The 121,896-nt window shown below is 37.5% G+C and overlaps 4 protein-coding genes, 1 long non-coding RNA gene and 1 other non-coding gene across 12 annotated transcripts; 3 read left to right on the top strand and 3 right to left on the bottom strand.

Annotated features, from left to right (window-relative positions):
- Window positions 1-936: 936 nt before the first annotated feature.
- Window positions 937-1,609, top strand: LOC132131912 (uncharacterized). Its single transcript, XR_009428970.1, has 3 exons — window positions 937-973; window positions 1,128-1,196; window positions 1,529-1,609. It is a non-coding gene; the product is annotated as an uncharacterized LOC132131912 (long non-coding RNA).
- Window positions 1,610-2,672: 1,063 nt separating this feature from the next.
- Window positions 2,673-34,733, top strand: LOC132131409 (transducin-like enhancer protein 4). Of its 3 annotated transcripts, none has more exons than XM_059543423.1 (20): window positions 2,673-3,271; window positions 9,615-9,712; window positions 10,824-10,887; window positions 17,985-18,029; window positions 23,110-23,172; window positions 25,264-25,338; window positions 25,671-25,848; window positions 26,833-26,849; window positions 28,204-28,338; window positions 29,575-29,628; window positions 30,890-31,048; window positions 31,486-31,618; window positions 31,700-31,869; window positions 31,950-32,026; window positions 32,603-32,852; window positions 32,943-33,190; window positions 33,272-33,419; window positions 33,680-33,830; window positions 33,950-34,026; window positions 34,302-34,733. In XM_059543423.1, the coding sequence occupies exons 1-20, from the start codon at window positions 3,248-3,250 to the stop codon at window positions 34,407-34,409; spliced, it is 2,274 nt and encodes a 757-aa protein (XP_059399406.1). In that variant the 5' UTR covers window positions 2,673-3,247; the 3' UTR covers window positions 34,410-34,733. The 3 variants fall into 3 exon arrangements, with proteins under 3 accessions (XP_059399406.1, XP_059399407.1, XP_059399408.1); XM_059543424.1 differs by having other exon boundaries at window positions 25,674-25,848; window positions 34,302-34,732; XM_059543425.1 differs by lacking the exon at window positions 26,833-26,849 and having other exon boundaries at window positions 25,671-25,864; window positions 28,206-28,338.
- Window positions 34,734-37,164: 2,431 nt separating this feature from the next.
- Window positions 37,165-67,980, bottom strand: LOC132131873 (transducin-like enhancer protein 1). 4 transcript variants are annotated; one of them, XM_059544002.1, is made up of 20 exons: window positions 67,323-67,980; window positions 61,527-61,687; window positions 52,353-52,416; window positions 51,132-51,176; window positions 46,412-46,474; window positions 45,800-45,874; window positions 43,937-44,149; window positions 42,589-42,651; window positions 42,240-42,335; window positions 42,069-42,113; window positions 41,825-41,986; window positions 41,418-41,544; window positions 40,226-40,419; window positions 40,064-40,143; window positions 39,700-39,949; window positions 39,366-39,613; window positions 39,137-39,284; window positions 38,648-38,798; window positions 38,446-38,522; window positions 37,165-37,956 (listed from the first exon to the last, which is right to left on the bottom strand). In XM_059544002.1, the coding sequence occupies exons 1-20, from the start codon at window positions 67,344-67,346 to the stop codon at window positions 37,849-37,851; spliced, it is 2,394 nt and encodes a 797-aa protein (XP_059399985.1). In that variant the 5' UTR covers window positions 67,347-67,980; the 3' UTR covers window positions 37,165-37,848. The 4 variants fall into 4 exon arrangements, with proteins under 4 accessions (XP_059399985.1, XP_059399986.1, XP_059399984.1 ...); XM_059544003.1 differs by having other exon boundaries at window positions 42,589-42,605; window positions 43,936-44,149; window positions 45,770-45,874; window positions 67,323-67,979; XM_059544001.1 differs by having other exon boundaries at window positions 45,770-45,874; window positions 67,323-67,979.
- A 4,925-nt stretch (window positions 67,981-72,905) lies between these two features.
- trnaq-uug (transfer RNA glutamine (anticodon UUG)) lies at window positions 72,906-72,977 on the top strand. Its single transcript has one exon. It is a non-coding gene; the product is annotated as a tRNA-Gln (tRNA).
- A 4,272-nt stretch (window positions 72,978-77,249) lies between these two features.
- LOC132131178 (phospholipid phosphatase 2-like) lies at window positions 77,250-92,857 on the bottom strand. Its single transcript, XM_059543170.1, has 7 exons — window positions 92,501-92,857; window positions 92,339-92,420; window positions 79,508-79,659; window positions 78,993-79,255; window positions 78,862-78,919; window positions 77,694-77,870; window positions 77,250-77,573 (listed from the first exon to the last, which is right to left on the bottom strand). The coding sequence occupies exons 2-7, from the start codon at window positions 92,397-92,399 to the stop codon at window positions 77,427-77,429; spliced, it is 858 nt and encodes a 285-aa protein (XP_059399153.1). The 5' UTR covers window positions 92,400-92,420; window positions 92,501-92,857; the 3' UTR covers window positions 77,250-77,426.
- Window positions 92,858-98,635: 5,778 nt separating this feature from the next.
- On the bottom strand, window positions 98,636-112,096 carry LOC132131607 (mesoderm induction early response protein 2-like). Of its 2 annotated transcripts, none has more exons than XM_059543668.1 (13): window positions 111,994-112,096; window positions 110,461-110,633; window positions 110,233-110,358; window positions 109,152-109,272; window positions 108,785-108,864; window positions 107,813-107,882; window positions 107,538-107,689; window positions 101,450-101,531; window positions 101,211-101,305; window positions 100,942-101,072; window positions 100,303-100,427; window positions 99,924-100,044; window positions 98,636-98,858 (listed from the first exon to the last, which is right to left on the bottom strand). In XM_059543668.1, exons 2-12 carry the CDS (start codon window positions 110,623-110,625, stop codon window positions 99,965-99,967), a joined length of 1,227 nt encoding a protein of 408 aa, XP_059399651.1. In that variant the 5' UTR covers window positions 110,626-110,633; window positions 111,994-112,096; the 3' UTR covers window positions 98,636-98,858; window positions 99,924-99,964. The 2 variants fall into 2 exon arrangements, with proteins under 2 accessions (XP_059399651.1, XP_059399652.1); XM_059543669.1 differs by having other exon boundaries at window positions 101,211-101,302.
- Between the last annotated feature and the right edge of the window lie 9,800 nt (window positions 112,097-121,896).

Genomic DNA, 121,896 nt, shown 5'->3' with positions numbered 1-121,896 from the left:
TTTCATCTTAAAATTGTAGCAGATGTATCTATGTGGCTAATTCATGCGAATTCAGATGACCTCACTCATAAGATTTGTCTAGACCCCAGTGACGGGGTCATTAATTAGAGATCTGTACCTGTATGAGCTGTGTGTGTGTGTATATGTATATGTGTGTATATGTGTATATATGTATATGTGTATATGTGTATATATGTATATGTGTATATATGTATATGTGTATATGTATATGTGTATATATATATGTGTGTATATATATATGTGTGTATATATATATGTGTGTATATATATATGTGTGTATATATATATGTGTGTGTATATATATATATATATATATATATATATATATATATATATGAATGTCATTTGACAATAGATAGCCAAACGATATAGCCGAAAGAAAAGAAAAAAGTCCTGAGGTACCATATTAAAGATAAGATGGTAGTAACTCCCTTTGTTTTCCACAGAAGGAAAAAGTCAAACAGCTTTGTAACAGTATGACAGAGCCATGACAGAATTTTCATCTATTTAATAAGCAAGCCGCTCATTAATTTACAAGGTTATCAAAGAGCCACTATGACTCACCAAATAAAGAGAGGGTTTATTTGTTATTTCGCTTAATTGTTCAAGGCAGTCAACACTAGGTGCTACACGTTGCTCATTTGTCATAAGCAGTCATAGGCGAGCATTTATTCGGCGTGATTGGCAGCTGAAGGCGCGAGCGGCGGGAGGGTGGAATAATTGGAACTTCAATACCCACATTCCCTGTGGACTGTACACCGCCCTCCTCAGCGGCTGCAGCCAATCATCGGCATCGAATGCTGCGATTGGGCGGTTGCAGCCTCTGATGTCAAGAGCCAACGTGGGTCACTGCCAGTTTGATTGGCTAAAACAAATAAGACGCTATAGCCAATCGGAGAAGCACTGGAGAGTGTCCCGACAGCCGCGAAGTTTTAAGGTGGTCTGGGACAAGGTAAGGGGTCTGATTTACCTCGAGTTATTTGCTCTTTTGATATTTAAATAACGTATTTTATAGCTAAAACACATATAAATCAGTAGAATAAATTAAATTCAACGACTCTTTATATCTCTGTCCGTATTTGTGTTGTTTTCCCGCTTATGTTTAGGTTAACCACAGAATTTTGTTAAGAAAAGCTGTCAGGACATTCGCCAAACTTTGCCTTGAGATGTTTCTAGTAAAACTATTTATAAATGACTTCTTGTGTACAATATATAATTGTTTCTATTAGGAGTTGATGACATACAAGGAACTTTTATCACATTATTTGGAAACTTTTGGAGTCTCCATTGGTGCTGATTCAGATCAAATGTGAATCGGATGCTCAACTTGATTAATTGTTGTAAATGGTGTTTGTATTATGAATGACATAAATATATGTCTATTGATAGATGAATAATATGTCAAAATGTTAGAATAACTGTAAATAAAGTCAAGTGTAAATGCAGCTGTTGTGATACATGATCATACAGTTCGTCTTCCCCAGATTTTCCTGTTATCTTATTTCAGATTTTATGCCAAACTTGTTGACCCTTTCCTGGACACCATTATGCTGAAGCCCAACCAGTTCTGGGTAGATTAATGTCTCGTCTGTCATTTCCATGAAGTCTGTTTGTACTCAGCCAGATTCATTACGTACAAGTAAGAGTTGAAGGCAGAGAGATTTATGTGAATAAATACTTCTTCTCTAATCCGTGCAATGAGATACCAGCGATTAGGGCAATCCCTGACTGGAGAGGTGTCGCAGACAGAGGGATGACTAACAAGGGACGCGCGTCTGAGAGCAAGAGAATGATGAAGAGATGAGGATGATACTGATAGGGATGACTGGGTTATTAAAATGACTGAAATTAGCTGATGTGTATCTTCAGGCGCAAACAAGCGACGTGAACGTGCTCTGGATAAATTAAGGTCGTAAGTGTTGCAATTACCACTAATTTTGGCAGTTTATTTCTCAAAGGGCAGATAAATGCTTGTCTGTCAGAGGCAAATATGAGGTTGGAAACACGTGGTGCTTTCATGGAAATGCTGGCAAATTTAATAATTTCCTCATCTCTCTCGTTCTCTCTCTTTTTTCCACAGCCCCTGTTTTCTGATTTGTTTCTCCCTGAGGTTGCTCTTTCAAAGCTCAGGAGACTTAATTTAATCTCAGTTATGCTTCATTGAAGAATGAATTTAGGTAGCTAATCTCAGATAATTTGATCTTTGAAGAATCGGATGAGAGAGTTGATTGTTTCTGATGAGAAAAGAGTGCATATTGAAATCTTTGACATTTGATCCGCAGACATTTGTTGAGATCTGATCTAGAAGAGAGAGACACATGAGCTATTAATGGGGTAAGTGGGTCTTTTTATGTCAGTCAGAAAACATAAGCAGGCTATGAATCAAATCTCTTAGTTTGCCCTCTAAGAAAAACAGCTGGGAACATCGAATTCATGTTTTTTTTTGTATATGTGGTGATATGAAACTATCTGCCATTCAATGCAATGACATCAAGAAATCATGTATCATTGTTTGTATGCATGTATAGGTGTCTATTTCTGTCTCTATCTCTCTGTCTATCTATCCTCTATCTATCTCACCCGGTCCACCTTAAGTGCAGCTTGAGCAGGCTGTCATGTTTGTGTTGAAGCCAACAGGCACAATATATTACAGTCTAGGGCTTGCTGCTGAAAAGCCTGCTGGATCTTCCAGTGACCTGCCGTTCTTTCCTGCTTTCCTGTGTGTTTTTTTTCCCCCTTCTAGATTTAGATTAAAAACAAAGCCTGTTCCTCCTCCTCCTTGCCTTTTTAGACCTCAGCAAAGAAGCCCTGCAGTTTTGAGGTACTGTTACAAGGTTGTTACAAGACTCGAATGGAGGTACGTGTTTGTTTTTGTAGCTTGTTGGGGACATTTGCAGAAGGACAAGACTGGGGACAGCTGGACGTGATTCGTTGGAATTCCCTGCTCCTCCCGGTCTCCTGACCTGTCGGACTGAGAGCCGGACAGTAACAGAGTGGCACATCAGGGAATTCTGGAGGGAAATCCAGTCCCAAGTGTGAGTAAAGGGACCTGTTTTTAGAAGACCCCCTGGTCGGATACACTGACAGCCTTCTGCGGCTCGGAAAGAACAGAGCCGGGTTCCCAAACTCGATTTGGGGCTCTGTCCCCTGGTGGAGGGGGGACACGGGAGTACGGAGAGTCAGCGCATTGGTCATCAAACCCATAGCCGGCATCCCTCCGTTGATCATGTACCCGCAGGGTAGACACCCGGTAAGTGCTGCGCTCTCTTATTCTCCCACATCCTCGACAAATGGGACAGATGAAGCGATTGGGTGTAAGAGAGACGTCTCTTCAGACTTTCAGTTGCATGTATGCATATTCATCTTCACCCAGGTGTCTTCAAGAGCCAGTTGATAGAAAGTTGTGTGGGAGGAATCAAACACAATGTGTGTCTGTATTAGTTTGTGTAATAAACCTTTCTCAATGCCCCCTCTAATAGATGCCATAGTGCATTTGGTAAATCTAGAGGGGTTTAGATGTTATATATGTGTGTGTGTGTGTGTGTGTAGGTGGGGTTGGATAAGGCTAACTGAAATATTTGTTTATTTGTTAACTGTGGCCCGTCTTTAGTTTATTGATGTTTCTAGAATACAAAGAATCTACCGTGTATTGCAGCCTGTTTTAAATGTGGTTCAGCATGCAAGCCTAAACTTGTACTGTATGACAGCACAAGGCATCAGATGTGTTCATGAATGAATGAAATGTCCCTTGAGACTGATTTAGTGTGCATGTCCTATACTTGCCTCTTAGACTTCCAATGTAAGGGTGAGTTAAAAAATGTTAAAAGATTTAAAAAGTCAATTTAACCTTCTCCCTCACCTTTTTAGACTTCAGCGAAGAGGCCATTGGATGACATTATTAAGGAATAAATATAATAATATTATTAAAACGATTATACAATCATGTTCGAAGGTTCCCAGCCAGAGTGATTGAATGATATTATAATGATATGGTAAACAAACTCCAAAGGACTAGTGAAATCTGCAGCATGGTTTTATTTTTACCCTCATGGCCTGTGAAACATGACTCACACCTCTTCTTCTTCTGTAAATTATCAAGAAATCTCCATGTTCGTGAGAATTTCTGGTAAGGACAGTTTTTTTTTTAGCGGATCTAGTTCAGCTAAGCATCACTGTTACATTTGCTATCTGCATCTGTCGTTCCACGAAGAACCTTTAACATTCATAGAGCCTTTCTGTTGCATGAAAGTTTATTTTTAGTTGAAAAATGTTCTTTAGATTATTAAAATATTCTTCAAACTAAGAAATAAGGCTTTTTAAAGAACTGCTCACTGAAAAGTTCTTAAGGGGACCAAAAATGGTTATATTATAGTGTTCCTGTGGCTCAGTAGTAGAGCATTGCGTTAGCAGCGCAAAAGGTTGTGGGTTCGATTCCCTGGGAAAACATGTTAGGTAAAAATGTTAGCCTGAACTGTAAGTTGCTTTGGATAAAAGTGTCTGCTAAATGTATAAATTGAATATACAAAACTAGCTTTGCATTTTTTTCAAGCAATGTAAATGTCTCCGCATGATTCCGTTAATGTTTTACTAATCACATTGGTCCATCAGTAGTTTAGTTTGACAATTCATGCAGTACAAATCAGAGGAAGCCTGTCGGTGTGAAATGAGTGTGTCAGTCTGCAGTATCTGCCTGTTGAAAGGGTTAAGGCCTGATTTGCTAAGCAAACTGCATTGGGAGGACTGGTAATTGGTTCCACTGGATTTTTGTGGTTAGCGTTATCCTAAGCAGAGGGATTGGAAGGTGGAATGAGAGAAGCGTCAAAGTGCTCCATGCTTCTGAGCCAAAAACAATCACAATAAAAAAAGCCGGTCAGGGAAAGCTCATAATCCGCTGCAACCACACCTTCGGTTTCCGACTGTTATAGAACACAAACATCCAAGGTTGATCAAATGCACTTAACACATTGTTTTTAATCCTGAAGATGGAGAGTCTAGATGGTAGAACTGTCATTCAGTTAACGTTTAAGGGTGAGAAGTCCATAGATGTCATGTGTGAGGTGTGAGAAACGTGAACTCTTTACCGCAGGAGGTCTGTGGATATGTTGGACATGATGAGGAGTTTGAGAACCTGATACAAATGAGAGGCTGTAGTATGAGTCCATTAGCACTCGTAGCTCATGAGGCATCGGTTTGTTTGCACTATCACTAATAGTACCTGTGTTTGCACTGTGTGGATTTATGGGTGTTTTTATATGGATCCTGATGTCATGGTGAAGATGGAATATAGAGAAACCCCTGTTCAATACAGCTGTATTTAGCAGTATATATTACAATATGTCACCTTGCAAAAGATTTTTGCTTTTGGTGTGGACAGGCAAGTAACTTGAATGCTTGAAATTTGTGTTAAATGTAGTTTAAGGATTTTTCATTAATGTCTATTGTTTAGATAGGGACAGTAATTGTGAGGGATGTTTTATAAATCCTTATAACTACTGTGTACCTTTTCTTTTAGCATTACTTTTGAGGAAAACATATTTAGAGGAAAGATTGCATTTACTGCCCTCAGGAGTTTTCAGAATATAACAGAATATAATAACTCAGACATATATTCCAATTTATGTTTATTGAATTCTTTCAAAAATTTATTTATCTTGACCTTTAATGACTTTTTACAACTTGACATGACATGAAAAAGTAACAGTCCTTGGTTCATTTTGTTTCGATGTGATGAAAGCGCTTCAGTAAGAATAAGTAACCGCCAATTCATAAGTGTTTATAAAAAACAACTGACTCAGAAGAGCCTCTCATTTGGGAATCAGACTGCACTTATCATACTATGTTTCTGATTTACTGAAAATAACCACTGCATAAGATTCATTGTTTAGGAATCAGAATAGTTTTTTAGAATTTAGAATTTAGTTTCACAAAAAATAACTGTTAACACTTGTTTGGGAATCAGATTACTACGGTGACCAGGAGGTGACATGTTCAGTTCACTTAGTTTTGTCGTGGCCATGACATAATAACTCGTTGGAACATGATATGTTGTGGCCATAAGATATTAATTTATGGGAATGACATATTTACTCATGAGAATGTGTAGTGGCCAACAAGCTAACAACATATTTTTCTCATGGCCACAAGTTTAATGTGTAAACAAACCTGCATGACCATAGCTACCCGGGATTATCAAAAATGCATAAAACATTTTTATTAACATTAAACATTTAATTTAATATTTGTATATTTTATTATTATTATTATTATTATTACTTTAACTTATTAAGGCTATATTTATATATTTATGGTTGTATATGCTTATTTGGGGAAGTCGTGGCCTAGTGGTTAGAGAGTTTGACTCCTATCCTAGGGTTGTGGGTTCGAATCTCGGGCCGACAATACCACGACTGAGGTGCCCTTGAGCAAGGCACCGAACCCTGAACTGCTCCCCGGGCGCCGCAGCATAAATGGCTGCCAACTGCTCCGGTTGTGTGTGTGTGTGTGTGTGTGTGTGTGTTCAATCAGACTACATGGGTCAGACATTTTTTATTATAACTCCCGACTCGTGATATTCATTGTTTGAGAATTTAACTATACTAGTCACAGTGTGTTTGATTTACTTAAAAATGCATTTATTGAAAAAAACTAAAAGTAAAGAAAATCATTCAGTTTTGCTACCTAAAATGGCACTTAAAAACTGATGTGGTGGCCAAGCAGAAATTATAGCCTAATTTCTGGCCCAAAAAATGGTCCAACTTTCACATATGCTCTCTCAATGAGCTGGTGTGCTCTCCTTTGCTCATTTTTACTCACAGCCGTATTGTTTTAATAAATCTTTTTATTCTTGACACATTTGGATGTTAAACTTGGTTGCAGGTTTTCTTATATTCATACCTGTTTTATTATCAATATTAAGTGCTGGTCGGAAACACATATGAGGACCTTCTTTCTTTATCTATCATTTTCTTTCTTTCTTTAGTCTCAAACCATTGCTGATTTACTCTTTGAAGTATAAAAGCTGTTTTCTTTGACTGCCAATCCACGGATCCTAATCCAGTATTGGACAGCGATGGCTTTGCTCTGCCTCATAAAGCGAGCCATTCCAGATCTGCATTGTCTGTAAGTCGCAAGATAGTCCGAGTAGCCACATGACGTCCTGGCATTCATTGAGGTTTAAGATTGGGTAAAAGCCACAGAAATGATTGGAAATAGTGGAAGGACTTTCTTTCAGATTGTTTAATGAGGGTGTGACACCTAGTTCAAAGTGTTCCTGCTAAACCGAAGCACCTCAAAATGATTGTGTCTTGGGAATTTGAGGAGTTTGTGGATACACGGCATGACTTGGCAGGAAGGAAAGCTGTGTTTTTAGAGAGCGAGATCATACAGACTCACACATTCGCCCAGATCCCCCCAAGATCACACTGACACTTCTCGTCCTCCCTCTCTCTGGTGATCCTCATCAATTTGTGAGTCTTTGGGCACTAAATATTTCACCAGCAGATGATTATTTCATGGATGTCTCTATCCCCGTCTGTCTGCGAGGATGCGAGCGGAAAACAGCTCCGTAGACATCTCCATAGCTGTCGGCGCTCCTCTTTCAATGTCTTTCTCTTCTCCTTCAAGCAGATTTAAGTCACTGGGGTTTCCCCCTTGTTTATTTGCATAAACGTGAATGTGAAAGTGTGAATGTTTTTCCAAAATGTTCTGTCTCTTTGCAACCCAAAAATCAATGCAATGGTAACCAATTAGAACATTATATCCATGGCAACATCCTAGCAATGGTATAGCAACACCCTGGTAACCATCCACAACCCATGCTTCATGGTAGCAGGATTTGCACTGAAAACTGCACATTTCCTTCAAAAAATGTAAAAATCTAATGTTATTCATGGAATTCTTCTGTGTCTACATTATACTTTTATAAGATGTTTCCTGATTATATATTGTGGTGTTGTGAGAACCTACTATGGTCCTGTGAGTTCTTGCCCTGTGTGGTTGGTATTGCTTTCAGGACAGTTACTGTACACACACATACACACACACACACACACACACACGTTTGAATGAATGATGGTCAGAAGGGACATGACAACTGCCCCCTCTATCCACACACAAACACAGTGGTGTGTGTACTGAACTCATCCATTCAGCTGTGTATCTGCAGCTTAATTACTTGAAAGCTCACAGAGTGTCTGACCTCCACCAGTAGCCTAATTGAAATTTAATTGAATTTCGTTTGTCTAGACTAATTAAGCTCCTGAAAAGCGCCAGTCTTTAGCCACTCGCCGGTCACCGAGCTTCAGAGAGAAAACTGGAAGCCCGGAGAAGCATGGGACAATGGCGGCCATTTCAGGAAGCAGCAGACAGAATGGGATATGTGTTTAAAAATAGCAAAGGAAAGGACTCGGGTCTTAATGAGGAGAAGAGGTAGATAAAAATACAGTGGGATCAGATTAGAGCACACAGGTCTTGCTATTAGATGGGGCCCACGTGAAATTTGCATGTTTTCAGATGTGGATCGGGGGAAGTATGTGGATATGGTAAACATGGTAAAAATGCATAAATAGAATTGAGCCACGCTCTTATTTCAGTAATCTATGTGATTGATTCATTAGTCTTTTTGATTAACAAAAAAAAAAGAATCATTCAGAATCATTCATTCAGGAATCAACCTAAACTCTTTAGCTGTTTCCGAAATTGTATATTAAGTAGGTACTACTACTGCATAAAAACTAACTTTGTGACTTTAATAGTTTAATTGCTAAAAATAGTTAAATAAAACTATGCTCTGTATTGTATGAATGTGTGTACTTTGTCAAATTTGATGTGCTACATCTGTTATGTTGTCATAAGCTAGGATTCCATCCAAATGTAAAGCGAATCTTTTCAAAGCTCAAAGCTTTTTTTTTTTTATTAGGTGCGATTCCATCAAGTGACGGATGATGGTGGTAGTGGTAAGAAACCATCGCCGGAAAAAGTCAATTAGTCACGTGGGTTTAATGTTCGCTACATCAGAATTTATACAGTAAATGCTTTTCCATCTCCCATTATTCATATAAAAAAAAAATTCCCACAAGTCAAAAACCATTACAGGCTAGTGTAAAAACTTTTTTCTTTTCGAAATTAGGCGTTTCCTTCACTCGTTTCTGATGCGATACTTCAAAAAGCTCTTAAAAACAAAGTGATTGAAACAACCGCTACTGTGATTCTTAGCCATTTGCAGCTCCTCTCCTATGGCCTCATGGGATAGAAGTTTTGTAAAGCAAACATTTCATTTTGCTTTAATGATTCATTCTTGAGATTGGGAAGTGCAATCTATCTAGAGTTTGGGTTAAATCTTGTGAAAGCATTTTGCAGAATGAGGGTTACTATGAAACTGTAGAAGTGCTGTTGTTATATTTTTGTCCTCCCTCAACAAAAATGCATGTAGCGTTTGTAGTGAGGCCAAGATCAAAGGTAATGCCGTGGGAGCACTTTTTCAATTTTGTTTCAATGAGTCACTTTTGGTACATTAATTTAACCAGTCCAATCTTCCAGCACAGATGTATGGCGGTTTACTGATTAATAAGCCATCTCTTTCTCTCTCTTCTCAGGTACCTCTGCAGCCTGGACAGTCATTCAAGTTCACGGTGCTGGAGACTCTGGACCGCATTAAAGAGGAGTTCCAGTTCCTTCAGGCTCAGTACCACAGGTCAGATCATATGAGCTGATTAACTCCCTGTATCTGAAACACTTTTGATTATTTATGAATCTCTTCCTACAGGCTAATAACTGGCTGGATGTGTATTATACAGCATATTATACAGCAGTGTGACATCAACATTTTCATTTTATCCACTGAAATCTGTGTTGGGAATGACTAGAATTAGTGAGAACTGACTAAAACTGGTGATGCTGCTAATTTAACCACAGTTTCAAGTTAATTAGCAAACTATACGATAATCAAATAAGCTCTGCTGAACTGTCCTGTAATGCTGTAAATAGCATTCGAGAAGTTTGATTCATTTGAATGATTTGGTTTGTTGATTCTTTTAATTGAATCAGTTTGTGTTATTTCCACAGAGTGAATCAGTTTGTTCCTGTTTTTTTCTGATTTAAGTGAAATAATTCTTTCTTGTTCATTTAAGTGAGTTGGTTTGTTCTGATTCCTTGTGATTAAGTGGATTGAATCAGATTCAAGTCAGATTCAAGTCAATCAATTTGGTTTGATTTCTGCAAGTCAATTGTTTCTTCTGATTCATTTAAGTGGATTGATTCATTCTTATCATTTCAATGAATTGGTTTGCTTAGATTGTTGAATTTTTCTGATTACTTAAAGTGAGTTAGGTCATTCTGATTCATTCAAGTGAATCAGTATCCTTTAATTCATTTAATTTAATTGATTTAATCTTATTCATTAAAGTGTATTGGTTTCTTCTGATTCATTTAAGTAAACTGGTTTATTCTGATTATTTTATGTGTGTGTTAGCTCATTCTGATTCTTTTAAGGTAATTAGTTTATTTGATTCCTCTACGTGAGTTTAATCATTCTGATTCATTTTAGTGAATCAGATTGTCTTGAGTTTGTTATAATCATCAATCATCAAACGGTTTTGATTCTTGTAAGTACATTGGTTTGTCCTGTTTCAATTAATTTAACTGATTCGTTCTTATTCATCTATGTGATTCAGAAGTGTCAGACTTGGTTTCTGATACGTTGACAAGTGGTTAGCATCAAATTACCATCAATATTTGATTAACACATACAATGAATAAATTTCTACCATGTTTGTCATTCATATTTTTCTGCTGTGTTTTCACAGTCTCAAACTAGACTGTGAGAAGTTGGCCAGCGAGAAGACGGAGATGCAGCGCCACTATATCATGGTGAGCTTGTTCAACCCTAATATCGTCAGATCTGCAGTACGCTCCAGTAAATACAGCATCAAAGCCCATCTGTGTTTAAAAAGAGAGATTGTGTTTGATTTCATGTTACAGGGTGTTTGGTTAACCTGAGGACTCAGCAGGATTATGATAGGGGTTGGGGGAGATGAAAAAGTGAGGGAGAAGGAAGGGTGATATGCAAGAGAGACAAGAGATAGAAAAGAGAGAAACAAAGATCACAAGCATAGACTTGTAAATAATGAGAGGGAACAAGGATTCAGTGCTTGCAGAAAGCAGATAACCCAGAAGAGTATATTTAGCCTGCTAGACCTGCCATGTACACTAAGACTAGTTTCATCAGCCTTCCCCTTTGTTTTCATGCATTTATAGTTTACCACATTTTTCTATCTGCGTTCTTTGATAACTAGACCGGACTGCATGTTCTTCTCACCGCTCTTTAGTGAATGATTTATTTGTTGATGGGCATGAAATAGTTTTCAGAGCTCATTTGCGATGGTGCGTTAGTCTCCTGCCTAACAAAAACAAGAGAGCCAGTGAATTGGATGATATTCAAGTGTTAAAAGCTTTGTTCAGTGCCGTATCTCAGTGGTTGGCACACACACTCCTGATATTTTGAGCAATGCTGAAGGTCTTGTTATCTCTATCTCCACTATCTATCCAATAAAGCGAAACGCCCCCAGAGTTATTTTAAAAAACAAGTCGAGGTTGTGGCCTTTGTATTAATATGCTGAGCCATGATGCAGATTCAGAAGAAGTAGATTCAAATCTTTCTGGTATCTATTCAATAAAACAAAAGCGTATGATTACATAAAAAAAAAAAAAAACATTGTAGTGTAGTGTCCCTATGGAAGATTCAGGTTTGAATCTGGCTTGCGACAACCTGATCTCATTTCCTTAAAAATTATCAGTCCAATAAAGCAAAAATACATTGATTTGTTTGTATATGTTTTATATATTCATTTTAATTAATACTAATATTTTTCAATAATATAAATATATATTAAATAATAATATAAATAATAGAATCAACAAGACTGTGGCTAAAAAATTATTTCCAGCCAACGCCCAATAAAGCAATAATTAAATAAATGCATTTATTTTTTTGTTTTTATTTAATTATTTAGAACTATTTGTAATTATATTTAATTAATATTTATGTAAAGTCAATTTTAATAAATAAATAATAATTATATTTATTAATAATATAATGATCAATTAATGATAATAATATAAACAATAAAGCTAAGGCTCAAATAAATAAATAAATCATTTTGCATCTTGTTCAGTTTGGTGCCTTGGTTCTGATTAAACATGTAGCTCATAAATCTAAATCTGGCCTCATGGTTTAGTATATTTGTTGTAACATCCTAAATTATTATGCTCATTTGGAAGAAAGAGGTTTAAATCCGCTTCAGTAAATCATTGTCATTAACTATTAAATTCTAAATCCAGATTGTGGGTTGCCATATTTGTGTGTGTGTGTGTGTGTGTGTGTGTGTGTCCTGATGTGCCATCATGATCTAAACTTTAATGAGCGCCCATCTACATGATCACTCTGTGACCGTAGTGTGTAATCCAGACCCTGGGGCAGCAGAGGATGCAAAGGCTAATGCGCAGCTTTTGCAGTAACACCCCCGGCCCCAACTCAACCGTCTGATGCTCACTGCTCTGCTCCGAACATTACAGTCACAGATTGCCCTCGCTCCAGAGAGAGAGAACATAAGGAGAGATCAGCAGCAAAGACGAACGAGGAGAGTAAAAGAGTGAGTGAGTGAGTTAAAGAGAGAGAGAGTGGTGATTGAAACGCAGCAGTAAAAAAGAAGAAAGAGGAGGGGAAGATAAAGGCTGATAGAGTAGATGAAGAGGAGAAGAACTGACAGAGTGAGAGAGACGGTGTAAAGACGCAGCGGGAGACAGTAAGACGACGAAAAGATGAGGACAGAGAGAGAAAAACACAAGAAGGAGACAAAGAGGAGAAGGGGGAACCAGGAAGGCAGAAAGGATAAGACACATTTGAAAACTATTACTCCTTAGTAAGCTAAACGTTTGAGTGCTGCTATGTGTGTGAGGAAAAAGACCGAGTGCAGAGAATTTTAATTAAAAAAAAAGAAAGCACTAATGGATTGCTCCTGTTTTAAGAGAAACTTGTTGCTGCCCTGTGATGGAAAACCACCTTTATACTTCCAAACCAAACAAATCAAATTATAAAGCAAGCAGTAGTGCAGCAATACATTCATTTACTTTCACGTTTAACTCGCATTTAAAGCTACGGTACACAATTTCTGCTCCACTGGAGGCAGCAAAGCTAATTGGCAGTTTGCTTAAAGTCATTCTCTGATGCAAAAAAGAAAAGAAAAAAAGTTGGCACACCATGGCTTCAAAAACAATTTTCAAATGTGAAATATCTTTCAGCATTACATTTACTTTAGCAATTTCTGCTACTTTAGCATCACCAAAGCTAATTGCAAATAAATAAATAACATTTCTCAAAAGTTTTTAAAATTCAAGTTTAATTTACTTTCTGTTGAACTTTTAACTCTCATTTAAAGCCTCTGTACACAATTTCTGCTACATTAACAGCACCAAAGCAAATTGCAAAATATATATATATATAAAGTAAAGGTCCAAAACATTCTTGAACGAAATATCTACACAAGCTTGATTTCAAAGACGTGAGGTTCTGTTTACCTTCACCTAATTTATCCATCATGATAGGTTGGTCAAAACAACTCGGAGGAACATTTTATTGCTCAGAGTTGCTCTTTCATAGCTCACGAAACCTTTGCCGTTCTCATTTTTTGTACTCCATCTGCTCACATGTTTCTTGTAACTCTTTGTGAGACAATTGTTGACATGCTGTGAGAGTATAGAGCTATAAATTGAAGGTGCAGTATGTAGATTAGATCATTGTTATGAGAAATGTTTGAGGTTATATTGACATCTTGGAATTTTTGGGATGCCTCATGACTAATCTGACAAATCTGATCACAATTTTAAGACACTCAGATCATTGGTTTCACAATATACTTATTGATGATAACCATGATATGTAAAAAATGTAAATATCATTATCTTGTTGACACTGCATTTAAGATTAACATTGTAAATAATCCATAACATTGTAAACTATCTGGTCGACACAGTAGGTGGCGCTATTTCATTTTTACATTCCACTGCACAGCTTTTTGATTGTTTTTCTATGCAAACATGCTAGATCGAAATAAAAAGCAAGCCCCTCAAGGTAAAATAAGTAAAAAAAGAAAAATGTGAAACCTGTTTATTTTTTTCTATTCCACTGTCATAAGTTTCACATTTTTAAATGCAAAAATACATTCTGAGAGCTAGCTGTTGCCACCCATTATAAAATGGAAAAAAAAATTACTTTGGCCAAAGTAATTGTGTAGTGAAAATCTAGTATTTTGGCACTGCTAGTTGAGTTTATTTTTTATCTTTTCAATACTCTTTGAGAATACCATGTTTTTTTTTTTTTTTTTTGGTCATGAAAAAAATCTGAGAAGCAGGCGAAAGTCTCCATTTAATCTGATTGCATTCTAAGAGAAAGAATTGGACAGATATGAGAGCAAATGGGAGATATTATTAGTGTTGTTGTACACATTAATATTTGTTTGCATTAGTTTCAATAGTGTTTCCTAACAGAAAATTTCCATACTCCTTATACTTATTAACTAATTATTCAAGGTTTTATTCAGTTTGAAATTCAATTTGATAAAATGGCATTCTACTCTTTGCTTCATCTATAATTACGGTGATATGAATATGAATCACGGCTCTGGTTTTGTGTGGCTAATAACACACTCACAATTTTCTCCCGTCTGTCAGGAAACTTGCCAGGTAACTCGTAATTCAGTCTCTGATTCAAGAACAGCCGCCAACAGCACTGTCACTAACGACGCTCATGGCTTTCGTATTATATCTCTTTATTGTCTGTGGAAAAAAAGGAAGTATAATGAAATCCTTTATGATATGGTTCTTCGGTTTGAAATGATGAAGACTATAAATGTCTTAAAGCACACCTTCTCATGATTCTGTTATCATTTACTCATCCTCATGTCGTTCCAAACCTATATGACTGACTTTTAAATAGTGGTTGCGTGTCTTTCGTTTGTTGTCATATTATTCTTCAATTAAGACATTAAAAATGGTGAACTGTAGGAATTATTAAACAGAAATAAATGCTTAACTTCATTTTACTATTTAAGATTTCTGGAGTGTTATCTACGGGTACAAGTTTATATCAGAATCTCCTAATTATGAAACTTCCAACATCTATAAAAATCTAACTCACAGCTGTGATGTTAATATCTGCATACTGAAATTTGATTGTCTTGCATGCTGAAAGCCTAAAATCCTTTTTACCTTGACAAACTCTGGTATTTCTTACTGAAAATACAAATCTATTTAGTATTTCCTCTTGTGGAGCTCTTTTGGCAGTACAGAGGATGGCTATTTTTATATCGGTCGATTCAAATTGGGCTGTTTGGTGTAAAATGGGTTGCGGCAGATGTGATGAGCCTGAGAGACAAGCCCAATGGAAATTATATCTCATCAGTGTTGCCTGTCTGGTAATACTAGATCAGGATGAGCCAATCAATGTGTCTGAACTTAGAAGATGCATCCAGTACAGTGGAATGGACACACACACACACACACATACACACCTACAGAGATTTCGGCCAGATTCGAGTGACCAGCGAAAAAGCAGGATATGAGTACAAGCGACGGATGGCAAACAGCTGCCGGGTTGAACCAGGGGACACCCAGTACATATAGCCCTCGTTAGACCGCTGAGGACTAATACACACACACACACCGCGGCTGAGGCAGGAGGAGAGGCTCTGTTGAACCTCAGCCGCATTGAGCCCTGCTACATCCGCCACATGTCGCGCACAATCTGCTCTAGACAACACACACATACACTGACACACTCAAGGGATCACACACACACTCGCGCTGTAGAATGAGAATGCACATAACATTCGAGAGCTTATAGGCCTATAACAACGAGCCGCAGGAACAGGGAACAGAAAATTAAGCCATCACAAGCCGAAAGCGTGTTACTATCCGACCGCTATCCAGAATAACAACACACTCACACAAAAACAACACGCCACAGTGAAAAAGATATGAGCTTTAAATAGCCTACACAAGCATGCTATGCAAAGTGAGACACGTTTTTAAATCAATATTATTTTAAATTATTGAAATTAAATTGGTTATAATTTTATTTAATAACTTTTTTCTGTGAAATGTTTTTTTTATAAAAAAAAATGAAATTAAAAAGCTAATTACATTTGCTCCTGACACATAAATAAAATCATGTTTATAAATTCAGCCATAATTTCATACAGTTCAGCTATTTTTTTTTATCATATTCAAACCATGTCCTGTTTTCAGTTTTTTATGTCATACTAAATCTTCCAGTTTTTATGCACTCTGTCATTCAACAGTTTCTTTAGGGAGAGACTGTAGACACGACATGCTGACTGCTTAAACTATTTCAGCTTAATTTAACATCTTATTTACAGGACTGTGTGTAGGTTGAAGTAATAGACCTCTTGTCAGTTAAACTGATGAAATTCTCCTGCTGCCACGTTAAGTAGCCTACAGCTCAATTTGAGTCATGTTTGTCTGTTCTTTGATTCTCCTTGATTCTAGAGTGTTCTGGGCGGTTGCCAGGGTGTTGCTATATGATTTCTAGGGTGACTACCAAATATCTAGGACACTGTTTCCCCAAACCAGTGTAGTTTCATTTTCGTGTTAAGGCTGGCTAATGGAAGCATTTCCATTCAGTTGGTACCAATATGTCGGCCAGGTCGATTTATTGGCTGATATATGACCTATTTTTAAGGTTTTCTCCCTTGATTGATTCTACATAAAAGCATGCTGAGAACTAATGTTGGTCTGAAATGATGCAGAGACCTTTTTTGGCTGTAAGTGAGGTAATATGACCGATGCTGAATAGTCTTCTGGGCCGCCGCAGAGCTTTTTAAAACGGAACCGCTTCCAGCGGCACTGCTGCACTATCAGCATTCAGAACCAGCGAACGTGATTTATATTTGTGTGTGTGTGTGTGCCAGCAGAGCAGATAGATGGGGAAATAGTTTGGCTGTTATGTCACGCTTTATCTAAAATTCATCACCGACCAGAGCGATCAATACTGGAAATGCAATAAATTTGAATACAGCGCAACACATGTCTAAAATGCTTCATTTTATAGACTTGCATTTAAACTGCCAGTCAAAAGTTTGGATACGCTTGACTGGATTTATAGTTCTCATGATCTTAAAGTCTTGAGGTGGCTTGAAATGAGTTTTGGAGACAAGTTGTGCCTATGCATTAATGCCTTAACAAAACAAAAATCTTTACCTTATTGATATTTTATATCAGTTTTTTATAGCATAGGCCTACATGCAGAGCCGGCACCAGGGCACCTACATCGGGCATTCATATTTTTAGGTGGGGGGATGGGGGCTTTCGGATGAGAAGTGTGCAGAATGCAGAATATTTCACCACTCATTAACCTCATATCGACACTTTTGGGTTTCCAGTCACTGTCATTAGAAATGATGAGACTTTAATCCTGAGATTAAACCGCAGAGAAGGTTTGATAGAAGAGAGGAGGTCAGGCACACATCACGGATGGGAAATGGAGTTTACGGAATAATAGAAGAGAAGGGCAGGGGAGAGGAGGATTAAAGAGAAGGTCGGTAATGAGGGAGCTGACTGTAAAGACAGAGATAAAGGGAGAGAAGAGGAAAAATAATTTTAGAAAATCGAGCTACACACAGAGCAGTTACCGAGTGTGTAAGTGAGACAGACAGCCTGAGAAAGACACAGAATAAGTGAGCAGTTGTGTCAGGTTTCATCTTCATCTTTGGCAGTGTTGCTCATCTGCCTGCTGAAGCAGACGAGGACGCGTTCAAACTCTCCGTCTTCCTGTAGTTCAAGCAAGTCGTTAGTGTGTCAGGCCGCTGAGGTTTTAATTTGATTGATGGTGATTCACTGCTGTTTAATTCATCACAGTGCTGATTGATACTCTCACATTTGTGTTCCTACAGTACTACGAGATGTCCTATGGGCTCAACATTGAGATGCACAAACAGGTAAGACAAACCTGTTAGTTGAATTCACTAAACAGTTTTGCTCTTGGTGTTTTAGCACTCCAAAACGGCATCTTATTTTCCTGTTCGCATTGCACACAAATCAGATTATCAGAACTATCAGTTATGAACGATATTGTGCATGTGGTCTGACTGTTCACACCTGTAACATTTTTGGATGTGGTTTGGGGCCAGTTTTTAAAAGTCTAATTTGATGTGATCTGACAGACATGGATGTGGTTTGGATTTGGTTTGTACACATCTGATTTCATATAACCTGACCGTTCACACATGTAAGACATATGATGCATTTTGGATCTGGTTTACAATTTAAATGCGTATGGATGTTGGTTGGATCTGTTTTATAAACACTACTGTCCCAGTTCATGTAAAGCAATAGATTAAGACAAGATATGAGGGGTGGGAAGACAGAGATCTAGATGAGTCGGTGTGTGTATGTGTTTGTGTGTTAGCTCTGAATTCTATGCTGTGTGAAATTGCCACATGATTTTCAGCAATGCTCTGATGATGTTTGCACATGATTGGCATCTCAATCACAGTTCACTAAATCATTGTCATATTAATTATATTGTGATAACATATTTTTTTTTTTTATTTCTATCTATCTGTCTGTCTGTGTCTACATGCATGTATCTGTGTGTGTGTGTGTGTGTGTGTGTATGTGTGTGTGTGTGTGTGTGTGCATGGCTGTGGTTTTCAGCAATACAGTGAAACAGCCCCTCTAATGGCTCTGGCATTATGATTACAGCCAATGCAGTGAGGTGTGTGTGAGAGAGAAAGGTGGGATAGTGCACAAAAAAAAAGACCATAAAATATGAAGCCACACACATACGCACACACACATGCACTTTAAAGTGATGCCCCCGGATGCAGGTCTGGTCTTATCATTCTGCCCTCTTTATGTCTAATGGAGCCTCTTTCTCTCTCTCTCTCTCTCTGTCTCTTTCTTACTCTCTCTCTCTTCAGACATTTAAAGGCAAATATTAAGCAATGACGTTCTAATCACTGATTGTGGTCACAGGCGAAGAGGTATTCAATAAAGGCCTCATTTTCTCTTCTGCTCATCTGTCACACTGCTCTCTCTCTCTCTCAGTCACTGTCTCTTTCATCCCTTGTCTCTCTCTATCTGTGCTTGTTCTCTCTCTTGAATTCCCTCCTTCTCTCGTTTGGGCTCGCTCTAGTGATGCTCACTCTCTCTTTTTCTCTCTTTTTTTCTGGGCAGTGTGCCAGCCTCTCTTCCCTTGGCGCTCCGCCAATATCCCCCTCTCCTCCCCTCGCTCTCCCTCTCTTTCTATCTGATTGATGGCCCTTCCATTCGGAAAAGGGAAAAAAAGAAACCGTAAAAGAAAAAAGAGCAGTAAAGCAGTGAAAATCAGACACGCTCACAAAGGAGGACACGAGCATACATATATACACAAAACCCTACACACATGCAAAGGCTCATGGGTAATTAAATGTGCGGAGGGGGAGAGCACTTACAGAGGGGGGATGTGGGCACATTCCTGCACATGTGTGCACAAACAAATATGAATACAAACTAAATACAAACTCATCCAAACAAGAGCAGTTCATGGGGTATCTGACAACATCATGTACCCAAAAACTTTTTAATATAATTAATTTAATATATATAATTTTAATATATTTTTATTTTATCTATTAATATAAATTGGCTTTCAAATAATTTCATATAAATAGTCATAATTATAATTAATTTTTTATGTAGATATAGACATTCTTTATTGTACTTTTTATAATATTATTATTTTTATAGTGTGTTTGTGTGTGTGTGTGTGTGTGTGTGTATATAATGTTTTTTAAATTATTAAATTCTATATAGTCATTTTTTTTATTTAATATTTTTATCTCATTTCATATTAATTTAGATGGATTCTTTTTTTTTATATATTTTATTGCTATTACTATTTTTATTGTTATTTATGTTAGTTTTTTTTTATTTCAATTTTAATATTTCAATTTTTTTATATGCAAATTTCAACATTAGTCCAGTTTATTTATGAGCAAATATTATACTCGCCCATTTAATTAGCGCAGACGACCCAGAACTATGATTGTTGCTGCCTTTCTGACATACAAACAGGTCATGAAGTCATGTAGATGTAGTAAAAATATGATTCATTCCATTTGGATAGTAGAATGTTAAACTGCTCAACACACACACAGCAAGTTTATGCAAATGTGGAGACATGTTCAAACACTTACATGAATTCTAGATAAATATATGTGCACACACAAGCAGCGGGGCATCTGCACCTACTCAGGTCCTTTTGATCGCGTGACAAAGCTATTATGCTAAAAGGTTGGCACCCTGGGACTTCCTCGCAAACATGCAAACACCTCTTGTTTTCCTCCTCTGTTTCTTCATTTCCCTCCTGTGCTCTCTTTCTCTTTTTCCTCAAACACACTCTGTTTCATTCCAAGCCAGTTACATCACTCGCTCCCTCAGCCTCATTATACACAAATGAGCTCTGTATCACTCACGCGCACAATCTGCAGATGTTCAGCATCACTGCTACACTGTGTCCCAGCAAAAATGCAAACAACCAAACATGCTTCCGTTCACTCATCTGCAGTCTCATTGGCAGGAGTAACAAGTATTCTGCCAGGTAATAATAATATTTCCAGGTAAGATAGATAGATAGATAGATAGATAGATAGATAGATAGATAGATAGATAGATAGATAGATAGATAGATAGATAGATAGGTAGGTAGGTAGGTAGGTAGGTAGGTAGGTAGGTAGGTAGGTAGATAGATAGATTTGCATCAATTAGTAAATATATAAAACATAAAGTCAACTATGCTCTTTTTTTTTTTTTACATCATTATGAATTTAGTTTAATATATTGTGTGGTGGTGTGCAGTTTAAAGTAGCTCCGCTACAAACACAGAGCTCTAAAATACAGGTTTGCTTTGCTCCTCTTGTAGGTATTAGAGTGCACTTAGAGGTCTGCTGTGTTTCTATCACCGCAAATACTCCTCCATTAGAGAGTGTGTGTGTGTGTGTGTGTGTGTGTGTTAGAGAGAATCACAGAGCCTTACCACAGGAAGAAAAGAATGAAAAAACAGTAAAAGAGAATAATGGCTGGAGTATGAATGTGGATGGTGACTGGGCACCGTGAGGAATGCTTTGAAAAGAACGTGTGTGTGTGTGTGTGTGAATGCAAGTGAAAGTAATTAACTGTTCATGTGTTGCAGTGTGTGTGAAACACTTGTCTGCCTGTCTGTTGTTTTTCTTAGTTAGACTATAATTAAACGTGTGTGTGTTTGTATGCTCTGTTGCAAGGAGATTGAGACTATTCAAGCTATTCAGCCCTGAAGAGCTCTCTCTCTCCCACACACACCGAGAGCCCAGGAAAATGGCTGAATGAATCAAACTCAACACACACACACACAGAGAAACTAAACATATATTTTTTGAAAAACTTGCCCATGTAAAACTCACTGCTTCAAGTCTATGTGGTTGCTGTGTGTCGCTAAAGTGTTGGTTACCAGAAGGTCATGAGATGCTGTAAGTGCATTGCTAGGGTATTATGTATGGTTGTTAAAGAGATAGTTCACTCAAAAATGAAAATTTGATGTTTATCTGCTTACCCCCAGGACATCCAAGATGTAGGTGACTTTGTTTCTACAGTAGAACACAAACTGAGATTTTAGCTCAAACCCTTTGCAGTCTTATAATGTAAGTGGATGGGAATCACGGCTAAAACATACAATAAAACAAAAAAAAAACTTGTGACGATACATTGTTGTGTAAAGACACAAAACGGTCAATCTGTGCAAGAAACTGAACAGTATTTTATATAGTTGTTTTTACCTCTGATGCACTGCAGTGCCTGAACTGTACTGAACGTGTCCTCAAACCCTGTCTGCAGTGAGGCGTCTTCTTCTTGCTTTACGTGGATCACAGACTTATAAGTTCATTACCGCCACCTATCTCTCAAATAGACCATGACACTCTCTCAATCTACAATCTCAATTGGGAGTGCCAATGGTCCATTTGAGAGATAGGTGGCGGTAATGCACTTATAAGTCTGTGATCCACGTAAAGCAAGAAGACGACGCCTCCAGATTCCAATTCAAATCCATTATAAGACTGAAAGACTGCAACGCTTTGAGTTAAAAATCTCAGTTTGTGTTCTACTGAAGAAACAAAGTCACCTACATCTTGGATGCCCTGTGGGTAAGCAGATAAACATCAAATTTTCATTTTTAGGTGAACTATCCCTTTAGTCAAAGTCATAAGGTATCAACCTCCTTACTTGTATTTTTTTTGTATTTTTATTCCTTATTGTGTTTTTTGTTCTGTCGCTGTTATGTTGCACTGCGGAGCTCTGTCACGAAAACAAATTCCTCGTATGTGTGAACATACCTGGCAATAAAGCTCATTCTGATTCTGATTCTTATTAGACTGCTGTTTTCCTGCAGGGATGGGCAGTATTTCAAATGCACGTATTTGAAATACTATTTTGTATTTAAATACCTTTGGAAAAAGTCTAATGTATTTTGTATTTAAATACATTTAATCTTAGTAATTTTTAGTTTTTAGTATTTTTGTATACTTGTTGATAAAGTGGTTGATACTTTATGTATTTTGAAAACTCTAAAATACTCAGATTAAATGTTTAGTTTTAAATGTGAAGTATTTTGTATTTCAAATACATTTATTTCAAATACTGCCAATACCTGCTATGTTTTTTTTTTTTTTTTTTTTTACTATTTCTATGGTGTTCTGGGTGGTTACTAGTGTGAGGTATAAGTGTTTATTTTTTATATTTTTTTGTGTCATTCGGGTTCTCAAAATTACAATTAACCTTAAAACTTCCATCTCAGCTGTGCTAAATGGCCCTCATTTCATTATAATCTGTCATTCACTTTCTCTGTTTTATGTATCTATTGTTGCTTATCATTGACTTGAATATAATCTAAGCTGAAGCCATTTGTGTGCTTGGGAATTGAGAGCCCAGTGCAGTTGTACAGGTTTATCACTGTAACTGTTTTCTCTTCTAATCGAGCTTGTGTACGTGTGTGTTCTCTTGCAGGCGGAGATCGTGAAGCGACTCAGTGCTATCTGTGCTCAAATCATCCCTTTCCTCTCTCAGGAGGTATGCTGACAGTGATTGACAGCTCATCAGGGTTCTGGGGTCTTCTCCCACAGGCGTACCCACACACACACACACACACACACACACACATTCTCTTCCCCCTCCCCGTCAAACTGATTCACCCTCAGTATTGCAGACAGCTTCTAGATTTTAACAACCCCATCTCAAATCTCTGACTAAACAAGGATTGCTGATATCCTGCATTTTTTAACGAAGATGCAAACTCCTGCCGCGTTCAGTTACCAAAAGTTGCCTACGATGACTTGATGAGCTCAGGTTTCATATTCAGCTTGAGTCTAGCATCACCGTTTGCTTTATTAGCAGTTCTGCTACTAGCATTACAAGCAGGCTCCAAAGTAAAACCATTGGTTGAATCAGAAGTACAACAATGACTCGCCTTTCAAATGAGTCAGAACATCCAATTCTAGTCATTTACATATAAATTGAGGAGTTCTTGCTGAAAATAAACAAATTAAAGGGACAGTTCACCCCCCCCCCCCCCCTAAAAAAAGTTGTCTTCATTTATGCATTCTCCACTTGTTCCAAACCTGAGTTTTGTTCTTCTGTTGATTACAAAAGATGAAATTTTGAAAAATGCTGTTATCCAAACAGTTGGAAGTAAAAAAAAAAAAACTTGTCAGTTGGTTATAGACATTCTTCTTTTGTGTTCAACAGAAGAAAGAAACTCAAACAAGTGTAGGATGCATAAATTGACAGAATTTTCATTTTTGGTTGAACTATCCTTCTAAACCTCCTGTAGCTCAAGTGGTAGAGCATTGCGTTATCAAGCGTTGGGGGTTCGATTCCCCGGGAACACATGATAGGTAAAAATTGATAGCGTGAATGCACTGTAAGTCACTTTGGATAAAAGTGTCTGCTAAATGCATAAATTTAATTTTTAATTACATTTTTTATTTAAAGCTCTCGTTTTCTACATGTTGCTAGTTTCTATAAATTTGCATGAAGGGTATAAGGAGAGCTTCATTAGAAACTCTTGAGATTCGGCCATTGTCTTTCTAGTTTGTTGTTGTTGTTTTTGTTGTTGCGTTAGTATGGATGGTTGAGACTGGAATGGTTTGTTTTGTGTCCCAGCACATTCAAAGCTCCAGTTCCCTTGTCGAGGAAACATAGATCCATTGCTATCTTCAAAGCTTTGGAGCTGCAGTCCTCTGGAGCCTACAGTGGGCTGCATGAATACACACTATGAGTTAATACAACTCACCTTTAGAGTTCAAAACGAAAGGGAAAATGAGAAAGGATTAACATAATTTCTCCCCAAAATAAAGATGTATTGTATTGTGTATATATATTGTGTATATATATATATATATATATAATTTTATTTTTCAATTTATATTGCTATACGTTTATATGATGTGTTATTTTATTATATAATATTAAAGTATATTATATGTTAATTTATAATTAATTAAACTTGTGCATGAAGCTATAATCATCTGGTTAAATATTGTTCATTTAAATTTTAATTATTTAATCAAAAAATATAATCTTTATTTTCGACTGTAATTTGTCAATTTTTCTTCTTGAGATTCACCCTCTAATCAGCCACAGTTCTGTTATTCTGACTAAATAAAACTACAACCTTTATTGTAGTTTATGTAACACTTTTGTAAATAACATCTGTTTACCATTTATTATTTTCATGCAGGCTGATTGTAAATATAACCTTTTATATAATGTATACTGATAGAGCTCCCTTTCATTTGAAGATAGCTGTGGTATAATAAAACGTCTGGAATGGATCCTCATTTTAAATGAGGAGGATTTATTTGGGCAAATGAGCAATAAAAGATCAGGCGGAACTGTATTGATTAGGAGGTCACCTTTAGCATTAGCTTGAGTTAGTGTCTGCTGACGGGGAAGGACAGAGTGATATCTATGTCAATACTGACTCTGTGTGTGTGTGTGTGTTTGATGGACAGGGATTCAGCCAGAGAGTGTGAGAGAGATGGAGGATAAATACGAGACATTTTTTACTTTAATTCACATTTTATTTGAGTGTGCTTGGGTTTTTGTCTACAAGTGTGTATACTGCATCTCTATCTCACCATGTATGTTTGTGTGTATCAGCACCAACAGCAGGTTGTTCAGGCGGTGGAGCGTGCCAAACAGGTCACCATGGCAGAGCTCAACGCCATCATAGGGGTGAGTGACCTCTGACCTCTCATACTGATAGATATTTCGGACAGATAAATAGATGGCTAGATAGATTAAAAGTTTGATGGAGGTTAAGAGAGAGAGAGGCTGAGGCTGACTGGAGTACTTATGGACTGCTGTGTTTCTATGAAGTTACATTTCTTAGTTACTTAGCTACTTTCTATATAGTTAAATTCTATATTTATAGATCTGAAATATTCTCATAATCCTATCAAAACAGGAAACTGGGTTTCCGTACATCCATCTCCGTGTGTTTCTGTGCATGTCTCCCTGGCTGTTGTCTTTATCTCTATGTCTTCGTCTGTCTGTCTGTTTCTCAGCAGCAGCAGCTTCAGCACCTGTCTCATCACACTCCAGGTATTCCTCTTACTCCTCACCCTTCAGGTCTGTCTCTGGGTGGCACATCAGGGCTGCTGGCCCTCACCGGGGCTTTGGGAGTCTCTGCCCACCTGGCCAACAAGGACGAACGCAACCACCTAGACCCCGAGCAGCTGCGAGGTGAGTGTCTTACTCTGTGTACAGTTTTAATATCACAGATGCATGGTATAATTAAATAATTGAATTGGATAATTAAATAATAATAACAATAATAATGAATTAAATATATATTTCCTCTTTAAAGGAATAGGTCACCCAAAAAAGACAATTTGCTGATAATTTACTCAGGCAATGCAAGATCTAGGTTTATTTCTTCATTAGATTTGAAGAAATTTAGCATCACATCACTCCCTCACCAATGGATGCTCTGCAGTGAATGGGTGCCGTCAGAATGAGAGTCCAAACAGCTTATAAAAACATCACAATAATCCACCCTGAATTTGTTTCTTACAAACATGCTGCTTTTCACTTCGCACGTGAATCGATGAACTGGAGTGGTGTGGATTACTTGTGGATTATTGTGATGTTTTTATCAGCTGTTTGGACTCTCATTCTGACGGCACCCATTCACTGCAGAGGATCCATTGGTGAGCAAGTGATGTGATGCTGAATTTCTCTAATTCTGACGAAGAAACAAACTCATCTACATCTCGAAATGGCCTGAGTTGGGGTAAATTGTAAATGTTCATTTTTGAGTGAACAATTCCTTTAATAAAGACTTCAGCAAGGCACAAAATGCATGCAACTGGTAAAGTTTGTTAAGAAAGTTTATTGTGCCTTGACAAGCATTAAAGAGAGCATGATAAGAGAGCGATGGTGCAAAAGTTGGCCTAAAAACACAAAGTGAAACACAGAGAAAACGAGGGTGTGTTGAGTTGGTCCGATAGATTGCATAGACTTCTGAGAAGCCTTGAAACACTATAGACTGAAGGCCAGAGGGGCGATTTACTCTGGGAGCTCAATACAATGGATGTATTTTTATTGTACCCTGACTGAAATTTTCAGCATGACCTTGGCTCGCTATGGAATTGTTGTTATTATTATCTAGACTGACGTCAATCCCCAACTCCTCCTTCTCTTTTTCTCTCTCTCCTTGGCTCCCAGAGGGTGCACCCAGCAGGGTGAGTATCAAACTTGTGTGTTTGTATGTGTATATGTGTGAATTCTCTGTCATTTGGCTGCATCATAGTCTTAAAGGAGCAGTTCACACGAAAATTAATCTAGCTAGCTTGTTACCATCATGTCGTTCAAAATGTTGACTTAAATCAGCTGCGAAAGGTCACATATTCAGAAAATAATGATTTAAACGCTATAATATGTTTTCAGGAGATATAGTGAAAATCCTTTGTTTCATGGACAAAATTAAGCAATTGAATATTGGGTGTACTGTGTTTAAAAGTTTTGACGTTCATTTAAACTGATATTTATGAAAGTTCTGTACATTTACTCATCCTTATGTCATCCAAACCCTGTATAACTTGTATAAACTGAATAATCAGTAACTTTAAGTCTGGCAGTCCTAAAAAAATCTATCATATACCTTCAGAGCCAACCAAAGAAAAAAATATTAAAGTTTTTTTTATCAATTTTTGATAAAAAAAAAAAAAAAAAGCATTTTTTTTTCTGTAATTCTGTGAAATACAAATTCAGAATTGCGAGATATAAACTTTGAATTGTTTTTTTATTGTAATTCTGATTTAAAAAAGACAGTAAAGATTCGCATTTTTAAACGTGTAAACGTGCTTCCATAGGACTTGGCTTGCATAGGAATGACTCATAACAGCCAAGTTCTTTGAGATGATTTCTTATTGCTTACTTTAGAGGAAGTAAATGAAGGGGTGAGGGGGATTGAAAAGAGAGAGAGATTTTGGAGAAAACAGGTTTGTTTGAGAGAACTGGGCTTCTTTGTGCACTTTTTTCTCATCTCAGTCCAATGCACGTCCTGTTGGCTCATAAACCTGCACCGTTGGAGAAAACGAAGTGTTTGAAGTCACTGATTTGAGACTGGTTTCGCTGTACTCCTCATAATGATGAAAGTTTAAAAATGGATGGTTGACACTGGATGGTAACCAAATGTTTAAGGTCGATTCGGTAATTCAGTATGTTTTATGTTTTTTAAATTGCAAAACAGTGCAGGATTCTGCTTTAAAGGAATAATTCACACAAAAACATTTACTCACTCCTATATAGCTTTACCATACAGTGACCTTTTTTTAGTGACCAAATGTCATAATTTACCTTTAAAATCCCTTCAGCACAATTCAAATATGGTGCAGGGTTGACATCATGACGTTTGGTTAAGAGACACTCGAGAAACAATGACATTTGATGTTATTGACTTCTAACACAAAGCCATCATACAGCCTCAGAACAATGAACTATTCAGTGAACTTTGCACAACCTTAGCTTTTTGATGGAAATGAGACTGTGTGTGTGTGTGTGTGTGTGTTTATGCTGTGTTTTCTGTCTGTATAGAGTAAATCAGTGTCGTCTACTGACAGTCAGGCAGCGGAGGATCGTCAGGGTCCATCAGGGGTGTATCCCTCACAGGCCAGCAGCGATGCCAAACGGAGACGGTGTGATGAAAAAGACGTCCTCCCGTCTCACTACGTAGGTTTTGTCACATGATGATGACATCATACTTGTCTCAGTCCCCCAGTTAACTGTGTATTAAATTGGCACCCGATGTTATTTTTTTATTTTATCCCAGTGAAATCTTATTTGATTTTATTTACATTTTATTTGATTGATTTTTCTGTTGTTAAATATATATATATATTTTTGTTTTGTTGTTGTCTCAGTCCCCATGCACCTTATGAGACATCTGATTAAAATGATCGCAACATTTGCATTGATGTCAAAATGCTAGTTTAGAACGTGATTTGCATTTTGCACATTTATTCCTTATATATTTTATGTCTGTTTAATACATTTTATTTTACTGCAGCTTTTTTTGTTTTGATTGGAAGTAATTTTATTATTATATTATGTTAGTAATAAGTAATTATATTATGACACTTAGCTATGTTCTGAGTTCAATAGAGTCTTAATAATATGGTATATTTCCACATTTGTACAAAATTGTAATTAAGATAACTGTATATAAATGTATAATTATATAATTAATCATAAATAAATCTAATTTTAAAATAATTAATAATTAATTAAAAAATATTAATGTGTGTAATTATAATTAAAAAATCAAAAAGAAAATTTTATTTTAATAGTAAAATGTTTAATAAGAAATACATTAATATTATATAATTCTTGTAACACTAATAAATAACACTTATATATACTTTATATTTTATTATATTATTATTACTTTTATATAAATATATATTAATAAAGATTTATGCCTAATGTATAGGTATAATCTCTTTTTTTATAGTATCATTGTTTATCATAATTCATAAAGCTCAACAACCCATCAGGTGTAGCATTTATCAGACACGCATGTAGGGAAGAGCTGGATGTGACCATCCGGGCGGGTATAATTAGGGCGATGATGTCACTATAGGGCGATGGCAATAGGAACATCAGGACATGATCACATCAAAGCCCTGTTGCCATGGCAACTAAGTGCGTCGTCACCCCCTGATTCCTAGAGATGGGTGAAAGAGGACAGTGAGATGAACATGAGCTGTGTGAGAGCGATGGACAAGGTAGTGTTGGTGTGATTGGTGAAATTGGACACAAAGGGAGAGGGACGGGGGACATGGGAGCAGTAAAAGGACACTGCAATATTGGACATGTATGTAGCTGATAAATATCCTATATGGGTATATGTTATTGTGCGTGTGTGTGTCATCTAACACGGTTTTTCTCCTGCTTGTTGTCGTTTAGGACAGTGACGGAGACAAGAGCGAGGACAATCTTGTAGTAGATGTCTCGAATGAGGTCTGTTCACATGCACTGTTAAATTAACATTGGTGAAAGTCTGTACTTACAGTAGTGCTGTCAATCATCATCAACTGAAAACTGTAAATAATTGGATAATTCTATTAATTGCATGATATGCTGATTAAGTAATACAATTATCTGCATATTTCAATAATCGCTGAGAAAAGCCCCCAAATACATATAAAGACATTACTGTGGTAAACAAGAATGACTAGATTTGACAAAAAGTGGGGTTAGTTGATAGACTGCATTGTTTATTGCTATTGTTCAGATGGTAGGAAAATACAGAATTATGGAATTTAGATATGGACCAGATCGTGCACAGGCTAAAAAGATTGTGTTAAACGAACTGCCCATTTTGTGTCACAGCATAATTTTATTTTTGTTTTAAATGTACATTTTATTTAATTTCTTATTATTGATTTCTTGTTAATGTTTAGCTTTGCCTTGCTTTGCTTCTCTTTGCTTTGTAGTCTTACACATCAAAAAAATGAACTGATTCTTATTGTACACAAATCATTAGTTCATTCAGCATATTGATGCAAAAATAAATTGTTTTCATAAACATTAATAAAAGTGCAACTTTCTTTGCTGGTGAATATTAACCCAATCCATAGCTGGAGACCAGAATATATGAAAGACTTAAGGCTGGACCACAGCAAACACCGAAAACACTGTAGCATCGCGGTGGCAAGTCTTATACCGACTTTAATCTTCATGACAAATTTGTATTTGATTGTAGAACAACACCAACAAATGCATTTCATCCTGCAAAAAAATCCTATTCATTATTATTATAATTTCTGTGTAATTATCATCCATTTCAAGGTGAAACATTACAGTTCTGTTTCTCAATTACTGGACAAATATTGAACATCCCTCATATTTATTAAACTGCATTCATTCAGTAATTGCTGATAATATCACAGGCGACTCAGGATTGTTTTCTGTTGCCGAGCATCTGGAGTCAGCGAGGCCTGCACTATGCTTTTATTATCATTAAGTGACCCCCGCTGCATAATTAACACATTTAAAAACATACAAATGATCTGAATTCGTGCAATATCCCACATCTAGGATTAAACGGATCAGACCTTGTTCTGTTGAAAGTTAACAAAAATAACTGTTATTTCGAACAAACCCTATTAACTCATACCACACCATCTAAAATGTAAAAAGAAAAGCTCATATATCCGAATGAAATCAAAGTGCGCTCATGTTCTTGATTCTCTTTAACTCTTTGACTCTGTGTTTTCAGGAGCCATCCTCTCCTGTAGGCAGTGCCCCTCTGTCTCCACATGGGAATGGTTTGGATCGAGCCCCGACCCTGAGGAAAGAGCTCCCAGGATCCCCCAGTCCCCCTCCGTCCTCCCCACCGCACAGTCCGCCCCCCGGCAAAAACAAGGACACGGCACAAGTACCTTTCTCAGACACCTAATAGTTATCGTGGTTGGTGTGAATGGGCCTTAAATATAGCTTAATTTTGACTGTCTCTATCAGACGGTCATACTAAATATTATATTAACTGGTTTACTTTCTGCTTATTTTAAATAAGCAGAGTTTCACAGTTGTTTTGTAATGGTGTTACTAAAATTATTTTGATTTGTGTGTTTTGTTATTTTATAAATATCAAAATTAAACCTGATAAACTGATAAACTTTTAATAATACATATTTTTAATATAATACATTGAATATCGATTAAACAAATAATCAAAGAGCAAAATCTTTTTTTTTTTTTTCTTTTTCTTTTTTTGGACACTGCACAGATTTGCTTGGGATGCATATTAGTGTTGCTATATATCATTCAACATTATAACAAATAATAGCATCTGTCTCTTGGTTCTGCTGGCAGACAGAAAAATCTCAGTCGCCCTCCTCTAAATCAGGCAGTTCTTCTCCCTCTCACCATGACACTCTCCCACCTGGGCCCAGCACTTCCTGTTTACGCCTGGTCAACAAACCTGCCTCCTCGGCAGACCCTCTGGGTAAAATGTTGTCTGTTTGTGTTTACAGTAAACACATGCTACAATTCAATGAAAATAATTGTTTAATTTTGACTCCTGTAGCTCTGCGGAGTCCCTTGACCATGATGCCCGGTTCTTACCCGGCTCACTTCGGGGTGGTGTCCCACGCTGGTCTAAATGGAGAGCTGGCCAGCCCGGGTGGGTTCGGAGGCTCACTCACCCTCTCGCCCCAAATCAGTGCTGCAGCCAGTGCCTACACACGCAGCCCTATGGTAACTGTATTTCTCAATCTCTTACAATTAACAGAAGTGTACACAAAAACATTCTGATGCTTGAATACTCTCCTCCACAGGTAGCGTACGAATCTCGTTCACATCTTAGGCCATCGGGGCTGTCCTCCTCTCTGCCTGGCTCCACTGGTGGCAAACCGTGAGTTTCTGCTTGGTTTTTGGATGGATCTGTACAGCGATGGCCAGCGTATAGACTGTTGGTCCAAATTAGTGCTTTTGTTTGCCGTACTTGTAATACAATTCCCTCTCAAGTCCCCCTCTGACAGCTATGGCGAGAAAACCACTTGAATTCAGGCAAACAGCATTAAGATGGCAAATTATTGGTGCAACCACTGCATTCACAAAAAAAGCAAACTTTTCATAATTATGTTGTCAAACTGCTTGAGGTTTGAATCAGCTCCTATTCTTATTTTAAACAAGTCTTTTTACCGTTTAACTTTTGTCCCTCTTAAGTCCACTTATAATCTTAGTCATGGTTTATTGCACCAAAATCAGTCGTGATTTAGTTTTTCATGACCATTTTCCGCCCTCTATCTGACCCTTAGATTTAAACACTAAAAAGGTTTGTCGATACGATAAAAGTCAGTGGGGTCCGTTTACTTTCATTGTTCTGACAAAATAATCTTCAAACTGTCTTTTGTGTTCAGCAGAACAAAGACAGTCAAGCTTTCAGTTTTTGAATTCACTTTAACGTCCACTTTATTCCCGCCCCCAGTGCTTACTCGTTCCACGTGAGCGCAGATGGTCAAATGCAGCCGGTGCCCTTCCCTCCTGATGCCCTCCTCGGCCCTGGCATCCCTCGTCACGCCCGTCAGATCCACACCCTCAGTCATGGAGAGGTGGTGTGCGCGGTCACCATCAGCACCTCCACGCGTCACGTCTACACTGGCGGGAAAGGCTGCGTCAAAGTGTGGGACATCAGCCAACCGGGCAGCAAGAGCCCGATGGCCCAACTGGACTGTTTGGTGAGATCTGGGTCATGTTAAACTCTACTTATAGTTGGTACTCTCCATCCTGGTAGGACTAAATCAATGTCTACCCTTTTATTCAATCAGAATCGAGACAACTACATTCGTTCATGTAAGATTCTCCCAGATGGACGGACTTTGATAGTTGGGGGCGAGGCCAGCACGCTGTCCATCTGGGATTTGGCCACGCCTACTCCTCGAATCAAGGCCGAATTGACGTCCTCGGCTCCGGCCTGCTATGCTCTGGCCATCAGTCCGGACAACAAGGTTTGCTTCTCCTGCTGCAGTGACGGAAACATCGTGGTCTGGGACCTGCACAACCAGACGCTCGTCAGGTATCTACAGACCCCTTCTGGTGAGATTTACCACGTTCTTCATCCTGAAGTCATGTGATGTCATTGTGTCGCCCTCTATAGGCAGTTCCAAGGTCACACAGATGGAGCCAGCTGTATCGATATTTCCAATGACGGGACCAAACTGTGGACTGGGGGTCTGGATAATACAGTGCGCTGCTGGGACCTGAGAGAGGGCCGACAGCTGCAGCAACATGACTTCACCTCACAGGTACACTGGAAATGTACTTGAATATTTCAGAAGGAACATAGGATATATATATTGAAAAAAATTTTTTTAATCAAAACATTCTGGTAATGCACGGTGGAGTCATCCATAATAAAATGGAAACACTTATTGGCAGCGTAAATTCAGTCGTGCCTTTATATTCAGCTTTTATGGACTAAAGGTATTTTGCATCAATTTTTTCTGTCTACAGGCATATTTTTATGTGTTGGACCTTTTATAGCACTGTTTTTATGTGGTTGCAGATCTTTTCTCTGGGTTATTGTCCTACGGGCGAGTGGCTTGCAGTGGGGATGGAGAGCAGTAATGTGGAAGTGCTGCACGTCTCCAAACCAGACAAATACCAGCTGCACCTTCACGAAAGCTGCGTTCTCTCGCTCAAGTTCGCCTACTGTGGTACGAGTCAAACTGCCTCTGCTGCCCTTGTATTCCTATGGCCATTCATTATTTATGAATATTTAAAATAGATGCTATTAGATAGCACAAGATGTGATTTAAATATCTTTTTATTTCAGGGAAGTGGTTTGTAAGCACGGGAAAGGACAATCTGCTCAATGCATGGAGGACGCCGTATGGAGCAAGTATTTTCCAGGTTTGTTCAAAACCCATGTGACTTTCTTTCTTCCTTAGAGAGGTCTTTAGATATCCTAAACCTTTAAATGCTGCTACACTATTAACATACCAGAATAATAGAGCAGCTGTGCTCAGACAGGAAATAGCGATGGAGAAAGAACAAAGCTTGTTTCGAAAACGAGACTGTTGTTGTTTCAGAATCTAAAATCATTGCACGACTCTCTTGTGACAGTGAGATTTAGCTGGATCTTATAATTTGCAAATATGTCTCATTTTGTCTCTCACTCTCTCCAGTCAAAAGAGTCCTCGTCTGTCCTGAGCTGTGATGTGTCCCCAGATGACAAGTATATTGTAACTGGCTCTGGGGATAAGAAAGCCACGGTGTATGAGGTGGTGTACTGAACACAAAGATGGACGGATGGATGAACAAACAATCATGGATGGCATGGCGGGCAACTATAGCTCTTCTGTTTGTGGTCCTTATCTAGTCACAACCATTTGAGAGATAGACGAGGAGGCTTTGTTCAGAATGGAATACTACCATACTATTCATAATTTTATGCAGAATGTATTCTGAGCACAGTATGAAAATTTTCTTTATACATAAAATACCTAGTTGACGTACTAACAGTGCTGGGTATTAACTGATTACATGTAATCTGCATTACGTAATCAGATTCCAAAAAGTAAGTACTCATAATTAGATTATAATGCATTTTAAAATGCTCGTAATCAGATTACAGTTACTTTTTTAAGGATTACATGATTACATAATAAACAGAAGTCAGAATACATTAGTAAAATAAGTAACCTAGATTGTAACTAACTACAATTTTCATTGTAATCTGTAATCGGTAATGAACAACAATTTGCACTGCATTTGCACTTACAACCCAGCACTAAAAAAGTTTGCCAAAATGTTATGTATAAAAGACTATGTGGCATACGTTGTTGCTACATCTGTAAGAATTATTAGCAACATATTTTACTGGACAACGACATTTGGACTAAAATTGTAAATTAACAATCACTAAATTAAATGTGCAACAATGTAGCATATATTACTATACAGCTTAAAATTCTTTTGTTCTTATTTTACATACTTTTAGATATTTTTAAAATAGTATGCAGTACACAGTATATAAAGAGAAATATGCAGTGTGCTGGTATTCCATTATGAACATAGCGAGTAAGTGGGGAGGAGATCATTAGAACAGTCTAAGTGCTAAAAAAGGAAGCCCTACAGACAGCTGGTATTCAGGGAGCTTCTACATGCAGAAATACCAAAACCAGACTATCATTTCATTAGTCACAAACTCTCTCCTTCAAGAGAGCACAACATCTTCCCTCCAGTGAGAAAATACAGTTTTAAGGCTACTGGCTCATGCTGGAGCATCTCTGGATGAACATGATATGGGCGTACAAACCCAACCCAATTAGACATTCATGTGGCCAATCCCAGTTGAATTTTCTAACCTGCATTTAATTTCCTCCTTCCACAAGTCGGTGTTTAATGAGGAGCAAGGGTAAATCATGCAGGATTCGTGTGGCAAATATTGACAACCACGACCGTTATTCGTTTGAATTCCTGTGGATTACCATACAGATGTTGTGCTCATTTGCGGTTTAATGCTCATTTTCATGTCATTAATTATCTTTTAGCTTCGCATGGGGAAATCTTTTCATGATTGTTCTACTTGAGTAAGATGGCGCAAATACCTAAATATTCAAAACTGGTGTATGGTACAAGTAATAAAAAAACTGTAAGAATTGTTTAAATATATACAGTAATGTTATGTTTAAAGCAGAACAATGAATTAAAAAAATAGGTTCCTGAGAAATAAATCATGTAATCAACACAGCATGGAAAAAAATGCAATTGTCTATATGAAGATTATATTATATTAATTGGAGTATTGCAATGTCATGCAATTAATTTAAATGCATTTCTTTATTAATTTTCATACCTGAATTCTTCACAAAGTAAACAAGGGCAATGCTTGAAAATCTGAGAGGTCCTAACACATAGCCCTGTAGCACTCCATCAATAAGAAGAGCTGTGGTTGTCAGCCTGACCAGGAATGTTCAACGAAGAGGCTCTACAGGATTCATCGATCACATGCACCAAACATCCTGCTGGGAACAGATTTTTCTTTTTTTTACAAAAAAAACTAACAAAATTAGTTTTGTTCTTTTTTCTTTTGATCCATAAAGCTTTTCTCAGCACTCGGAAAATGGTTGGATGAATCAAACCATTTTTTGCTTGTGAACAGAAGGAGTTGTATTATTGGGTTCTTTCTCTTTTTTTATGGCAATAGTAAGCAGTGTTTCTACAGTGATTTTATCAGTCTTTTTATTATGCAGAAAGTTTTTTTTTTCTTTTTTTTGAATAGCTGAAAATATGGCTGCCTGCAAACAGTGGCATTTGTCCGTTTCAAGACAGACCATCTCTACTGCGCAATCTGTCTTTGACATCATGCTATCTGAATATCTGTATCTATCTACACTTATATAAAGCATTGTTTGTATTCTGAGAAAAATGTTCACAGTCACAATTTTGTTGAAGACGCTCTCTCTCGAAAGCCAAGGAACTTTTTCGAAGGCATCGCTGTGATATCCCTGTAGCACTTCCCATGTGATGTAAAACGACATGTATACATTGACAAATTAAACTTGTGGTCATCAAGTTGTTGAGTTCTTGAGAAGTGGTTCAAGATCAAAAAATAATTAAAAAGGTTATACAGACAAACTCATGTTAACGTAAAGAACTTAAAATTGTATTAAATATAATTTATTTTAATTATATTGTAGTTTGTTTCATGCATTTTCAAAAAGCCATCTCATCAGCAGGACGATTACCATTAATGAATTTAATACATTCACATTTGTACACGTTTAAATTTATTTTTAAAAAAGTGCATATAAAAATTTGCATAAGCATGAGTTTTTGGGTCTGCATATTTCTTAAACTTTGATTTTTTTTTACTTTGAGCCTTCAAAACAGGTAAATAATTGAGGAAAGAAATTTAATATTTAAATTGTATAAAAATTTGTGCATTTACCTACTAAATGCAGCGTAAAAATAAATAAATAATGAAATGAATTATTTACATCAAAGAAGATTTTTATCTCTAACTCCAGTACCCAACAGTATGAATCATTTGGCTTTTAAAGAGCTTTATTTACAGTTCATACATACCAAGTTTGCAACCTAAGTCAAAATTATTTTCAACATGCTCCAACATACAGTATTCACGTGATATGACGTTAACTGAGTGTCTTTATAGCCATTTCCCTGAAGTCAATGAAACACTTAAATCCAGAGCCTTGCTGTCCTAAATCATGGTCCATTATCTTATACATCATCCATACAATCATAACACAGAGCAGAGATCAGGTGAGCTTTAAAAAAAACGATCGATGAAGTCATCTTGGGCCAGTCCTTTAGGTCTCGTCATAATTCATTCATACACTGTGGCTCCATAATCGTCCATTTCCATGAAAATTCTGAAGGCTAAAAAAATAAGATTTCTTTTACTATTATATTCACTACAGAGGTTTTATCTTGTAAAAAAAAAAAAAAAGGAAAGATAGAAGAAAAAGTAAAGAGGTCTTTGGAGAAATCCCATGTTTTTGAAGCTAGTCTACCAGCTTTCCTCACAGCATTAAAAAAAACAAGGTCAGATCTGAAGATCCACCATCAGATCCTGGATTCGAAAAGAACAGCCGTACCGCTGTCCATATTCATAACACACCTTTTGTCTCCCAAGTCCAAGACAAAATGATGAATCTGTTCTCCATCCAATCAGTTTCAGTTTCTCATTTTTTGAACACATTCAGTTTAGTAAATGACTTCATACACAGTAGCCTTCTTATCTCCTGAACCAGTGACAATGAATTGGTCATCAGGAGAAATGTCACAGCTGAGGACAGACGACGATTCCTTAGACTAGAGACAAAAACAAGTATTTAGTTAGTTCTTTCTGGCGTTAGACAGCACTGCTGATCTGTTTGTCTTCTCTATCCTGATAAATAGAACAAATATAAAGTCTATTCAACAATGAACATTTATGTTTGACACAATGCGACAATGTCATAATAAAAGTCTCGATCATAGTGACAAAATGCCAATTTAATTATCAGTTAAATTGTGCTCCGATTAAGCAATATTATACTGTTACACAGTTTTTTAAGCAGTTCAATTAAACCATTTGAATGAACCACCTCAGTAAATTAAAATTCTACTTGTCTGTTTGTCAGTTTGCTTGGCTATAATTGGAATTTAGCACTATACCAGTAGTTTTTGGAAAAATCAGCTTGTTACTGGAAAAGCTGCAGCATTTAAAGCTTTCTTAATGTATTTAGGTTAGTAGTGTCACTAATTTTAGTTAATTACAGCCTCAGCACTGCAGTATTTATAGTATTATCCAAACATTACCTGGAATATGCTTGATCCATATGGAGTTCGCCATGCATTCAGCAGATTATCTTTGCCTGTGCTTACAAACCATTTACCTGCAAAAGTTAAAAGTAATATTTCAGGTACAGTCCTTCAATTAAACAGCCATGTTTTTCTATAATGCTCAACCAATTTCTAAGTAAAAACAGGGTACTTTTTAAGAAGAAAAAAATTAATGTACCACAGTAGGCGAACTTGAGCGAGAGTACGCAGCTTTCGTGAAGGTGCAGCTGGTATTTGTCTGGTTTGGAGACGTGCAGCACTTCCACATTACTGCTCTCCATCCCCACTGCAAGCCACTCGCCGGTAGGACAATAACCCAGAGAAAAGATCTGCACGCACAAATAAACACATTTCATGCTAAAAACCAACACAATTCATTCTCATTCTGATATCTGAACACCCGCTGAACCTCCTGATCCAGTCTCTAAGCATTGAGGCTATGTTCATATCAATCGAGAGAGTCTAAACAAAAAGCTAAGCTTCCGTCTCAATTTGGACAGAAAGCCAAAACATTAAGAGGAATAAGATGCATTTTCCAGTTTATTCTGATAAATGTGGAAGTAGCCAGATATGCATGAAAACTCTTCAGGTGTTCAGTAACTTTGAGAGATATACAACTACTTTTCCTGTGTTGCTTCTGAAATATTCAAGTACATTTCCAGTGTACCTGTGAGGTGAAGTCATGTTGCTGCAGCTGTCGGCCCTCTCTCAGGTCCCAGCAGCGCACTGTATTATCCAGACCCCCAGTCCACAGTTTGGTCCCGTCATTGGAAATATCGATACAGCTGGCTCCATCTGTGTGACCTTGGAACTGCCTATAGAGGGCGACACAATGACATCACATGACTTCAGGATGAAGAACGTGGTAAATCTCACCAGAAGGGGTCTGTAGATACCTGACGAGCGTCTGGTTGTGCAGGTCCCAGACCACGATGTTTCCGTCACTGCAGCAGGAGAAGCAAACCTTGTTGTCCGGACTGATGGCCAGAGCATAGCAGGCCGGAGCCGAGGACGTCAATTCGGCCTTGATTCGAGGAGTAGGCGTGGCCAAATCCCAGATGGACAGCGTGCTGGCCTCGCCCCCAACTATCAAAGTCCGTCCATCTGGAAGGAGCTTGCATGAGCGAATATAATTGTCTCGATTCTGATTGGATGAAAGGACATTGATTTAGTCCTACCAGGATGGAGAGTACCAACTATAAGTAGAGTTTAACATGACCCAGATCTCACCAAACAGTCCAGTTGGGCCATCGGGCTCTTGCTGCCCGGTTGGCTGATGTCCCACACTTTGACGCAGCCTTTCCCGCCAGTGTAGACGTGACGCGTGGAGGTGCTGATGGTGACCGCGCACACCACCTCTCCATGACTGAGGGTGTGGATCTGACGGGCGTGACGAGGGATGCCAGGGCCGAGGAGGGCATCAGGAGGGAAGGGCACCGGCTGCATTTGACCATCTGCGCTCACGTGGAACGAGTAAGCACTGGGGGCGGGAAAGACATATAAGTAACATTTAGTTTAAGATTCTACTAAGGACATTTGAGTTGGGGCTTTCAGAATGGAGTCAACCCATTGGGAATTAGCATTGGAAACTCACGGTTTTCCAGAAGCTGCCGATTGCAGGCTAGCAGGTAGCCCTGGTACCCTCATATGGGTGTGAGGAGATTCGTAACCCACCTTGGAAACCAAGAAAGCTAAATTGCAATTAAATCATAAAGGCACAGGGTAAATGTAACAGTCTCTGTGTTTTTTCTCTCACCACAGGTGAGCGTCCGTATCCAGCGGCGACTGCTGCAGCGGTGGCAGCTGAGCCGTTCATCTGAGGAGAGACGAGATGAAGACCGGCACCGTATCCTGCGGCTCCAGCCAACTCGCCGTTAACTCCTGGGGGAGGAAGGCCAAATGCACCAGGGGGGTATGCACCCTGCACCAATGGGTTCCTCAGACCTAACGCTAAGAAATCCAGAAGTAGAGGTTTAGACCGAATTTAAGACAGAAATATAAGTTAAGAACTAGAAAGGCAGAACATACAGGCAAGGTTTCTTTCTCAATGCTGAAGCATATTATAAATTAGCAATAAATTACAAAAAAATCGGACAAAAAACATTTTATATAACCTGGCATTAGTATAAAGTAATATGACACTAGTATAAAGTAAAACATTTTTATACATATCAAGAACATTATCATTTACCACATGAATTTGATTTGGCATGCAAAACTTTTTGCATCAAATATTTACATTTTATTTATATATATATATATATATATATATATATATATATATATATATATATATATATATATATATATATATATATATATATATATATATATATATATATATATATATAAATGTTTTTAAATAAATAATAATAAAAGAATATGACAAAGTAATATATATTTTTTTCACTTTTATTTTCTTTGAGAAATATCATGCCAAACCTTTCTATTTTCTTTTTTATGAAAAGATAAAAGGTTATACAGAATTTCATCTTTTAATTTTTTTCTTCGTTATTGAGGCAGGACCACACTTACATTTTTTACTTATACCCTCAAAAATATTAAAACAAATTTTAATTCAGAAATTAAAAACGTGCATATACTAAATGTTGTTCAGTTGCTTTGACGCAATGTATTTTGTTTAAAGCGCTATATATATATAAAGGTGACTGAGTCGTTGTATGTATTAATTGCATTTTTAATTTTAGAATAAATTAAAAGATCCTGAAAAAAAAAAGTGTCACATCATATTGACCCATTAATAAGGACACAAGCTCAGCAAGATAATACAATTAAAACAAGACATCCTTTCAGAAACAGGAAGACCACTACTGCCCTCTGCTGACTGACTAGCCATCAACCTTTAAAGACATTCAAACCTGGTTAAATGAAACGCTCTACTATTTCGGTCACTAAAGACTTGGACTATCAAGATAACAGGATCTTACCAAGAGGGTCAACGCCAGGCTTCCCAGGAACAGGGCGAAACTGCGGAGGAACGCTGGGACCTGGGGTTGATGACTCTTGGGACATGGGTGTGCCAGGCTTCATCCCTGGAGTGCTGGACTTCTCTCTCTGGAAGGTTAGGGAACACAATGACACACATTAATTATTCAAGCAAGATATATAGTCGATGAAAAAAATAACTGGAAAAAGATGCAGCGGTAGCCAAACTCGAGCGTTTTTAGGAGCTTGGCAGCAAAAGCAAGGTGAGGGATGTGTTTTGCTGCAAAAGAAAGTGCATCTTTTTGTGCAGGTGGAAAAAAAAGTGAAGGGCATTGCTAGAATTTAGCTCGGGGAGGGAGAGGAACTTGTTTGCTAAATGAGGTATGCATTTGTTTAACATCAAACGTACTGGTGGAGGCTCCTTGCTGCGTGAAGGGGAAGCAGCACTGCTGGAGGAAGCCAGCGAGGTCGGACTGGCCTGGGGCAGAGGCTCCTTACGGGAAGAAGGGAGTTTATCTAATCCGTTCTCTCTGGAGGAGTACGACTGCACACTCCTTGGAGAAGAAGGGTCCTGAGGGAACACAATGCACATGATGGATTAATCAGGGGAAAACACGCTCAGCCTTGTTTTAAATTCTTTAACGCAAACAGACCTCGTCAACGACCAAATTATCGTCGCTTTTCTCTGCATCGCTGCCCTGAAAGAGAACACGCTTCAGTTAAGCGACTCTTTATTTATTCCCTACATGTGCTTAAATCAAATAAAGATCATGTGGTTGATTCATAAAAGGACGATGCCGATTTAACATCGAAAGAACACTCACGTAATCGGTCATAAACTCCTTTTCATCTGCTTTTCTCTTTTTTCCGTTGCTGAGGTAGTCTGAAGGCCTGCCTTTGTCTCCGTTAGAGAGTGAACTCTGGAAGAGGAAGATGAGAAGATGAGAGTGGAAAGACAGAACAGCGGAGAGAGAGGCAGAGGATGTGCGTGTAAGTGTGTGTGTGAGCGAGAAGAAAGAGATAATGATGTAGGAAACGAGGGATAAATCAAATCAGCTCCATAACTGCTGGACCCACAGGCAATAGAGACACCTAATGCCTGACAGTCTGCACTGAGAGGAGCTCAACTAGAAAGAGTTAGAGAGAAAACGGACGGATACTACTGATACTCACTGGTCCAGGTTCACGGTCTATGGGGATCATGGGAAAGGCAGGTAAACGTCCCCGTTGCCAGTCAAAACAAACCAAAAAACAAACAATGTGACTATGACGGTTAGACAAAACTCACTCTACACCAGACAAAACAATTAGCCCCCCCTAATAATAACAAAAGCATATTCCCTCAAATCCCACTCTTTCATGTTTCATTAATTATATACGAGATGACAGATTTGAGGTCTATGATATTTTAATCTGCTTTTCTATTTATTTATTTTTTTAACCCGATTTATCATTTGCCAAGTCCAAATGGTTAGGGTGAGTTGACGCTTGTTTTTTTTGCAAATTTTCGTGGGCAAATCTAGTCATTTAAATAGTTATCTAGTAACCCACACCATTTTCACTCATGTTCGAGTCGGTGGATTTGTCACACTGACCAATAGAAATGTCACTAATGTGACCAAAACTATAATCGAACCACTTTTCAGAAGGTTTCAGAAAACATCTCTTGCAACAAGCCTCATGATTTATAAATCGTGTTTGTAACAAAAAAGTACGGGATGAGTAATAAACGTACATTTATCAAAATAAAGCCAACATTGCAATATGGCTTAACGTGATTATCGAAAAGAGTGGCACAGCTTTTAAACAAGCTGCTCATTAGTGCTCTGATTTTACAGTTGTGCAGTAAAATAAATTATTTATCTTCATTTATTTTTCGGAGATGTATTATATTAGTAACATCTCTTCATGTTCGTTTTTATTTTTATAAATAATACTATCATTACTTATGAAGAAAAATGAATGTATATTCAAAAATAATCACATACTTGGCCAAATTGTACAATCCTACCAATGCAGCAAACCTAGTTTTTTTTTTCTTTTTCTTTTCTCACATTTTAAAATTGCTGTTTTATCGGAGGAAAAAACAATGTTAGTAGTCCTAAAGACTAATGTACTAAAATGTAACAATTCATGCTAATAGATTAAATAGTACACACGGGTAAAGAAAGAACGAGTGACAAATGTTCCATGCAGTTACAATAAACGAATGTTATACTATAATTCATGTATGTGTTTACATGCACTTTCGACTGAAACTGTTCCAGTCTGGTTTTTACAGTGTCAAACTAACGGAGCTAGATAATGTTTTTCACACTTAGCTTTGTCGAGCATTTACACACGTTAACTGGAAAACAGTTGGCCTCTGCATTGTGCGCTTGCTCTGAAAGATCGATCTAATTACGCACTGGTTGTAATCCCACCGATAAAAACAGCACCATTTTAACAGGACTAGTAGTCCTGTCCCTGGTGTTAATAAACCAGTCAAGTGACCTGTCAGTATGATTTTATTTGTTATACCTCTGTGATGTTCAGCTGCGGCCGCCGCTGCCACAGCCTCTAAATGGGCTCGCTCTTCTTTAGAGGCCAGCTGGGCCCCAAGGGCCCCGGACAGGGCCAGCAGTCCAGAGCCGCCCCCCAGAGCCAGTCCTGGGTGAGGCAGGCCAGAGGGGTGAGGGGCCATGGCCAGCCCCTGGGCAGCATGCTGGGAAAGGTGCTGGGCCTGAAGCTGTTGCTAGAGGGAACGAGAGGAAGAGGACGATGGAGGGATGGGAGTTGGGGGTGTCAGATAGAAAGGAAAAAAATAGAAAGGGGAGTGTGGGAGATAAAAGAGTGACACAGAGGCCGAGATGGAAGTGTAGTGAAGAAACAGATAGCCAGAGGAAATGAAAAAAGCATGAGGAGGAGGAGGAGGAGAGAGGTGAGAGGAAAAGGGGGGGGGGGGGGAGAACACAACACAGTTAAGACTTGGATCTGCACCAGAATTACAAAGGGAATGCATTCATGACCCGTTCCCAGTGTCCTGGGAGTGAGGAAGCCCGTCGCACTGGAGTCGATCTGCTCTAACGGATGGGTTCAGGGAACAGTTGCTGCAGCATTCACTAATGATCACTCCAAAATAAAATAAAAATGAAAAACATTTGAGCTGAAGCTGATGACTGCCATGTGAGAAATTAAAATGCAAAACACCAGAGGGAATAAAAATATAGCAAATCGAAATCATACAAGAATAAAGGCTTCACACCAATGGGATGTCAGTTGGCACCATACACACACTCAGCTGTTTGGAGTCTACACTCACACCTCATGCTAGTGAGCGCTAAAGACAAAAATTGTCCAAAAATTGTTCCAAACCTTTATGCTACCAATGATTTTCCTGTGCGTCGAAGCTTGCGTACAGATTCAAACATCATTTTGGGTTACTATGTACATAAAATGCAATACCATTTTAGGCCAGGAATGATGCAGCCTTTATGAATTCTGAAACATGCATGGTCATATGGACACTTTTTGTCCTTTTGGAGATGCGGCCACTTAAAAGAAGATCAGACAAGGTCACAATATACTCCGTTTAGCTTTTACTGTTGTTTGGAAAAATGCAGTGCGATAAAGTTAAAAATAACTAAGTTTTCCAAGTTCTATCAAGATGAACAGAAATATTTCTTATGTACACCCCTTAAAATATGTATCTGATTGGGGTGAAGAAAATTTAAAAACAGTAATTATATTGCACATTCTTAACATAAACAAGTCGACTAGTTGTTTAGCCAAATTAAAAAATGTATAGACTTGTGTACCTTTTTATGTGACATTGTCTTTTAAAAGACAGACAAGGTCACAGTGAACTGAGTTTGGTTTTTATCATTGTATGGAAAAGTACAGTCCAAAAAAATCTGCGAAAATGTCTCTTTTCTGTTCCAAGGGGAAAATAACAGCTTATGGACTTGGTACGTGATGCAAGTGACAGATTCACAACAACATCATCCTTTGCATTAAATAGTCTGAGCATCCTGCCATTTTCTGGAAAGCTTACACAGTTAAACACAAGTCTAACTTGAAATATTTCATACAGAATTGTGTCTCATGTTAACACCCCCCTTAAAATTTACCCAACCCAAAACAAGGAGAACCCAATTACATCAGAGCATCCTCAAAACAGATAAGTCAACTAGTTTTTAGCCAGGTGAGTTGTCGATTTTGGAAATATTGAGTTTTGCACATCTGCCACCTAGTTATAAAAGTGCTACTTCGCACACTTTCAAACATAACCAAAATTAATTCAAAAAAGAAAATAGCAAAGAGAACTCAAGAGGAAAATGTTAAATAAAAAGGATGAAAAGATGGAAGTACACACTGTAGGAGGCAGAGGGGGGAGTCCACGTACCCCTATCGACGCATTTAACTCCCCCATAGTCACCTGTTTGGCGCGCTCCATGGCCTGGACCACCTGCTGCTGGTGCTGTGGATGAAGGTCAAAGAATGGCTGTCAATGATAAACAAACAACAAGCAACAAAACAAGGCAGATGGCCACCCTTTCTGTACTGGGCCATTTTTATTTTCTGGAATGTGTGCGCTCACACACATTCACACAGGGCTGCATTTTGCTTGAACACACAGACTTAAAACAGGAGGGAGAAGTTGTTTTTTCTTCTATCAGCAAAAGCTTCGGGCAAACCGTAAGAGTTTTTGTGGAAGTAGGTTTACAAGAACAACAACAGGCTTCCCAGAGGCATCCGAATGAGAGAATATGTGAGAAAGTGAGGAAAAATGAGGAAGAGAAAAAAAAAAGTGTGATTGCAAGTGTGTGAGAAACAGAAAGAGCGATATTGTGTGTGTGTGTGTGTGTGTCTGTGTGTGCGTGTGTGTGTGTGTGTGAGAGAGAGAGCGAGCACAAAAGTGTGAATTATCAGTCACAGAATGTCTGAACACAAAGTGGCATGTGTGAGTCTCATAATGTGCAGCTATGGGACTGTGCGTGTACTGGTCTCATCTCACCTCCTGTGAAAGGAATGGAATGAGCTGGGCACAAATCACGTTCAGCCGTTTGGCGATCTCCGTCTGCAGAGATAAAGAGAGTGCGAGGGATACAGAAGCACATCAAAAGCAAAAAAAGATTTCAATTAATACAAAATGTACATTTTTGAAATGTTAAATGACATTTTTCCACCCTAATGTCAATTTTTGATAATGATTATAATCCATAATATTATTATTATGCCACATCTAATGTACAACCACAGCCATTATTCTTAGTATTAGTAGTATTAACAGTAGTTATACAATTAGAATAATTATTATTACATTTACTACTACTAATACTACTAAATAGTAAAATAAACAAGTACTACTGTACTACTAATACTACTACAATAAATAATCATTTAAATACAATAGTAATAATTGATTATTATTGTTAATTAAGTTTATTATTATTATTAATAATATATATATATATATATATATATATATATATATATATTTTTTTTTTTTTTTCTTTTTTTTTTTTTTCTTTTTTTTTAACAGGGTCATATGACGTTGCTAAAAATACATTTATTTTCTGTCTTGGTGTAATCCAATGTGTTTATGCAGTTTAAGTTTCAAAAAATACATTTTCCACATAATGTACATTCTTGTTGCTCCTCTATGCCCCGCCTTTCTGAAACGAGTTGTTTTTTTGTTTTGTTTTTTTTACAAAGCTCATCGGTCTGAAAAGCGAGGTGTGCTCTGATTGGCCAGCTATCCAGTGCATTGTGATTGGCTGAATGCCTGGCCCTCAAGCATGTGACGAAAATGTTATGCCCCTTAACATACTGTGATGCCGTGTGCCCAGCGCAACAAAAAACAATAAAACCCATTACAAACAAGGCATTTGCTGCATCCAGTGGTTACTGATTATAATGACTTGTACTGTCTTTTTACACATTGCGTTGCGTATCGCGCTGCGTAAACATAAAACCATGTCTGGAGAAACGCCAAACAACAAGCACTTTTTTCACTTTCAGACTGTTCTTACAAAGTTGGAAGTAGGAACTGTCCCACATAATAGAAACAGACACCGGCACTGTAGGCTACTCTCACAGGAAACAGTCCTCGTCCTCCATAAAATGCGCTGCACACATCTGAATATTTGAATATATTCTGAAACAGTGTTGTAAATACAACTAAACCACTGATTTCTAGTTGTCTCCTCTTTTGGAAGACCAAACAAAGTAGCTTCGCTTCACAACGAAACACAGCGTCTCCATGACATAAATAAAAGTCAAGCCTTCTTTCCTTGCGTGAACATCTGGGCGTTGTGTTTTGCAAATCTTCCCACATCAGGACGTACCATTTTAGGTAGATGTGGTTGACTTAATTTTTTTATAAAGAATTTCTCTTTGGACTTGAGACTTTATTCTTTGCAACTTTACAGATCTTCTTTATGCACCAAGAGCTTGTAACACTCCAATGAGAAAGGACAATTTTTAAATCGCATCATATGACCCATTTAAACTAATACAGTATTTGATTATAAATTAATTTTGCATGTAAGATAATGGATTACTACTACTATTAATAATAAATAAATAAAATGAATAAACCTAATGACAACAACAAAAAAATTTTAGTACTACTAAAATGTATTCATTAGTAGTAGTACTTATACATTAGTTCCCATGCAGCGACAACTACAATTAAGGCATCAAAACATTGCGATGACGGTCACTAAACCATCCACTCAGACAGACCGACTTATTTCAGTGTGACCATCCAAATTGTGTTTGTTTGTTAAGGGGTGAGTGAATCTGAAACGGTAAATGACTTACAACCTTACGAACTTACTAACTTGCACAAAAAAAAAAGTCTACTGAATTGTTTTTGCTGCACGTTTTGCCTCGCAAAGCCAAAGAGATTATTAAAAAATGCCAATTAAAGCCATTTATTGCACACAAAGCATCAGGAAGGCCCATAAACACTCCTTTGGGCACCAGGCTGAGACTACAGTCACAAGACAGTCACAACTGAAATGCTTCAGCAATAGTAAAAAAAAAAATACAATCCTGTCCACCAAAACGTATCTATCACACAAGACGTTGCAAGGGTGTGTAACCTGCTACCTCCGCTCACACAGCTAGTAAATATTTTAGCCCTCCACATCTGGTTCATGCTAATTGTTGCGCAGCGAGGAGAGGGGATGCCTGAAATATTCATGCCCAGCATCTGCTGCTCCGGTCCAGCCGAGAGGAGTGACGCCTCCCCCTGTTAGCAGGACACTAGTCTTGTCCTTTGAGCTGCTGTGTCTTTTGAAGCAGTGCTGGGGGTTGACATGCTAAGGCTATTGTAATCATTTACCAACAACCCAAACAAGAGCCCCCTGAGCTGAGCGCAACCCTTTCTCACGGCTGTTTCTTTTGCCAACAGGTATAAACTAACATTATCATCTCACTATTTCTTTCTTAAAGGGATAGTTCACTCACAAATTACTGCCTTTACTGTTGTACCAAACCCATATTACCATTTCTTCTGCAAAATACTAAAGATGACATTTTGAAGAATGCGCTGATAGCTCTCTTCCATGCAGTTACAATAAACAAGTTTGAGCTTCAAAAAGACACAAAAGAACCATGAAAATGATTCATATGACATACGCACTGTTTTCAAAGCCATGTGAAGTAGCTTGATAGATTCGTAAGACGAACAGACCAAAATGTAAGTAATTATTCACAGGAATATATACATACACTGTATATATTATAAACAACTCAACACTTGAGCAATACATTTTCAAAAAAGATCTGTTCAATGAATCTATTTAACCAGCTCCCAAATGATTCGATCACCAATCAGACTGATACGTTTTCAAGTTCAACTCCATGCAATTTTTCCCCCAGTCATCTCAATGGCAAAAAATGTCCCAATTTGCCTGAATTCACTGCATTTTTGCATTCTGTTTAGATTCACTGAACCTACCTGTAAAAGATTCTTCAAATTCAACTTCTTCAAAATGTCTCTCTGCTTCTTTGGTGACTAAATGTTGACTGTATTTAAATTTTTGGGTCCACTTTCCCTTAAAGTAAATTACTGGCTGAGCGAAGTACCATCAACCCCCCCCTCCCCCCAAAATCCCCTCCACACTTTCCCGAAAGGAGGAACAGACCCCCACCCCCATCTCTTCTATATCCATCCATCACGGCCCTCCCCAGGGAAACACAATGATTTCTTGTTAGGGAATGGCAACTACAAAATGACATCTTCAGAGGAGAGAGAGTTGAGGGAGAAAGGGAGGGTGAGAAGGAGGGAGCAAAAGAAGAGAAATTTGGAGAAAGAAAAAAATAGGAGCTAGTAGAAAGGCACAGTTAAGGAAATTACAGAGTGATGGGAGATTCAGCAGGGGGGGGGGGGGTAACATTAGAGAAGGGAATTTGTGGAGCATGTAAAAAAAACAAGTGCAATTGAAACAGAGGAGAGAACAGACGCTCCGAGAGTGCTGACCTAATTTAAACTGACCTGACATCTGCACATGAGAGAGAGAGAGAGAGAGAGAGAGACTGAGCGAGGAAGGTCGGGAAATGCAGATGCAATTTTTGAGGAAGGAGAGCTAGAAAGTCAAGGCTAGCTACTTTTAGGCAATATGTGTGTGTGTGTGTGTGTGTGTAGGGGGTGTGTGTGTATGTGTGTGCCGCAGACATGTTATTTGTTGATCTAATCAGTTTGTTTGCAGATTAATTTTAAAACAAAGTGCCACAGGCCACACCTAAGAGGATTTCAACTATATAAAATGCCCACAAAAAAAGATCCCTGCATAATTGAATCTGAGTTATGAATTCTACAAAAGATAAAAAGGAATAATAAAACTCTCCAGCACAAATCACAACGTGATGCCGAACAAGCATCTTTACACTGACTCTGTTTCCTGACTTGTTTTCACTGTCAGCCCACGTTAAAACCGTAGAGTGTGTTTGCATGCATGGCAAATGACTATGGATGGGCCACGATGGTCATCTAGTCATCCAACAAATAACTATCAGTTTAGTGAGATGCTGTTTTCTTTTCTTCTATTATGGTATTAAAGAGGCTTTAATTAGCTAAAACTATCTTTGAAAGGTTGCATCTTATCCCATAGAAAATATGCAATGCTTATTATAAAACACGTAAAAAAAAATTGTTGATAATTTGACCATTCTCTAAAAAGATAGTCCATCCAAAAAGAGAACATTCTGTCATCATAAATGTCGTTCCAAACCTATGAGTTTTTATCCTGTTGAACACAAAAGATGATGTCAGTAACAAGGACTTTTCGCCACTTCATTATGGAGTTTAGTTTTTTTCCCTCACTATGAAAGTCAATGGCTACCAGCAACTGTTTGGTTGCAAACATTCTTCAAAGTATCTTCTTTTGTGTTCAACAGAAGAAATAAAAAGCGCTTACACGTTTTGGAACGACGTGAGTGGGAATTTTCATTCTTTGGGTGAACTATCCATTTCGTGCATCCCTTCCAATGACCTTACTACGTTTTTGGGCCATAAAACATTTCCATTGCATTGTTGTCTATGCAGGGTCAGAAAGCTCTCAGAAATCTCTTTCAGGTTTGGAACAACAGGAGCGCGAGTAATTAATGACAGAATTTTAGTTATTGGGTGAAAAGTCCCTTTAACTTTGAACTTTTGACTTTATCGTAATTGGTGTAAAATTGTTAATTCAAAAGATATTAACAGAGGGAATCAGCAATCTTACCTGTTTGTGCATCTCTATGTTGAGGCCATAAGACATTTCATAGTACTGGAAAAAGAAAAGGATGTCATTAGTCAAGCTGGCTGTTTAATGTTAATTAGCAGTATTATTTGTTTGGAAATCAAGTCACTCTGCAGAGGTGCGGTAACATTACCGAAAATTGGCAGGAAAAATATAGATAGTGATATTATAGATAGTGTAGCGATGTATGATAAAAGTTCCTTTCAAATCATAAAAGTTTTCCCTTTCAATGTGGCGAATTCGTGAGACCAACTTGAACCTGTTGTGAAATCTGCATGGCGAAACTTACCCTCATCCGAAATTCCTGATTGTAAGGATTCCTACTGAAATGGGTTGCAGAAAATTGTCCGAACAATGATAAATGTGATCACACCTTTAGAAAGGGCACACCTTGCCACAAATGGTTGTTTAGCACTGAGCTAAGACAAGCTTGTGCAGATGATTCAGTGCCAAAAAGGTAAGAGAAGCTAGTCCTTATCCAGCACCAACATTTTGGTTTGCTTCTCACAAAAATGGCTTCATAAACCTAATATATAATGCAAGTAACATGCATGGTCTACTTTTTTGTCTTTTTGTTGTTCAAATACTTAGTCCAAAATCTCTACTTATCTTTTCCAGTGGGGGGAAAAAAATGAATAACATGACGGTAACTAAACAGCGTTCAGGTTTTAGTGAACAATTCTTTTCAGCTAGCTGGATAAATTCTGGTATGGAGGAGTCAGTGTAATTTTATTAGAGAGAGAGAATCAAGTAAAAAGGAAAGGTGAGGCAGATAGAAAAGTGTAAAAACAACAGAGACTGAGGGATAGAAAGACCCTGGCAATAAAAGAAGCTGGCCTGACAGCTGCCTGTTGTATTTACCAGCTCTGCCAAGAGCCCACGGTGTTGCTAGGCGACTCCCACACTAAAAAAATTATGAGCCAAGAAGAGAGAGGAGAAAAAAAAAAGGAGAGAAAGAAACCGTACCGAGAAAAGGGGGTTAAGCCGTCTGCCAAGAGCAAATGGCATGCCAGGCGCAGATTGCTGCCATATCTGCGGGCACTGAGGCACACGGCAGTGGCTCTGTAAACTCATTCTCTGTGATGGATGAACTGCGTTTGAAGGACTTCTGATTGAGGGCTGGAGAAAGATGTCTGCTGTTTGGATGCGTGTCGAATCTGATGCAAAACTAAGTTGGGGGGTGTGTGTGTGTGTTTGTCTTACCATGACATAATGTCTCTGTATTTCTGTCTTCTCTGTGGCCAGCTTTTCACACTCCAACTTTAGACTGCAGAAGAAACAGAGAGAGAGATATGTTTTGCTGGACTGGTTGAAAGAGATTCTGCCGGACTGTTTGGATGTTCAGATGTGCTGCACTGAGTTTCATTTATTTATTTTTCGAATCTAAGATGTGTAGGTAAATTATTTAAAAGAGGCACTGATAATTTTATTAGACAGTCAGTAACACTATAAAATATGTAGTTCATGCTGCCTTTGACTAACAGAAAAAAACATGACAAAGACAGACATAGACATCTATACACTATATATATATATATATATATATATATATATATATATATATATATATATATATATATATATATATATATATATATATATATATATATATATATATATAGAGAGAGAGAGAGAGAGAGAGAGAGAGAGCGAGAGAGAGAGAGAGAGAGAGAGGGGGGGGGAGATGACAAAGACAGAAATAGAAATAGAAATAGACAATTACAGCCAAATAAAAAGACACATCACAGAAAGAGGACTGACAGAAACATAAACCAAGAGACAAGACAGACAAAAATAGACAGATGTTACGACAAAGCTAAAGACATTAACTTAATTTAAACAAAGAAAGATAAAGATTGACAGACAATTATACAATATATAAGCACATTGGATTTACAAAATAAAGAGACGTGCAAATATATATAAAAACAAAAGACAAAAGACACAGACAAGATATAGACAGACATAAAAAATATACACAGGTTATAGACAGACAAAGATAGAAAGATACAGAGCAGAGACAGATACATAGATACACAAATACAAATGTAAAGACTAAGTCAAAGACTGAAAGACAGATAGGAACACAGAGACAAGATTTGATGAATAGAATACAGGCGGATAATGACAGATAATGAAGACAGATTCGACAGACAGACACTATATACCGACAGAAGATTGACATCCAGATAAACAGATTATACGAGGCACATATACAGAAAGACTCAAAAGACAGACAAAAGGATAAACAGGGACACGGATCCATATATAGAAAGACAAATACAAGTTAGGAAAAATCATAGAAAGACGGGAGATGGCTAAGAAGACACAGACGGAGACACAAACCAACAACAAAAGACAAAAAAAAAAAAACAGGCAAAGAGACAAAGACACAAAGTCAGAGATAGATGAATGGAAATTAAATGGACACTAATATATAAAAAGACACAAAAGAATAGACAGAGAGACCGACTAACAACTATATAGACTCATAATAAGTCGGACACAGGCAGACAGATGGACAGACATTTATAAGATATATAGACACAAAGGAACAAAAGACAGATGGACAGAGAAATACACGATAGATAGAACAATAGATAGATGGCCAGACATACAAATAGACAGACAGACAGATAAAAAGATGCACAAAGACAAATTAGCTAAAATGTAAAGACACTGAGCCCACTAGAATCAAACAGCACACGCTCTCTCATCTCTTGGCTGTATTTCAGCTCTTCACACACACTGACTTGTTTGCAGGCATCAGATTTATGCGAGCGCGCAGGAGGGCCTGGGAAAATTAGAATATGATTAATACCGCAACATTACTGCGCCGCAACAGGTAATAACGGCACATCCGCTCTCCTTCACTGACTGCGCACAACCGGCGATAATTGACTCATTTATCACTGCGAGTGAGGAAGAGCGCAAAGGATGATGGGCGTGGGGTGCTGGGAAGTGAGAGAGAGCTGGGGAGGATCAAATCCATTCCCCTGCTAGAATTTATTACACTGGAATTGCCTCACTGCAAAAGTCACCCCCGTCGCAGGATTTCCGAGAACTGACAAATCTATCGGTACACATTTCGCTGAGACCGTCTATGCTTATTTATTTATTTCCCATCTCGTCTGAATGAGTTGGCCTCAATTATGAGATGCGGTGAAGACATGGCTCCCTTGTGCAAAATCGTAGGGCAAGTTGGAATATTTTCAGGTTCAATGGATAAAGATGCTAGATCTGTTTTGGGGCTTATAATTACATAAGGTTACGAGATTTAAATACCATAATTTAGATTCTGCAGCATCTCACGCTGGGAAAAAGTGTGCAGAAAGTTCAGTGTGTCACGAGGCTAGGGTGAATTTATAAAAGGAATATCAAAAGTAATGTAGAATTAAACTTAAAAAGGTCAAATCGACACCTCAACATGCCATAAACAACAGCAACTGGAAAGTTCTGTCAGTCCAAACAATCACTGACCATTAGTTGTTCTAGCCCTTACAACAATTTACCATGTTAACCTTAACATATCAGAAATTAGAAAAGATGTTTCCATCTTCAATTATTAGTGGTAATTGTTTTGGCAAGTCTTTTTGAACATCGAACTCTGAACGGTTAAATGTGTTGTTAGTTGATTAGAAGAGGGAAAAAAATTATAAATATAGGTATAAAGCAAGTCTGAGAGGGCGCTTCATGAGCATGACAAGAATTCTATAATATATTGTGTAAATAAAACCTCTAAAACCCAAAATCAATGTTTTTAAAAGCAGTACAATTAGGCAACTGAAAAATGGATACTGAGATTTGCTAAAAGATATTTGCTAAAGATAACATTAAAAAGGCTAATAATTTAATAACATTTAAAAGATTCACTTTGAATTAGTGTTAATTGACCGCAAATTACATCTAATAGTAAAAATTATGCATAAATTAAAAAACATCAACTCCTCTATGATGATGCTGAGAAAATGAGAAGCCCCAAGAAATGCACTCCCCAAACTGACATGGAATTTAGGCACATAAACAACATACATAATGATTCTCACCCTTAATTACTTCAATCCATACAATGAGAAAGGGAGACAAAATCTTTTTTTTTTTTCAAAAGATAAATTTCTTTCCCTGACAACCAATCAGAGGTGGAAAGAGTACAAAAATATTCTACTCAAGTAAAAGTACCATTACATTAATGAAATTTTACTTTTTTTTTTTACTAATTTTAATTTTTAATTTAATTTTTTACTAATTTTACCAGTCTAAAAATCAACTCAAGTAAAAGTAAAAAGTAGCTCATTTAAAATTTACTCAGAGTAAAAATTACTTAGTTACATTCTAACAGTGGGAGGGAGTCAAAAATGGGACAGGTCTATTAATCTCAAACTAGTTGTTAATTAAAGGAATCAGTTATTTAGAATAATAAAACATTTGGGCTGTTACCAGGCAAATCGGTATCAACAAACTCATCTTTTAATGCAGAGGAAATGCAGAAGATTCATTGGAAGTGGCATTTAGATGTATTACACTGTTTAGTGCAGGACAAGAATGCATTTAACCTGCAGTTACAAATGCATGAATAATGTTTTGATATACAAGACATAAAATGTTGAATACTCATTTGTAATGATAAGAAATTAATTATTTAAAAAAATCAAAAGATACTTTAAATGTGAAATTAAAATGGCCAGTATGTGTCAGCAAGTCTCTGTTAATAAGTGAGTCATTGCGATTGAATCGAATCATTTAAACGGTTGATTCATTCAGGAACGAAACACTGTCACGTTGCTCAGAGACGCAAAACTGTGCTTTGGTGGCTGTGTTTGGAATTATTTTCTGTTGCAGAAATAGAGCTAAAAAAGGCAATATGGTGTCTAAAACGCAAGTCTCTTAATTAACTTGTTTACTGAACTGTTATATGTATGTATGTATGTATGTATATATTCATGATTATTTTTGGAGGAAAAGACGGCATTCTTTGTGTGATTTTGATTTAATTTATGAAATCTGCCCCATATCTTCAATTTTGTGATCATTCTAAATGCATTTTAGGAGACTGAATCACACAGTGAAAGAACGCACTATAAATGCGCGCGCACATCATTAAAACAAAAAACATGATATTATCGCAGACGATATATATAGCACACTCCTCACCACTGTCTTTTTGGCTAATTTGTGCAAAACCTCTTGCTAAAATGTCAAAGCTTCATTTTAACCACCAATGCAACGATGCAATTATTTAGCTTACCTCTAACGTTACATTCTTGCGAAGGGTTGATGTCCTGTCGAGATTTTATAAGCTGCTAGTTTGGTCTTCCTAGGCAAGTACAGCTTACACTGCATAATAGAGCATACATATGGCCAGGGGTTCAATTCATTTCCTTCGAGTTCAACTTCAGAATATGACGGGGTTTCGTTTTCAGCATCTTTCTTGTGATTTTAGCGCCAGTTTGCCCTCCTGCCCATTATTTACTGACGTAGTTTCCAGGGAGCGATTTTTTTTTTTTTTTTTTTACTCAGTAATTGATGTGTTTTAAAATGTAGCGAAGTACAATACTTTAAACAAAATATACTTAAGTAAAAGTAAAATTACAGATTTAAAAAATTACTTTAAAAAGTATTAGTACACAAAAAAGCTACTCAATTACAGTAACGCGAGTAAATGTAATTCGTTACTTTCCACCTCTGCAACCAATAAGATGATCCTCTTAACGACCAACAAATCTGCAAGCTGCCTATGCCACAGCAGTCCTGCCAGCAAAGCACCATTACTTCAATATGTACACACTGGCTAACTGCACTTTTAATAATCTCGCACACCACAACAGAGTGAATTCATAAAAACGATTCAAAGTGAAGCGCCTGAATGAGAAATTTGAGTGGAAAAAGCAAATATTCAGTCTGACGATGAGGAGTTTCAGTCCAATTAGAAAAAGTCAGGACACTTCTTCACTGATCTCATCTTCATTTGCCATGCCTGTGCCTCATTAGTTAAAGCCCTTGTGTCTTCTGTATTCTCGTAATGCTTTTTCATCGCTCTGCTTAAAGCGCATGAACACATGATGATTAGTTAGTGAAATAGTCCAGTACAGAGCTAAATTAAACCCCATTACTGCCTGAGAAAGGATTGATGAAGGTTTTGCCTGGCAAATTTGCATTTTCTGCAAACTCATGCACTCTTTGAAGCCTGAAATGTGCTCTATGCTAGTGCATGAACACAGATGCATGCACTGTGTTTTTTAAAGCTGATGCCGATATCTTGGAAAGCAGGGGGCCGATAGCAGATATAATTAAAAACTATTTTTTTGACTAAATTTGAAATCATTTGACACTGGATTAAAAAAATAAATGTGTTCATACTTATCGGCCGATGCCGATATTTGGAAATTCCCAAATATCTCCCGATATATCGGCCTTGGCAATATATTGGTAGACCACTATTTCGAATCCTAGACCACAAGGCAATTGTGGCCTAATGGTTAGAGATTCAGACTTGTAACCCAAAGGTTGCAGGTTTGAGTCTCTGCACCAGCAGCAATTGAAGGTGGAAGCATTCTCTTCCACCTTCAAATACCCACTGATCTGCCCTTGAGCAAAGCCCCAATTGCTCCCTGGGCACCACAGCAAATAGATGCCCACTGCTCCAGGTGTGTGTTCGCTACTCACTGCTGTGTGTGTGCCCTTGGACGGGTTAATGGAGTTTTTGTCTACTGAAAGTTATTTCGGAAAGACATTTCATCAGCTGAACAAACAATATGTTGTTAAACAAAAGTACAATCCATTGAATCCACTGTACTTTTCACAGCCTCGTCTTCATCCCTGTCAGAAATTAATACAGTGCTACCCTGACTACGATCTATACTGCTGAACTGTTAATCAAGTTACAAATCAATGGCATACTATTGTTAGCATGTTTATAGCTAGCTACCTGAATAGCAGAACAATTTTATGTGCACTTGTGCTTCTAGTCATACACCAAGTTGGCAAACCATAACGCTATAAAACAAAACCGTGCCCACATTATTCCACATGGGGGAAACTAAAACAGCCCTGTTGATTCAAGTATACGGCAAACATTTCTGATGCAAAACTCTGTCAGACTCACACCAACATTAAAGCGCAACTGCGAACCAAACCACCCACCACTAACACATGCACTTAAATACACATGCGCTCAACGAGGGAATGCCGGACCACACACATACAGATGTATCCAGCAAAGCAGACCTAAACCACAAACCCCAGACTGTATCATAAAGATGCCTAGAATCCACTAAAAAAGTTCACTCTGTCTGGGCACAAAGAAGGTATCACAGGTATCAGAGCAATGCTGTTTGTGTGCGGGTGACTGTCTGTGGGTTGGCTGTCTTTATGTCTGAGCCATTGCAAACCCAGAGGACACATTAGCAAGGTAGGTGAGCTGGAGTGTGTGAACTTGTGTGTTTGGAAAAGGGCTGGGCAAAGCAAGAACTACTGTAATGAGAACCTCTGGTCTAAAGCTCTCCTGTCTGCTGATTAGAGGCCTTCTGCAAAAAAACACCAAAACCTAAACACACAATCATGACCACGCAGAGGCATAAGCAAAACATGTGCAGTGCTGCAAGCAACACAGCAAGGTAGCACCGTATGGAGCAGCTTTCTTTGTTATGCAGTTCCTGCCTGGTTCACATTTCCTGCTGGACCTTACGCTGTAACCTGACATTGGCCTAAGTGTGTTTCTCACATAGACCAGTGCCCACACACAAACACACCTCTTCCCAGCTCATCTTGCCAAATCTCTTTAGCTCTGACTCTTTCCTGTCCTTTAATCCAACACCAATCAGCCTCCAGACACAAATTACCAGAACTAAAATTAAAATCTAAGCCACGCAACATATAGCCAAGAGCTGTTTGTGCCTGTCTGGAGTGTCCTGTGTGTGCCTGCCACGTTCTACCTGGAGCGGGACCAGCTCCGTGGCAGGAGTATTCTTTTGGGAAATGGCGCATCTGAAAAACCATGGGAAGGCCTCTGCTAATCTTGTTGTCTTACCTAAAGGAGGTTTGCGATTTCAGACTTCACATTGTGATCCCTCATGAAGTGCCCTTCGGGGGATAATTACAGTGTGATCAAGAAATTTAAGTCAAACTCTAAAATCACCCATTGACTTGAACTCACAGAATGTTTGACATTCAAATTATAATGCTGCCTTTGTTGTGTTGGAAAGATGGTACTTACGGGATAAGCATACATTAACAATACTGACTATAATTATGAGTGGGGAAACTCTGGATTTTCTCTAAACCCTTAAATCGAGTTGGGGCACTAGATGGGAAATCACAAAACACATTGAATATATATATAGATTAACAAGCACAACTTGCATGAATCATGAGAATGAAGTATTTGCATACTGTACTGATTGGATCACACATAACTGAACACAAATGTAATTCATTACGTCTTGAGCAAAGTATTAAACTTATCAGGGCTCACAAAATTTCAAAATCCCTAGTATCCTGGCAGATACAGGATTTCTCAAAAACAAAAAAAATCGTACGAAATGATAAACATCACATTTCAGCCTTTAAACCATTTTTAAGAAAAGGGGCAAGTCAAATGTCATATTAATTTAAAACAGAAATGTATATCTTGATTTTTTTTTTTTAGAAAAGCACATAAGCTTCATTCACACTTACAACTCTGTTTGCTATGTAAAATTATGTTTCAAATTTTGCATTGGTCTGAACAAAAAAAAGCAGACTTGCTTATTGAAAATGCGAATTCATTCTCCGCCAGTAGGTCGTGCTTTTAGAGCACCAGAGATATTGCGGTTTCTCAGGTAACGGCGATAGAAATTTTCTGAAGACATTCGGTTCCCTTCAGAGATACATTCATTTAAAAAACACCCGCCAACTTTTAACTTTAAATTTGGAGCACCCATATTTATTCAGTGAAATCACAGCCTTTTGAAGTTTAATAGTCACAATAAGCTATATCACAATTCTTGTCTTTCCGTTGTCAAATTTAAAACCTCTTGAAATTATAATCAAGACTTTTTAAGGCCTTCAATTTGATACAACTAAATTAAAGACTTTTTAAGGACCTGTGGGAACCCTGTACTTAAGATAGCCCATCGGGCAGGGCGGTGGTACATTTTGGTAGCCCAAATGGAAGCAGAATAGCCCCGGGAAGCCAGGCTGGCTATTTAATGAGCCCTACTTATGTTGACATGCTGTAATGACAATAAAAATCCAAAAAAAGAAATGGCTCCTGCTGTATTTATTAATTATTTGATAAAATTGTGCAGGTGTTTGGTCCTCTGCACCAGCCTCAAGCCAGATTCATTAGATATCTAAGCAACAACTAACAGCAGAAAGCAAGAGCATATCAGCAATTCTTAAAAACTCATTGGAAGACCAATAGAGGGCCACATGTGTGTGGTATTATAAATTAAATTAATTTAGAAAGGTGCATAAAGTAACTTCTTCACTGATGGGAAAGATTTTGAACAAATACAGCCATAATTATCCAGGCAGATATAAGTGTAAAACCAGCAGCCATCAGCAGGGCTGAACTCAGTTTGTACAGAGGATTATATGAGCTTATTTGACTGAACTCCAAAGACGGGAACAGAAGAGCCCTAACAATAGGAATGTGGGGACTAGGTGGATTTGCCAAAGCTGGCATGAGGAATCAAAGCTATAGCCATGTGAAGGCTTGCCAGTAATAAGGAGGGGTGTACGAGTGTGCAAAAGGGGCATGGACTACCATATCAGAAAGGATGCCATCCCCTACCAGAAATCCCACGTAGGTCATGCCGGGTCTGGCCACATTCCTCAGCCTCAGAGTACACATCAAATTCAAACCCACAGAATCAAAGGTGCATGTGTGTAATGAGAAAGTGGTGGGTCTTTCCCATTCCAAAGCTACAGTAAGGGATTTCTGTTGAATACTAACAAAATCCTGTGCCCTACTTGCTAGAAATTCCATCCAATCCTACTTATAAAAGGCCACCTTTTTGCATATTTAGCTTTTGCACACTTCCCTGGAAGTTTCTAATAATCCCAAAGACCTTGATTTGCTGGTTCAGGTGCATTTATCAACAGTTAGATCTAAACTCAGCAAGAAAATGGCCTTCCATGAGCAGAATTGGACACCTCTGGTGTAGAAGGTTGATCAAATGGAAGGCCAACTATTGGGGCTAAAGTCAGTCATCTTGGTCAAGCTGGTTAGAGTTCGTACACATCTTTAGGCAAGCATAAAACTAGCCACCCCAAAAAAAATAAAAGAACTGTGACAACCCTAAACACTTAAAATTTAATCTTTTTTATTGCCCTTTTTTCTATTGCATGGGTTGGATAAATTACAGGCTCAATCACTCATTTTAGAGGGGGTTGTACCTGTGATACTGTGTCTGCAGGAACTGGAACTCCTCCTTTATGCGGTCCAGGGTCTCGGAGTAAGTGAGTTTCAGAGGTTGGGTTGACCCCGATGCTGCAGCGGCCGCAGCTGCTGCTGCTGCAGCTGAAGCAGAAGACCCGGGCGGTGGTTGCAAAGGTGCCTATGTGGGAAAATAAAGGAGGTGAGTTAACATCTAAAACTCAATGAAAAGCTGCTTTTAAAAATAAGATAAACTTAAAGCAAATGCATATAGCTGTCGGGCCTAACGCATGGACATGGAGACGTTAATCATTTCATTACTTATAATGAAACTTGGCTTAAAACATTGAATTATTAAATCTTCAAAAAAATCTAACGATTCATTCAGTGCAAACATGATTTGAGGAACTCATTGCACAGAGGTCTGTGAGCAAGATAGAGAGTTCTGTGCACATGGCAGAAATGAAGGACAGTGATGAAAGACAAGCTCCCCAGAATGAGAGAGAAAGCAATGAAAGAATGAGAGAGGGTGGGGGCTGGGGTAGTTCCATGACATAGGCTCCATTGTAAAGGGATAAAGCATTACAGACTACATTATATGTCTATATCACAGTGGTTGTTGTGGGTGTGCTGAGAATGGGGGATTGGGGTGAGGACCATGCTTACTGCTAAAATTAAGACATTTGTTTAAAATTAAGTATGGATTAGAAGAGGGCGCAAGAAAGAAGACCCCATCAGGGTGGGACCCCTCCAAGCTATAAATGAATTCCGTCAACTCCAGCAATTAGGAGCTTGGCCTCAGGGTAATGCAAACAGACAGGCAGACAAAAGCCTATGTGCTGTACATTAGGATCTGTCCATCCATCTTTCTATCTTTAAACACTTCTGCTGACTAAGGTCCTCGAGCTCACGACTGCACCGCACAGGGGTTCTTGCACTTCTCACGAGAATCTCTTCTTCTGAGCTAAAAGAGGGGAAAATTGCCAAAAGAGACATGATTGATCAAATGTGAAAGTGCAAAAGCCCCATTACTTCAATTAGCATGGAGCATTTGGTTTTGACGGTAGTCACATTTACTGCCAAAAACTTGAGTGGCTAACCGTTGGCAAAGTGTCACTGGGTGTTATGAGCATGTGTGTGACCTGCATTAACACTGTAAAGGCCTTGTCTTGCCAAGAATTAGAGAAAATGAAAACACAGTGCATGGACAGTTTAAGGTTTAAGCTTGTCTTTGAGGGATAGGGACAGATGCAACTGCAAATATCAAATGGGGGTTGGAGGGTGTCTGTGGGTAAAAGGGGTCACCCTGTGTTGGGGCAGCAGGATTGGAGTACTGGGGGGGGGGGGGGGGGGTTCCTATGGGGGGTTGGACCGATCTACACAGAGAGAATGGAGCCTCTCGGCCTTCGGCTCATGGGAGACATGGCGCATTGTTAGAGACTCTAACAAGCTCCTCTCTCCAGCCCTACATTTCAATCTGCTGTCCAGATCCCCAGGCTCTCACAGCTCCAGCCTAGCAGGGAGCACACACACACTACAATTACTCCTCACGGGCCAAAGAAAAGAGTCTGGAGAACAAGAGGAGGAAGGCCATTTGACGGAGGGAGGCGGGAGGAAGGGGGAATGACACTTGGCTCTACTCCCTTCTTCCTCTTTATCTTCTCTTTCTACCCCACCCAGCCTCTCACTCTGATATTCACCTCTTTTTATTGAATTTTGCGTACAGGTGCTAAGAGACTTCCGGAAGAAAGAAAAAAGGATTGACAAAGAGAGCAGGCCTTTTCTGAAAGGCTAGCTCTTTGAGACCAAAGAGCCAGTTGCAAGGAGCTTCTTGGGGACTGAATGTTCATTAATAAGACATTCAAGTTTCAAAACCACAGAGTGTCACCACCTCTCAGAGGCCGTTATTGTGGTTCTTTCTATGTATCGAGTTTCAATATGACAGCCATTTTGATTCAATGCTCTTATAACCTGGCTCTCAGACTAAATCGCCTTGTAAATCCTCAGTGCAAGTTTCCTGATGGTTGTCACAATAAATAGTCCACTTGACCTCGACAACAAGAATTAAACCTGGCATGGACCTGGCATAATTAGCATTGTGGTCCACTCTTGCTGAAAGTCACAGACCCAGTAATCTGTATTACTGCAAAACTCTAAACACCCAAATTGATTGAACTGATTAACTCTTATCCATCCAGATGGGTCAAAACAAAAATGGCATCTTGAGGCAGTAATGACTGCAATCATGTTAAAAAAATCTCACACTTTTAGACTTAAAATAGTGAAGAATCACAAGTTCTCACATGACCCTTGGTTAGGAACGGGTCAGGATAAAGATGCAGTCTGCTGGAAATTATAGCTTGAGCTGTCTAGATACTATGAAAAGCCCAGTATATAGATTATAGGTATGTCCAAGTCCATTTCTTTACCACACTCACAATGCGTTTTTTGTAAAGTGTGTGTGCATGCATGCAACGTTTTCATTTCTTTTTTCTAATTACATGTTGTGTTGCATCAAACCATAATGATCTCCCAAATCCCCCTACCCACCCACTTACTAAGACTCTAAATGAAGAATAAGCTGCAAAACACTACAAACAATCATACACACAGAGAAAAATACTGCGCCTATGTCCACTGAGCTGTCCAAACCACAGCTTCTTTCATTCTTCCAGAGGTCTGGCTAAGGGGCCTACAAGACTCCCACATGACCTACATCTGAGAATTGCTACACAGCCTGTGAAATGCTGTGGCCGGCCATGATGACTGACATCCAAAACCTGTCAACACAGTGGCCTAACCTTTGATAAAGCCATTTCTGTTTTCACACACAAATCACTTGGAAAAAACAGACCACATGCTTGATGTTTCCATTCCCAGAGAATAGCTACAGGGCCCAATTTGGAATTCTCCAAACTTTCTAACTCTTCACTGAGATCATTGCTTAAATTATAACTGTTCTTTAAAAACAGTTGTATATTCTCTTTAGGTGTCTTTCCATGGAAGCCTCTGAGAACCAGCAAGCCTGCTAATTATACAATGTTTTTCCTAAAAAAAAAAAAACAAGAATTAAGCTTTCACATAAACATCTACCCTAGAAAACGGAATGGAGAGGACTGAGGCTAAAATAATTGGAATGGACATTCTGTATCTTGAAGAAGAACCTCTTTTTAGGTGTACACACAAATCCATGGAACCAGGCAATGCTTTCTGCAGCAACGTTTGAAATTCAGGCATTGCATATCTTTCGACTACAGTGTCAACAACTGGCAGGCATTTGCATTTTAAAGAACCTCCCCGGGAATCTGACCTAGGTGCGGCCTTGTTTCATTGATTCCGTACTCTACGGCAGCATGGAGCTTTAAGGAATGCCCGAGCAATCCCTTATTAAGACAAGGGAGGGGATGTGGGGTGTAGTATGGTGCCAGGCACCTGTTTCATTAACATCACACATCTTTTCTCTACCCTCTCCGCAAGCTCGTTATTCAAATTTCCCCGCTGTCAGGATACATTAGCGGCACCGCGACTTTGGCTTGTCAGCTGTGGTAATTGCTCTAGGTGCTTCCTTTTTGAGGTAACCCGCAGCCTGTTTGTTCTTTCGGTTATAAGAAATTCCATGCTTATTCCCAATGACTTTTGCAAACTGAGGGTGCCAAGGCATGTGCCATGGCCAGAATGGGGCATGCCTTAATTTCTCTTGGATTCCTCTGGATACAGAAGGCTGGAAGTAATGGGAACAGTTTCAGGCAGGAATACTGAGAAATACCTTACATAGGAAGGACAGTGATGACTCCTCTGTTGGAGATGTCTTAGCTGGAGCAGATCTCTCCAGAAACCAGAATTAGGACCAATCAGCAGGTGTCAACAGGCAGTTTGTAGGAACTGCCAACTGTTTCAACCAATTTACCACTTGAAAGTGATATTCAATTTAATAATAAAAAGTAGTAGCTAATTATGAAATTTGGAAGTCTCACATGTAAACAATCCAGTTTTTGGTTTGCATTACTCAAAAAGCAATATAAATACAGATGCAAATCATTTTCTCTGTTTATCTGAATACAAAAACCTTATTTAATTCCATAAAATATAGGTATGATGCTCTCTAAGCCTAAAGTGAAACTTTGAACAGCAACCACTCACTCTCCCATTCAGTGTTAAAAGCACTTTGAAAGCAAAAAACTGATGGACTCAATAGCATGAAAAATATTGTCTTGGTTAAGATTTTTGACTGAAGCCATCCCTATTTCAAACAAAAGGTTTTTTAATTAAATTCCTTGTTTTAAACAAGATGATCATTTTGGACGTATTAACCTAGTTCACTCGTTGAGGAATGTGTGGGTTGGTTCTGTCTGTTTTTCAACCTCTTTATTTAATGCAGGAGGTCTCATTCCAATCTCATCAAGATATATTTGCTCATAATTGACTAAAATAAATGCCTGTGCCATAGTTAATCTCTCTTCAGATTAATTTTAATTTAGCTACTTACAGGTTATCTCTAAAAACTTAAAACTATGATTTGGGCTCAAGAAGATCTCTTTACTTATTAAGATGACAAAACATAGCTGTATCACATCCCAACCACCTCTTCATGTTTCAGGCTGTTCAAGGTGAATGGAAAGAGACCGTATTCAGAAGTAGCTATGTTCCCTGGAAAAACAGGTTGGACCAATCAATCACTCATTCTAAAGACAAATAAGAAACGATCATCCTGGTCACTGCAGAATAACATCTGAAAGGGGTGTAAAATACTTAAATACTTCACCTATATACCATGCATATCCTTCAGATCACGAAATTGCACACCCCAGTGGAATCTAATTTTCATCCCTTGCGAAATGAATGTCCAAGCATTCATAGGGAAGGTTGTGGTGCTGGGGGAAGGGTGTATGGCAACTGTAGGGAAACCTCAGGAAGGAGTTTAATATACATAGTTTGATTCAATCAGTTCAGTGTCTTAAAATAATAACTGACATTAATTAAATAGCAGACGACCAATATGGGTTTTTTAACAGCACATCATGTCAATACGATAATCAGAAACCTGGGTGACCAAAATCATGCCCGATATATCTGTGATACAGGCACATATACATTTTAATTATTATAGCAATTGAGATTTACACATGTACACTGAAACCAAATGTTGTTTCCCCAATATTTTCTTTATATCACATTCTGTATTATGTATTGACAGGATGTTTGAACTATTCTGATGCAACAGAGATCTAGCGCATATATTAATCGACCAAGCAATGCAATTATCAGCCGATTAACCTCAATTTATACAAACAAAAGCAGATATATCGGCTGAAATATCACTAATTATAAAGTCCCAGCTAGCTTTTTTTAAAGAGATTTTACATGCCTTATGATAAAAGCAACAAACAAAAATAGCATATGAGGAAACTTAAATGTATGAAAGGTGGGGAAAAAAAAGTGTGGCACTCTTGAAACTTCAAGTGCATCACCAGAAATACAGTGATCTGTCTACCAGCTCAAATGGGGTACAACAACAACAACAACTTAAAAGGGAAGTAGTATCCTTTAAGAACACTGATAGCATTGGTTACCTCGAATATCTCGGATAGCCTAATTTAAAAGCACATTTTAGTGTGGCTCGAGTTGATTTAATCATGCCTTGATGAGTAGTAGCCTACTACTCGGCCAACAACAGTTTCACAATTCATGTGAACGTTTACCCCAAATTATGAGACAAAGGGTACAAACACACTTTGTTTTAGCATATGTATGAAACATACAAAAGCGCATTGCGCACCAAGCAGACGGTCATTTCGCGGAGTAGTAAGCTAACTTACCGGAGGTCGACTTTGGGGAAACATGATGAATAACGGGTTTGTTGCTGTTTGAGGGTGTTGCGTTTCGGTGTTGCCTAAAATGTTGTTTCAGAAGAGTCTGCGCCTTTCTGTGGGTCTCAGAAGCACATTTGGCCCTGTTTCGGCGGCGCCAGGCTCGGCTCGTGCATTCCTCGCTCAAGACTCCCTTTGTTCTGCTTTATCGAGCGATATAAGATGCGCTCAGTCCGGAATCAAGTCCCTCACTACGACGCACCTCGAAATATCCGAATGCACGCGCTCGGCCTTCAGAGCTCCCCCGCCCTTGACGCGGTTTACTGATGAAAATATTAAAGAAACCAAGTGGATGGCCAGCAATCGTGCTCCCGAGACGCGACACTCCGCGCAGCTGCAGGCGCCTTCTTTTGTCTGCTTCTCTCTCCTTCCTCATCCGCTCCTTCCTTTCGTATCCTCAGCTGTTTTTCAATGGGACATGCGAGTTGTTTTCTTCAAAAGAAACGCATGCCCCCCTGTGCAAAAAGAGAAGGGGTTTGGCTTGTGGTAACCAGAAGCAAAGAGTTCAATTCTCAAGTTATACTCATTTCAGGCTGCTGTGGGAGCAGGAACCCATAAGACGCGTGGATCTGTTGTGTACTGTATTTGTTTATATGGATAAGTGACAGAATAAAGATGCGTTGGTTTAATTAAAAGGAGAAATCGTTTATGTATGAGTTCGTGGCAAGTCATTAGAAATGTGGTCTCCCTGTTTGTTGGTTTTTAATAGGCTACATGTTTGAAAAACATTAATGACTCAATGATTTAATGACTCCAAAAATGCTCAGTTGTGTTAGGCTGATCTCAAGGAAAAGCACTACAATACATGGTGTGTACACAGCCTAATCACGTTTTGAAGGAAATAATATTGAAATTAAGATGTTTTGTGGTTACCCCTATTAAAATGAGCAAACCGTTGGTTTTTATACTATAGTCTGTGAAATATGTGATATTTTATGGCTTTTACACATGTCATGTCTTGTCACATGACAACAAAATGGCTATCTGAATCTATCTTAGTCACACACAGTTTTTCAAATATTAGCAAAAGTAGTTTGTTTTAATGCTCCTTTACTACTTATGTCAATATTTAAACTTTATAATGAGACTTTAATTAATTTTGATGAACTCTGGACAGATGCGCACAGGTCCACATCAAATATATATATATATATATATATATATATATATATATATATATATATATATATATATATATATATATATATATATATATATTAAAATAGTCCAAGATTTCAAAAAATTGTTTTAGATAATAATGGTTATTATATAATAATAATTGGTCTGATAAAATCTCCTCTGAACCAAATTTTTAAAAGTTATATTTTGTGATGTAGTTTTAAATATAGCATCCCGCCTCTGTCGGCTATTCACACGTTCTCTTCACATTGCCTAATTTTATGCACAGGACTTCGATTGAAAAATAAGGGTGCAGCTAACTGTACAATGATTGAATGAAATCTCCACGTGGGGTTTGACCCAGGCACAGTCAACGCAGTCTGCTTTAGCCAATCAGCGCCGAGATCGCCCCACGTGGGGAGCGCTGACAGCGCGCTGATTGGTGCGCGTCACTATTATAGAACCCCAAACGTCAGTCAGGCACTCAGAGCGACCAAGAAAACCGTTTAACTCTTTCGGTAAGCGATTTCTAAATCCTTTTGTGATGTAAAGTTCTCTCTCTCTCTCTCTCTCTCTCTCTCTCTCTCTCTCTCTCTCTCTCTCTCTCTCTCTCTCTCTCTCTCTCCTCTCTTTTTTTATTACTTTAAATCGCTTTGCATTGAAAATGACCACAATGAAATCCCACGGCTAGTGGTTTAAAACGAGGGCCTATTTCCTATGTAAATCACTTTTTGTTTAGACCACCAGTCTCTCCATCTGTTTATGAAATATTTTGATTTTGAAGATTCCTGAGATTGTCAGTCCGGCTTCGGTATAAAGATAACATGCTCCGGAGGCCAATAGGAATCAGTGTATGACCTAAATCAAATCTCTTGTGTGTTTGTGTGTGTGTGTGTGTGTGTGTGTGTGTGTGTGTGTGTGTGTGTGTTGCTCTGGGTCAGGGAATACAGCTTAATAAGCTTACAAAGGCATTATCACTGAGGAATATCTTGGATAAATAGTGATTATAGTGAACGACAGTGATTATATAATATAACATAAATGACATAAACCATGACATAAATAATATAATACATAAACTCTCTTTTTGTGTAAAGAAATGCAAAACGGCAGGAGACATTTATTAGTATTCCAGTGGCGTGACCCCTTTAGCTGGGCTCATAATTAGAGAGGCAGATATTGAAAAAGCAATTTTCCCACTGTAGAAATCACTACCTGGCAGCAGTGTGGCTGAAAAACAGAAAGAAGGGATGCGGAGGAGGAGAGAAAATAGAGGGAGGGAGGAGTGTAGAGGGATCTGCTTAAAAGAGAGATACAGATTTAGAGGATGTATGGGGACTGCAGGGGTGGTGGGGGGGGGGTCATTATTGCCATTTTTCTCATTAATTTTAATGCACAGAGCAGGTCTCCTGGCCACTGCAGTCCATATTGGAAATGGTCATAAAAGAGTCACATATAAGAATCATGGTGTAGGACGTCTGATATATGTTGTTTGGTGTGTGTGTGTGTGTGTGTGTGTTATCAGAGAGAGAAAAAGAGAGCATTTTAAAGCTCAGAATTCACAAAAATTTAACAAGCAATGGTCAATATCTCTATTTTTCAGATCAGACGAGAGGAGCTTTCCAACTGAGCCAAGAAAACTGAACAAAATACATTTTTATCCCCTACAGTGATTGACATTATTTATTCCACAGTCGTCCCTCACAAGTACCAAACTTGATCAACGGTCTTCCCCTGTAATTCACTTTCACATGCAGCCCACACAATATTGCAACAACATCGATATTAGTATTTTGAAAGCTGAACAGGAAAAAAGGCCAACATGTTTCTTGCTTCGTTACTAGGAAAATATGCTTTTAGCATTCAGAGTTGGCAGTAGGGAGAATATTTAACACACACACACACATATGTGTGTGTGTGTGTGTGTGTGTGTGTGTGTGTGCATGCAAATATCAGAATCATTATTTTAAATAAATATCTTAATCATGAAATGGGATACAGTATATATATATATATATATATATATATATATATATATATATATATATATATATATATATATATATATATATATATATATATATATATATATATATATATATATATATATATATATATATATAATATTTATTACTTATATCTTTTAAATGTGTGTGTGTATATATCCTTTTTTACTCATTACTTACATTTTTACATGCATTCATATATAAGGAGTAAAAACGAACACACACACCTACACACACACACCTACACACACACACACACACACACACACACATATATGTATATATATATATATATATATATATAGCCTAGATAGATAGATAGATATTGTATTCTTCAAAGTCATCTGAAGCCATGCTGTGAACTCACCAAATGCAAGCCATTATTTGCTGAAAATCCCCTCTTCTGTAGCTCTCAAAACCTCATTTGCATTTTTGCACATCGAAATTCAGCACAAAAGAATGAGATTAGTGAATTTTTTTTTTTTTTTTTTACTTTTTTTACTTACTTATACCATTAACACAAACACAGCTTTTGGTTTTCCATTCTCTAACAACATACAGTTTCCATGGTGGATATAGAGTTTCACGCACTCGAGTGCAAACATACCTGCACACATATATCAAACTGACAGAGGCGTCTTCACATTCTCCAATTACAGGTCTATATTTAGAGCAGAAATGTTCACTTATTCAGTGGCGTAAAGATCATTAATTTGCATTTGTGTTGGTACTTTTCTCTTGGTGTGACACTTGTAGTAACCTACTTGACTGTCTGCTCAAGTAATTGTTGCAATACATGCACTAAAAAGATGTGACCTTGCTAAGGAAACACTTAATATCAATGATTCAAACTCCACTTTTGGATGAACTCGACATCCAAAAGACTAAAGAAAGAAAAGGAGACGTAAGTAACCAGCCTGCCAGAACTAAGCACTGAGAAACTAATGGATGAATGGAAATGAGGATCTGCGGGAGGCATGTGAGTATGTTGCCTGGCCAGTATGGAGGTGACTGACACCCAGACAAGGCTATGCTGTTGTCATGATCCCCTCTACACACACACACACACACACACAAAACACACACCCTTCACAGACAAGCCTCATGTCAGCACAGAGACGGCAGGCTATTGGATTCTCCTCCCCTGGGAACCCCCCTCCCATCCTCCAACTCTCCCCCCATCCATCCATCCCTCCTCCTCTTTCCTGCTTTCCCCCAGGGGGCAGAGAAGGGGTAATGACCCACATCAGCATCCAAACACACACACACACACACACACACACACACACACACACACACACACACACACACACACACTGTCATTGAAGCACATTTGCACCCTACACAGGAGAGCAACCCTCAAAACACAGGAAACAGAAATTCCACCACACTAATTATTCAAAGTATAATTAAAATGATTCATACCAACAAAAATGATGCTTCAACCTTGGACCAAGACAATGTATTTGCATATCTAGAGATATGTCTATATAATAATAGATGTGTATCAATTATTCTCTTGGCTGCCTTGCAGTACTTTCTTTATTTGAACAAATTCATATCCAGTGTTATATTGACAAGAGAAAATACTAAATAAATTTGATTGTTATTATTATAATTGTATTTCTGGCATTTAAATGAGCCAGCTGTGTGAGGACATTTTCCTAAAACTGTCTTAATCACATATTACAAGTAAAGCAAGATCCTATGCTATGAAGCTTTTTAATTTATTTGTATTGATTTAAAAAATGCCTAATTTGTATTGTCATTGTGGCAAATTGTAACTGTCCTAATTTGCTTCTAATAAAGATTGCAATTGCTGAAATAATAATAATGACCCCACACATCATATGTATTACGAGCTCCGGCTGCCCCCTTCAGTTCAACCGCGGTATTGCAAAAGTGAGGCCGTCAGATTACTATTAAAATCCACGGAAGATGCGTTAAAGTGTGGAAAACATGTTGACCGTGGACGTAATCGCAAGCTTCACATGTCGCTTTCTAATTTTCACACAGATTTTAGATTTTCACGGTTGGTACGTCTTCATCATCTTCATCATCAGCTTTCAAGTGTATTAACTTTATCTTAGTTCGTGGATCTCGCGGTGTTTTGTTGACGTCGTTTTGCGCGTTACATTTATTATAGTTTAATCACTTTAATAGTAAGACAAAACGATACATTTCGTACTTGAAAAAAAAGAAAAACCAACACTAACGTTACATGCCACTCAAAGTTGGGAAGACACGATAAAACGTTATCTTAACATACAGGCTATGTTTCTGTTAAGTAACGTTAACTATGTTTTATAGATTAACATTACAAGTCATCAATCTTAAGCGATTTGATATCCAATGACAATTGTCTTACTTTGAAATATAATGCTGTGACGCAGAAACCAGTGCACCTGGTTCTATGGTGTAATGGTTAGCACTCTGGACTTTGAATCCAGCGATCCGAGTTCAAATCTCGGTAGAACCTATAATTTTTTTCCTTTTAAGCATCGCGAATAGTAATATGCAGAAAACGAGTAGAACTCGACGAAAAATTAATTTGATGGCTATAATTATTAGCATACTTAACTGTGATTTTTAAAAAAAATAATTTTAAACTAATCGTTTCATAAACGAAACAGTAGATATAATTACATTATAAATATTTTTTTAATAATAATTTTAAACTAATCGTTTCATAAACGAAACAGTAGATATAATTACATTATAATATAATATAGAAATATTTAAAATATTGTATGCTACACTTTGACAGTCTCACCATGTAACATAATTCAGCGAGTGGTGTCCAGATATCATTCCAGGAATGAATACAGTTGTATTCATGTATAAATTAAATTGTTTATCGACGTTAATCGAGTACAAAAATCTTGCATTTTGATCGCCTGACCACAGAACCTTTGAGGAATAACTCCTTGATAATGCAGTTAATTAAAACGCCAAAGTAGAGTTTTCAGGGTTTAGTCATATCGAGGTGTTACACTTCAAATGTCCAGGAGGAGTCAGTATATCACATATTACATAAGTGTGGGAAAATGTACATGATTTGAGTTTATAATTTTACTGCTAATTTAATAAGGAGATCGTATAGGATTTAATTAATTACTTAATGTTTTTGTATAAAACATTTTTACTTTGGTTGTAAAAAATAAAATAAAATTGAAATCATAAATCATTTAAACCTTCGGGACATATGCAGATTCACCCAAAGAAATGTTTTGTCAGATTTAGCTTACTTCTGGTAGAAACACGAGTCTTTAACACCAAACATTAACTTTTGGATCTTAAAATACTCAAATTGTCTCCTCTGTCCAGACATTGCACATTGATAGGAACACTGAGATACAAAAAAAAAAACACCATAACAGCAATTCAAAATTGTTACTTTTTTTGTAAAAATAAAACATCAAATTTTTATATTAATGCTTAGAATATTACAACATCAATATTGTAAATTTTTCTTTAATTTAGTGCAGTATTTTGTTATTGCAACATTTTATTGTCACTTTCATATCTACTGCAATTTATATTGTATACCTAAGTTCACTCTTATCCCACCGTTCACTATTGTGACCATCAACACAGTTTACTCATTCTGACCACACTCAACTAAATATATGCGAATGCATATATTAATACTAGACACCCTAAAGATCATGTGTACCAAAAACCTTTGTCATACATTTATGTTAAGACACATTTTGTAGCCTTTAGTTTTGGAGCTTTGATGGAGCCATCATCTTCTCAAGGTGCAAACAGGAAATAAGCTGCTCTGGTCATGTGACAATTTGCACTAATCATGTGAAAGTGCACATATTTAATTGAGACCCTTTTTGTTTTTTCCATATTTGCAGTAAGTACACCAAAACGTCAGTCAGCTTTATAAATTAAAACATTTTTTACGGTCACTATTGTGATCGGTGGGATTAAACGAGTTAATAATCATCTAATAAAAGCAATTTTAAAAATACCTTGAACTTTTAAATATAACTAAATTTGGAAACATTTTTGCTTTTGGGTAGTCAAAGAACTGTTTAATTTCTCCCTTTTTACACTACTGTCGACCACTCACTCACAAAGCTGTTATGATTCCTCAGAGAGCCGCAGAGAACAGCAGCAACAGTGAGCGAGTATAAATATATAAACTCATCCAGCCGGTGGTGGGGATGGCCGGGAGCCAGGCTTCAGTGACCCCTGGGCTGGAAGAAGTGTAGCATTGTCTCTCTGGGCCATCAGCTCTGTGCATTTCAAAATGAACAGAAGTCAGATGCCAGATCCCTTCTGGATTATTTACTTTTGCCAGGCTACATGCCACATACACCTTACATTTTTTCTTAAGAAAGGGGGCCTTTTTGGCCAATAATGAACTCTACAAAAAATTATTTATAAGCAGAAAACCTGACATTTTGAATATGAACAATGGCGTGTGACAACTTTAGCTATAATAGTACCAAAGAGGCTAATGACATTTCAGAAACATTGTAAACAATTTTACATACAAAAACAACAATAACAAAAAACGAATACAATTGCTTATTATGCAACATGCAAAATGTCTAGTGCAAAACAACTGACAGGAATTTTGCAGATATGTGTCAAGCTATGAGCCATCTTAATACAAAATGATGCCCACATTCATTATTGAGGAGATTGCCAGCATTACAGCTTCAATAGCTCAAAACACAGTAATGTGACAGCAGACCTTAAATTATCCCCAAAGGAATAAAGGTGACAACTTGACATCATCTAAAGCCCAATCTTGCATAAGCTGAGAGGAATCAGATGGAAACCCACAAAATAACAACTTACATTTGATGTAAAAGGAACACAACTTGCTGGAGTAGGAAGATTTTTCTTTTTTGTCCTACCGTTAATGTTTAGGAACACAAGGGTAAGATGGACACTTTGTTACCATCATGACCAGTGGTTTAAATAACAGTGTTATAACACAAATAAAGAGCGGAGCGTGTAACTACAGACTGGTCACTCACATCAACCTTATCAGTGCAAAATCTTATATAATTTTATAATATATAATGCGAGCAAGAGTTAATTATATGAATTCGGCTTATTAAATAATTCATATAAAATTACACAATTTAACATTAGAATATGGTTATTCTACAGTGCATTTTTTCGCAGCTCCTTCGCCTTGATCTGGTCTGATCAGTAGCTATGTTTCCGTTTCAAGTTGAAAATTTAACTTCTGCACACTAATTGGAATATCACTTAAAACATTTGCAAATAAAGCACCATTTCCATCCAATGAGTCGAAGAAAACAAAATTGTCACTTCCAGATAAACTGACACTAAATATCACCAAGAAAAGTAGGAGAAACCACTGAATATAATAATCTTCATATATAATAATAATAATTGCACCTCAGAGTGACTTTACAATACAATAAGTGCGGTCATTGCTTTCGGAGGTGGATGTCACGTAAGACTGTTCTGGGATACAATAATACATAAATACTTTGGCGACAGACTTTGCTCAGGCATTTCAGAATGACCATAACAACATTTCAGATGCTGTGCAATGAGATCAGTCTGCTGTTTAGTCAGGTTATGCCATCCCATACCGCAAAGTGAATTTTTTTATGTGCATGGAGAAATGTATTCATTAAATGCATTTCTATCTCCATTTATTCACATTAACTATTTTTCGCACACGTCAAAAACCACCTTAAGCGAGCTTAAAAACCTTTGCTAATGAAGGGATTTATATTCAAAGTGTCCATCACTCGTTTCTGTTGTGATATTTCAAAATGCGGATAAACACAGGGTGATGGAAACATGGCTATTGTGATTGGTGATTATTATTGGACTTTTGAGATTAACTCTTGAAAGAAAGCTGACTAACTTATTTTAACAGTCTCATTTGTAGTCATGGCTGTGGCTAAATAAATGGTCAACATTAAATTCATGTCTACTGCAGTGCTGGACTGACAGTAAAGCACCCAACAGAACATGGCCAAAGTAAACGTTGCTTGCAAACCAAATAAGATCAAATGTTTTTGACATCCACTTCTGGCTGACATGTCCTTTTCGGTATGTAAAACTAAAGTTTACATGAGGATTGATATCATCCCTACATAAACAGTATTATTGAAATAGTACTTCTGGATTAAAATATGCTAACTGGATATGCAAACATTAAATGTACATTGCTGATGTTTGCAGTAGAATGCACATGTAATCAAAATCCATTCGACCAGATTTATACTTTAGGTAGTAATATCTAAAACACACACACACACACACACACACACACACACACACACACACATATATATATATATAAAGCATTGCAGTACTCAACCAAAAACACATTAATATTACAAATATTTAATAGGAATTTGGACAAATGCAAACAACAATATAAAGCCAGCTTTTTTAAAATGCAAAAATTTGAAATACAAAGAAGCATAGCAGGCTTGCAGTTGCTGTAGTGGTATCTCACGGTTAAATTTTAAACATACGGGAACAAAAAAAAAGATTATTCACTATTTCCAGTTCAGATATAATTACTTAGGTACATAATATTAGAAATGCAGAAACATTAAGTGATTTCTGAAATTTGTAACTACAGAATGTTGAATTCAGTTTGGTTCTTCAAATGATTTGAGAAAAGCAAGCCATTATTTACACAACAATAAGATTTACAATTCAAATAAGATTATGCATGCCGTACATAACTTGGTTAAATATATATATATCAATATCCTCGGCAAAATCATTTGAATTCAAATAAATTGATTAAATATGTATAAAAAGTTCTCTCTCATTCAAAGGAAAGAAAGAGACCGTAAAGCTTTTTACCAAGGAGGACCATTGTGAGCATGTGCAGTTTTTCTTCGCCCCCTCCCATCAGTCCAGTGGTTTGTGGGAGATGTAGTGTTCAGCCTCATTTCTTTCACACAGGTCCAGAATAGCCTATATGGTTATTCTGCTCTGCCTCACTTGAATGTAAGCTTGGTTTCCGCTCGTCATTTTCCGCTGTCTCTGGACTTGAGCACTGAGGAAAAGTACGGACCTTGAAGGAATTTGAAACGTATCGCACCTGTAAGAGACAATGACTGTTAGCAGTTATGCAATAATAACACCCCAATGTTACATTTATTGACACTTTTATCATAAAATGGGTAACTACCCATTAAAAGGAAAAAAAGGGTTAACTTACAGTGAGAATTGCAATGAGCGCCCCCTGGAGGAGCCCCACCAGCACATCGCTCCAGTGGTGTTTATAATCGGACACACGAGTGTAACCTACATAGACAGCAAAGGCCACCAGGAAGAACTGGATAGTGGGCCTCAGGAGACGAGCCCATTTTGCATTCAATCTGGCCTGAACATACAACTGGTGAGAGAAAAGAGGAATTTTATTATCTGTTTTAGGGGTGCGCGATAAATATCGTGTGATAATTAATGCGCATCTCGTCAGTAAAGCCGGTTCTCTAATCACCAGTAAATTACATCAGGTGCGTGATTTCACATAGAGCAGCTGTTACTACACAGAGTCGTTGTTAACTGACTAGCTGCGCAAACAAATGCTGTTTTACTGACGAGATACGCATTAATTATCGGATTATATTTATCGTGCACCCCTATTCTGTCTAAAAGCATTTAAGTTTTGAATGTTTGCTTTGGAATTAATCAGGAACCTGTACTGAGAATGATGCAGAACCTGACTCGAGACTCGAGACCTGACAGAGATTAGTTTTTATTGTTTTCTTCTCCATGACAGTTGCATTAAATTAGTAACTGTTAGTTTGCAAGCCCCACAATAAAATGATTATTTTAAATACCTGCAAAAATTTTAACTCGTAGACCATATGTACCTCATTGTTTATGATTTATGTCATATCTATACCATGTTCCATGTGCTTCAAAAAACAATTGCTCCTTAAGCTTTAATGCAAAATTTCAGCAAAAATTTAATAGGCAAAAAGGTCCACTGTCAAATGTAGCTCACAAAAAAGGTCACTTTCAAACCAAGCATCTTTCTGTTGGTCAATGTAGAATGAATTTGCATGACCAGTTTGAAATATGCAAAATCTTTGTGAGGAAATCTTTCATGCTGGAAATTCGCAATCGCATGGATTCCTATCGAATAACTAGATTTTGCCTTCAATTTTTTGAATACCAGTAAACGTAACTTAAATCTCACATTTAATGCCTACATTGACATCAATTACAACTGCACAATTAATGACTATTTTCAAACAGGTTTCCCGAACACTTTTTTTCCCCATCTACCACTGGTCACAAAAAACAGATAATCCCACCCCTAGACTTTTGTTAAATGTTTAATGTTTAGAGGGTTAGCATTTAGCTGCAATAGCACTCACCGCTAGAAACAGCATGCAGTACATCCCGAAGGAGGAGTGGCCAGAATAGAAGGACAACCTACAAGTCACACAGTTTCAAAAGAAATTCACTGAAATCAAGCCATTAATCAGATTTATTATAAGAAGCATACCGGGCTTCAGTTACTTCACTTGGGATGCCAGTGCAGTTGATCGAGGCCACGTATCCTTTGCAGACTCTGGGAGCACATACTGTTAAGAAATATGGGCGTGGTCGCCCAATGGTGTACTTGGCCAAGTCTGTCAGTGATTGGCTGACAGCTCCCCCAAACAGGAAGGCACCCAGCACCTTATATATGGCTGACACATATTGATTAAAGGTGGAGTTGGAGTGAATTTTTTTGCTGTACACCAGATATGCTTCACCTGACGATATCTAGAGGAAAAGAGGGAAATAAAAATATTAAGAAATATGCATTTCTGTAGCTTGCAACAAAGATTAAAACAGTTAAGTTAGTTGTAAATATGTAAAACAATTCCATGAGCACATAACGGCGTGTTGTTGTGCATAATAAAACCCTCTGCTGTGCAGAGTCATGAACGGACACTTTGTTGAGAATCAGCGCGTGACTCATGGGATGATGAGATCATGGAAGGGATGATGGAGATCAATGAACGAGGGACTCACGATGATGATAGTGCAGGTGATGGTGACTACGGCCAGTGTCACGTTGGTGATTGTGTCTTGTTTTACAGGGTAACTAATGCTCTCGTCCTGGCAGTAGATGCCTCGCTTGTATGGCTGGGACGTAATATTCATTATCACAAAGGGCAGAGAAGCTACAAGAAAGAAGATGAGACAACAGATAAACAAATAAAGCAATTGAAAGTGATAATGCTTATTAAATGAGAAGTTTATATCTTGTGTGGGGAATATACAGGGTGAATACCCTGAAGCCTGGCTGGGTCATATTTTAATTAAAATATTATAAAATTTAGCATTTGTTTTCCAACCATTTCTAATTACCATAACTTTAAAACAACAACAATATTTGGTTACCATTTAAAATTAAAGTGTCCCTATTATGGATTTTTGAAAATAAGCTTTCACGCAGTATGTGAATGTAAACCGTCTGCAAAGCTGTAAAGCTGAAAGTGCATCATAAAATTATCGTCTCTCAAAAGAAAGAGTTGACTCAGAACTGCTAACTGGTCGTTTAAAAATTGAATTCCATTTCCGTGAAATTCACATCACATCACATGTTCTTCATGGACATCCCGCAAAAACTAGAACGCTGTAGCGCGATCGTGTGGATAACATGTTGACAAGGCGCCATGCTCTGCGCTGTGAAAGTAAATTCAGTATATTTTCACTTACAAAGGATGAGACTGTAAAGAATCAGTGGATAAAGTTCTTCTTTACTACGATAGCACAGCAGTATAATCCCAAACTTTTGCAGTGTTCGTATCATTTCACTGACGACTGCTTCTTCAGTCACCGTGAGTTCAACACAGGATTCATAAAACTGGTTTTCTTTGAAAGATGGCTCAGTGCCCAGTTTGTTTAGACCAGCTTGATCCTCTGATAATTGCTGCTGTAATGTTCTGTCAAGCACACAAAACATGTAGTTGTGTTGTGTATACACTCAGTGCAGCTGTAGGTCTCCAGCTACCTCACGTTATAGCTCTGATCAGCTACTATTGCCTAGAAAATGCTGATTAATATAGAATGTCTGTTGTTTTTAGTTCTTGGAGTCATGATAAAGGATGGAGCAATACATTTGTTTACATCAGGGCCGTGCGCAGACATTTTAAGGGGCAGTGGGCCAAACTAAAACAAAGGGGCACTGGGGGGTGGGTGCTTAATACAAATTATCCAGTTGTTACAAACATACAATTATAAGAGAAGACAGCACACTCTGTAATATTTGACTTTATTGTAGATTTATTGATAAGAGTGGTCTCTCCCTCACTTTCTGAGCCTGCTTCTTCTTTATCTTTAATTGAAGTTAGGGGAGAGTGGGTAAGTTGACCCAGCCCCTGCATCTTGGCAACTGTACACTTTTGCTGTCATGTGACGATGTATTTAGGAAACGGCCATTGAGGGAATGGAAGGCACCATGACCCTAGCCAGGGTTTGAAAATCAGTGTGGTCTGGGTGGGAATTGTGCTATAATAACCCCACTCATTACATACACTTAACATTTTAAAAGAGACAGATATGTAGATGTTTTTTGAATAGGTTTTCTCGGTTTTGGAGGAATGAGCATTGTTAAATTATTTCACATTGCACCATTACTTTAAGTTAGGGGTATATAATTTTATCAGTTGTTTATTGTTCATTCAGCAACACATAGGCCTATTACTGTTATAGTTTTCATTAATAACCATTGCTACATAGATGATAACTTTGTTTAGTGCCCTTATGAATGTTGTTGGCACGACTTTGTGAAAATGTAACTACAATATGAAATGGCATAGACGTAACTTGTTCCACAGATCTCTGCACTAGTGTTATATGCTACTGTTTTGATAGCGATGATAACCTTTATGACAGATAATATCATATGGGTTGTTTTTGCCCTTTGCCTTACCGTATGTGGTAATAACATGTATGGGAATAACAACAAAAACATGTCTGTGGGCTCTGATGATTACTATCAGTTTAAGTTCTGGCAGTGTTGCCCGATATTGCTATGAAAACAATTAAAAATATCTTTCCACCTGTTGTCACTAATGGCCAACAAACACTGTTTAGTCTGTTTTTAGGAAGGCTACAACTTGTGTTCATAATATGGTTTCAAAAACAATTAAATATTGAAATTTAAACTTAATTTGGTTGGTTTTATGTTGTTAAAGTTAACTAAGAAAATAAATGACTGTCTGTAAAAGGAAATTATTAAATTAGTTTTTAAATCATTATTTATCTCACATGGGTTTGAATGCGATTGCACTGACTGTCAACTTACCCCAAACCCAGGGCTAACTGAGCCAGCATAAATCTATATTATATACCAATAAACTACAAATTTTTAACATTTATACTATTTTTTTACTATTTATAGGCCTACTATTAGTATGGTTTTAATAAAATATGTGATATAGATTACTAGTATCAAGACAAGTGATTATAATGGGAAATATACTTAATTACAAGAATTTACCTACTGGCTTGCTGGAGCGTTGTATTTATGTTTGCAATGTTGAACTGCCTTTAGCAGCCTCCCTTCGCTCTTTCTCTCTGTGTCTTTTTTGTGAATGCATTTCTTTTTTTTTTGGTCTACGAATTTCCTGTAATCTATATTAGATCTGACTGGGTACAATAATTTGTCTAAATTCTAAGAATTGCTTGAAGTTGTTAGCACTTTTAGATGGTCATTACCGACAAAAACAAAGTACCAACTAAATTACTAATTCAGCAGATCAACCAATGAAATGTCTTTCTTTTTTTTTCACAGTGACATTACTCTCATGACAAGCACATTTTCCATCCATTAAATTATGAATTTACATACCGTATTTTTCGGACTATAAAAGTCGCACCTGAGTATAAGTCGCATCAGTCCAAAAATACATCATGACGAGGAAAAAAACATATACAAGTCGCACTGGACTATAAGGGTATTCCCCCGTTTTGTCAAAATTAATTTTGATAAATAAGTCGCACCTGACTATAAGTCGCAGGACCAGCCAAACTATGAAAAAAAGTGTGACTTATAGTCCGGAAAATACGGTACATATGTGTGTGTGTGTGAGTGTGTAAAGCATTAAATACTTGGCAAATAAAACTGGAGCAGTTCTTTATGCATCATAGATAATTACATGAAATGCAGTAGTTCTATTATTATTATTATTATTATTATTTTTAATAATTTGCAGAACAACATCTGAATTCTGCCATGGAAGCAGTGACAATTTATCGTACCTGTTTTTTCCAAAGAGTCACATGGAATTTTATCCCACGCCATCTTTACCCAAAGCACATTGCGAGCCATATCATAAACATGACCGTACACATCCACTGCCCAGACATCCTTTCCACAATGCCTTGGTTGGTGAACTGATGTGGCTGGAGATGCACATGTCTGAATCAAGCCACAGCGTGATCCTTTAATGAATGGAAAATTCTCTTGGGACATTCAGAGATGTTACAAAAATTATTTGGCAAACATGTTATCCTAATCCACAGCAACTGAAGAGAACAGTAAGAGCAATGCTACTTCCTGTAAATCCATTTTCTTTTGATAAAGTGGGTGTATAAGAGAATAGTGTTGTCGTAAGTCTGTGTGTCTTTACTGCCACAAAATAATCTCCCGTTTGAAAGTGTTCTATAGAATTTGTAGATATTTTAGATATGCTATGAATGCCAAGGACCTATAGAGATTATCAGAAAGATACTACACGAGTAGGAAACCATAGTCAAAAATTTTAAATTTGATTGTGGATCTTCTGGTTGACTCAAATCCAGAACTGCTCAACTGTCATTTATACCACTGTGTTATTACAATGTAAAAGAGGATCTGAGAGACAGATAGTCAGTTCTGTCACGTTTAACTCTAGGCTTAATATGAAGGAACTGCTTTCACAAAGGCAGTTTTCATATTTAAATAATATCTTCAATATAATTCTACGAAGGCCTTTAAAAATACACAAAAAGTTTTTAATCGGTCAACAAAGAGCTCATTAATAAATCACATAATATACTACAAAAAATATTTATAGAACCCCATTTATACAAGAATGTGGCCCAAACTTGCACCAAACAAAACACAAATGTTGTATTTCCTTCAAAACTAATTTTTTTTATTGTTTACAAGGATGTTTTGTCCTTTTTTTGTTTTAAAATAACAATTAGATGTTTTTTTTAAAATATGATCTGTTGATTAAATGCATAAGCAGCAGACTAACTGATGAATGAAATCACTGACGAAAATGAACAAGAAAATTCGTTTTTTAAAACTCATCTTCTGTTGTCAGTTTATAGGGAAAGAGTAAATTTAACTCTTAAATTAATTCTATTTTAAAAGTTTTGGCACGAGAGATTTAGAAACTTAAATTATTGATAAAATTATTAATCTTATTGATTGAAAATATACTGTATTTCCATGCACTGTGGTCTGAAAAGTGACTATACACACACAAAAAAACAATGCACTGACAAACCTTCAAGCTGATATCCACAGTGGCGCACTATTAAAACCATACAGCTCATGTAACTCTGGCCCCAAAAGTAATTATTATTAAGTTGTATGTCATTCAACATACAATTTTGAATGTTGAAGTAATAAAAGTTGTGTTATGCTAAAAGAAAACACACATTTGTATATTACCTTAAATCGTTCACTAACTAGTTTTTTTAAATAATGTGATCCACTTGCAGAAAATTGTTTACTGAATAGAAACTTGTATTTTTGTTTCCATTAAAGAGATTAATTCTTTACATACAATGCAAGAAAAAGAAACTTTCCCTCGGGTCTCATAGACCATCCTGTTGAGGGAGACCCCAAAAGACTGGCTACAGTTTTAGCACTCCATTGAGATTCACACACTTTGAAAAGGTTCTGGAGCTGAGCTTGGATGGACTTTTCTGCATGTTTGCCAGCTGAATACACACATAAAATATCTAAATAAATGGCCAATAAAACAGTTTCATTTTTCCCTTTTCCTCTCAAAACCTTTAAACTGTTAATGACACATTATTAGGAAACAAAAAGATGGGTAAGACTGCAAAAACGTTTTTATTTTGCTACAGGCACATTTTTATGGTGAATAGAAAACAAAAAAGAACAAAACAAAAAAAAAATCACCCAAAGGAGTACTTTTATTTCAAAATGTCTTTGACTAATGACAAACACAATCAAAACTCGTAGAAATATAAAGGACTGAGTCTAAAATCTGTAAACTTTACATTTAAAATGGCTAAGCTATATAATCTGGTACTCCGTGTAATTCATCAGTATTACTCCTGAAATATTTTCCATGCTGTGTATCCAAAGAATTAAGTTAGCATAAAAGTACATTAAATGAGGCCAACATGGAAGAGCTTCAAAGGGTTTGAGTTCAAAGCCTCAGTTTGAAAGGTTTAAGGTCGGCAGTCATTTAATTACGCAACGAAACAGGACTGCAGGGAGAGATGTGGTGCAAAGGAGTGAGAGGGCGAGATGTGCTTGAAGAAAGTTGTGCTTGACACCCAACTGGGACTGTGCTTAAGGAAAAGCGAACCTCGTTACAGCTGTTGCCAGTCGTCACCCTTCAACCGTTCCCTGAAACAAATGAGTTCCATTTGAAGGTACAGGAAGTGAAATTTCCTGTAAAACATTAAGGGAATCCGTTTGGGTATGAAGTCTTTTTACGAGTGTTTTAATGTTTTTTTTTCTTCTTCGTGCTACGCGAGTAAAAGCAATGCACTATTCCTCTTAACTAAGAATAATCAGATTTAGTCAGAATAATCAGTTTTTCCCTGAAATAAGTAGTTTAAGAATTTTTACATTTCTGTCTTGCATGCAATGAAAGTGGATAGGGTCCAAATTAAAGTAGTTCATACAACTCTATATTCCAAGTCATATGATTAGTACTGTCATGATTCCTCAATTAAATTTAAGTACTCAATTATAAAAAAAAAATTTTTTATTGCACGTGTTGATTAACTTTGGAGTCTTTCAATCCCTCCAGCGCCACCTCTAGCATCCAAAGTTGCACTTAAGTTAATGCTATTAAGTTTTGAACTATATTTAGATGGGATTTGTTTCCCTCTCATTCCTCGGCTCATACTATATAAGTCAAATGGAGACCAAAATTTTTAATTCTGCAGGTCAAGTTTTTTTTTTTTATAGTTTGTAAGACCTACTTTTTCAAAATTGCCCTAGATTGTTTGTCTGATTTTCACCGAAATTGGCTCAGATCATCTTTAGACCCTGCTGGCAAGAAGTTATGGAATTCAAGTTGATCAAACTATTCACAAAGAAATTTGCGAACATATTCAAAGAAATAAATGAAAAAATTAACATGAGGCTATATCTTCACAATGTTTTAGCATATTCCGACCAAACTTGGTGTGTGTCATTTTAACAGTGACTTGAGGCAAAATGCATAGTTTAAGCACAGCATCACTTAGTGATGGTCTCTTTAGATTCAGTGCAGCATGCCTAGACGAACCATACCAAATGTTCCCATGTCAGACATGGGCATTATAGCCATTTTTAATTTCGATGTAAAATGCTATATTTTACAAACACATTGGCAAATTGTTACAAAACTCCTCCTAGACCAAGGCAAGGTTTCACAATATATGTTAAGAGGCGTAACATTTCCGTCTCATGCTTGAAGCATTCAGCCAATCACAATGCATTGGATAGCTGGCCAAATCACAGCACACCTCGCTTTTCAGAGAGAAGAGCCTTATGAAAATTGACATGTTTTAGAAGGCGGGGCAGGGGCAAAGAGGAGAAACAATAATGTACAGTATGTGGAAAATGTGTTTTTTTTTTTTTTTACCTTAAACCACATAAACATTTCATTACACTAAATAATGTTCTTTTTAGCAGCATCATATGACCCCTTTAATGCATCAATGAATTTGCTGGAATGATCCCAAACTATGTTTGAGGCTGTATCTTTGCAAATCTTTGGCATACTGACACCAAACTTTGTATTTGCCATCGTCACCTTACTATAACCACACCACATCAATTTGGTAACAAAAGTGATACACCTTTTATTAATAACTAATAATGAAATTTCCAAAAATTTTAATAACTTCTGATGAAATCAATGATTTGAACTAATGATTAAATGAACATCCTGCTAAATATCTCTTCTTGTGTTCCACAAAAGAAATTAAGTCACATATTTAATAACATGAGGCCAGGTGAGTAAATGTTGTCAGATTTGTAATCTGTGAGGGAAACTAATTTAAGGTCACTGCAGCATTTCAACAAAACAAAGCAACATGGTGACTTAACCTAAAGAATGAGGAGATAATTAAGGTTGGTGACTGTGGAAATGTTGAAGGACTATTGATTTACATCCTTTTGTTGTCCTCTTGCTCATCTCACAGACAAAAACGAGCTTGCCCTTCCTATAGTCTCCACCTCATTCATGTTTTCCTCTTTGTTTAGAGCATTCTCCCCCTCATTCACATTCACTATAAATACGAAGGGCAGAACAGAGTGTTGCTTTATTTGGTTCAAACTTATGTGCAGTTACAGTATGTGGGATGATTGGTGGCAAGTTACGCTTTCCCTCACACCACTGGAGGAACGCCAGAGCCATTACTGCACCAAACCAACAGTTTCATTCAGTATTCAAAAGGAAATGTTCACAGCAAAATACAATTCTGTTATTGTTTACTCACCTTCATGTTATTCCCAACCCTGAAGATTTTCTTTCTTACACAGAACATTTAAGTAAATGTTCATCAGAATGTCTGGATACAATGAAAGTGAATGGGTACCAGAGACTGTATAGTTCAAATAAACACAAAGAATACGCATTATGAAAGCACCATTGTGGTCCAGAGTCATATATATTCCAACTCTTTGTAAGTCATATGTGTGAGAATCTGTGGTCACCATTCGTTTTCATTGTATGGAGAACAGCATATTTGACATTCCATAGAAAACAGAGGGACGATAAACAATGGCACATTTTTTTGTTTCGAGAGAACCTTTCCTTGACCTTCAGTATTCAGTAGCACAAACCAATGTAGCTTTTCCAACGGCAAGATACTTTTATTCCAACAAGCAGCACTACAATCCTGACTGTTCTATTTTAACATGATCATCCTTAACGGAGTCTTTAATGTCAGATAAATACTGATCTGGGTGGAAATAAATAAATATAGAATTTATTCAATATAAGTTTGATAAATTCTGTTTGCACTTTTAAGAATGTAGCATTACTGTAGCTTAACTTCTGTAGATAATGAGCAGCTTGTTTGGAACGTCTCAAGAAACTGGTGTAGGATTTATTCTGAAACAATTTTCACTCAGAAACAGTGTAGCTTTCCTAGCACTGCTATGATGATGTTGGTCCAAGAAACCAAAATTCAGAGAACATTTTGCTCATTTACAGTAAATCCAAATTGCGCTGCTTGCAGTTTCAAGAACGCATGAGCTGGTGCGTTTTCTTTTTTCCAGTGTCTTTGGTTTTGGCTACACCGCAGTTTGTAGGGAATAGCCTATTTTCTTAGGGTCAGCATTGACCTTCACCTTGATATTGGTTCACCACTTTTCATTATCAAACACACCCTATGTTTTTATGGACTTATCTTATATACTAACATGTTTCAAGGTGCATTAACAAAAACACTCAGCTTTCAACACCAGACTCGATCCATTCTGACTTCATTTCAACATTCGAAGCATAATTCATATGAGCCAAACCCACAATGATCACGTTCGGTTCCTGCTCTGAAGATGAAAATGAGATGTTCTTGATTTTCTTTGTGGGTTTTCTGGAGGACCATCATAAGTGTTTACAAAAATATAATCCTGTCGCCCCTTAAGTGAGAGTTTTGAGGGCGGTCTGTCTGCCGGCAGCAGTCCCTGAGCTGTAGTTTGGCAAGGCCGCCTGACTCATTTGGAAGTTATGTGGAGAGTGTACAGCCTCGCAGGAGAGTCTGGAATCCTACTTCTAGAAGAAACGCCCACCCTCCTCCTCTTCTCTTTTACCATACACTAAAGTCTGTTGTCCCAGCCCTCTACCTCCCCACGCTAATGCTAGTGTTTTATTTACACTCATCAAATCCATGGACATTTATAACACTGCGTGGGAAACAGGTTAACTAGTATGCTAGTAGTTTAAGCAACTGAGTTTTGCTTTTTTAAAAAAAATCTGTAATTAATGGAACAGTATTTTTATCCCTCATATTATTATTCTCATGATGTGACCAATTTCTGAACAATTTTGTTGTTAATGTTGAAACTGCCATCTCATGCAGACCTTTCTGAACAAATTTAACCAAGACTTGAAATATAATGTATGACAGTCCCAACAGCCTGAACTTTTCCTTGTCCTTTCCATTTTTTTTCGCCAGTAGGTTTTTGAAATTAGTCCAAATTGTGTGGCAACATGTCTTTGCTGGTTATTCCATAATACTAAGATTCTAAAAACTCTAAAAACTGTTCCTCACTTGTGGAATGAATCTCTTATTTATACCCAAACAGCAGAGTTTTTTTTTTTCACATTTATAATGAACCGATTTCTACCTCAAATGTTGTACTTTTAAACTTTCTATTCATCAAAGAATCCTAAAACTGTATTACAGGTACCACAAAACTGTTATCAACATTGATAAATGTTTCTAGAACACAAAATCAGCATATTATAATGATTTCTATAGGATCTTGTGACACTGAAGACTGGAGTAATGATATTGAAAATTCAGCTCTGCATCACAGGAATAAATTACATTTTATATATATTATTATAATATATTAAAATAGAAATATTTCACATTAATACCATTTTAAAGTGTATTTTGAGCAGATAAATGCAGCCTTGGTCAGCAGAGACTTCTTTCAAAACCATTTTTTTTAATGTAGTATACATATATGTGTGTGTGTGTATATATATATATATATATATATATATATATATATATATATATATAGAATTTTTACATTTACATTTATGTTTTATAGCATTCCATAAAAATAAATTTTCTATACTTCTTGTTTGTGTAAACTACATGTCTGTTCTAGTTTGTACTTTGCTGAAGAAAGTATTTATTTCAGCATTCATGTTTCATTTCCTTAATATGAATCACTTGTTTTAACATTCCTCAGCTGTTAGTCACTTTGGATATCAGCATTTGCATACAGGCCCTTAAAGCATTATAAAAAGCATCCTTGTATGCCGTGGAAATTTGACAAAATACCAATAAAATTAACATGTACAAAAAGGGTCTGCTAAAACAAGAAATGTTCTTTCACTGTTCTTTACAATATTAGTTATTAAATAAAAAAACTGAGTACATCAGAGATACCGGGGGAAAAAAGGCCTGGAAAGTCCTTCAGTACTGGACCAAATGCTTGGCTTAAAAATAAACTGATAAGCTTTGATAACGCTCAGCAATTTCACTTTCACTGAAGTAAAACACTGATCTTGCACCTTTGACTTGCAGATGTATCAGTGCACTAGAATAGATGCTGAATATTATCTGTCAAACATTATTTCTGTCAATACTTCATGATTGATGATGTAAAAAAAACAGCAGTAAAATACACACTGTTGGCTTGTGAGCTAAAGTAAAAGCCAGACTGTGTTTGTGTGGAGGGAAACTTTACTTCGAAGGAAAAGAGAAGCAGAGGGTGGCGGGCTGGATTGAATGTCAAATTCAGGGTTGGGAAAAGGATATTACTGCCGAGAAACGCTTACAGAAATTCTTCAGTAGCTGAACTCAACTGGATTCTGGGACTTTCTGTTGTTACTGAAGCAATCTTAGAGGCTGATATTTATTTGAAAATGACTGAATAATCCCACCTGTGCTTGCTTTTATTAGCTCAAGTCAAAGTGTCTCAAATTTACAGGCCTTTGCACTCTCTCTTATGTCCTTGTAGATCAATCAGAAACCAAATTATGCATACACACTGATGTAGTTATGGGCGACACTGAAGAAGTTATTGACCTTCCTCAGATGTGCCCTTATTTATTTCCATATATGCATCTTTATGAGAAAACTGACCTAACTGAAAAACGATCTGCAACAAGTTGGAAATTCTTTAATGCGATTTTTAATTATTAATGACAGAATGTTAATTTTCTGTAAATGATTCTGAGTAAGAAAAATGGTGATGGTATTTCTGTGTAAACTCTTCAAAAGCATCTGAAATCCAACGATGTCAAGTGGTACAACCCTCAAGACCCTCATCATTGTGTGTCAATGAATTAAAAGAGCATATGACTAATATATATCCATTTTAAACTAGATTTTTAAAAATATTTTTTTTCCTTTTCTCCAAGTTGTCATTAACCCTAGTACAGCCTACATGTGAGGTAAGAAACATCTAATATGGTCCTTCATGTCACCGTTGGATTCCCTTAATGGACTAGACAAGACAATATTGTCCATCCCTGTCCATAACAAGGACAGATAACTTTAAATCGGTCACTTCATCTAGATATAGAGATATGTGCACCATGGTAAAGCTGTAGTCGTAAACTAAAGGTGAAGGATCATGCCTATGGCACATGCCTAGAGCACCCTCATGAAATCAAATGCTGGAGGTTGGAGAGCACAGACACAATAAAGGGCTTCAAAGGGGCAGGTGCAGAAACTTCATCTCCCAAACGTCAGAGCAGGGTTACCTCATGCGGATAAAAAAAAACAATGTTTCCAAAGGTTGTAATGGTCATGATGGTTCGTACTCACTTTAGCACTGAGGCAAGACAAATCTTTTGGTACTATGTGACTATTTTAGGTTGTTTATGGTCACTGGTTTGTTTCATGGTTGGTCTGCGAGCAAAGTCTTGAATAAAGCCAAAAACGCAAGAAAAGGAACATTTCTGTGGCACTACATGCTGCCACACACCGGGAAACACTGACAGGCTTGGATCACATTTCCATTAGCAAATACTAAGCTTCCTGAACTTGTAGAACACACCTCCAAATACATAATTAAAAATGAAAAACTTCTAAAGACCGGCCCCTTATCATGACACAAACACACTTGACATATTGGACATGGCCTAAACCAGGGATAGGCAAGTTCGGTCCTAGAGAGCCACAGTCCTGCAGAGTTCAGCTCCAACCCAGAAAAACAAAAAAACCTCACCTGTCAGTAGTTTTAGTAATCCTGAAGACATTGATGTCTAGGACCGAACTTGCCTACCTCTGGCATAAACCATTTTCTTGTTACAATGAGTAAGATAATATATATTAAATATATTGACAAATGTCAAAAACTAGGCCAGACTGGTCTTAAAATTATACATGACATCATAGATTTGTATCAACAACAGGTCAAAATAGTTTATTGCAATTTGGTGCAAACACAAGCCAGTTTTGTAGAGAATTACAGTTTGTATGTCAATGATCATCTAACGGTCTCTTAATTTTTTTTATAACTGAAAAATACGCATACAAATTATATTGGTGTGTGTGTGTGTGTGTGTGTGTGTGTGAGAGAGAGAGAGAGAGAGAGAGAATGTATGCACAGCTGTATTTTATCAGTCGATCAGATTATCAGGATGTCTCATGCACGCACGTGCACACACATTCACAGAGTTACAAACATTCACATCTGTACATATCTGTTGTCACACAGAAATATTTATTTTTTTATTATGTTTTTAAAAATCTTTTCTCCCTTCCAATACAAATACATTTAAAGCTTTTTCCATGTCAGTTATTCGTCAGTAGCCTAACCCAGTTACTATATTGTTTACAAATTAAAATCTCATTAAAGAACTGAATAAAATAGAGGAAGCTACATAAAAGCATTAAACCAACAACTTACACGTTTAAAGATGAACTTCAAATCAGTACATTGGACGCTGAAACATTGAACTCACTTACCTACAACAACACACATCAAGTCCACCAGGACGAAGAGTTTATTTTTCCTCCAGTCCGTCATAATTTCTTTAGCTCGGATGCGCTTGAAAACTAGCACTTTAAAACTCACTTCATTTATGAGCTAATATGAAAAATAATCCACTTGGAAGAAGCAAAACAAACCTAACGCGACCAGTCACGCGAGTTCTTCCGGCTCTGCTGCTGTACCTGCGCGGTTCGCGGTTCGCGCTTCACTTCAGCTCTGAGGTGACGGTGAACGGCGCGAGACCTTCAAGACTTTATATATCAAGCACTTCAAAGGGTGACGGCAGTGCCACGTTGGTGCACATGTTGCTTTTGTAAAAACGGACTGGCTGGTGTGTTCACCCCTCCGGCTGTTATTTTTTTTTTTGAGGACGCATCCACCTCTTTTCCAAAAGCAGGCTACTGTGTTCCCACTCGCGCTCCCGCCGTGTCCACACCTTGACAGTCAGTGAGTGTGGCACGCGCCTGCGCACACGCACATCACAGCTGCCCTTTGAGCCGAAGCGCAAACAAACGGAATATGACACATACTTTTATGGCATATCATGACATAAATATGAACCTGGCCAATTATTTGTACTACATTTATCTGTCAAATTAAATCGTTACATCCGTTGTTGACCATGTGATGATTTACAAGTAGCCTGATATCTGTGTGAATGTAGCGCTCATAGATAGATAGATAGACAGACAGACAGACAGACAGACAGACAGTCAGATAGATAGATAGATAGATAGATAGATAGATAGATAGATAGATAGATAGATAGATAGATAGATAGATAGATAGATAGATAGATAGATAGATAAACAGACAGAGATAAGGATGGATGGATGGATGGAGACAGACAGACAGACAGACAGATAACCCAATGCTTCATAACAACTTCTCTATACAGCTGGGCTCATCAACCATTACTCCTTCGAGGAACACCAGAAACCTAGGAGTTGTGATGTATCATCAGTTAAGCTTCACAGACCACATTGCTACAACGACCCGGTCCTGCAGATTTGCCTTATACAACATTAGGAAGATTAGACCCTTCCTGTCAGAGCAAGCCACCCAACTTCTTGTTCAAGCTCTTGTTCTCTCCAGACTGGACTATTGTAATGCTCTCCTGGCTCTTCCTGCATGTACTGTCAAGCCTCTACAATTGATCCAGAATGCAGCAGCGAGGGTTGTCTTCATTGAGCCAAAAAAAAGCTCATGTTACTCCTCTCCTCATCAGGTTACACTGGCTACCAGTAGCCGCTCGCATCAAATTCAAGGTACTGATGCTTGCCTACAAGACGACCACTGGCACGGCACTTACATACCTAAACTCACTGGTTAAATCTTATGTGCCCTCCAGAAGTTTGCGCTCTGCAAGTGAGCGACGCTTTGGTGCCATCCCAAAGAAGTTCAAAATCACTCTTACAGACCTTTTCCTGGACTGTGCCCAGCTGGTTGAATGACCGCCCAATCTCAATTTGTACAGCTGAGTCTATACTCATTTTCAAGAAACATCTAAAGACTCATCTTTTTCGCCAGCACTTAACCAACTAATACTAGCACTTTTCCTTCTTTTCTTGTCTTTTCATTTATAAAAAAAAAAAACCTGGCTATGTACTAGACTTAACTGAGACTTGTCATGGCACTTGTATACTGTAGTTGTTCTCTTGTTGACCTGACTGCTTCTATTGTTCTCATTTGTAAGTCGCTTTGGATAAAAGCGTCTGCTAAATGATTAAATGTAAATGTGAATGTAGACAGAGAGACAGATGGATGGATGAATGGAGATAGATAGATAGACAGACAGAGAGACGGATGAATGGATGGATGGAGACAGACAGACAGACAGATAGATAGACAGACAGACAGACAGACAGACATACAGATAGACAAATAGACAGATAGATAGATAGACAGACAGACAGACAGACAGACAGACAGACAGACAGATAGACAGACAGACAGACAGACAGATAGATAGATAGATAGATAGATAGATAGATAGATAGATAGATAGATAGATAGATAGATAGATAGATAGATAGATAGATAGATAGATAGATAGATAGATAGATAGATAGATAGATAAACAGACTAACAGACAGACAGAGAAAGATAGACAGATAGACAAATAGATAGATAGACAGACAGACAGACAGACAGACAGAGATAGATAGATAGATAGATAGACAGACAGACAGACAGACAGACAGACAGACAGACAGACAGAGATAGATAGATAGATAGATAGATAGATAGATAGATAGATAGATAGATAGATAGATAGATAGATAGATAGATAGATAAACAGACTGACAGACAGACAGATAGATAGATAGATAGATAGATAGATAGATAGATAGATAGATAGATAGATAGATAGATAGATAGATAGATAGATAGATAGATAGATAGATAGATAGATAGATAGATAGAGATCTATAGATAGATAGATAGATAGATAGAGATCTATAGATAGATAGATAGATAGATAGATAGATAGATAGATAGATAGATAGATAGATAGATAGATAGATAGATAGATAGATAGATAGATAGATAGAGATCTATAGATAGGTTTGGTGTGGGCATGGTTTGGTGTGCGACTGGCTGTTTTTACATTTATTGAAAATATATTTTTAGTTGACTTCTTTAACACACCTCTCTGAGAATATGATGTAGTCCTATGACACAAAATAATGTGCTTTTACAATTTTGAAGATAGGGGAACACCCATTTATTTTAAAACGTGTGAACATCGTCACAAACTAGAGTAGGCTATAGCCTACCCAGCTAAGAAATGTTTGGAAAAAATAGCAATATAGGCGTAGTTTATATGCTATACACCCAACTAACAGATCGTTACGGGGAAACGTTCTTTATGACTGTTAAAAAATACTAAAAGGGATGTTTTGGTTCCCCTGGGTCTTTTAATTTCCAAATGCTCATAGATGAAGGTAACAGCCATGTGTCCTGGTACAAAAAATCATCCCTGATGATTAACAGGCTACTGGTTGTTGTACTCTAATGCGATGTAATGTCACTGGATTTAATGACAGATTACTTTTTATTAGAAAGACAATTTTTTAAATGATTTATTTATTCTTGCTTGACTTTTGCATGTTAATCTGCCCTCTAGTGGACACAATACACTACTACAGGAGTTCGAAAACGATGCTTTAATAATCATCGAGTCTACATTTAATGTAATGATGTAATTACAAATGAAAACTGAGCACGGAAATCAATCAACATTAATATGTGATTTACTATGTTTACTATGACTTAATGGAAAAGAGAACTCGAATATATTAAAGGCATTTAAAATAATAATAATTATATATATAATTATCATTATTATGTTTAAATGCCTTTAATATATGGTAGGGCTTGGTAAGGTTTTTAAAAGAAGTCTCTTATGCTCACTAAGGCTGTATTTATTTGATCAAAAAATACAGATAAAACTAATATTGTGAAATATTATTATAATTTAAAAAAAACTTTTTCTCTATTTGAATAGATTTTAAAATGTAGCTTACTCCTGTGACAAACCTTAAGGATTTTCAGCATCATTACTCCAGTCTTCAGTGTCACGTGATCCTCCAGAAATCTTTCTAATATGCTGATTTGGCGCTCAAGAAACATCTTATCATCAATAACAATTGTGATGCTTACTTTAGTGGAAACTGTGATACATTTGTTTTAGGATTCTTTGATGCAATGAAAGTTTAAAAGAACAGCATTTATTTAAAAATAAATAAAAAAACCTTTTGTTATATTATAAATGTCTTAACGAATCATCTTTTTTAATCCATCCTTACTGAAATTATTAATTTGATGAATTTCTTACAAAAAAAAAAAGACCTCAAACCTTTTAATGTTAGTGTAAATTAATTAATCATGATGAATACTGATAGGTAAACCTGGGGATAGTTGTCATTAGGTGTGTATCTCAACTATACAACAGTTTGTTTTCTAATTTTTTTATTATTATTATTTACAAAATATAACAGGAACAATAAATCAATAACAGGAGCAGTAATACATAAATTGCTATATATATATATATATATAAAAAAGTGAAATAAGCAAAGGCAGTGTTTGTCTCCTTTTCGTATCTTCTGAACCTTGTGTAAACTATAGTCAAAACTTAAAGCCGACTAAACAATGAAAAAAACACTGACTCATACAGGGATATGGATGGGGATGATGATTTTAAATCATAACTATCAGAAGTCCAGTCACAAATGAGGTACTACACTAGATTTGACGTTGCCAGTTTTCTCTGGGATTGTGGGTAGTATGCGGAGTTGAAAGGTTGTGGCTTCATGCAAATACAACAGATGTCCAAACTGGCTGCAAAACCTGAGAAACTTAATGCAGTGAATCTGCCACTTACATCAGGATAACATCTGTTGGCGAAGCATATGTGGAGCGTATATTCATAAACCATTACAAAAACCCCTCTTCAACACTTAGTACTGAAGTACTGACGGACCAGACCGAGAGGGAAACGATCGGAGCCCCTGAGGAACTTGTATTCTTTTTTTATTGCACAAAGACAACCTACGACGGGAAGCTAGAATCCCACAAAGAGTATCGCCACAAACAGGACAAAGCGATTGCATTAGCAGTTCACGTGATATCTTCTTTAAAAGTAAAATATTTTATGCTTTAAAGAAATAGTTCAACCAAAAATGTAATTTTGCTAAAAATGTGCTCACCCTCAGGTCATCTAAGATGTAGATGAGTCTGTTTGTTCATCGGAACAGATTTGGAGAAATTCAGCATTACATCACTTGCTCACCTCTGCAGTGAATGGGTGCCGTCAGAATGAGAGACTAAACAGCTGATAAAAACACCACAAAAATCCACACCACTCCAGTCCACCAGTTAATGTCTTGTGAAGTGAAAAGCCGCATGTTTGTAAGAAACAGATCCACTTAACTTCAAACCATGGCTTCCCGCTTAAATATGATTCCTTTATCCATATATTGCTATCTCCAGTGAGAAAATATGCATAGGCCAAGCACCATTTACAAGTGAAAGCAGTCCAAAACAGTTTAAAATAAATATGCCTGTGGTTTTTTTTGTGAGAGGACTAAAGTAGCTGGACTTATTCACTGGAAGAAGCAATTTTATGATTAATGGGCTGGTATTTTGTCCAGAAGATGAATTGCCTTAATGATTTGTTTCTTACAAATATACAGATTTTCATGTCTCACTGTGAACTGATGGACTAGATTTGTGTGGATTATTGTGATGTTTTTATCAGCTGTTAGGACTCTCATTCTGACGGCACCCATTCACTGCAGAGGATCCACTGGTGAGCAAGTGATGTAAAGTGTGAAAAAATAAACTCATCTACAGTTTGGATGGCCTGAGGGTGAGTACGTTTTGATTTTTGGGTGAACCATTCCTTTAACAAAAAGAAATAAGTGATCTAATAAAGTAGTTTCAAAAGTTTATAAGATCTATATGCAATGAAAGGAACAATTTACTGTACAAGCAGTAAATTACTGAACAGTTACTGAAAATGAGTCTTAGTGAGACCAAACACCTCAAAGAGATGTAAACCCTCTAATATTTCCAAAGCTGCTTAAAATTAGGTAATCAATTAAAAACAGCAGATTGACCGAGACAACCAGCTCCCTAAAACACCCAGTTACTAGTTTAGTAGTTTAAAAGGCAACACAGATTTAATATTATGAACACATTCTTTGATTAAAAGGATTGTTTACCAGATATTTAATTTATATCATCATTTACTCACCCTTACGTTGTTGCAAACCTGTATGACCTACTTTCTTCAATATTTAAGTCAATGGGGAATATTAGAAAAAGATCTGAAAATTAGATGAAGTTAGTGCACTTTTGGTAGCCATTGGATTAAATTTATGCTACATTTATGCATTTATTTGGAGCATGCAAGTTTTGGACCCTGTTGACTTTCATTGTATTGACAAACTCAGCTTTGAAATATCTTCTTTTGTGCTCCTCAGAAGAAATTCAACGGGCTTTGGAATGAGATGAAGGGGAGTAAATGATGATATAATGTTATTTTTTTGGTCAAACTCTGCCTGTAACTCAGGCTTTTCTTATGTAGCCTGAAAACGACAACTTCAAATTCCAGGTGAATGAGAGTCATCATGTCTGCTTAGATCTGGAATGGATGAGTCGCTTTGTTTGATGGGCACGGGGCTGATGGAGTAAGGTGGGCACAAGAGGCTACCTATCATCCCAAAATCTGGGCTGGATGGGACAGACGAGAATGGTGTTGAAGCAGGTAAAAACCTGCTCCAAGGAGCCCTGAGTCTGGCTGAGAAGAAGGGATGGAGTGGCTACAGGATAGAGAGGAGAGGTAAAGCTGGGGGGACGGAGAAGACACGTCTGACGTCTGGAGCGCTGGTGGGTGAAACGAGAATTGGCTGAACGACTGCTGCCCCTGTGGGCTTGAGCAAGATCCTGCATATAGTTCCACCTCTCCACTGTTTCGCTCAGAACCTGGAACAATGAACAGGCATAAAGAAAATGTGGATGAATATTTGAGGGAAAACCGAAAAAAATTAAAGATGTTTGAGATTCTTTTGTATTTTGGCAAGAACCTTCTCTAGAAGTTCCACTCTGTTTATTATTGTAGTATTTGGGTCATACCTGTTAAGCAGTTATTAGATTTAACAAATATGCTTTGATCAAGTTCAGACACTGTAACTTAATTAATTACAGCTTCGTTCTTTTCACAATGGTATGAAAATATAACAGGATGGAACCGAACAGGGTGTTAACAAATAGCTAAAATTAGGGACCTGAAAGTTTCTTTTGAGTTTTTGGTATCATTCTTGTGATGTTATTGTTAACAAAAACTATTAAAAAAAGGCTGCGGTAAGAAATAAATAGTATAGATGGAAAAACTTGAAAATTATAATCCATTTGAAGTTGGTTAAAGTACTAAAATTGCTAAATCTAAACCTGAAATGGATTAAAGCTTAATAGAAATATTCTAAATAAAACGAATAAAAATGGCAACAGCACTTAAAGAAAACGGAAGATATAAAAAAAGCTTTTCAAAATGTTATAAAATTCTAAAATAGTAATAACTGAATAAATCACAGATGATTTAAATGATACTAACATATCACTGATGTAAAAAAAAGCTAAAGTTAGGTTTTTTTACTCATATTGTGAAATTTTGATATGCACATGCACAATTACAAATACACTTAAAAAACCTAAAACAAGTTTTGATTATATAAATGAAAGAAATAACTATTTCTTGAAATACTTTAGAGAATACTTCTTAATAAACTTCACATTTTTATGTACATGACTGAAGAACAAAGCAAAATGGCAACATTAACCCAAGCCAAAGTAGTACAATTAATTTAAATTTAACTCTATATTAATTATGATAAAATATAACTAATATGATTTCAAACTTAACTTTTAAGTTAAATATTTTTTGCATGATAATATATACAAGTTAAAAATGTCATTCACTATATAAAAACATATATGACAAGGGCATGTAAATGTGCTGCATAACAGGATTGATCCATTTCCTGTTTTTACCTGTGTATCTGTCAGTTTTAGGCTGTCAGTGAGCAGGAAGCTCAGGGCTTTAATAGGAAGCGTGGCGTGCGTTTCCGTCGTGGCCGACCATGAAACTGAGCTGTGCAATTCAGGCTGTCCTCTTGATCGTATGACCAAATTAAAGGTGACAAAACATAACACAACACAAACACAATGGGAAAAATGCTGGCAGATGGAAAACAACAATGAAACAAATCATAACCCATTGACCATCCAGACCAAAATCAAGAAAAAATGATATTATGTTGGAATTAAATGAACATAAATGAGGGACGAAAATTAAGAAACTGGTACCAATGGATGGTTTCGATTGACTAATTAAGTAAGTGTATAATATTTAAGAACTAGTAGAGCATACCTTGTTTATCCAGCTCCATGACTGCAGGTGTCGATGGAGGCTGGAGTTGAATGGAAGTCCTAACTGGCAAACCTTGATTGGCACCTTCCAAATCACCAGTATTTCCATCTGGCCCAGCATCTTCTCTGAGAGAAACATATTTAAGTATCATCAGATCATTGTTTTAAAAAAGTAAAAACTTTCAATATATTTTGTCTTTAGTGTGACAAGATTTGTCCTGGTTCTTTTCATTTGTCACAGCTGAAAAAAAAAAATGATAAAAACATCTCTATCCACAAATAATCCACACATGTCCAGTTCATCAATTAATGTACTGTGAAGTGAAATGATACATGTTTTTAAGAAATCATTAAGACATCTGAATCAGAAGAGAAATATGCACAGATCAATCACCAAATCACCAAAACACTGGATGAAGCATTATTATGGATTATGGAATAACATTTTTGCCAGAAGTTAAAACACATTCTTTTCACTTCACAGAATGTTAATTGATAGACTGGACCTGTGTGGATTACTTGTGGATTATTGTGATGTTTTTATCAGCTTTTTGAAATTTCATTCTGATGGCACCCGTTCACTGCAGAGGATTCATTGGTGAGCAGTTCATACAAAAAAAAAAAAAAAAAAAAAACTCACATGTTGCCAGATGGCAGATTGCACTTTTTCCGACCCAGCTTGGTGGCCTGCTGTGTGAAATACTCATGCCGCTCTGATTTCTTCCACTTGTAGTAGTACTCTACACACTCACCAACTGAGCGCGTGCGGACCTGTGTGAAGGCAAATAAGAGATACCAACACATTAAAGGACTCATTTCTTTAAAAAAATAAAATAAAATAATAAGCAGCAATCTCTACTTGAAAACAATGTATGTCATGAGAAAACTTGTTCAGATTTGGGGGTTCACCTTGTTGGCCTGTATGAGGTTGAAGTTCTTGCCATGGGCACGGTAACCATAGTCAAAGTTACGACACTCCTCCTCACTCCAGCCACAAAGCTCTTCTGGAACAATATTTTTTTTTACAATAAAATTAACTTGCTATACATCCTGGTAAATGGTTGCATGGATTTCATTTTTTGACTGCCTTCTAAATAAGGCTTGATAACACAAAGAGAGAAAAAGCAGGACAATTACAGAGGCCTTACCATTGAAAACTTTGACATTAAAGCGATATCTTCTTAGTGCCTCTTCTGCATTAAAGCTGCATTTCACTAGCTCATATAGTGCCTACAAAAGACACAGAATTAAAGACCATTGAAAGCAAGTTCAACCACTGAAAGATCAAATATGAACCACTACAGACAAAAAGTTACAGTGAGGAACAAAAAGAAAGAGACCACTACACAAGAGACAAAATGTCTTAATATTTGGCAAATTACTGTTTTGCTTTAATGACAGCAGCACCAGAGCTGCATGAACTCCACAAGTTAGTGCAAAACTTGATGATAATGTTTTCCAGCATAACTTGGAGTAAAATCTTTCAAATAAACAAAATTATTGATTACTTAACTAAAACAGTGCAGAATCTTAAGCATTTAAATATTTTCTTATTCCATTGTTTGAAACATCATTACATATATTCACAAAAAAAGAAAGAAAAACAAAACCTGACATTTTGATCTGTTGCTTGCAGCAAACAGAATGCTATTCCGGAGGAAGTACATTTTCAGATTCCGATTAAAGATTGCTAGGGGTGCCCCCGAATTGTTGACGATTCAATGCTTCAATAGGAGGAGCCCAATTCAACTACAAGTCTTACAGTCGAATATTCGCGGGGTGTTATGATCATGCCATTTTGGCTATATGGGGGTGCTCAAAAATGTCTGATTTCACATAGAACTACCGGTTTTCTCCCAAAGTTAATATACAGCCTATTATGTTAATGCTGTAAAAAAAGCAGCTTTAAATTTTACATTTTAACGTGCATGAATAAATCCAACCAGCCCTATAGATTTAAGTTTCACTTTATATTGTCAGTGACACATTGTTGCGTGAAGAACGCGTCCACAAAATGAGTTCATTAAGAGCTGCACAGACACGTTCATGATTTCGGAGCATTTTGTGCAGATAGCCTTTAAGTCGTAATATTAATGTTGTGTTGTACAGTTAAATCCCATTGATTAAAAACCTGCTATCAAATACTACTTCATTCAGCACGCACAGCTCAGAACAAAAATGCATAACATTAATATCTAGAGCACTATTATAAATAATTTGCGAATTCTTAAGAGTTTCACTGATGTTCAGGGTTAGCAAAATTTCAAAATCCCTGGTAGCCCTTAGGGCAGGTAATCTTCAGATTTTTTTAGCCCGAAAATTAATTATTCACATTAACTTCTTTCTCATTTACAACTCTATTTGTTTTCTGCGTAAAAACATGAGTTGATATTTGCATTGATCTGACCATAAACCGTAAGAAAGGCTTATTGGAAATGCAAATTCATTCTCTGCTAAGAGGTGGCGCTTTAGGAGCGCGGTGGAAATATTGTGATTTCCCCAGTAACGGCTGATCACAAAGCAGCTCAGCGCTCATAAACGCTGCTTTATCAGGAATTATAGGTAAAATTACAATGATATGTTTCTGAAGACAATCAGTTACCTTCAGAAACATTCAAATAAAGCAGCGCTCATATTTATTCAATGACATCATTGCGATTAATAGTTTAATCCAGCCATATCACGAGTCTTGTCTTTCCGTCCCCAACTGTAAACCTCTTGAAATCATAATTAAGACATTTCTTATACGATTTAACGTATTTAAAACTTTTTATGGCCTTAAAGGGGTGGTTCGGGATTTTTGACATCGGACCTCATTTTTAGGTCAGCCTGGTTGTTATTCATCAGTGGAGACATTTTAAAAAAAAAAAAATATCCAGTCCTTATATTTGGATAGTTGGCCGATGCTAGGCTAGCGCGAGTCAATGGGTATATGTTAGCCAGCCATTAAAAACCGTTTTACCCGCTCCACAGTGCACCAAACGCAAATCAATTATAACACTAGACTATCGATGCAAATGTCCGTTGAGAGAATAATGTTAGAAATCAAACTTACTTTTCATCTCAATTATCCTAAAGGAACTAGTTTCTCAGCCGCTGCGGAATTTTACTTTGCTCCGGTTAGTAATGATCAGTGTGCCAGCGGCAGGTAAATACACTTGCGTCATGTGTGGACCGGCTCACTCGGTTGCCTAGGTAATCAATATCACTCCGCTGCTGCTGTCGACAAGGCTTATGATTACAGGGAACAAATTATAACTAATGCAATGTGATGAAAGGTAAGTTTGATTTCTAACATTATTCTATCAACGGACATTTGCATCGATAGTCTAGTGTTATAATTGATTTGCGTTTGGTGCACTGTGGAGCGGGTAAAACGGTTTTTAATGGCTGGCTAACATATACCCATTGACTCGCGCTAGCCTAGCATCGGCCAACTATCCAAATATAAAGACTGGATAATTAAAAAAAAAAAATGTCTCCACTGATGAATAACAACCAGGCTGACTTAAAAATGAGGTCCGATGTCAAAAATCCCGAACCACCCCTTTAAGTTTGATACTAATTACTTTAGGAGTTTTTAAGGACCCGCGGGAGATCTGAATTTAAGATACATTTTAATAGCAAGACTGGAAGACTGGATAACACAATAGTGCTGGGCAGTGCTTAATTTGTAAATTGGGAGGTGATAATGTTTTCCAGCATAACTTGGAGTAAAATCTTTCAAATAAACAAAATTATTGATTACTTAACTAAAACAGTGCAGAATCTTAAGCATTTAAATATTTTCTTATTCCATTGTTTGAAACATCATTACATATATTCACAAAAAAAGAAAGAAAAACAAAACCTGACATTTTGATCTGTTGCTTGCAGCAAACAGAATGCTATTCCGGAGGAAGTACATTTTCAGATTCCGATTAAAGATTGCTAGGGGTGCCCCCGAATTGTTGACGATTCAATGCTTCAATAGGAGGAGCCCAATTCAACTACAAGTCTCACAGTCGAATATTCGCGGGGTGTTATGATCATGCCATTTTGGCTATATGGGGGTGCTCAAAAATGTCTGATTTCACATAGAACTACCGGTTTTCTCCCAAAGTTAATATACAGCCTATTATGTTAATGCTGTAAAAAAAGCAGCTTTAAATTTTACATTTTAACGTGCATGAATAAATCCAACCAGCCCTATAGATTTAAGTTTCACTTTATATTGTCAGTGACACATTGTTGCGTGAAGAACGCGTCCACAAAATGAGTTCATTAAGAGCTGCACAGACACGTTCATAGTGACACAATAGTGCTGGGCAGTGCTTAATTTGTAAATTGGGAGGTCCCAGAACAAAGCGGGGTAACGGATCTGGCATGTGATTACAGGAACATTCGCGCAATCACATTGCTGGACCAGTTTAAGTGATTTTAAGATCGTGCATCAGTTGCATTTAGGGTCTGTAAGGTCATGGAAATGCCATGCGATTTTAAAACAACAATTTCCAGGCCTAAAAACGTTTTTAAAAAGTTGTGGAATTTTATTTTTCAAATCTCTGTGTAATCGTTATATTTAATCAGGTCCTACATTTCTGTGGTTTTAATAATTCTCGCAGCTTTCAAGTTTATAATGAGGTAAATCCCTGCATTTATTCAACATAGCTTGTAGGTTTGAATAATAAAATAAATCCACACAAACAAGATTCAATCAGTCATTCCAAACCTTAAACTCTCTCGGAGCGCGCTTCACATCAGCGCATCTTGTCTGCACTTCAGCAACCTGCTGCACGCTGCGATACAAGACTCACTCGCATTTCGATCAGGACAGCTGACAGAACTGTCACTTGACTTGACTAATCAGGTAATTGTATTGTCACAAAAATGTATAATTTGCACAACTTTTAAGTATTTTAAGCCATTTGGTACTTGCGCGCTCCACATGCTGTATTAGGCTATGTGCCCTCGCAGTCACATCCAAAGCTCACCGGTATAAAGCCGCCTCGCGAGTATTAGCCTATATAAGAGTTATTTTTGTAGTTTGTTGAGTTTAAGCAACCAAATACACACAATATGATGTCTGATGGTTGTTGACAAATAAAACAGTTTCATGGCACAATCTACTAAAATACGGGGGGGGGGGGGGGGTCAAATATTAAACAACACTGCGTCGTCAGTGTTTGTGTTGTATCAGACACGTGCAATTAACATCAGGCTATATGAAAAACAAGCTAAAAAAGTGGAGTTAACAAGGTCTTTGGTCAGCGAATGAGGAGATCTGTGTTTTGTCCGCATCTGAGGAAAGTGCAACGCATTTATCATCACATTTTACAGGCTATATAACGTTTAGTGTTGCTATATGGTCGCTTAGTTTTTCTGATTGTTTAGTAAACTTGGCCAATGTCTCATGATATAAATGATAAAGCGCTTATGCACATATTCAAAACGTACAAAAGTGTATTGGCTAGATGGCAAAAAACGTACTTCTCCAGTCTTCAAACACACAAAGACATTAGCCTTTACTGACATAGTGTTTGAGTAAAGAAAATTCTGTACTATTCAAACAGTTATATGTTTACCCTTGCTTTGCAAATAAGCTGAGATCTGTCTCCTCCAGGATGTGCGCGCGCGACAATCTGAGTGGAGGCGGGGGAAGTGACGAGGTTTCGCTTAGAGCTTGATCCAATGGCGTAATGAAGTTTTACTGACAAGTTCTTTTAAATACCTATCATTGTTTAAATATTTGTAAAACCCTCTGATTTAAAATAATAATAACGAATTATAATAGAAATATTAATTTTGGTTAATTTTTCACGGCACATATCTGTCTGCCATACGGAAACGCCACCCCTGGAGGAGGGGGATCTGCCAAAATGAGGTGCCGGATCCGGCTTGTTCCGGCACAAGTTAAGCCCTGGTGCTGGGACATCGGGCTAGCGATTTAGCGAGCCCTGATGTTCCATTTTAACTACCGTTTAATCAAAAAAAATTTGTATCTGCAAGGCATCCATTACACATTTTCCCTGTGTGTTAATGGAATTATGTCAAATGACTATCAAATGTCTAACTTGACTCTTGGTAATGTATTTTACCTCGCCCCCAAAACATGATTCATCTATCAGTCGAATATCAGCAAGATTCGAAAGTTCTGATCTGACTATGAAAATCCTTAGTCAGGGACATTTTTTTTTTCCTTTTTCTGTTGATAGATAAGTTAAACAGATAAACTTCACCTCAAGGTTAGTAATGTGAACTAACAAAGTAAATAGTAGGGCTGCATGAATAATCAAATGCGATTGTCATGCACATCTTGAGTAAAACTGGTTCTGTGATTGATAATAAATCTCCAGGGTGCTTTCAGATGAAGCGGCATTTACTACACCGTAGAGCCATAGTTCACTGACAAGCTACGCAAAATCACGTTCATAATCACAAATGATTTAATTGCGTGATTAAGAAATCAAAGAAATCGTTCTGTGATTATGAAAGCTGTTTGAGTGCGTATCTTGTCAGTGAATTCTGTGTAGTAAATGCTGTTCCATCTGAAAGCACATGAAAATACAACATTTAATAACATGTTTTTACTCCAAACTCACTTCATAATGTCAGTCAAGTGTTTAAAATAAATCCTTCTGTGAGATGATGTGGCTTCTTACACAGAATAGGGCACGCAATATATTTCACAGTATTTTAAGCAGTGATAAATAAAGTCTATATCGATTACCACTGCATTATTATATACTTTATTACAATACAAATTAAGATAAACCATATATTGTCGCAGCTTCTGCCTAATCAGGATTTATCGACTTTGCGATTTAATTTCGATTCATCGTGCAGCACTAGTAAACAGTGTAAATTTAGATTTCATGTAGATTTTAACATAAAAGTTCAGGGGTCCCAATGGGATCTATTCTTGGACCATTATTTTTTCATTAAAAGTAAACGAAAATGAGAAATTTTGTCTTGGCAAATAGGTAAAAATAATTAAATAATTGATGCACTAAATTGACCAGAATTGAAATAAAAATAAATAAAAACTATATAGAAATATATTTAAAAAAATTACATTCCTGAATCTTTAATTAAAACAAAAACGGAAAATATTAAAATATAACATATAATCAAATATATAATATCAATATATCAGTACTTTAATAATAAGTAATACCAAAATAACATTGCCAAGTAAGCATCAGCAACCAAACTGTATAAAAAGACATGTACTGCATCTGTGTGATTCAACCCAACCTGGTCATTGTCTTTGATTATATCTCCTGTGGTCAAAGGGTTTATAGGACCGTCGTCACTCCCTTTTTTCTGGACTTCAAGCAAAAACTTCTCTACAGCCAGACTGGACAACACAGCTGGGGTCCACAATAACTGGTCCTCATTTTCATAGACTGGGGATAACAGTAACAAAACAGGTGTGGATCCCAGGGAACAGGTCAGTTATGCAAAACAGACCACTGAAATCACATCCCTGGAGCCAGCATAAAGAACACCAGACAACAGAAGACACTCACCTCTTTCATAAAAAGTGTGTGTACAGAGAGAAGGAATTATAGCCTGATACTGGGGGCCCACCATGATGTCCTGATAAACAAAACATGGCACAAAAGCATTACTGCAATGTTTTTTAAAGGGGTCATATGATGCAATTTTAAGTTTTCCTTTCTCTTTGGAGTGTTATAAGCTGTTCATGAATAGATAAGATCCATAAAGTTGCACAGACTAAGTCTCAAACCCAAAGAGATATTCTTAATTAAAGTTTAGACTTGTCCATGCCCTCCTAAAATGCCTCGTTTAAATGTCCCCACGTCTACAGGGTATGTCACGATGTGGGAAGATTTGCATATCACCATCCAAATGTTTGCGCAAAGAAATAAAGCCGCCAGCACCATGTTGTGGAGTCTCTGTTTCGTTGTGAAAGCAACAATACTTCTTTTTGCCTTCAAAAAGAGGACACAACTAGAAATCAGTAGTTAAGTTGTATTTACAACACTGTTCCAGAACAGTTCAACCCAAATATTCAGATGTGTTCAGCACATATTATGGAAAACTGATTCCTGGTCCTGGGAGAAAAGATGACAATGTCGGCTGTTCTGACTCACAGTCTGTAAGTACGTTTACATATTTAAAGGACTTGCCACTGATAATTCAAATGTGAGTTTAGAGCAGTGTAGAGTAGAGCTTGTTGTTTGTCATTCCTCCGATCATAAATGAAGACATGGTTTTATGTTTATGTGGCGCGATGTAATGCAATGCATAAAAAGTAAAATAAAATAAAATTCAACCATTTGTAAATTGAATGTGCAAGGCTTCCAGTGTCATTCGCTTTAAAATTATTGTCTGTCTGTTATTAGTTTGTTATGCAGCTTGTTATTACAAATTGGTATTTGTATTGTAATAATTAACAAAAATATATAAAAACATATAAAATAAAATATAAACATAGTAAACTATAACATTAATCTTATCTATTTATTTTTTTTTACCTTGTGGCCATCACTGGACGGGATAGAGGTGCTTTCTGAGTCATCTTCGGAGCAGCTGACTGAAGTGTCTTTGTCATCACCTTGTAAAGTAAAGAACTTTTTAAGAGTTAAGCCCAAACATTTTTGAAAACAAAAAATAAATTTTTCATAGAAAATTCACACTAAATGTGTTAAGTTGCCAACAAGATATGTAACAGACAAATATGATTAAGTTCCAAATATATGTGCAGTGTATAAAAATTAAACAGCTTTAACAAAATATAAATAAAAAAGGCAATCATAACTGCTAAGGACTGACATTGCTTAGAAGAATATTAGCTTAGGAGTTGACAGTACAGGGCAAAAGTGCCATTGTAATTTGATGTACCTCTTAGATGACACTGTGAGAGGTCAGATGAATGAGACCTGACAGAGAGTGTGAGGTCTTCAGCAGAGGAATGGCTGTCCAGATCCTCCCCTCCTGAGAATAGAGCTTTACCTATCTGAACCTATAAAAAGATTTACTTAATTTCCAGTTATAAGGCAGAATTTTCACTTTTCAAGTTTCCTCAAGAAGTTACAAGGAGCATTTTAAGATTCTACTGAGGAGGTCAAGCAAAAAAAAACTTTTATAGATAAGTTGCAGTCGCATTTATTGTTGTTCTGTGAATTTTTGTGGACAATATCAAGTCATTTTAAATAGATATACATGATATAGGGAATTTCACTTGCGGGCAAATTACTTCACAATGGGTTCAATTTGGTCACACAAATTCGCCAAGTTGACCTACAGAAAGCTGCATTGTTTAAAAGTCACTTATGTGTGAGTTGAACTTAATACATTGCTACACTTTTAAATACTTTTTTTTTTTAACATTGCTACACTTTTAAATACTTTTTTTTTTTTAACATTGCTACACTTTTGATTTTATTGGTTTTCTTTTTTTCTCTTTTTGAATGTGTGAGACTTCAGATTCATTAATTGATAATGACTTGAAGAATAAGAAATTCAGTAAACTATTTGTACTACAAACTTGTGTTTTTAAGATCATGATAATATAATAAAATTATTATTTTTATTAATTATTCCAATACAAAAAACAATTTGTTATAACAGGCAGCATGACGGACTGTTTTTATTAGGGCTGCCCTCGATTAAGGATTTTTCTGGTCGACTAGTAGTCTAATCAACTAATTTAGTAAAAAAACTGAATTACCATAGATCAGCCGCTAATGATCTGCCAATGTGGATTTTCTTTCTGCGACTAAGCGACGAATAAAATTTTACCTCTAATAAAACCTCTTCTGGTTGACTAACGATTAGTCGACTATTAGCGGGCAGCCCTAGTTTTGTTCCAAATGACATTGGAAGCCTTGCACATTAAATTTAAATATGATCGCACCCATGTTACAAATAAGCGCGGATAGTTACTTTAAACAAATACTTTGATTATTTTAGTTATAGTAACCTTGTCCAGTGTCATTTCAGGCAGACTGGCTGCCAGTTCATTCGGCTCCTGTTGTTGTTGCAGGACAGGATCAGGCACCTTGTACCCATAAAGTGCCAGCAGTTGCTCAAGGGGCATCTCACCACCCTGTGGAAAAGTGATCGAAACAATCCTATTTTCCCTCTTATTCATTCGCATTAATGGGAATCTTACACAATCTATCAATACATAGCTAAATGTTTCACTCACTGCATGGGTCTTGGTTGCCATCTTTATTGCCTGCCTCCGCAGGGCCTCTAGGCTCCTGTCCTGCTCCTCTAGGAACGTTGTTGCCCGGAGAAGGGCCTCCAGCGGCCACGCATTGCCCTGGTGGAAAATGTCTATATGACTAAACCACTGGTCCTTGGAGCCCATTCGCACAGCTAAAGCACAGCGAGAGCAAAAAATTCTAATTAAATTCAAATTCAAATTTTAGAACAACAATTGTTTAAAATGAAGGCCAGATGTTAAGGAGAACTGACTTCATACATTCACTAAAATTACATTGTTAAATGTTGGTTAAATTTACAATTAGCCTCTGAATTTATGGGGTAAAAGCCACTAGTTACATCATCTCAAATCCACCTGGTAAATAAAAGTTATGACAGGCAGAAAATACATAAACCAGTGTGATTATCAATAACACTTGTCACACTTAACATCTGAAATGAAGTACTTACACAGTAAACCTTATGGATGTACAAACTCATACAATATCCTTGCAAACTTTTAAACCATAAATTGCACAATAGCATAGATACAATTATTGTTAATTACTTTTCACAGTTTTTTTTGACAAATTCAAGATGTTTAATGATGAGCATAGTGAAATATATTCAAAACTCAGCTGTGTGGTAAATGTTCCAAGAAACGATATCCAGAACTTATTAGACAAAAGCTATGAATTGTATTAGATCTTTCAGAATATAAGCCCTTGCAAAAATATAGGCTATTATTTTAGACATAGTTTACACCAAAATAAGAGTTGTTGGTAGTTTCAAATGTGATATTAACCTTCATGAAACTGAACAAAATTGCTATATCACCACTATAAGTAAAATCTAGATACTTTGTCTTCTAATATAACAAGTCTGCCTTAGAAAAAGCTATAGCGCTAAATTCTCTCTCTGTTTACCTCATAAAACACTTCTAGATTTAGTCTAAAGCTCAAAGCAAAGAGTTCTAAACACCACAAACATATTTAAAGTGTCTTTTTTTAAGTTTATTGTCGTCGTCACCGCTAAACGCATTTGTATATTTGCATGCGTGAGCTTTGGTGAAGTTAGTCACTCAGGCGCTTTCCTGTAAGCCAGTGCTGAACATTTGCACCGTGACTGAACCGGTGCGAGAAGGAAACACTTTTAGGGAAGTCGAGGAGGCAGTGACAGTGTCTGAAGTTTTGAAACTTTAGACCAGCCATCCGTCCCGCTCCGCGCGCACCTGGGGGTACACTTCAGCACCAGCGCTCGCGCCGCTCTCCCGTTGTCTCGAACGGCGAATTAAACGCTCGCGAACGCACACAGACGTAGAGATAGATAGAGTGGCGAAACGCTGAGGAGTGCTCCCATTTTAACTTCCTCTTTATTAATGACCGTCTATCTTTGCCGTTTTCTGAGTCGCTCGATCAGACGGACCGGGTCTTAAGCTGTCCGTTAATGCGCGGTTGGTTGTTAAAGTGTATCGGAGCGGCTGAATCATTTAATCATTGTGTTGTTCTTCCCCCGAGCCTCGCAGCTCACTTACCTCCGCCATTCCGATTCTGCGCAAGCGGTGGAATGCCCGGATGTTGTGTAGAACTCCTATTGAACTTACATTCTGACTAACTTAACACTCATGACAGTCACCAAACCATCTAATAATACAGGATCTCATCGGTCTGGAAATCTCTGTGTTGAATGGAAATATATCCCACCAGTAATATATATGAACATACTTCAGAGTTTGAGGGTTCTAAAATAGATTTTGTGTTTTCAAAGTTATGAATGAAATTGCAGATGTTTTGACTTCACGTGAATATTTTATATGGCTAGTATAAAGTCAAATAACAAGAGATCTCTAAAAGATGATGGCAGTGTCAAAGATCAAAATGTTAGGCTAATACAGATTCAACTGTCTGGGGTCATATGATATTCAAAGTGTCTATAATTTTCTAATTTGATTATCATCCTCATAATATAGCTACTACACCGTTCAAAAGCCTAGGGTACATTTTTTATGTTTTTTTTGTTTTGAAAAAAGTTTTTTTAAGCTCACCAAGACTGCATTTATTTAGCCTAATAAAAAATACAATATAGCCTAACAGTAATACTGTAAAATAGTATTACAATTTAAAGTAACTATTTTCGACTTTGATATATATTTAATATATATTATTAATAAATATGTCAATGTTAAATTGTTACATTGTTTTTGGAGGTTTGTTCCGGCTCTTATTGAGCAACTGAGCATTTTTTATTTGTATTTGTATTTTATTCTGTACTTTTCCATTGGTTACAATAGTGACCACGAATAAAACACATTTTTTCAGTAACTTTTTGGATTGATTGATTCATTCATTCAATTATAAATATTATTATTATTTAGATTATTATTTAGAAAAGGAATGCCAGTTGTTTCAAGGAGTAAAATACACATTCTCTTTAAGTAATTAGAACAAATGTTGTTTTCTTGATTCTTGTCTACAAATTAATACATTACGCTTCTTAAATTTACCATAATACAAAAAGATGTAAATCAATATTCAAGATAAGAGAGGAACAAAATGTAAAACTGAAGAAATTAACATTCAAAATTCTACCCTCTCAATGTCGATAGTGGTGACAGACTTGGTAAAGTGCCCATATGATATTTAAGTAACTTTACAAATTGGATTATTAAATTCTAATACATACAGTTTGGCATGAAATTTATTTATTTTATTCAAAGGCTTAGTAAACAAACCCAACATTTGCCCTGATGTTTTATAAGCTACGCTTCCTTGCCCAAAGCCCAATCCTAGTGACTAACAGAAACCATATCACTGGTTTCAGATCAGAAATGAACAGTAAAATCTGCAAACACCTGTGCATCAGTTTCTCAGAGGATGTGGTCTGACTGAGAAGAGCTGACAAGTTATTTGCTGTGGAACAATTCAACGTAGAGAAAGCCATAAAAAACCTTTCAACGTCTCATTCACAGTGTAACATACTTGTATATTAGAACTTATCAATCAAATTACATTTTATTTGCAACTTTATGAAGTCCTAAAATAGATTATGAGATCTGAAAGATGAAATAATAGGAGTACTTTTTATCCGCTGTATTTGACTCTTTTTTCTGGCTATAACAGACAAACAGAAAAATATGACAGTAAAACCACATTCTTGAGATATAAATAGATGTAGAATAATTTATTGGAGATCAGATTTCAGCTGATTGTCATTTATTTAAGTTCTGTTCTGTTAACTGATCCAGAAAGCTTTTATTAGAGATAATAGATCCTGTTTATAGGATAGATTATAAAATCATTAATTAATCACATTTGTTGCCTTTAAAATGAGAAACAAACATTTATACAGCAACCTTTGATCATCCAGTGACATGCGTCAGGGTGGGACAGTCTGTTTTCTCATAGCAGTTAGGGGAGTGTTCTGGGAAAACTGTTTGAAAACAGTGATTTGTGAACTCCAAATGTCTAATTAATGTATAAGAAATGCTCTGGTTACTAACATAACCTCAGTTCCCTGAGATAAGGGATCAAGCATTGCGTTGACATTCTTATGGGAAAACTCCTCTTTACTCTGAGGTTATGTTAGTAACCAGAGCGTTCCCTTTCGAATGGTCTCTCCCATTGCATTGACATGCTTTTGAGGAACACGTCCAATAGTGCTGTGCTATAAGCAAGTGCAGAACGAACCCGCTCTGTGAGCCCAGCCCCGGGCTACTATAAGCATGAGCAAATAATATAAAAAAAACATAACATAACCCTAACCACTTATAAGGGGATTAGGTAAATAATCCATGCCTGCTGGGCAGAGATGTCCAAGTTATAGAACCTCATGAAGGTAGACAGCGACAACCAGCTGGTGGGCACACAAATAACACCAATAGAAATCCCGCTGGACCAAGCCCAGGAGGAGGCAATTCCTCTGGTGGAGTGGGCCCTCACACCCATAGGACACTGCAAGCCAGCTGAGGCATAAACCGAGGCTATAGCATCCAATATCCAGTAGTGTTGGGCAATATTTTTCAAATCATCATATCGTCAGTCCGTGAGATCGACAATACATGGTATTATCGTGCATGGGTGGGGCAAGAGAGAGACTCTTAGTACTTGTCATAGCATAACTATTTAGTGTTTTAAACTGCGCGGGTGCGCAAGAGTCAGAATCACCAATAATCAGAAAAATATACTTTCAAACATACTGATAAACTAACATGTTAAATATAAAAATACTATATTTAAAACCGCTAGTTTATATATATTCGGACACAACTGTCGCGTCCTGTGACAAATTTGCCGCATCGGCGCACAGATGTTATCGGTCTTAAAGGTCTGCAAAATCAGTAGTATATTTAATTTAAAGACCAAAAGTTTAACACTAAATATACATAAACGAACACGTTAAATATAAAGTATTTAAAACAGGTAAGTACATATATTTGGAGTAAAGTTAAATTGAATGGATACATCAGCAGTCCGGACCATGAGCCTGATGCACCGCCGCAGAAACAAGAATGAGATGCATTCTATCATAGCCCAACTGTGGCATTAAACTCAGTTAGTGAGGGCTCGGTTAAAATATTGCACTTATATAAACCATTCAGGTTACTTGTTAAACTGCAATGAAATACTTTATATCAGTAGACTCCTTCACCGGCTACAGGCTCTAATCCTCATTTGCACGTGTGTGAGTGTGTGTGTGTGTGTGTGAGTGTGTGTGTGTGTGTGTGTGTGTGTGTGTGTGTGTGTGTGTGTGTGTGTGTGTGTGTGTGTGTGTGTGTGTGTGTGTGAAATGCGGTGCTGAAGTGAATTATAATAGGCTGCCTAATCATAATAATAATAATAATTATTATAATTAGGGGTGACCCTGAATAGTCAAAGATATGATGCTTCGATAGGAGGAGCCTGATTCAACTACCAATCTCAGGGTGCTTCTCAAACAGAAAGCTGCATCCTGTGAAGCTTGCATATCTTGGCTGCCACGTCATCAAATGTCGCTGAAGGCCAACTCAATTAGAAGGATCCTTGGAAGGCAGCTTTCATTTCACATCCTTCATTCAGCTGAATTTGAAGGACGCATGGAATGTATCCTCTGTGACCTTCAATCACCCACAATCCTTTGTACCCATTCCATTTCATGAAAATAAACTGACGAAAAATGAGTCAGTACTGAGCTTATCTGTATTTATTATGCTATATAAGACAAAAATAATGTTTTCGGATATGAAAGAACAGATGTTATCTTTTGATTTGGTGGAAATTACTTACAAAACACTAAACTGCCAATAATTTAAGCCACGGGGAGACTAAACGAATGTAATTCATTGTATGGCATTAATAGAAAGCTAAATAATATAAAGATTTGTAATACAAAGTATTTTTCCAAAACTACGTTTTATTAGTGTTTTGGTGTTGTGACGGTGAGGGAGGAAACATATGTGACGTAGACACATGCACTTACTAGACTGTCTCATTCTAGTGTTTCATTCCGAGGAGTAGTCTAGCCTACAAGACACTGAAGGACAACTAGGAAGGACACAGCCTCAGTAGGATGCATCCGTTTGAGAAGCACCCTCACAGTTGAATATTCGCGGGGTGTTATGATCATGCCATTTTGGCTATATAGGGGTGCTCATAATGTCTGATTTCACATAGAACTACTGTTTTTCTCCCAGTAAGTTAATATACAGCCTATTAAATAATACTATAAATAAGAATCTGAAAATAAATAAACTTCAAATAAATATTTTAACGTGCGTAAATAAATCCAACCACACCTATATATTTAAGTTTCACTGACCAACAGAGGAGAAGCAATTTGGCGGCAAGGATTTAAATCTTTAACAAGACTCAAACTGACACAGTGTAATGATTGTTCAAGAGGGTGAGGAAGCAAGTGCGAGTTTAGAACATTTAATGAATAATAACACAAACAACGAATGCGAAGACAGGTGGTACTGGGAATTTTGACGGTGAGGGCGATGTCCAGGAAGAGGCAGAGCTCACGGGTGATCCAAGGTGCGATGGTGCGTTGGCAGCAGGAGAGTGTGACACAGGAACTGCGGGGGAAGAGCCGTGAAGGTGAGTGGTGAGATCCGGGGATGAGGAGGAGTGGACGGGGTTCCGGAGACAGGACAATCCAATGACGAGAAGCACATAAACAAGAACGGTAGAACATAAGAACACTGAGATCGACAAACAACGCTCTGACAAACACAAGACGCCAGACAGGGCAATATATAGGGAAGGGTAATGAGTAGCAGCTGGTGATCATGAACAATTAGCGGAGACGCCCACACGAAACAATCAGTGCTGACGCAAAACACACACAACTCCACCCAGTGCAAAACCCGAGACCACGGTTTACCAACCGTGACAGTACCCTCCCCTCTAGGAACGCCTCCTGGAGTCAGACAGTGAGACAGTGATCCAGTATGTCCCTAGCAGGTACCCAAGTCCTCTCCTCCGGACCGTAACCCTCCCAGTCCACCAAGTACTGGAATCCTCGTCCCCTCCGTCTCGAGTCAAGAATACGATTAACCGAAAAGGTGGGCTCCCCATCTACGAGTTGCGGCGGTGGGGGAACCAGGGTAGGCGGGTTAATGCATGAATAAAGCACAGGTTCGATTTTGGATATGTGGAAGGTGGGATGAATCCTCCTGTACGCCGGAGGTAGTTTGAAGCGGACTGTCACCGGACTAATGATCTTGGTGACAGGAAACGGGCCAATAAATTTGGGAGCTAACTTATTAGAAACGGAATGGAGCGGAATTTTGTTAGTGGAAAGCCACACTTTTTGACCCACGACGTAAACGGGAGGCTTTGACCAGTGGTGATCGGCCTTGGCCTTAGTGCGCAACCTCACCTGGAGCAGAGTCTCGCATTCCAGGTGCGGTGGCACCACTGGACAAACGCGTGAGCGAAGGGGACCGCGACTTCAGATTCCAGACTAGGAAAAACAGGTGGCTGGTAACCTATGCTACACTGAAACGGAGAGAGGCCCGTGGCTGACACTGGTAACGAGTTATGAGCGTTGTTGGCTCCAGGAAGAAGGATTCTTGGAGACTAAACATCGCAACGTTCTCTCTAAATCTTGGTTGGCTAGCTCAGACTGACCGTTGCTCTGAGGGTGATAACCCGAAGACAGACTAACCGTTGCTCCTAACAACTTACAAAACTCTTTCCAAAATTTGGATACAAATTGGGATCCCCTGTCAGAAACCAGGTCTACCAGGAGGCCATGTAACCGGAAGACGTGATCGATAACAGTGACCGCTGTCTCCTTGGCTGAAGGTAATTTGGGCAAGGGAATGAAATGTGCCGCCTTCGAGAATCGGTCCACTATGGTCAAAATGACCGTCATGCCATTAGAGGGCGGGAGGGCGGTAACAAAATCTAGTGCAATGTGGGACCAGGGTCTCGAAGGGACAGACAACGGTTGAAGAAGCCCATCCGGAGGTCGGTTAGACAACTTACCACTGGACTTACCAGCAACAACTCTCTGTTACCAATGCCATAATTATGTTCTGCAGAAGATAACAGATGAGAAAAAAAACGTGCATGGACGCATCTTGTCGTCTGAGGCAGCGCGTTGGGAAAGAACTGCACCTACTCCCACCTCTGATGCGTCGACCTCCACCATGAACTGACGTGTGGGATCAGGGGCTATTAAGATGGGAGCCGAAACGAAGCGGCTCTTGAGGTTGGAAAATACAGATTTGGCTGTATTAGACCACCTGAACGCAGTACTGGGGGAGGTCAAGGCGGTCAGAGGTGAGACTAGTTGGCTGAAATTACGAATAAAACGTAGATAAAAATTGGTGAAGCCCAGAAACCGCTGTAGGGCCTTACGGGAATCTGGACTTGGCCAAACTATCACAGCCTTTACCTTGTCAGGATCCATGCGTATTCCCTCAGATGAGACGATGTACCCAAGGAAGGGAACAGACTGTGCATGGAATACGCATTTCTCCACCTTGACAAAAAGACCATTCTCAAGTAATCTCTGGAGCACTCGTCTGACGTGTTGCACATGTTCCTGGAGAGATGAAGAAAAAATCAGTATGGTAAAGTAAGGTAAGGTAGACATATATAAACTGATCTACCATGTCTCTCAACATGTCATTCACGAGTGCTTGGAAAACCCCTGGCGAGTTGGAGAGCCCGAACGGCATCACCAAGTATTCAAAGTGCCCTCTAGGGGTGTAAAAGGGGGTTTTCCATTCATCCCAAATGATAAGCGTTACGTAAATCCAGTTTTGTGAAGACAGATGCTCCCTGTAACCTCTCGAATGCTGAAGACATCAACGGCAAAGGATAGGTATTCTTTACTGTGATGTTGTTCAGCTCTCGGTAATCAATACAAGGTCGCAGGGAGCCAACCTTCTTACCAACAAAAAAGAATCCCGCCCCCGCTGGAGAAGAGGAAGGGCGGATGAACCTCGATGTCAAAGAATCAGAAATATATTTCTCCATGGCCTCCCTCTCCGGAATAGAAAGAGAGTAAAGTTTGCCTTTAGGCGGAGAACTGGAGAACCTGGAACTAAATCTATGGCACAGTCATAGGGACGATGCGGAGGGAGAGAAGCATATCGGGACTTACTGAACACTTCCTTAAGGTCCAGGTACTCCGCGGGCACGTTTGACAAAACCATGGTCTCCTCCTGTAAGACAGAAACAGACACAGCAAGACAAGCAGAAATCAGACAAGACTCATGACAACTTTCACTCCACAAGGTGACAGTGTTGGAACCCCAATCCACCCGTGGATTGTGCTTGACCAGCCAGGGATGACCTAATGACCTTCTCAGAGAGGGAGTGGAACGAGGCGCAGCATGGATGGTGGTTCTCCCACACAGCATTTAAGCTTAACTTGTGTAAGATGCATTTGGTTGAGTTTCACAGCAATAAATTGCTTCATTGTAGTACTAAGGTGATTATCTCTTCAACGTGAGCGAGCAGGACAAACAACAATGCAGAATATTAATAACTATGACTGGGACTGTCATATACAAAACATTATACACTCATTGGCCACTATTAGGTACACCTTGCTAGTACCAGGTTAAGGCCCGTTCACACTAAGCACGAACTATAAAGATAACGATAAAGATCGTTTTCAATATTAAAGAATAGCAGAGTCCACACCAAAGCTATAATGATAAAGGCACAGAGAAACGATATCGTTGGAATCACTTTCAGAACGATTTTTTTTTCTGATGAACGATAAAAACATTGACAGCCAATCAGAATCAGCAGACACGTGTGTGTTTAGAATACACAGACAATATCGTTCGCTGGTGTGGAAACTAATATCGTTATATTTATAGCTTTCTTTATAGTTATCGTTCTTGGTGAACGGGCCTTTAGACCTCCTTTTGCCTTCAGAACTGCCTTAATGCTTCATGGCATGGATTCAACAAGGTGATGGAAACATTCCTTAGAGATTTTGGTCCATATTGACATGATAGCATCACGCAGTTGCTGCAGATTTGTCAGCTGCACATCCATGATACAAATCTCCTTTTCCACCATCACATCCCAAAGATGCTCTATTGGATTGAGATCTAGTGATTGTGGAGGCCATTTGAGTAAAGTGAACTCATTGTCATGTTCAAGAAATCAGTCTGAGATGATTTGAGCTTTGTGACATGGTGCATTATCCTGCTAGAAGTAGCCATCAGAAGATGGGTACGCTGTAGTCATAAAGGGATGGACATGGTCAGCAACAATACTCAGGTAGGCTGTGGCGTTTGAATGATGCTTAATTGGTACCCAATTGTGCCGATAAAATATCCCCCACACCATCACCACCAGACTGAACTGTTGAGGCAGGTTGGATCCATGCTTTTATGTTCTTTATGCCAAATTCTGACCCTATCATCTGAATCTTGCAGCAGATATCGAGACTCATCAGACCAGGCAATGTTTTTCCAATCTTCTAATGTCACAATTTTGGTGAGCCTGTGTGAATTGTAGCCTCCATTTCCTGTTCTTAGCTTACAGTAGAGGCACCCTGTGTGGTCTTCTGCTGCTCTTGCCCATCTGCTTCAGGGTTCGATGTGTTCGGAGATGCTTTTCTGCATACCTTGGTTGTAACGAGTGGTTATTTGAGTTACTGTTGCCTTTCTATCATCTCTAACCAGTCATCAGCATCAACAAGGCATTTTCATCCACATAACTTCCGCTCACTGGATATTTTCTCTTTTTTGGACCTTTCTCTGTAAACCCTAGAGATGATTGTGCGTGAAAATCCCAGTAGATCAGCAGTTTTTGAAATACTCAGACCAGCCCATCTGGCACCAACAACCATTCCAAGTCACTTAAATCCCCTTTCTTCCCCATTCTGATACTCGGTTTGAACTTCAGCAAGTTCTCTTCACCACATCTAGATGCCTAAATGCATTGAGTTGCTGCCATGTGATTGGCTGATTAGCAATTTGTGTTACAAAGCAATTGAATAGGTGTACCTTATAAAGTAGCCAGTGGCTGTATGTTCATGTGCATTTGAGGCATTTTTTGCAGATAATCTATTAGTCGTAATATTAATGTTATGTTGTATAAATAACAAAGCATATTCTATATGAGATAAATTATGAGTTAAATCCCATTGATTAAAAACCTGCTGCTTCATTCTACTGGTCATCTTCAGCAGAGCACAGAATATTAATAACTACTGTCATACACATAACATTATAATGAGAGCACTATTGTAAAAATTTTTTTGTAAATTCTTAGGGTTGCGCTGATGTTTAATGTTAACTATCTTTTAATCAAAACATAAAACATTATTTACCACTTTTGTATCTTTGAGACATCCGTTATACATTTTTCCTGCATGTTAACATAATTATGACTATCGAATTTTTCACTCTTGGTAATGTATATTTAAAACATATGATTCAACTACCAGTCGAATATCAGCAAGATTAGAAAATTCCGATTTGACTATGAAAATCCTTAGTCGGGGACAGTTCTATCATCACAACCCATCAATCCGGCGAGTCTCTGCTTTGTAACCGGCTGCTCTTTAGAGTGGCTTCCAAAGCACACAAAGAGCTGCTCTAAATGTGTCTAAACAGGCTCAACTCTAAGAGCCCCAAACCAGGAAGAGTGTATTGGGAACCTGCTCACCATCTGAGTTGGGGAGCACCAGAAGGGTGATGACTTGTGCTCTAAACGGAGTGGAATGCACTTTCAGCACATAGCCATGTCTCGGTTTGAGGATGACTCAACAGTTATTTGGCCCAAACTCATGACAGGAAGCACTGACTCACAGTGCTTGCAGGTCACCCACTTGCTTGACTGATGATAGAGCCAAAAGGAAGGCGGTCTTAAGAGACAGGGTGGACAAGTCAGCCAACTGGGGCGAGTCAAAGGGAGGGCCCTGTAGGCCTTGAGCACTATAGACAAGTTCCAAGTCGGCACAGAATGAGAAAAAGGCA

The sequence above is a fragment of the Carassius carassius genome, chromosome 48 (genome assembly GCF_963082965.1).
Source record: "Carassius carassius chromosome 48, fCarCar2.1, whole genome shotgun sequence".
NCBI classification, from domain to species: Eukaryota; Metazoa; Chordata; class Actinopteri; order Cypriniformes; family Cyprinidae; genus Carassius; species Carassius carassius.
Note: the sequence above shows the minus strand (reverse complement) of the source record. Positions and strands in the feature narration are given on the sequence as shown.

Excerpts from the sequence above, each read along its gene's own strand:
- LOC132131409 (XM_059543423.1), top strand. The coding sequence starts at position 3,248 with ATGTACCCGCAGGGTAGACACCCG. Across the intron at positions 25,339-25,670 it reads AGCTCAACGCCATCATAGGG|CAGCAGCAGCTTCAGCACCT; the intron begins GTGAGTGACCTC and ends TCTGTTTCTCAG. Across the intron at positions 34,027-34,301 it reads ATGGAGCAAGTATTTTCCAG|TCAAAAGAGTCCTCGTCTGT; the intron begins GTTTGTTCAAAA and ends CACTCTCTCCAG.
- LOC132131873 (XM_059544001.1), bottom strand. The coding sequence starts at position 67,346 with ATGTTTCCCCAAAGTCGACCTCCG. Across the intron at positions 51,177-52,352 it reads TACAGAGACATTATGTCATG|TACTATGAAATGTCTTATGG; the intron begins GTAAGACAAACA and ends TTCTTTTTCCAG. Across the intron at positions 41,987-42,068 it reads ATAATTTGGTCGTTGACGAG|GACCCTTCTTCTCCAAGGAG; the intron begins GTCTGTTTGCGT and ends GTGTTCCCTCAG.
- LOC132131178 (XM_059543170.1), bottom strand. The coding sequence starts at position 92,399 with ATGACGGACTGGAGGAAAAATAAACTCTTCGTCCTGGTGGACTTGATG. Across the intron at positions 79,660-92,338 it reads CTTGATGTGTGTTGTTGTAG|CTTCTCTGCCCTTTGTGATA; the intron begins GTAAGTGAGTTC and ends TCTTTCTTGTAG. Across the intron at positions 78,920-78,992 it reads AGTGAAGTAACTGAAGCCCG|GTTGTCCTTCTATTCTGGCC; the intron begins GTATGCTTCTTA and ends TGTGACTTGTAG.
- LOC132131607 (XM_059543668.1), bottom strand. The coding sequence starts at position 110,625 with ATGGGCTCCAAGGACCAGTGGTTTAGTCATATAGACATTTTCCACCAG. Across the intron at positions 107,883-108,784 it reads CGTCCAGTGATGGCCACAAG|GACATCATGGTGGGCCCCCA; the intron begins GTAAAAAAAAAT and ends TTTGTTTATCAG. Across the intron at positions 100,428-100,941 it reads AATCTGCCATCTGGCAACAT|AGAAGATGCTGGGCCAGATG; the intron begins GTGAGTTTTTTT and ends TGTTTCTCTCAG.